Source organism: Erythranthe guttata, chromosome 10 (genome assembly GCF_056151865.1).
Source record: "Erythranthe guttata isolate IM_541 chromosome 10, IM_541, whole genome shotgun sequence".
NCBI lineage: Eukaryota > Viridiplantae > Streptophyta > Magnoliopsida > Lamiales > Phrymaceae > Erythranthe > Erythranthe guttata.
This window is the reverse complement of record NC_142542.1, coordinates 1719850-1854535: the sequence shown is the minus strand read 5'-3', so window position 1 is coordinate 1854535 and position 134686 is coordinate 1719850. Positions and strand designations below refer to the sequence as shown.

The following is a 134686-nucleotide window of genomic DNA, read 5'->3' as shown; positions in this document are numbered from 1 at the left end:
TTCCGAGCAGACTGTTCTATTTCACTGTCGTTCGTTACTTTCTCAGGTTCTAAGTTGACGGAATCATTTGGTGGCTGATTCTGTAACTTTTCCACACAATGTTCATCCACACTTCCAATTTCCTGACTTTCGGCAACAACCTCTAGCTCTGTACTTCTCAAAACTTCCTTTGAATGAGACCAAATGCAAGCTTCTGACTCAGCTGAGTTTGGAACTTCCTTCAATTGAATATCAGTGCAAGGATTTGATTCGGTAAAAACCCCATCATTCTTAACATGACTTTCCACACTAGGTTTTAATTCTGCGTCATTCGAAACTTCCTTCGTCTGACATTCAGTAGAACAGTCTAACTCAGTGTTCTCCACGGCCACGTCATTTTCCTGCACCGCAATGCCTACTGCAGAATCGTTATAAACTTCTACTCCATCGTTGCATGAATTCGCTTCATCACTAACGCCAGTAAAACGCCGACCAATTTCCGATTCAATCCTCAATTGACTGTCGATTTCCATCACATCGATACCCTCGTCCGAAACTACACAGTTGCTTTCTCCCATCCCAATAAACCCCTACTCAGAAACATGTTCAATAATAAGCCATATGCCTCCAATTCCACACCACAACATTCATATATGAAAAACAGAAAGAACTCAACCCCCCCAAAAAAAAAAAATCAGCAATCAGATACCCCAATTTTTCTCTCAACAATTACCCAAAAAAAAACTTCAGAAATAAAATTCAGCGGGAAAAAAAATACACGCATGAATTTCAATTGCTTCACGCAATTTAATAACGAGGAAAAAAATAAATAAAACCTCTACTCAATCCAATAACTAACCTCCCCTAAAAGTATAACAGAATTGAGATTAGGGCTTAATATCCGTTTAAACCGACCTCCTCAACCAAGAACGAATTCGAATACACTTCTCCCCGGGATAATTAAAAAGAAAAATCAAATGGATCTGAGTAAATGTATCGTTTAATTATTTATTAATTAATTTATTATTTATTCATATGATTATTTCTTGTCTATTAAGTCTGAGTCTTTCAGATTAGGAAGTAACGAGAAGAAAGTGGGGAGGAATGTGGATAGGGGTGAAGTTGATGGGCCGGATCTTTATATACCTGTATAATTCTCGAGTGGGGCCCGGTCCAGGTTCTTATGTTGTTGGGCCACGTGGCGGGGTTGAGCTGTAAATCTTCGTGGATGTATTTGATTGACGGAGGGATCGAACCCTTCTCTCTCTGGTATGATTTTTTTTCAGATTTTTTTGGTTAATAAATTATTTTAGGTCAAATAATTCATTTGTCAAGAAACCCTTTAACATTTTTCGAAATCCTCTCAACCTCCGAATTTTAAAACTTACCAAATCGTCAAATTTGTCCGATAATATCATTTAGAACACAATAATTATCAAGAAGGAAGAAACCTACTTCGATTTTGAGATTAAAAAATGTTGTTTTTGTCGATTTTCGACATTTTTATGAATTTCGTGTTCCATTGCACAAAATGAAACACTCCATTTCGTGCAATATAACACGAAACGTTTTTTTTTTCAAAATTTTGTATTTTTTCGTGTAAATTTACGTGAAATGCAAGCATGCATTTCGTGCAAATTTACGTGAAATCACTATTTTTTTTAACACTCAAATAAATACAAGAAAATAACAACAAACTTAAAATAAAATTCAAATACTAAATAAACTAAAATTCAAATGTAAATACAAATTAAAATAAACTTATATTTCGTAAACTACGGACCATACTTTAATATAATAATGATATACACAAATCCATAAGACATTGCATAGTATTCATAACAAAAAATATATATTGCAAAATCTACAACCAAACTTATATGCATGCTAAAATAAAATAAAAAATAGTAAATAGACCATTTTTTTTTTAAACAATAAAGAAAACAGTTAAGTATTAAAAGAGTATGATTTACGGTCATTTAATTTGTAATATTCATCAATGTAACTATTATTATTATTATTATTATTATTATTATTATTATTATTATTATTATTATTATTATTATTATTATTATTATTATTATTATTATTATTATTATTATTATTATTATTATTATTATTATTATTATTATTATTATTATTATTATTATTATTATTATTATTATTATTATTATTATTATTATTATTATTATTATTATTATTATTATTATTATTATTATTATTATTATTATTATTATTATTATTATTATTATTATTATTATTATTATTATTATTATTATTATTATTATTATTATTATTATTATTATTATTATTATTATTATTATTATTATTATTATTATTATTATTATTATTATTATTATTATTATTATTATTATTATTATTATTATTATTATTATTATTATTATTATTATTATTATTATTATTATTATTATTATTATTATTATTATTATTATTATTATTATTATTATTATTATTATTATTATTATTATTATTATTATTATTATTATTATTATTATTATTATTATTATTATTATTATTATTATTATTATTATTATTATTATTATTATTATTATTATTATTATTATTATTATTATTATTATTATTATTATTATTATTATTATTATTATTATTATTATTATTATTATTATTATTATTATTATTATTATTATTATTATTATTATTATTATTATTATTATTATTATTATTATTATTATTATTATTATTATTATTATTATTATTATTATTATTATTATTATTATTATTATTATTATTATTATTATTATTATTATTATTATTATTATTATTATTATTATTATTATTATTATTATTATTATTATTATTATTATTATTATTATTATTATTATTATTATTATTATTATTATTATTATTATTATTATTATTATTATTATTATTATTATTATTATTATTATTATTATTATTATTACTATTACTATTATTATTATTACTACTACTACTACTACAATAAAAAATACTACTTGAATTCTATTTTTTTTTAATACAGTTAGGGTTGAACAATATTAAAAGAAAAGGAAAGTAGTCATGATAAAATGTGAACGTATTATGTTATTATGAGAAATGATCGTATGTAACTAGTGTTTGTAATCAAAACATATGATTTTAGCATAATTTTAGTTTTATTCTTAAAATATATGTTTTTATAGCAAATCGAATCCTAAATCGTATGAATCAAATTGTGAGATTCTTGTTCTTGTTCCTGCATAAAAAAAAATCGTATTAAATAACGTGAAATCCCTTAAAAAAAAATAAGTTATTTAATACGATTTTTTTTATGCAGGAACAAGAACGTTAAAGTATGGTCCGTAGTTTATGAAATATATGTTTATTTTAATTTGTATTTACATTTGAATTTTAGTCTACTTAGTATTTGAATTTCATTTTAAGTTTGTTGTTATTCTCTTGTATTTATTTGAGTGTTAAAAATGAAATAATCATAAAAAAATAAAAAAAAATTAAAAAATTAAAAAAATAGTGGTTTCACGTAAATTTACACAAAATACATAAAAAACTAAAATACTATGGTTTCGTGCATCAAAAAACACTATTTCGTGCTTCTTTGCACGAAATGCTTCTATCCATTTCGTGTTAGGGAATACGAAATACTCATGCACCAAACATGGTTGGAAAAGGGTTTGAGAGAAATGTGGTTTTTTTCTTTGAAAATTACAAATGAAATAAAGTCGCACTGCAAGCCGGTAAAAGTTTTTCTATGAATAGCATTTCAGTTATTTTATCTCATATTTGACTAATTATTTAAAATACATTTGAATATTTTATGATATTTTATTTTTGATGATATTGTTTGTGTTGGAAGAAAAGTTTTGGATAATAATTTTGATAAGTCGGAATGGTATATTGTGTTCGAGTGTTCGTGACAGTTTTCAATTTGTTAAGAAACTTTTTAAGTTGGACTCTAATGTATTTTTGACCATACTAATTACTTAAGAATTAAACATTTACATCGTTAAATTTCGTTTGTATTAACAGACTATGATTATTCATTTTACAATGCGACTATAATTTTTATCTTATTTTACTCTTCATGAATATTTTAGATTTTCTTTTTCGGTTGTGAAGGTTTATAAAAAAATTATTTGAAGCACATTTGACTTTGTAACATATGTAAGTGTTCGATATAAGTCCGACACCAACCTAAAACTCAAAAAATTACATGGACAGAGCTTGAGTTTAATTTGTACCAATAAGACCAATATATGAGTTTGAACCTATAGTAACAGGGTCCGATGGTATGTAAACTTGAATCAGACCAAACTCGATTTACATGGCTCGATCGATAGTAACAAGGTCCGATGATATTTAAACTTGAATAAAACCAAACTCGGTTCACATGGCTCGATCGACAGTCTTAGCTACAAGTTTATTAGTGATTTGAATGTTTCAATAAAAGTGCTTAGTTATATAGATAAGTTGCAAGAATTTAGAATGCAGTTCAATTATGATTATGGTGTTGATTTAATGTTGATTTGATGGTCTGATGGGTGGAAAAATATGTTAAATATACTATTAGTTAAAGTGGATTTTTCAATAAAAGTGGTTATTTATGGATAAATTGCATGAATTTAAGAATGTAGTTGCAATTATATAATTAAGGGTAAATTACAAACACCCCCTGAGGTATGGTCAAATTACAAAAACCCCCCTCTTGTTTGGATAATTACATCTACCCCCCTCAACTATGATTTTTTCTTAGACCTCCACCTTTATGGTGCCAAATTCAACATAGTCATCTAGATTCCGTGAAATATGATCTAGTTTGTACTCTTTTTGTGTAAAAAATACAGTTTCCGATGCACCACAAACTGATATATACAAGCTCAAAATCACATATTATGATCATCTTGCTTCATAATGTAGAGTTTGAATGGGATAAAACGGGTACAAAAGTGATAATATTCCATATAATCTCGAAGATTTCACTAAATTTGATGAGTTGAGGGGGGTGGTTGTAATTATTCAAACAAGAGGGGTGTTTTTGTAATTTGACAATACCTCAGGGGTGTTTGTAATTTACCCTATAATTAAAATTGGAGCAAGACTCAATCTTCTTCTATTCTCCATATTTGGTCTTCTGTATTTTTTATACTTCTCCATATTTGGTCTTCTGTATTTTTTATACTTCTCTCTCAGAACCTTCTTTATTAAATCATGTTACTATAAAAGCTCGAACGAGCTCGACGAGCATGATTATAGTTGTTTCACAATGTTAAATGATGAAGAACGAGTATTAGATGATTACAAATGAAGTCTCTACCCCTATTTATATTAGGCCACCTTCTTAGTGGACGTTGGAGATCTATTTGATCTAATGGCTAGGAGTTGTTCACTGGAACATTCCAAAGTATTCCTACAAAATATCTACAAATGGAGGGTTCTAGAAAGTTTCCTAGAATCGTCCAAGAATCTCTACCTATTTCTATCGCTTGCTCGCGAGCTTCTTATTTATTTATTTAAATAATGTACATAGTAATAAAAATAATATAGAATAAATATATATATATATATATATATATATATATATATATATATATATATATATATATTTGTAATTGTATAAATAATTTATACTGATAAAATAAAGTAATAGTAATATAAAAAATAGGAAAAAAAATAAAGTAATAGTAATATAAAAATTAGGAAAAATGAATGACCTGAGCTTGAGCTCGATAAATCTACTTGAGCTTAAGGTTGAGCCTAGAACATAAAAGCTCGATGAGCTCGAGCTCGTAAAATTGGACACAAGCTTGAGCTTGAGCCTTAAATTTTTGGCGAGCTCAACTTGTTCATACCCTATAGGCTATAATTGTGTTCAGGTGTTTACTTGTTGAACATAATTTACTAGTCACTTTAATTAAATTTTTAGTTTATTACTCTTAATTACTCGATATGCTCTCTCCACAATACTTTAATTTGTGCATGTGCAACATTTAGAGCCCGTTTGGCTAAGCTTATAAGCTCCTAAAAACATCTTATAAGATGTTTAGGAGCTTATTATAAGTTGTTAAAAGGTGTTTGGTAAAAAAATTGCAAAAGATCTTATTTTTTCAAAAAATAAGCTGTTAGGGAGCTTATAAGATGTTTTTAAAAAAGTACCCCTACCCCACCTTTTTTCTTTAAGATCTTATTTGCTTATTTACTAAAACACTTAAAATACAAAATTACCCTCAAATATTTTATTATATTACATGAATACTAATAATATTTATATTTTATCAAAACAACGTATTCTTGTAATCAAGATTAATAATTAGTTAAATATAATTATCGTAATTATCATAATAATTGTAAAAAAAATATTCTCTATTTATATTTTATATGTATATAAAAATACACGAATATTCTTATTATCTCCATAATAAATTATATTTCTTTCATCTAAAAAAAAAATTATATTTATTTTACAACTTTTATTTTATATTATTATATAATTTAATATTATTATTATTATTATTTGAAAAAATAATTTATAAATATTATAATAATATTTTAGGAACAAAAGTATTTGAGTCAAATAAGTTTAACAATTATACTGGCATCATGTACTTTTTTGTCATTATAGCAATAAACAGACTTTTTATTTCCAAACATCTGAACAACTTATAAAAACAAAAAGTAACTTATAAGCTAATATCCAAACACCTTAAAAAATAATTTTTAAAATAAGATCTAACAGCTTATCAGCTCCTAAAACATCTTATCAGATGTAGGAGCTTATAAGAGGAGCTTATAAGATGTTTTAAATAAGCTTAGCCAAACGGGCTCTTATTATTGTGTCCAATTTACTCGATATTAAGGGGTCAAAAATAATAATAACATATCCAACTTCAATAGAATAAAAGAAAAAAAAATACATATTTTGGAACATTAATTGCTTCGAAGTTAAACAAAATAGAAAATTAGGTATAATACTTGGATATATGAACCCGCCTTTTCAGCCGACTCGAGCATAGTCCTTCGTAATTAAACAGGTCCAAATCAAACCGGTCCAAATCGAGTAGCTGCGTAATCAAACCGATCCAAATCGGGCGTGCACAGAAAACCCCTGATGTACCTGTAGAGCCAGGACAATGCCGCCGCAGTAGCGACGGCGAAACCGAGAAACGATAGAAAACCGGTGGCGGCGATGAGGACGAGAACGCCGAGAGGGATCCATATGTGGTTGGAGATGAGAATCAACAGCGGCAAGAAAATCGGGCCGAGAACAGCGGCGGCGATAAGAAGGAGCATAATGGCGCCGACGCAGGCGGAGATTGTGAGCACGGCGGCGAAACCGATGCTCTGTGTTGGTTTTGGTGCGTGCTCTTTCAGTTTCTGCATGGAGGAGCTGACTGTCAGCGCAGCCGCCGCCGATGCGGCGGATTGGCTACTCGATAAAATTTTCCGATCGGGCATATTTTTTAGTGAGTGGGCGCGCGGAGTTGATCAAGGTGGTGGGTGGGTGATTTAGACGCGCGCGTGTATATGTGGCGGTTGTTTTCATGCATGGGAACACGTGGACATAGTCGTGGTATGCACGTGTGGAGACTGGAGATTAATTAGCTATATTATTAACCTTAATTAATTGCCAACTCATTCCGGAAATTAGAGGCACTAATTAATTTATGGGTATACCGTATATGATTTATTTATTTATTTATTCGGAATAAATACTCATTTTATTTAGTTTATATTTATATTATTGATAATATGGTAAATTATAAACACCCCTGAGGTATGATCAAATTACAAAAACACCCCTCTTGTTTGGGTAATTACAACTACCCCTCAACTCCTCAAATTTATTGGAATCTTCGAGATTATATGGAATATTATCACTTTTGTACCCGTTTTATCCCATTCAAACTCTACATTATGAAGCAAGATGATCATAATATGTGATTTTTAGCTTGTATATATATCAGTTTGTGGTGCATCGGAAACTGTATTTTTACACAAAACGAGTACAAACTAGAGCACATCCCACGGAATCTAGATGATTATGTTGAATTTGGCACCATAAGGATGGAGGTGTAAGAAAAAATCATAGTTGGGGGTAGATGTAATTATCCAAACAAGAGGGGGGGTTTCGTAATTTGACCATACCTCAGGGGGGTGTTTGTAATTTACCCTTGATAATATGTTTATGTTTATCGGTTCCTTCGACCCTACACCCGGTGAAAAACACCGGGTGGGTCTTCTGCTGCCACGTGTTTTTTTTTTTCTTTTCTAAAACCCCTACAGGTAAACTCTAGCGGGCAATGTATTATAAAATACAAAAAAGAGACACGTGGCAGCAGAAGATCCACCCGGTGTTTTTCACCGGGTGTAGGGTCGAACAAATCATGTTTATCGATGATGAAACAAATAGATAATACAATTGTTCTCCTAAAATAATAAATCATTCACAATTTTCTAATAAACGAAACCAAGAGCCCATTAATCCCAAATATACGAACGGGCCCAAAAAAAAATGTTGGCCCAAATGATTGATCTTGTATAGCGACCTTATATAATACATACATACATATATCGGAATATCGACGTTATAAGTGTACTTTTTTCGGCACGTGTTTGTGTACGTGTCTTATGATCCATATATGACGCGTCGATGAGGTGGTTGGTTTTATTTGTAATAATTATTTACCGATTTACTAATAGATATCGAAAGATAACTAATTTCAATTACTCGGTCGGTGTAAACACGCCGCGCCTGACAAATTTTCCGAGCTCGATCGTGTCGATCTTGACGAATGTGGGCATTTTTCACACGCATTTACATGAATGCATGTGATTGTACACAATCGAAAGACATCTGGTTTATCGGGATTTTAAAAATAATTAAATATATAAATAACCTCAAGAAGTAGATTGTTAGAATTTCAATCAAGATTCACAAAATTTAAGCAATTTATTGCCACAAAATCCAATGTGAACGGATAATCCATTGACTTTTGACTTTTAACTTTAACTTTTAACTTTTAACTTTGCCTATATAAAACCCAACCAACCATACTTCCAATCTCCACACTTGCAAATTTAATTCCATACCATTTTCTTTGATTGACACAAATTCATTGCACCGAGCAACAATGTCCCAAAAACCCAACCGCCACCAGCGGCGGCCGTCGCAGGGTGTTTTCGTGATACCGGAGGATATCTCCGCTCCTCTCCCGGATGGCATTGTTCCGCCGCCTACGGCAACCACTCAAGCTCATCCACCACCGCAAGTGAAAAGTAGTGGAGGCGGAGGTGGAGGCGCTCACTTGCCACCGCAACCACCGGCTAAGACGGCGGAGGAAACTCTGGCGACGACTTCCGGTCGTTCTAGGAAAGGATAAAACTCCATAGATCTATCTAGTGCATAATATATGTAATAAAATACATGTGTATGATCTGTTTGGAATATATGTTTTCTCTAGTTAAGTAGATCTTTGCTGGAGAAACAAATATATAAAGTAATATAATGCTTAATTATCATGTGGTTAATTAAGTTTATCGTTAAATTCGACGTTTATTTCAGTTATTTCTTGATTCTTTCATTATTCTGCTTCATGATAAGTGTCACTTTAAAGTTTCAATGTAGCACAAATTATTCTTCTCCAGCTTTATCCCAATGTTAATAACATATTAATGAAGTAGTAATAAATAGAAGTTGAAAAAAAAAAGGGTAATTTTGACATTTTTCTTCTGGTATGAAGACTATTTAATAATTTTCTTATCTTAATCGGCATGATAACCTTAGACGTCACTTAAAAAATAAGTGGGAGAGTATTATAAACCGCTATGTAATCTAACATTAATAAAAATATAATATCTTGCACAACCAACAAACTAGATGTATATTCTAGCTATTTTATAAACACTTGAACACAATTATAATTAGTGGTGTGGACGAGTCTAACTCGCCAAAATTTTCAGGCTCAAGCTCAAACTTGTGTCCAATTTTATGAGTTCGAGCTCATCGAGCTTTCAGGTTCTAGGCTCAACCTCAAGCTTAAATGGATTTATTGAGCTCGAGCTCAACTCAGCTCATCTTTTTTTTTTTTCTTTTAGTTTTTCTTTCTACTGTTGATATCAGTATTACTTCATACGACTACAAATATATATATATATATATATATATATATATATATTTATGTATATTATTTAAATAAATAAAAAGCTCGCCAGCCAGCGAGATGTCGAACAACTATAATCAAGCTCGTCCAAAGCTCAAGCTCGAGCTTTTATTAAGTCGGCTTATCGAATTGACGTGCCGGCTCAACTCATTTACCACCCCTAAATATAATTACCAAATAATTTGCTAAATACAAGAATCGTATAATTACGATATAATTATGATCGATTTAATCTCGTCGATATTTAAAAAGGAGGCCTTAAAGTTTCTCAAATTGATTTTTAATTTATTTATTTCATTAAATGAAAATAAAAAAAATCAAACACGTTGACAAGAAAAAAGAATGGACGCAACAATAATTTTAATCGGATTTGAAAAACTAAATTTAACAACATCTCGAACATTGTAGAACGCGACGCTAAAAGTCCAAAATACCCTCTAAAACCCAGATCATCCAAAAGCAAAGCACAATCCTTCCATTTCCTCTCTCTACTACACTACTGCAGTTATGAGCGGGAAGAGAGAATGTCCGGCGATCGAAATCGATCTCGGAACCACATACTGCTGCGTCGCCGTCTGGCAAAACGGCCGAGTTGAAATCATACCAAATGAGGTGGGTAACCGAACCACGCCGTCGTATGTTGGTGTCACAAACAGTGAAAGGCTTATCGGCAATGCTGCTGAGAACCAGGTTGTGGTAAACCCTACCAACACCATTTTTGGTAAGACCGATGCTTACTTTTTTATATATATTTCCAATCGCCTTTCACTATGTATCTCGCTTGAGTCGATTCTTTCAATTTCCGACGGATGATTGTTAAATGTATGTCGTAGATGCTAAATTTTATTTGGTGTGTGTGTTGTGTGTATAATTTTTGGTATTATCTCAATCTAATGTTAATTTCTCTCAAATTTGCATTTCTTTCACTTTTTTGGTTTGGTTTTTCTTTTCTTTTTCTTCCGGTATGCATATGTGACTGGTTTTTGTTGTTTTTGAATCAGGTGGCGAATCGTTTGAGGACTGGAAATATGGAGCAAGTCAAAAATAAGAAGCTAACATAGCTACATAAAGCAAAAACTATAGTATAAGAGTAGAAAATATTCGTAATAGAATTCATAACACTTACCTTTTTTTTTTCTTTCTTATGAGTGTATTTTTTTCTTGGGTAAATAGCACTTAACCCCCTTGTGGTTTGAATATTTTGCACAAGACCTCCTTATGGTATGAATTTATTCACATAACCCCCTTGTGGTTTTGACATTTTGCACATGATCCCCTTATTGTATGAAATTAGGCACATAACTCCCTTGTGGTTTTGAAATTTTACACATGACCTCTTATGGTATGAAATTAACACATAACCCCCTTGAATAAAAAATTGGAAAAGACTAAACTACCCCTATCAAGCAAAAGTTATTGTTTTAATTTAAAAATAATTATTCTATAAAATGAAAAGCTTAATGTATTTTTTTCTAAAATGAGAAATATAATATATTATTGTGTTATTTCTATTTTACTGCACATATATTTTTTTTAATTTAATTTTCATTTCAACTTCAGAGAAATGTTTTTTTAGATTTTTCCAAAAGAATAAAAAAATAAAGACTTTGTTTCTTAAAAAAATTAAAGTTCGATAACAACTGTAATATAATATATTATATAGAAAATAGTAATATAATAATCATAATTAATGGTAATGTTAAAGATTTTCAAATTAATTTTTAAAATCGAATAATTATCAATCGTACAATAACTAGTATTTTATACCTTTTGTGCTGTAAAATTAAACAAAACACAATAATTTATTATATTTCTCAATTTAAAAAAAATACATTAAACTTTTCATTTATTATATTATATTATCTGTGCCATCAATCAGGAGAGAGAAAGTAGCAGTAGTTAACTCAGGCATGTAAACCGGAGGACAACGATGGAGGTGGAGTTCAGAATGGGGCCGGTAAAAACGACGAAGAGCAAAAAGACGAAAACGCCCCTCGGCCAAGAGGTGAGAGGCCGAATCCAAGATTGAGTAATCCCACTAAGCACATCCATGGCGAGCAAGTAGCTGCTGGATGGCCCTCTTGGCTCTCTGCTGTTGCAGGAGAGGCAATCAATGGGTGGACCCCACGTCGAGCCGATTCATTCGAAAAGATCGATAAGGCAAGAATTAATTAGTTCATATATTTTTTTAATGCCCTTATGTTAGTATGTCCTAATTCTTTCTTGTGCTCATTTTGTTATTTATGGTTAGATTGGACAAGGTACATATAGTAACGTGTATAAAGCTAGAGATACGATAACGGGAAACATTGTTGCACTAAAGAAGGTCAGATTCGATAACTTGGAACCTGAAAGTGTGAGGTTTATGGCTAGAGAGATATTGATTTTACGCCGACTGGATCACCCAAATTTTGTGAAATTGCAAGGATTGGTCACTTCAAGAATGTCGTGGAGTTTGTACCTCGTGTTTGATTATATGGAGCATGATTTGGCTGGTCTTGCTTCGAGCCCTGGTGTCAAGTTTACCGAGCCTCAGGTGGGATTTGTCTCTCTCTTTTTTTTTTTAATAAATAAATAAATAATAACCGGCTTGGTCTAAGTTTCAAAAGTTTTTAATCTGATTGATAACGATAGGTAAAATGCTACATGAATCAGTTATTGTCTGGCCTCGAGCACTGTAACGATCGGCATGTGTTGCATCGTGATATTAAAGAGTTGAATCTGCTTATTAATGATGGAGGGGTTCTTAAGATTGCCGATTTCGGATTGGCTTCGACTTTTGACCCTAATAACAAACACCCTATGACTAGTCGTGTGGTTACTCTTTGGTATAGGCCACCTGAGTTGCTTTTTGGTGCGACTGAGTATGGTGTAGGTGTTGACTTGTGGAGCGGCGGATGCATTTTAGCTGAGCTATTTGCAGGAAAAACCATCATGACTGGGAGAACAGAGGTAACAAAATTTAGTGGCATCTTTTTCGTTTTCTTTTCTTTCTTTTTTTTTCGTATCATGTGTGGATTAGTGAGTAGCTCCGTTAATTTTCTATGTACGTTCTGCATGAGACAGAATTCTTCGATTTTTCGCTACTGCATCATGGTGCAATTGCTTAGCTTCACATGCCGACATGCATGATTATATTGATTGCTTCTTTACGTGTATTTTTTTTGGGTAAAAAAACCAATTAGTGGTTAAATTTCAGACCCTTTTGTGACCATCTATTAACTGATTCACAGTTATTTCAAGTAGTTACTCGCACCGTATTTTTTGGTATCTTTTCATTTGATCGCCTGTGTAAAAAGGGTTTTTATTGTACGGAAAACGATCAGGTCGTTCATTGGATTAGTGCTTCTCTTTCCTTTCTCACGTGGATTAGTGTGTGAGCTCCTTTAATGAAAATTGATGGGACAGTGCTGTAAATATAGAGTTCTACCGAGTTCCATCGAATAAAGTAAGTTGTGCAAAAAAAAAAAAAAAAAAAAAAAAAAAAGAAAAAAAAAAAAGAAAAACGATTGATTGGTTGTAGCAGCCTATGTATGCGCTGCACAAACATAAGTTCTTTGGTTTTTTTATTTTGACTACTGCAGTATGGTGCAATTGTTTTCTTGGGTAAATTTGGGGTTTCGTTATGGTATAGAGGAAATCTTGAAGTTACCTTAGGGTATATTTTGTATAGCCACTGCCTTTTATTTTGTTTCGTTTTGCAATTTCTTAGCTTTACATGCATACTTATAATGCTACGAACGGTGTTTAGGTGGAGCAGCTGCACAGATTTTCAAGCTATGCGGTTCTCCGCCGGAAGAATAATGGAAAAAATGGAAGCTTCCTCATGCAACCATATTCAAATCCCAACAATCATATAAAAGATGCATAAAATAGACTCTTAAAGATTTTCCGTCCTCGTCTTTGCCTTTAATCGATACTTTACTTGCAATCGATCCAAGTGATCGTTTAACTGCGCACTAAATAGTGAAGTAAACTCTCAATTATTATTGTTCATTATTATTATTTTTTTTTTATGGGATTATGGTTTATTTAATTTTTTTTATTACAGTTCTTCACAACTAAGTCTTATGCTTGTGATCCATCTAGCCGTCCGAAATATCCACCGAGTAAGGAGATGGATGCTAGGCACCGTGATGAAGAAGCTCGAAGGTTTGGAGAATAATTGTTTTACCTACATTGCCTTGCATACATTAGGGGCTCGTTTCGTTTCCAAGATAAGATTATGCGGTCTTATGAGAAATCAATTGTATAATTGGAAAAAAGAAAAGAAAATTGATTGTAACCACTGACAAGCCAAGTTAAGTGCTCAATTTTCCATAAATACGGGCCGGTTCGAAGAATTATTGCACTAACCAAACATTTACTAAATAAGATCTAATTATTTAATTAATTATTTGAATTGTAGGTTACGAGCTGCTGGTAAAACTCAGACCGATGCTGTGAAGAAAACACGAACACTCCTGTTTCATGGATTCGGACCTTCTGTGGCTTTTATAGGTATATCTTCCAACTTTATTTTGCTGACCAACAATGGTCGGATAAAGTGCGCTGAGCTTGTTGTGGTTCATTATTAATGGAAATTTTTGTACCTCTTGGTTATATGCGTTCTCTTTTGCCAACAATTTTTTGGCGTTTTTGGTTACGATCAAATTTTGAGTTATATGCCAGTTCCATTTGTTCTCATCTTTCTTTGTTATGATGGAAACTTTTTGCCTCTTGCTTATCAGTGTCAATGTTTTTTTTTTCAATTGTGCTGGTTTCTTTAGGCTTTCTTGTATAGTCGAATACTCGTCATTATTGTGGGCCCCTTTTTTTACCAATGTTCTTCTCAGGGTTGTTCAATGTACACCTTAATTGTAACAGTACAGGGTGTTATTTTTTTAGCATTGTTGCTTCAAAATGCGATGGTTAAAATATTGCATATCTTCTTTGCATCCGAAATTTTCTTAAATAAATTTGTGCCTCTAAGTTTTCGTCTACCTGTGGCACGTTGAATCTCCTTGTTTGGGTGTTACAAATCCGTGCCTCTAAGTTTTCCATCACGTCGTCTGCGGTCATTCATTCATCTCTCTCTCTCAAATTTATAATTTTACTGATGTACAATTAAATTCATTGGGCACCCACACCGCGCCTTGTGCGGTGCATCACCAACTAGTATATATAGATATATACTCTCCACATTTTCTTTTCTCTTTTTTTCAGCACCTGCGCCTGTAAAACGACGCCGTTTTAGAGTATTTATCCAATTTTACAGTGCAATTTTTGTTTGCGAATCAGATGCTAAGTTTACTCTTCATGGTTAACAATTCCACCTGCATCCTTCATCTGATTATTTTTACTTTCCATTAAATTTATTACCTCTTTGTTTATAGCCTAATCTGTAAACTTTGTTAATCGTTTTGTTTTGCCATCTTACTGAATCCCTTTAATATTTGTAGCTGGAATTGAATTGAGGATGACGGAATATACTGGAAAGGAAGTAAATTAAGTCATTATATTCACAATGAAGGATTCAAGTTGCTGATTCATCCAACAAAATCAGGTAAAGAATCACACGGTATAATTTTGTGCTGAAATTGTCATTTTAGTATTTCATGCCAGCTCAAAAAAAGTTTTCATTAATTTCCTGTTTTTTTTTTTCTTTGTTTTGGTTGGTTTATGCAATTATCCATTATAGGAATTATTGGTTTATGCTTTTGAGTTTCTTGGTCGGTAATATTGCCACAGATCGGCTGGTTCTTTTGACTCTAAAATTTATGTTTTTTGGTTGTAAGCGCCAACGGCAGGAAGTATAAGCTATTATCCAAATGTGGAAAACACTACAATTCGTCGAGCACTTGTAGTCTTGGTTTGATTGAAAATGTAGTAATCGGACAACCAAACTTTAACTAATTCCTAAAGCATTGCATAAAAGTGGATCATGAGTTTTAGGGTTTAGACAGTTCAACAACAATATTAAAAGGGTTATTGCTTCTTCGACTAAATCAAGGGATGTTTCATCTGCTGCATACAATGGCATGTAATGTTTCAAATGTGTTGGTTTAAGATCATATCCTACATGTAATGACCGAAACAGGTTGCGACAAATTTTGTATTTAGCTTCATACGAATTGAATTATAGCAAAACAACCCTGTAATTTTAGACTACGTTGAATGGGCATCAACACTAGTATATATATAAGAGTGGCAGCTTCATTCGTGTGTGTGAATGGTTTATGCGCGTGTATTTTTAATCAATATATTTTTTTGTGTGTTTAAAAAGGGATTACAGTATGAATTTTTTTTGGGTAGTGTCAATGAGACTGTTCCATACCTCCACATGCATTGGCCACAACAGTCTCAAGAAGACCAAGTTCCGATTTTCCTTTCATTTTAACCGACTATATTCTCATCTGTATTTTATTTTTTTGAAATTTAATTTGAAACTTTTGCAATTTTTTTGCAGGTCTTCCAATTTTTTTTAATACTAGAGAAAATCTGGGTTGTGAAATGTGTCTCTTCACCTTCTGCTGAGAAGTGAGAACTGGTGACTAATTTAATACCGAAAACTCACCCTTTTTTTTTCTCGGTTCTTTAGTAAGTGGTTTAGGCGCATGATTTGCCTTGAATCGAGTTGTATTATGTTAAATAACTTCGTCTTAGTGGGGTATGTAGATGGTTTTAGCAATCAGCTGGTTACTCATCTTTCAGTGGTATTTAGAGAACAAATTGGTACTTTGTTCAAGTGTTTTGATATTGCATGTGTAAGTACAGAATCATACATTTGCGCATTGTGGCGCTTATAAATCTTTTGTTTTTGTACATGTTGATTGATTTTGAGGAGTTGTGATATCCAAGAAAGACTTGTAATGAACAGTAAATTATTATTCTTTTTTGCTTCGAATCTATAGTATTTTTGCAGTATACTACTGGAATTGATGAATGTTGATCACATTTATCTTTGCTTATTATCACTTGGAATTTATGTTTGACATTTATAATTTGAAGAACAAGTAGATAGATGTTTTCAAACAAAAATATTTAAAAATGTTAAAGGAACGGGAGAAAAGAGCTCTAAAAAAATTTATACAAAAATAATATGGTTAATTAAGAGAGAAATTTGAGATGAAAGTATAAATTTCTTCCCATGAATATATAAGGAGAGAAGGGGTTTGGGTGTTTGGGGGGTGGCTGGGGTCTGAAACCATAGGACAGTAAAGGGAAGCAAATGCCAAAAACCAAACATAGCACAAAAAACAGAAGCAAATGTATGATTCTGTACAAACAGAAGCTTATGGTGCTACCGTAAGGGGGGGAGCACTTGCTGGCTTTCATCCGCAAAATATTGGAAACCTCTCCCCGGCCAGGCTGTCAATGTTGCACGGTCTCCTACGTGATTATATGAACCTTGATTGCACGCATGACAACGGTGATGTTTTTTCTCACATAATCGATGTCTTCAAGAAGTATGATAAAATTCCGATTAAAGATGAAGAAGAATTGGGAGTTGTTGACCAACTAAGACAGTTTCATCAATTCAGAGACGAGGTGGTGATTTATCCTGAAGATAAAAGCAACTTCTTCTATATCCTTAGTGGGTATAGTTACATATTTAGTTTATTGTAAACACTATTTATTAGGTTAAATGAACCGTAGAAGGGAATATGAAAAATTGGCAGCAAGGCTCAATCTTCTTCTATTCTCCCTATTTGGTCTTCTGTATTCTTTATACTTCTTCTCTCTTAAAACTGCTTTATTAAATCATATTACTTTTGATTGTCTGTATATTAATTTTATATATTTTTTCTTTATACAGTATACGTAAAGGTCTTAAACAAGGCAGTGTCGACTTGCAAGGAAATCCTTGGAAGCAACGATATTAATGATGAGGTTGTAATAGGTGTACCAACTCACTACAATGATAGCCAGCGTAGGACTATTTCCTATGCTATTCGAGGTGCGGGCATGAAGAATGAAAAGATGTGTGCAGCCCCTATTCTTGCGGCCATTGCGTATGGGCTTGAGAATAAGCCAGCAGGGACAGTCATATTCATTTTTCATCTGGGTGCCACAACGTGCACCGCATCATTGATTAGGATTCAAGAAACAATATGCTTAGATGTGTTGGATCGTAAAATAGAAGATTCCGTTTTTGAGGAGGTGGCGGCCGTTGCCGATACTAGGCTAGGAGGCGACTATTTTGACGAGAGAGTGGTCAACCACGTTATTGAGAACCTCAAAAATCATAATGGAGTTGAGATATGCGGGAATGAAATGTCACTATCGAGAGTGAAGGCTGCTGTTGAGAAGGCGAAGAGAGCCTTGTCGTTCAGCTGCAAGTCCGAAGTGGTAGTTGACGATGCATTGGATGGCAAGGATTTGCAAATGTATATCACCCGATCAGTGTTCGAGGAGTTGAACGAGAATCTCTTTCTCAAATGTATTGATACGGTGGAAAGTTGCATGGAAGAGGCAAAATTACATAAGAATGACGTTGATGAAGTGGTAGTCATGGGTGGTTCAAGCAGAATCCCCAAGTTACAAGAACTGTTGGCGAACTTCTTCATTGGGAAAAAGCTACGTAACTCAAAACATATTAGTAGTTGTAGTCAGCCACTGAAATCCTGCTTTCCAGCCACTGACATACCGAGTGTCTTAGCTTTAGTCTTCAACGTGTCGAAGTTGCTTTTATCTTCAGGATAAATCACCACTTCGCCTCTGAATTGATGAAACTGTCTTAGTTGGTCAACAACTCCCAATTCTTCTTCATTTTAAATCGGAATTTTATCATACTTCTTGAAGACATCGATTATGTGAGAAAAAACATCACCACTGCCCTGCGTGCGTTCATGTAATCACGTAGGAGACCGTGCAACATTGACAGCCTCGACGGGGAGAGGTTTCCAATATTTTGCGGATGAAAGCCAGCAAGTGCTCCCCCCCTTACGGTAGCACCATAAGCTACGACTTCGTCTGAGCTATTGAGTTACGTAGCTCTTTCCCAATGAAGAAGTTCGCCAACAAATCTTGTAACTTGGGGATTCTACTTGAACCACCCATGACTACCACTTCATCAACGTCATTATTATGTAATTTTGCCTCTTCCATGCAACTGTCCACCGTATCAATACATTTGAGAAAGAGATTCTTGTTCAACTCCTCGAACATTGATCGGGTGATATACATCTGCAAATCCTTGCCATCCAATACACCGTCAACTACCACTTCGGACTTGCAGCTGAACGACAAGGCTCTCTTCGCCTTCTCAACAGCAGTCTTCACTCTCGATAGTGCCCTTTCATTCCTGCATATCTCAACTCCATTATGATTTTTGAGGTTCTGAATAACGTGGTGGACCACTCTCTCGTCAAAATAGTCCCCTCCTAGCCTAGTATCGGCAACGGCCGCCACCTCCTCAAAAACGGAATCTTCTATTTTACGATCCGACACATCTAAGCATATTGTTTCTTAAATCCTAATCAATGATGCGGTGCAAGTTGTGGCACCCAGATGAAAAATGAATATGACTGTCCCTGCTGGCTTATTCTCAAGCCCATATGCAATAGCTGCAAGAATAGGGGCTGCACACATATGAATATGACTGTCCCTGCTGGCTTATTCTCAAGCCCATATGCAATAGCTGCAAGAATAGGGGCTGCACACATCTTTACATTCTTCATGCCCGCATCTCGAATAACATCTCGAATAGCATAAGAAATAGTCCTACGCTAGCTATCATTGTAGTGAGTTGGTACACCTATTACAACCTCATCATGAATATCGTCGCTTCCAAGGATTTCCTTGCAAGTCGACACTGACTTGTTTAAGGCCGTTAAGTATACTGTATAAAGAAAAAATATATAAAATTAATATACAGACAATCAAAAGTAATATGATTTAATAAAGCAGTTTTGAGAGAGAAGAAGTATAAAGAATAACTCTACCCACTAAGGATATAGAAGACTCCACAATCATAATTGAAAACCGCATTCCTGAATTCATGCAACATATCCATAAATAACCACTTTTATTGAAAAGTTCCACTTAACTAATAGTATATTAACATATTTTTGCACACACCAGACCATCAAATCAACACCACAATCATAATTGAACTGCATTCCTAAAATCATGCAATTTTCTATACATAAATCACTTTTTATTGGAAAAGTTCCACCAACTAATAGTATATTACCATATTTTTGCACGCATCAGATCATCAAATCAACATTAAAATCAACACCGCAATCATAATTGAATTGCATTGCTAAATTCATGGCAATTTTCAAATCACGAATAAACTACGCCTATTTTTGCGCGTATCAGAACAACAAAATCTTACCGGCATATGTGGTTGTTGTCGCTTCACCATCGAACGCCGCCGTCGTTCGTTTCCCCTCTTCATTGGCTAAGATTTCGCCACGGTCCCCCTCCCAGATGCCGAAGAACATGTACTTAGATCCTATATCCACTCCGATCGCCGGCAATTGTGACATTTTCGAAGGTTTTTAGTGGAAGAAAGGGTTAGGGGAATATTTTTGCTCTGCACAGTCGAAGTAGTGTTAGGGTTCGAAGAAATGCTGCGGAGCGCGTGTTTTCTACGAGTATTTGTTTGTTAGAGATACTTAACCGAATTGGTTTAGTGAAAATGCTGCCAGAACCGGACGGGATCGCTCGGTTGAACCGGAAACCGTGTCTAGTCCGGTCCGATTAATCACTCAAAAGTCAAAACCGAGTCAATTTTTCCTCTCTTCCTCCCCTCCTCCGCTTTCGCCGCCAAGAAAATTTATCCAGTCCAAGTTATTCTCTAATTCTCTCACTTTGATTTATCCCGTCCAAGATATTCTCTAATTCCCTCACTTTGTCGCGAAATCAATCTCTGGCTATTCGTTCCGATTATTAGCCCAGTACATTTGTTTGTTCGTTGTATTTGGAGCTGTGCAAAAAAGTCCCAACTCCTTTTTCTTGCACACCACATGTTTGTTTAATTGCTTCAATGGCATTCACTTCTTACCTCAAGTGCTACCCATGGGCTCCTCCCCAAAATATGAACCGCCCCCTTCTCCCTCATCAGATTCCAAAACCCGAAAATGCAGCCCCATTCCCACTTTCACGAATTTACGCAAAACAGCCGCCGCCGGCGCTCTCATTTGCCGTATCCTCAGGTACTGCCGGAATTCCACTTTCCCCAGATTTCACACCAAAGCAACTCCTCGACAGAGTTCGTTCTGTTGAGGACGAAACCACTGCCCTTCGCCTTCTCAGATGGGCTAAAAAGCAGCCAAATTTCGTGCCCACTTTGCCTATATATGAAGAAATTCTTCAGAAGCTTGGGAACGTGGGGTCTTTCGACTCACTGAGTCAAGTCTTGGACGATATGAAGCATTCGGAAGTCACGGTTTCCGAAGGTACTTTCTTTATCCTGATCAACTGTTACGCGAAATTCGAATTGTACAATGAAGCCGTTGGTGTTCTTCATGTAATGGAAAAGGAATTCGGTGTTCGGCCGGGAACTCACACCTATAACTTTCTGTTGAATGTTCTCGTCGATGGGAACAAGTTGGTACTTGTAGAAACCGTTCATTCGAAAATGCTGAGCGACGGTGTGAAACCGGATGTTTCGACTTTTAATATATTGATAAAGGCCCTATGTAAGGCGCATCAAATAAGACCCGCGATTTTATTGATGGAGGAAATGGCTAACTACGGTTTAGCACCGGATGAGAAGACTTTCACAACGTTAATGCAGGGTTATATCGAGGAAGGTAATTTGGGGGGAGCTTTAAGGGTTAGAGAGCAAATGGTGGCGGCTCAATGCGCATGGAGCAATGTCACAATAAACGTCTTGATAAACGGGTTTTGCAAAGAGGGTAGAGTTGAGGAGGCCTTGATTTTCGTGCAGGAGATGGCTAATGAAGGGTTTTGTCCGGATAAATTCACGTTCAACACTTTGATAAGTGGATTATGCAAAGTTGGGCATGTGAATCATGCTTTAGAGATATTGGATTTGATGCTCCAAGAAGGGTTCGATCCCGATTTGTTCACGTACAATGCCGTGATATCCGGACTCTGTAAAACGGGCGAAGTTAAAGAGGCGATGGAAGTTTTAAGTCAGATGCTTTCGAGGGGTTGTACACCGAATGCCGTCACGTATAATGCGATCATCAACACCTTGTGTAAAGATAACCAAGTGCAAGAAGCTACTGATCTGGCACGTTTTCTGACAAGCAAAGGCGTTCTGCCCGATGTGTCGACATTTAATTCTCTCATACAGGGTTTGTGTTTGAGTAGCAACTTTAGCATTGCGATGGATTTATTCTTCGAGATGAAGACAAAAGGATGCAAACCGGACGAGTTCACTTACAACATACTAATCGACTGCCTCTGCACAAAAGGCAAGCTCGATGAAGCACTGAGACTCTTGAAGGACATGGAATCGAGTGGGTGCGCAAGAAGTGTAATAACTTATAATACGCTTATTGACGGATTCTGCAAAATCAAGAAAATCGAAGAAGCGGAGGAGATATTCGATCAGATGGAAGTGCAAGGTGTGTCGAGAAACCTAGTCACGTACAACACTCTTATAGATGGTCTATCCAAGTGCAAGAGGGTCGACGAAGCTGCTCAGCTAATGGACCAGATGTTAATGGAAGGACTAAAACCCGATAAATTCACTTACAATTCACTCCTTTCGTACTTCTGCAGAACAGGGGACATTAAAAAGGCAGCGGATATCGTTCAGACAATGACCACAAACGGGTGCGAACCGGACGTTGTGACATACGGTACCTTAATTCAGGGTCTCTGTAAAGCTGGAAGGACCGAAATAGCCTCGAGGCTTTTGAGGAGTATACAGATGAAGGGAATGGTTTTGACTCCACGCGCTTACAACCCCGTTTTGCAGGCACTGTTTAAGAGGAAGAGAATTAAAGAAGCGATGAGGCTATTTCGTGAGATGGAGGAGAAGAGCGAAGCTCCCGATGCGGTGTCGTACAAGATTGCCTTTCGTGGGCTTTGCTGCGGCGGAGGCCCGATTGCGGAGGCGGTTGATTTCGCCGTTGAAATGACGGAGAGAGGGTATATTCCGGAAACTTCTACTTTTTATATGCTGGCTGAAGGGCTTTGTGCTTTGGACATGGAGGAAACTCTGGTGAGTCTTGTGGATAAGGTGATGGTGAAAGCTAGGTTTTCGGATAACGAGGCTGCTATGGTGATGGGGTTTTTGAGAATACGTAAGTTTGAGGATGGGTTGGCTAGTTTCGGCAGGGTTTTGAACAGCCAAAATCCTCAAAAGGGTTACTGGTGATTCCGAAAGTTTGTTTGGGGTTATGTAGCGTGTAGATTATCCGTACTCGGTAGTTTCTTGAATTTTGAAGTTTTTTTAGAGTTTTGAATCTTGATTTTATGGGGGAGGGCAAAGCACGAAAAAACCGATGGAATGGAGACTCGGTTTCTTGAATGATCTTTCCCGTGTGATCGTTCGTTGGGATTGGTCTGGAAAAATCTGAAATTTGCTTTTTTCTCATATGCTCTGTTATTTTGCTTTAAGTTTGATGAGTTATCTTCTAGAGTACAACTTTGAAGTTGCGTAGCTCGGAATTCGTGTTTGATGCAAATTTCCAACTGCTGCCGAAGCTTGTAATAGCGAGTTGTATGAACTGTCTTTCCACTGCGTTACTTAGAGCCTGGTTTCTTTGTTAGAAATTAATCTTGTACTTTGCACTTTACTCTCAATGTAGTGTGTGTATGAGTGTAATGTGTAATGTGTTCGAGTACGAACGAACTTTGATCGAGCCGGATTCGAAATCGGGCTCGAGTGTCTTGATTGTGTTACATATTTTATCTTATTGTCTCCTCTAATAATCAAGCTCGAGCCGAACTTCTAAACTTATGAAATGAAAATTTATGTGCACTTAGTAAATAATTACCTCACGAGTATTTATAGATGCCATAGCAAAATTTACCACATTGCTATTGGGTTTTTTTTTTGTTTTTTTTTTTTTTTTGTTTTGTTTCTTGAAAGAAAATGTTTATGGTTAAAAATTAAAATATAATGATTACAACTTATATATGTATCTTAACATTAAAATTCAATTGTATTGTCATTTATCACTACAGAGTCACAGACAACAAGTTGGCGAAAATAAATTAAATAAATTCATTTATCTAATTAATCTGATTTATATGATTGCAAATCAAGACAAGAAGGTAGAAACAAAAATAAATAAAATATATATTTTACGTTAAAAAATATATATTATTTTAATTTATTTTATTAAATAATACTCTCGTCTCTCTCTCTTGATATTTTTCTAAAGCCGTCTAAATATGTCTTATATACAGATTCAGAATCTTCGGTATCATCATCAATAAAACTCAGTAACAAACTTTTCCTCGTGTCACCTTCTCACTTCAATCGCGCCGGCTAATCCATTTTTATACCTCTTTGATTTATAAATAATATTTTGTTTGTGTGTGTATATGTGTGTATATATGTGTGTGTTAGTTTGTGAATGATCGGAGTGAAATCAGTGCTCTTCTCCAATGGCTACCGACGAAGAAACGCCACTTGTTGTTGAAGAAATTCCGTCACAGCTCAACCACAAAAAAGACGTTCACATCTTGTGCTGGGCTTTCCTCCTCATTTTCTTAGCATACGGCGCCGTTCAGAATTTGGAAAGCACAATCAACACTGTAATTTTTTAATATTTTTTTTTTCAATTAAGAATTCGGTTCAGCATGAATTTTGAATATCTGATTAAAAATGTTCTGTTCTCCCCTAATTTAATTTTCGCGATTTTAGGAAGGAGATTTGGGCACGATTTCACTGGGGATATTGTATGTATCGTTTGCAATATTTTCACTGGTTGCTTCATTGGTGGTGAAGAAGCTAGGTTCAAAAAATGCCTTGGTTCTGGGTACAACTGGATATTTCCTCTTTACAGCAGCAAATTTGAAGCCCTCTTGGTATATCTTCTTTGTATCTTTGGTTTTGTAATTCAACAATCATTTGGTTGACTTTTGTCTATTTGTTTGGTTTGTGAAATTGCATATATGAACCTAAATCGATTTATCCGTGATTCGTAATTACTTAAATCCTACGAGAATTACGAGTCTATGTTGTGTTCATGAGTTGAATTTCATCAACCATGTGTAGAACTTCCTACTATTGTCTTCAATTGTTTCGTATTTTCAGCGATTTCCACGACAAATAATTTACCTTAATTTTTGTTCTTCGTGGTTTAATGATGTGTTTCTAATTTGCTTTTGAAGGTATACTATGGTGCCAGCTTCCGTATACCTAGGATTTGCAGCTTCAATAATATGGGTTGCACAGGTTTAACACATTTCTCACTCTTTCAATGGTTTAGGTTCTGATTTTAATCGGCTGTATTTTTTCACTAACCTTCACCGTTTTTTGTCAGGGTACATATCTCACTTCGGCTGCTCATAGTCATGCATATGATTACAAATTGCATGAAGGAACGGTTATTGGGAAATTCAACGGAGAGTTTTGGGGGATGTTTGCAAGTCATCAGGTGCTTTATTTACATTTCTGTTTAAAAAAAATTAACTCTTAGTTCTTGATATTTGTAAATAACCGTAACATTGTTCCTCTACTGTAAATCTGCAGCTTGTTGGCAATCTTATCACTCTTGCTATGCTAAGAGATGAAGAGGTATGAATTCACATTAGTTTAAAGCTTCCCCGTATATTTCATCCACAGTTACTGTACTGGGGAAGAAAAGATTTGTTACGACTATTGTTATATAGGTTACCCTCTAAGGAAAGGAATCATATAAGTAATTATATTCTATTTTGCCTTATATTTTACGAGTTATTTGGCGAGGCATTTTTCGTTGACATGAGTATCAAGAAACTTTCATGTTGAGCAAATAAAATATTCCGATGAGTTTGCTAGATTTTGTATATAACCATGATCGTATATTAGCAGGATAAACTATTAATTGTATTTTATATGGCTATATAAAATTGCAGGGGGGAAGAACTAGTGGCACGACTTTACTTCTCATTGTGTTTCTCTGTAGCATGACTGTAGGTATAGTTCTTATGTGCTTCTTGAGTAAGAGAAACGGTAAAGAAGATGCTCTGCAAGATTCCCCTGTCACTTTTTCATCTTCAGTGGGGTCCTTGTTAAACTCGATGTCGAATTTATTGCTCGACATACGAATCCTTTTGGTCATCCCACTCATTGCATATTCGGGTTTACAGCAAGCATTTGTGTGGTAAATAAACCAGAATAATTATTATTTAATCCAAAGTCACCCTTTATAAATCTCTTAAGTCTTGATATTTATGTTAGTTTAAATGTTTCCATTTCAGGGCTGAATATACTAAAGAAATTGTGAAGCCTACACTTGGAGAACGTGGTGTTGGTGGTGCAATGGCTGTTTACGGAGTTTTTGACGCTATTGTAAGTGGCCAATCAGAAATAACCTCTACTGATTAAATTATGATAAATAAATAAAAATCTTTAAATTATTTCATGGATTAATAATAAATTACATTTATGATTTAATATGAAATAATGATTGTGATTTTAAAAAATTCATTTTTCCATTACATAATGTAGATGTTAGAATCATCTTTAGTTGCTACTAAATAAATTAATTTATTTATTTTGTGATATTATTTGAACGTTTTGTCAGAGTTCACTTATTGCTGGTCGGCTTACTTCGGGTATATCATCAATCACGATAATAGTCTCGGGTGGAGCTTTAATCCAGCTCATCGTGCTCCTTTGGCTTCTGCTTGGCTACAGGTTTTTACTCGCATCAAATTTCCATAATTTCGAGGATTATGAATTTCAGAGAGATACATATATTTTGCGATGAATTTCAAATATATATATATATATATATATATATATATATATATATATATATATATATATATATATATATATATATAATGTGTGTTTGATTTGATACTTTTGTGTTTTATTTTGTAGCGTGAGTGGTGGAATTCTCGGTACATTGCTCCCACTTCTCATAGGGGCCTTGTGGGGTATTGGCGATGGAGTTCTCAACACGCAGCTCTGTGCATTGCTTGGACTTCTGTTTAAACACGATCTGGTACTAAGTTTCTCTATCTTCTGTTAATCACTTTGATTCTTGAAACATCTCTAGAAAATCGACTTGTATGTTTGATGCACTACTTGCAGACCGTTGTAAAATTATATTTTTTTAATCGCTATCGTAATTTGACTTCATGGGTTTTCACTATAATCTCCTCTTAAAAAGAATGGTGCAACTTGACTAAAAAAAGTCGAAATAGATTTCAAATTCACCACAATAACTCAAAAATTAGTCCGAGAATCAAGTATTAGGGATTTGAAATTCCATTTTTGGATCCTATCCATCCAAACAACTTCAATGAATTTGAAATCCTTGTGGTTCGAGCTAGTACAATTTTGTGTGTTCGTAATCGGATGCTTGAAAGTTTAAATATGATATTATATAACTTTTGTTATTGTTTTGCAGGAAGGAGCATTTGCACAGCTTAAGCTATGGCAAAGTGTGTCAATAGCAGTTGTATTTTTCATCAGTACTTCTATATCGTTGCAAACGATGGTTGTGACCATGCTCGTGGCTCTCTGCATCTCGTTGGCTGCGTTTCTTTTTCTCACACTCAAGGTGGAGAAAGCGTTTTCTTACCGCTCTGCTTGAGTTTCACAAGGTCAATTTCTTTTACAATATTCTTTCTAAATTTGTGCTTGTAGGAATATTCCGGTGTGGTGTTAATTCCCCTAAATATTTGTAAATCATGCATACCTTGTTTGTTTGTGCGTGCATGTTCTCTATTGTACATAATTCGATCATTGTGTTTGTTTGTTTGTGCGTGCATGTCCTCCATTGTACATAATTCGATCATTGTGTTTTTTCTCAAATTCGGGAAGAGAACCCGCGACCTAACACTACACTTCCGTCACCCTGACACCACTCGGGCAATGCCCTTTCAGTAAATTGATCGTTGTATTTGGAACAGATGAAGTTCGACTTGTTTCTTCGTAATCGGGAAATTACAGTTTATGTCCCTCAAGTTTGCACTAATTTCATATATGGTCCCTAATGTTCACAAATAACACATTTGGTCCCTTATGTTTCAACAATGTAATACTTTTGTTCATTTCCGTGAATTTACCGTTAGTTTGTCAGTTAAGACTTAAAACAGTGATCAGCACATGCTTGATTCCATTAGATACTAACGGAGCTGACCGAAAGTGTTAAATTTTTGAAACATGAGGGACTAAATCTGCTTTTTGTGAACAAGGATGACCAAATGTGAATTCATGATAAAATTAAGGGACTAATTCGTTTTTGCGAAAAGCTACTGTGAACTGGGCCTTATAAATTTCACCCGGACAATGTCAATTGGGCCTACTAAAATTATGGCCCAATTAGTAATAATAAGAGCCCAAGTACAAAAATAATAATCTTAATTTAAATATATAAATTTGTTTTTAAATAAAGAAAATAAAATAGTGAAATTAACCCACTCGCCCACTACTCGCTGCATTTCCCCTCACTCGCCACGTGTCGTACTATAAACTCTCCAATTTCTTCGAACTAACACACGAAACATTTTGCATACATATTAAGGAGTCAGTCATCTAACTCAACTAATAAAAAAACAATTAATTATTTAATTCGAAATTAGTTGAGATTATTAGGTCCATCAAATCTCTTTAAAACCCACATGTTTATTTATTTCTCATTCAAATAATAATTCATAAAAAAAAGAAAATAAAAAAACATGAGTACTTTCTGCAACTCGATACTGCTTCAATGGCTGCCTCATCCGAGGGGGACTCTGCTACTGTACGCCGCCACGTGGACAACCATCTTAACAGTAACGGTGGCATTGGCGTCGTTCATTCCAGAGCTGGCTTTTTTTTCGGCCATGGCCCCTTCTTCTTCTCTATCTGAGGCGTGCAGTGAAGCTGGCGCCGCTAGGTTGCCGTTGGATATTCCGTCGGAGAATCTTTGCTTTCCGTCTCGGCTTTTTAAACGGTCCGGATTGGATTTTGTTGTGCCGCCGGTTTTTGCAGCGGTGGTCGTCGCCGGTTCGGCTTGTGTGGTTCGAGCTATGGGCTTATGGGAAGTTGAAGATGATGGGCAGTTCTAATATCATCATTTTGAACTACAAATTTATTTATTATTTTTTTTTTTGTTGTCGATTTTGTATTTTATTATTAAAAACTTAATGATGGTAAAAATTAAAAATAATAATAATAAATTAAATCACAAGTTTTTTTAAAATACTCAACACTGTCTCAATCCAAGCAGAAATACATGAATAAAATAAAATGCAAGAAAATTCAAGAGTTTTGAGCTGCATTAACCAACTTGTTGCTGAATTCCCACAGTTTCTTTGCCAATACTTCGTCCCTTGCCATTCTACTCGGCTTAGATTCGTTACAGTCCGAAAAATATTTACCCGAAACACCTTTCAAACTCGGGTGAAGCGCAACGTAACACGTTGTCGCTGCTCCCTGAAAATCAATCATCGAACTTTAGAAACCTCTAAGCATTAATCATCTCGTTCGGACATTTTATCGAACACTTTGCAGGGCGATGCGATTTACCTGAGGGACATTCTTCCATAGTATACAACTGCTGAAGAACTTCAACATTTCTGCAAACAAAATTTTGATGAGTACAATACGATACATGCATGTAAGAATTACATATAATCGAAGCGACGGCCGATTCTACTACTTACTCATAAAAAAACCAGTATGTTTGAAGAGATTCGTCATTATTAATCCTGGATGCACCGCGTTTGCAGTAATATTTACTCCCTCAGCCTGCAAAATTAATTTGTGACATCAATTTTTTTAAATAAATAAATATATATAGTACTGATATAATGATCGTTTCATCCAAAAGCTTAAATTATTTTGTTTTACGACAAAATAATTCAATTTTTGCCTCGACTCGTTTCAAAATTGATCACCCACCATACCTTAAAGTGTCTCGAGAGCTCGTTCGCATGTAATATGTTGGCTAATTTAGATTGGCCATATGCCCTCTTGTCGTCATATCTTCATTAACACAAAAAAACAATCATACATAAAAACTGAAAATTCGGTTATCAATTATAATTTTGCTAGCTTTTACTATGATCAGACGAACATAAATTTAAATAAAGAACGATTAATTACCTGCTTTTATCGTTGATCTTTTCAAACCTAATCCCTCTCTTGTAAGGGTGAATGTGAGCTACTGATGATAGATTTACAATTCTACCCTCGACGCCGGTGCATTTTGCCGTCTCTTTCATCTTGTCGAGGAGAAGATTCGTCAAGTAGAAGTGTCCTGATATCAAAATTAAGCAAATTCACAATGTAAGAAAATGGTTTCAGAGTTATAAATCTATGTTAGAATTTCCAAAATTAAAAATAAAATAAAATAAATAATTATGTATTTATACCAATATGATTTGTAGCAAATTGAATCTCAATCCCATCTTCAGAGAGCTGATAGGGGCAGAACATTATACCAGCATTGTTTCTATTAAATAAAAATAAAATAAATAAAAATTAATATCAACTATCGTAATTAAGGCAAAAAAAAAAGGTATTTATTTTGTTGAAAGAGAGTAAATTTATTCATTACATCAAAATATTGAGAGGGAGGTTAAGAGCAATGAAGTTATCGGCGAAGGCCTTGACCGATTTAAGGGAAGACAAGTCGAGTTTAAGGACATCAACACGAGCATTTTCGTTGTCGTTGAGAATAAGTTGTTTTGCTTCATTTGCAGCTTCCATATTTCTTGCAGCAATAATAACATGTGCATTTCTTGATGCTAGAACTCTTGTTGTTTCCAAGCCAATACCACTTGCACCCCCTATATAATCGAACAATTCGTTTTTTTTATTTACGATTTTGTAGATGTTACATTCAATGATTCTGTGCTTACACATAATAACACACACTCATGTATATGTGTGTGTAATGAGTAATTATTTCTACAGATCTATCCATGTGCAAAATCACCTGGCGCTTTTCACCGAGTGTAGCAGTTTATAGACCGGGATCATATATATATATATATATATATATATATATATATATATATATATATATATATATATATATATATATATATATATATATATATATGTTTCAGTATTAATTAGCATTTATTACAAACCTTTGGTCCCCAGAATACTTATTCCAATTAGTCATCAATCCCCTCTAAAAAAGCATAATGAAAATTGACAAATCTTGTACCAATTAAAGCCAGAAATTGCCAGCCACAATTATATTGTTCAACTATAATACAAAAATAAATAATATATCGAAAGTGATTTCCCATCAAACTGCTTTTAATTCCATCCTTTACAAATATCTTCTCTGTTTGAATTTCACTGACAATTTTACGTACAATACTTATAAACACAACATATAAATGAAATAATGCCCCAATCCTTGAATCAAAGATGACGATGATATATATATATATATATATATATATATATATATATATATATATGAGTGTGTGTGTGTGTGTGTCAGAAAGAGACAAACATCATTTCTAGGTAGAGAAGTAACCATATATTTCATTAAAATAACCACCAAACACAACACACCCAACTGTAATACCTCTGCATGCATGTATATACATACAAAGTATGTATGTATATATATAAAACATAGTAGATAGTCTAACCAGTAATAATAGCAGTGAGATTAGCAGCATCAATCCCTTGAGTGACATGTTCAGCAGTTGAAGCTGATCCAAAACCACTGGGCCCTCTTATTCCTGATATTAACCTAAACATTTTTTTATTTTTCTTATTTATTTATATATATATATCCTTCTTTTCTTTTTCAAATCTCACCAGAAACAGCTCTTATATGTACATATATATGTGTGTGTGTGTGTGTGTGTGAAACAAATAAAGGGGTATATTTATTGAGTTAGGAGGGGAGGTTGTAAAGGGGAACTAGTGGAGAAAGAAAGGGGAAAGAGAAATCAACTATGGAGGTATTAATTAATTAATGGAGAGAGAAGAACAAACGCAAAAGGAAGTATGAGTATGTAACATATATAGTATATATATATATATATATACTAGTAATTGTACCCGTGCGATGCACGGGACAACAAATTGCATTGTTTTGATGTTGTAAGAATATAAACAAACATTTGATGTATCGTATGATCAAAATTCTATTATACTGGAACATCATTAAGTATACTACACACACAAAAAAGGAAATAACTTTACTATTGAATAATTTTCCAAATGAATTGAATCAGCTAATACCAGTAGATTGAAAATTTGAATCAGGAAAAAAATCATCAACTATGTCTTTCATGTTGAGCTTAAAAGTAATTAGATTTAATAACTTAGTTAACATAATCAAAACTAAACTATCGACAACATAAAAGGCCATCTATACATCTTGCATCGGAACTAAGCCCTTCTCCACAGCCTCATTTTCAGGCTGTTTTGCCACTGGAATTAACAATTGGAAAATTAAGAAACAAAAATAAATATAAACAATAAATTAAATATCGCATACAAACAATAAGTCTTGAAGGTCGACTTCCAATAGCTTGTGGCTCCGCCCATTTTTGGTTAATTCTCTCAAATCATCCATTTCAATAACATGTCCAATAACATATAAAATGAAATAATTGTTATACATAAATTTTGAAAACTTTGGTATAAATTAATGAAACACATAATTTAACAAAATGAAATTACCGATAAGCCATGATGGAAAAAGATGTAAACTAATTGCCACACAGTCAATAGGATGAAGAAGATAAAAAACAAAATCTAAAGTCGGGTTACCAAAAGAAGAAGCCTTAGGTAGGGAAGAAATAAAATTCAAATGTTGCAGACATTATGTAAAACGATGTCACAAAATTCGCTAGGGATGAAAATCATATTTATTTACCCTTTTGTGTAAAAATCGAAAATCAGATTATTATAAATAATATCTAGGAGAATTTGATGAAAATCAATAATAATATTTAAAATAATATTTAGGAGATAAAAATTTGATAAAAAAATCAAAAAATAATATTTAAAAGATAAAAATCTGATAAAAATCGAAAATAAAATTTAAAATAATAGTTAGAAGATAAAAATTTGATAAAAATCGAAAATAATATTTCAAATAATGTTAATGAGATAAAAGTTGATAAAATACGAAAATAATAATTAGAATAATATTTAGGAGATAAAATATGATTAAAATCAAAATTATTATTTAAAATAATATTTAGGCTATTAAATTTGATAAAAATCGAAAATAATGTTTAGGAGACAATAATCTGATAAAAAAACAAAATTAATATTTAGGAGATAAAAAAACTAATAAAAACATGATAAAACTCGAAAAAAATATTTAAAATATTATTTAGGAGATATAACTTCGATAAAATTCGAAAATAATATTTAGGAGATAAAAATCTGCTAAAAGTTGAAAATTATATTTAAAATTATAGTTAGGAGATATAAAATTGATAAAATTAAAAAAATATTATTTATAATAATATTTAGGAGATAAAAATTTGATAAAAATAAAAAATAATATTTAGGAGACAAAAATCTGATAAAAATAAAAAATAATATTTAGGGGATACAAATATGATAAAATTCGAAAATAATATTTAAAATAATATTAAGGAGATACAAATTTGATAAAAATTGAAAAAAATTACAAATATGACATTAGGGTTTCTTAGAGTTGCCCTAGCGTTTCTTTCTTTTATATATAAATCAAATTATTATAAATAATATCTAGGAGAATTTGATGAAAATCAATAATAATATTTAAAATAATATTTAGGAGATAAAAATTTGATAAAAAAATCAAAAAATAATATTTAAAAGATAAAAATCTGATAAAAATCGAAAATAAAATTTAAAATAATAGTTAGAAGATAAAAATTTGATAAAAATCGAAAATAATATTTCAAATAATGTTAATGAGATAAAAGTTGATAAAATACGAAAATAATAATTAGAATAATATTTAGGAGATAAAATATGATTAAAATCAAAATTATTATTTAAAATAATATTTAGGCTATTAAATTTGATAAAAATCGAAAATAATGTTTAGGAGACAATAATCTGATAAAAAAACAAAATTAATATTTAGGAGATAAAAAAACTAATTAAAACATGATAAAACTCGAAAAAAATATTTAAAATATTATTTAGGAGATATAACTTCGATAAAATTCGAAAATAATATTTAGGAGATAAAAATCTGCTAAAAGTTTAAAATTATATTTAAAATTATAGTTAGGAGATATAAAATTGATAAAATTAAAAAAATATTATTTATAATAATATTTAGGACATAAAAATTTGATAAAAATAAAAAATAATATTTAGGAGACAAAAATCTGATAAAAATAAAAATAATATTTAGGGGATACAAATATGATAAAATTCGAAAATAATATTTAAAATAATATTAAGGAGATACAAATTTGATAAAAATTGAAAAAAATTACAAATATGACATTAGGGTTTCTTAGGGTTGCCCTAGCGTTTCTTTCTTTTATATATAAGATATCACTTGATCAATTAAGGACGTGTTTGTAAAAGCTTTTATAAATAGATTATGAGTTTTTTTTTTCGTTCTTATAATCAGTTTGTAAAATCAGCTTGTGTTTTAAGTTATAATTTGAAAAACTCACATATAAATCTGTTTTTCCTATTTAAGTTGATTTTCTATTTTTTCTATTTAAGTTGATTTTTCGATTTGCTTGAATTGCATGCAAATAGCGTCAATTTTTACAAATAAGCACTTAATTTATTTCAAACTAACTCGCAGTCACTAACTTGTACTTATAAATAAGATCATCCATACACCACCTAAAAATAATAAATGAAAAGGAAAGGGATTATTATATTACACTAAGAAAAGAATTTATAATTTATGGTGTTAGGTTGATTTTTAGGTAGCGTGAAAATTGATTTATGGGTCTGGCTGTAATTAATATATATAGCTCCACCCACTCACCAACCCTCTCATCAATTATTCATTTTTATTTTATTTTCAAATATATAAATTTGGAGTATACAAATGCGTATTTTATTAATTATTAATATATAGATAGGTTTATTATTATACATGGCTTTAGAATTCTTGCATAAACTGGGGCACATCTTTTTAGGTAGACATTATCTAAATTCACAGTATATACGTGAAAATACAGATAACATGGATTACAATTTACAACCTCAATAGTTGTGCACGTGCTTCATTAATTCAAGTTTCTTTTATATCTCAATTATATTTATATATAAATTGATGATGCTAGAGTTAAATCACCTTAGAGAGCTGAAGTAGGATGTGCTTTTCGCTGAAGTAGGATGAGCTTGAAAAGCAGAGTGAATCACCGGCTCACGAGCAGAGCCGGCCCTGGCCCAGGGCGAGCAGGCCCCAGGCCCAGGGCCCACTTTTCAATAGGGCCCAAAAAATATATATTTTTTGTTATTATTTTATAATTATTTTTATTTTCTCTTCTTCCTACCCCTATTCTCTTCATCTCTTAATTTTTTAGCTCCATTTTTCACATTAATTTTTTTGACCCAATCCATCTTGTCATTTATCTCTCTCTATTTTTTTCTTTCCACCCAACGTCCTTTGTCCTCTTACCATTTCTCTCTCATTTACATTGTTTTACTCTAATTTAATTATTCTTGCACTCCTATATATTTTTCTTAGTTTCTACCGTTTAAACTTAGTTGTTTTCTCTATGATGTTGGTGTTTTTATTTCACAAATTTAAATTATTTTATTTTTGTTAAATTAAAAAACTTTTTTCTAATAGCCATTTTTATTTAATATATTCATATCTTACACACACACACACACACACACACATATATATATATATATATATATATATATATATATATATATATATATATATATATATATATATATTTATATATATATATACATTTAAAAAAAATGGAATTTAGGGCCTCGATTTTAAGTCTTGCTCAGGGCCTCCAATCACCCAGGACCGGCCCTGCTCACGAGCTTGATGACCTTGAGATACCTGCGATCACAGAATAGTTTTATGCACTACTTTAATGAAAACGGCTATTTATTAATTGTTAGGAATACCTTTCAAGTTTAATTTTTTTTCATGACTGAAACTATTTTTAGATGAACAGTTTTTGACTACTTATTGATAAACATCTTCTATACTATATATTTTTAGTGTAAAATATATTTAAAAATGCTTTTGACATTTCAACGATTTATAGTGAAAACTGTGTGCTAGTACGATATTTTTTAGGATTATTCTTGACGATTAATAAATTAGTGAAATATTGTTTTGATGAATTAATTCCTTGACTGCAATTGTATAAAAAACATGAAAATAAAATTTGAAATCAAACAATTTTTTGAGGAAATATTGCTCGAGAATGTCTTTATATAAATTTGTCAAATAATTAAATAAAAATTATTTTCATTTTCAAATTATTTATTTGGACTATAAGACTGTCCAGCCCATGTTCATATAGCCCATACATTGGGGCTTTTAGTGAAATTTACAGATGGAAGCCGGGCCCAAATAACAATAATAATAATTATTAATTAATTAATTAATCACAGGTGGAAAATGATATGAATTTGTATGTAACTACAGATTTGCCCCCAATAATATTTATTTCTGACAACCACACCCAATTGTACACCAGCCGTTACCCACCTCAAACATATTTTGACGGTGTCGGCCCACTCTCTCTCTCTCTCTCTCTCTCTCTCTCTCTAATTCTCCACATGCTTTCATCTCTTCAGAAATCACAAATGCGATACATGATCTAATCACTGTTTTCTCAAAATCCCCCCAGATCCGATCCAAACCCGTACCCACCGACATTCGCACCGTATCCGGATCCCGATCGAAATCCGATCCGATGGCTGCTTCGCGCCGGCTCCGGGAGCTCCAATCGCAGGCGGGCAACAAGGTCTGCGTCGATTGCTCCCAAAAGAACCCCCAATGGGCATCCGTATCGTACGGCGTCTTCATGTGCCTCGAGTGCTCCGGCAAGCACCGCGGCCTCGGCGTCCACATCTCCTTCGTCCGATCCGTAACCATGGATTCCTGGTCCGAGATCCAGCTGAAGAAAATGGAGCTCGGCGGGAACGAAAAGTTCAATAGTTTCATATCTCAGTACGGAATCCCTAAGGAAACCGACATTGTATCGAAATACAACACGAAGGCCGCGTCGGTTTATCGCGACCGCATTCAATCGCTCGCCGAGGGCAAACCGTGGCGGGATCCTCCCGTCGAGAAGGAAACCCTAAGATCGAGCAATAATGTGGGTAATAGTTATAGCAGTAAGCCCCCTCTGAGCAGCGGCGGCGGCGGCAGGAACGGAAATTCAGGGAGCAATTCGGGTTGGGATAATTGGGACAGTTTCGATGATGGAGGCTATACTGGAAATAATGCCGGTAACAATAACAACCTTAGGAGGAACAATACCACCGGAGAGCTTAGGAGTTCCGGTGGTGGTGGTGGAATTGCACCGTCGCGGTCCAGATCCACTGAGGATATTCATTCACGGTCTCAGTATGAAGAATCTGCGGCTAATAAAGAGGGCTTCTTTGCGAGGAAGATGGCGGAGAATGAGTCGCGCCCAGAGGGCCTTCCCCCTTCTCAAGGTGGAAAGTATGTTGGATTTGGATCATCTCCCTCGCCGATTCCGAGGAATAATTCGGAGGGGGATGTTCTTTCGGTTGTTAGTCAGGTTGATCTGCATTTAACGTTCATGTTTTTGTATTCAATTTACCTTTGACTGCAGTGGTAATTGATGTGTGTGTGTGTGTGTAATTGTTTTGCATATTCAGGGATTTGGTAAGTTATCTATGGTGGCTGCATCGGCCGCAAGTGTTGTTCAAGCTGGGACTAAGGAGCTCACTTCCAAGGTAAGTTTGGTTTCTGTTTGTTTCCTGTCTTTTGATATAAATGGTATGATTCTACTTTGGGTAATATAGGTTATGCAGTATTTGTGTTGAAGGATAAAGTTGGTGATTTAAATGTGCATTTTATGTTTTTTTTTTCCGTTGTCTATTGCAACAATGTGCTACACTTTGTTTTGGCCGGATGTGCACTATTATGTGTAAATTGTATGTCGAAAATTGTTCTTATCTAAAGAATCATGCAGCGGGGGTGAGGACAAGCACTGCAAAGACAAATACTGTGTAAAGTTTTGATGCTTTAAGATTAGCACCAGCAATTTTATGAGTTTCAAGTGGTGATTCTGTAACTAGAGAACTGTAATTACACATCTATCACAAACCATTTTCCCTCAACCCTGGTGCTTAAAATTTGCTCGTTCCAAGATGTTTAATAAAAAGTGTTCGCAGATGTAATATATCCTCTCCAGAATTACGTAGGTTTAGGATTCTTATATATTTAGCTGAGCTTCTCTATCTTTATTTTTATTCCCCAGTCCCCACCTATTGATATGCCATTTTTGTGCTTCAAATTGTGCTTCTTTCTCATTTTGGACTTAATATGATTGGGGGCAAATAGTTGATAAATAATCCATCAAGTCTTGTTTGTACGTCTCTCTAGTTTCTCCTTTGTTATCTGCATGCTGTGTAAATGTTACTCCAGAAATTCTTTTATCTATACAGCTACAGCCCCAAGCACTAGATATGGATAGGTCAGTCAGTAGGTCTGATAATCATTCCTCAAGCAAGATATCATAAGCATCTTTTGTGGCCTAAACTCACAATTGGAGTGCACAAAATGATTCAATTCAAAGCTTGTGCCACCATCCTGTATTTATTTTCAGTTGCACAATTTTTGAAATAGAAGTGTAAACTTTGAACATATGTACTCGACATGAAAACTTCAAGAATTAGTCAAACCAATAGCAACCCAAAACCCATTTGGCTCTTCTACTATAATGTTAAAGAAATTTGATACAAACCGATCGAAGCATTTAAATCAAGATTACCTAGTGATTGTCATTAAACTCAATATCTCTCTTGTTCAGGTGAGAGAAGGTGGCTACGACCACAAGGTGAACGAAACTGTCAACGTTGTGACCACAAAGACTTCAGAAATCGGGCAAAAGACATGGGGTCTTATGAGAGGTGTGATGGCTTTAGCTTCTCAGAAAGTAGAGGAGTTCACAAAAGAAGGAGGCTCTGCTTGGCCTCGAAAAGAAAGTGAATCCAATGGTTATTATCAGGATTTCAATCACGATTCTTCTAAAGGTTCGATAAATACTTCTACTGGAGCACAATCTTCGACAGACAAGCAATTTAGCTCCAATTCTTGGGATGATTGGGAAACAAAAGACAGCAAGAAAGAAGAACAATCGAAGGGGACAAAACCCCATAATGGAGATAGCTGGGCTGGCTGGGATGATGGTAAAGACGATGGATTCGATAGTTTTTATCAGAGTGCATCTGATCATAAGACGAAAGATCATAACGGAAAATCAGATTCCAACTGGGCTGATGGAGGATTCCTCTGAGGTTTTTTTTTTTTTTTTTTTTTGCATGTCTTGTTCCTATGCTGTTTCGAGATTTTTATTATTTTTTCCCCTTTGCAGTTTTACTTAAAGTAGAAACTCACTGTGAAGGGATTGTTTTTCATGAAAATGGTAGATAAATTAATGTAAAATTGCTTGTACTATGCCACCGGGAAATTGCCGGTGAAAGACCACATCCACAGGGATTGCCTTTTCGTGTTGTGAAACTTTTTTTTTTTTTTTGTGGGTATTTTTAAGATTTTAAATAGAGATTGTATTCGAATTTGTAATTGCTTTATCTACATTTTGATGTTTTACTTATTTTTTCCCTTTTAAATTCCACTTTATTGTTGTTTGGTGTTTACTTCCCTGTGATTCTGTTGGGCACCCGTTTGGACGAAACCAAAGACATACGTCATCTATAAAAGATTTGACTCTCTAATCCAAAACCCTCAGGGTCCATTTGGATGGAGGGATTTGGGGAGGGATTTGATTTGGGGAATGGATTTGAAATGACTCCAATTTTGGAGTCATTTGAAATCCACCACTATTGCTCCAAAAACAACTAAAAAGGAGGGGTGGGGATTTGAAATCCATCTCCAAATCCCTCAATCCAAACAAGTCCAAGGGATTTATTATTATGGATTTGAAATCCCTCCCCCAAATCCCTCCATCCAAATGCACCCTCAATCTCATACTGATTTGAACACTTTCGCCGTGTTACAAAAACTCACCCACTCACTGAAGAACGGTGAAGAACAGAATCAATCAAAAGACTCTCAATGCATGTGTGTTGGTCTCTCAATCTCTCAATGTCTTGATTATAAAGATGGAAAAGTAAGGGCGAGGCGAGGAAAGAGAGACCAAAGAGCAGATTATGGCTAAGAAATGAGGCGGAAGAGCTTTTTTGTCCATCAAGTGAATGAACATGATCAAAAGCTGATCAGGCGGTTCCGATCGAAGTTCGAGAGAGGACCATAAGTCAGACGGACGGACTCTGTAAGTGGGCTAATTTGTTTAGTTGGACAACCTCATGTAAAGATGGATTAATTGGGCTAAATCAAGAATTATTTATTGAGCCCAAAATCCAACACATTGCAGCCTTCAGTGTGGAACAATCAATGTAAGTGTGATCAAAATGTACTATGATTTTGGATCAAGTTTAATCTTTTCCTCTGTTTGTTCCAAAATTTTGATGTATATGAAATTTCAAATTTAAAAAAAAAAAGAAAACGTTATAAATGGCTTCGCCCGGGCTCGAACCGGAGACCTTCAGTGTGTTAGACTGACGTGATAACCAACTACACCACGAAACCTCATTGGTAAAACATTTCTTAAAAATATATATCTTAAATATACTTGATGGAAAAAAAACCTTCAGCCTTCTTGCTGTTATTCTTCATAAACCCCTCTTCACTTCATCGAAAGCTCGAAACCACATTTCTCAGTGAAAATGGCGAATCTGGACATGACTCTGGATGATATGATAAAAAAGAACAAATCTTCTCGGGCCGGGCCCCGAACTTCCGGTCCAGGTCCCACCCGCCGCCTTCCTAACCGCTCCGCCAGCGCCGCCACTCCATATTCAACCACCACGGTAAGATTCTAATTTTTTTTTTTAGTAATTTCTATTTTATTGATCGTTGTAATATTGATTCTGATGCTGGTTTTGGAATTTCACAGTCTCGAGCACCGGTGGCTCAGTGGAACCACGATACTTTCGCGGCGGAGCCGGCATTTCCCGTTGTAGGTGGAGCTAGGGTTTCAGCGATTGAAACCGGGACTAAGCTCCTTGTTTCCAATTTGCATTTTGGTGTCTCCGATGAGGACATTAAGGTAATTTTTCAGGATGATATCTACTATCTTTGAAATGTAACGATAGAAATTGTTATTCCAATTTTAGGGCTTGAAATTTGGGGCAATGCAAATTGTTATAATTAATACACACGCACAAATGCTTTTTGAGTGTTGGGTTATATTGAAATTCAGTAGTTCTAAGAAACGATATTACGTTTGAATTTCTTAAACTTGATTAACAAATAACAAATCAGTCCCAAGATTTAACTTCTTGAATTGAATATTATCATCTTGATGCTTTCATATGATGCTTAGCAATGAAATTCTATAAAGTTCCGTTCGTATTATGTCGTATGAGAAATCGTTCCGTCTTTGTCCCACCATTGCAGAGTAAATACGTAAGTACATAATGAAGGGGGGAATTTACCGAGCCGGCATTTGTTTTCTTGTTTTCAAGAGTGATTGACAGCTTACATTGATCAAACGAACAAGAACTTCCCTATGTGGAAAACAAATTCAGTTTTTCAATTAGCGTATAATTTAATACTCCACTTGTTGTGAAATCTATACAGGAGATATTCTCGGGTGTTGGTGATCTGAAAAGTTGTTCGGTTCACTATGATAGGGTTGGAAGATCAGAGGTATAGCAATTTTTCCCTAAGACGTGCTAGTTGACGACATTTTTTGTTACTACCTAAGTCGATTTTTTCCTTTTTTTTTCTTCTCTCCAGGGAACTGCTGAAGTAGTGTTTTTTCGCCGTAGAGATGCAGAGGCTGCCATAAAGAGATACAACAATGTCCAATTGGATGGAAAGCCTATGAGGATTGAGATTATAGGGTTGAACATGGCAATGCCTCCTCTTCTCCCTCTCCCTCTCCCTACACCTTCACATGGCAGGTATTTGAATAACATGGCTTTTATCTTTCCCTCTCTCCCGACTCCCCATCTCCACCAAAAAATAAATAAATAATAATAATAGTTAATTAGTTTAGAGTATCATCTAAATGACAAGGAGTAACTAGTTTTGCGGTTCATATTATTGGCCAAAGTTGACATGCGCGCTCTCTAACGTGATGTTTTCCTCGATTTTCTGTCATATACATATGTAGATTCAATCATAAAGGGATGAGTTCTTTGTCTTTAAAACCTAATCCTCTTATCAGGAGGATAATTTTTATTGTTCTGTTTCTTTTCAAGATATCGCATCTTGCACTTTTTACAATTTTGATATTGGTTAATGACTCCTTGATTCTCGAGGAGATGAAATGTCTAACGAGTCTTACTCCTTAAAGAGGAATTGTTGGAATTTGTGAAAGCATTTGAATACTTAAATGTTTTCCTTGCTCTGTAACTCCTAGAATGTATTCTCCTCTCTTATTCTCTATGCTATGTTATATACTTCGACTTATCCTAAGTGCTGATATTACAATGCGTGTGTGTAATTTGTTCGGCAAATACCATCTTACTTGAATGTATCGTTTGTTCCTTTCCACTTTATTATTCCGATATTGTATCTAATATCTGTAAGACATAATTATCAGGGTCTAATATCCAATGTGATTTATTACACAATTCGGATTGCAGTACCTTTTATAATTTTATTTTTGCTTGACAATTTCCATTTTTCTTTAAATCTAAGACAACAAGTAATTTATCTGTCGATTCCTTGATGTGCCTTGTGGAATCTAATAGTTACTTTTGTTTTTCTATTTGTTAACGTGAAAGGAATGTTCCGTTTCAAGCAAGTGGTAGTGCTGTAAGACGACCACAGGGCGGTGCTCGAGGAATGAGGAAGGTTAATGGAGTTGGTAGAGGGCGCGCTGAAAAAATATCGGCAGAAGATTTGGATGCTGATTTGGACAAGTATCTTGCTAAAGCAAAGGAAACAAACTAGAGATGTATTCGGAGAAGTTCGACGCAGTGATATTCTTGATTTGGTAGTGTGAAAAGCGAAACAATTATCTTTTTGTAGAGAGGATTTGACTGTAGAAACACTGAAAGCAATGCATGATCTTTAGAATTGTTTTCCAGTATGGTGTTGCACTTGAAAATGAAGAACAAATTAATTAGTATGAAATTGGTATTAATTAGAGTATTATTGTGTTCATAAATACAGGGTTTTCCTGCATTGTGTCAGTCATTAACATTTGTTCTGCACTGAGATTGGAGCTTTAGGCAGAAGTGTACAGATTAAATCGGGGAGTTAGTCGGTAAATCCGGGGCGGGTTAAATTGCCATCCAGTAGTGATGGAAATTTGGATTGTATCCTTTGATCATTTTATATATATTATTCTACCAAAATAAATTTAATTTTCTCTGAGATTTAATTTAATAATATATTGTTAAATTATTTGGGAAGAGTGAAGACTAAAATATATTTTCGACCAATTATTTTTCATGAATTAATTATTTTATTTGTGATGTTTATTGTTTGAAATAATTTATGAATAGTATGTTTAAAGATCGAAAAAGAGTAACTGATGTATCGAATTTTATAATAACAATAATATAAAATAAAAATATGATGCAAAACCACAATTTCATTAATTTGAAAAGAGTGAATAATTATTAATTAATTTGTTTATTCAGCCCAGCCCATTATTATGGCGTGGCCGGGCAAGACAAGTGGGACATGTCTATTTTGCCGCTTCCCAGTTGAAATTTTGGAATGAAATTTTCCCCCTCTTTCCTTCTCACAGTGAGAAAGCACAATCCGCACCATCTTAAAATCTACACACTAGGCACCGTCGATCTACTCCTTATCAACGGTTCAAAACCACCAAACAAACATCACGCGGATCCTAATCTGGAACCGTTGCACACATCTTAAATCCAACGGCCTACATATACTTTCCACCCTCGACGTCTCCTATATAAACCCCGCCCCCAACCTCATCATACCCACTACTTGAATAATAACTTCAAATAGTTTCTCTCTCTAGAATACAATTTCCAGTTAGCGGAAAATGTCAGGTCGTGGCAAAGGAGGCAAGGGTTTGGGAAAGGGCGGAGCAAAACGACACCGTAAGGTCCTGAGGGATAATATCCAGGGAATCACCAAGCCAGCCATCCGTCGTTTGGCTCGTAGGGGTGGAGTCAAGCGTATCAGCGGGCTTATCTACGAGGAGACACGTGGCGTCCTCAAGATATTTTTGGAGAATGTTATCCGTGACGCCGTCACCTACACCGAGCACGCTCGCCGGAAAACCGTGACCGCCATGGATGTGGTTTATGCGCTGAAGAGGCAGGGACGTACTCTCTACGGATTCGGCGGTTGATTTTCTAGGGTTTTGGTGTAAAATACACGCTGTAGTTGGATTAGGTTCTTTTTAATTCCGATTGTTGAAGTTTTTGTTATTTAATTTTAGTGTAGTTATCGTCGTTTGTTCTGATCTTTCTCGGATCGGATTTCTCTTTGTTGAATTGAATGAAATGAAATTGTTGAATCACTGTTTGCTATTATTTCAATTTCGTACACGCACTCAATTTTCCTTGGTGATTTGGTAACTGGCAACAAATTTTCTAGCCGATTTTGTTAATTGGAATAATTATTATTTGAAGATTCATTGCTGATATCGTAAAATAGGATTCACCTTTGAATCTCTGCAGAATTAGGGTTTGGATCTGCAAAATAAGATAAATTGCTTGAGTTCTGCTGCTTCTGCAAATTGCTAATATCCATATCAGAAAATGATTGAGGATCAGGTATTGGGCTTCTTCATCAACTCGAACGGAGGTCAGTTTTTTCTTCTAATCTTAAAACATTGATATGCATTTGATGGATGTAGATAGATCTTCATTTTTTCGTGACAATTACTTATTAGTGTTTTTGTTTAACTATAATGAATAATCTGGGAACATAAGAAGTTCTCTGTTACATAAAAATGAAATACGAGTTCGTTGAAATTTCTATTTGGTCGAATAATTCTCCCATTGTACTATTTCTTTTACATAGATTTCTACATTATCTATTTCTTTCCTCATAGAACTGATGCAAAACTCTATAGCACCCATACACCGAACCACCGTTTCTCCGTGTCGTCTCTCGTTTTCCTTCTCTTCATATTCTATGACCAATTCATTTACTTTCTCCGAGTTTCGCAACTTCCCCGCCTCAATTTCCCTCGATTTCTCTTCTATGTCCACTGGTGGTGTTTTGACCAAAGACACCTTCAAATATTTCAGCAGAGACTTTATAGATTCTGTGAGTAGTTCCAATTCATTATCCAACTGCTCGTGATATTCCGACAGTATTTCTAAATTGTACTCGAGAAAGTACAACATATTCACTACACAGGACAAAGATGCCACCACTTTCTTGTAGCAGGATGTCTGAAAAGGCAAGCACCAAAAATCGGGCTCCGAGTCAGCATCCGCCACTGATATACTCAGTTCTTGGACACAAGTCTCGAATTTTCTTTGATTTTTTTCTCTTGCTTGTAGGAATTTGGGCACTCCACGAAATCCCGTTCCGTTTAAGGAATTCTCGAGGGCTCCTAATGTCAGATACAACTGTCTCTTGGCTAGAGTGGCTGCTCTGTTTGGCTGAATAAGAAGCTCCACAAGAAGAAAACAAAACATCCCGACAAAAACTGATGTAATTCTGGCAATAGCAAATTCGCTCGGAGGCCCGTATTTCTTTCTCCCGAGTATTAGTGACGCACCTGCAGCTGCTGACATTCCGCCTGTTTGGCCGTACATTCGGCTGTGCCTTATAAAGATTGAGAAAACTATCCACGGGAGAAGGGATAAGAGCCTTAATTCTAAGTAATGGAATAGAAAGCAGCATATTACACCGTACACCGATCCGACAGCTGTCCCTTGTGCTCTAGAGTTTGCTGCCGTGAAGAAGGGCTGCTTCCCTATGGAGAAGCCGGTGGCTACTGTGAGGCTCGCCCAGCACCCGTTTTCTTTCTCTAGCATCAAACCGGAGACCACTGCTAGGCCTAGAGAAAGCGAGCACTTTAATGCCGATTCGAGTCTGTCACTCCTACTGAGTTTGAAGATCCAATTCTTGATTTTTTCGATGATGGGAAACTCTGTTTTTTGAGGTTTAGTTTGGGAAATATGATTTTCTGCGGTTTTATTAATGAACATATCTATGCAGGAGAAGAAAAAACAGAGGCATTGATGCTTGTTGTGTATAGGCACAAGTGGTAAAGAGAGGTTTTCTTCTATGAATGTGCTTCCTTTTCTTTTTTCATGTGCTTTTTCAATTGGAAGTATAGCTTGATCGATTTTATGGTGAAGATAGCTCGAAAGACTATCAAAAACACTAGGGAATTGTTCTTGATTATCTGGTGTTTGAGAAGAAACCAGGGAATATTCCATTCCACTCATTGTGAGTTCCGTGATTCTTAATCGGTCTTTGATGCTAACTAAATCGTGTTTGCTGTAATGGCTCCAAGGTCTCTCCCACCATATTACTTCCTTAAGAAAAGCAAATTTGATTGCTTAATATCGAAACAATTTGTGATGAATTTTTTTTCACATTTGATTAGTTGTAATATACAGTAACTTACTAATAAGATAGTGATATTATGTAGAAGCTTGTTTCCTGTTTGAGCAAAGGGCTTGGCTTGTAAGAGGAGCTCTGTTTTCGTCCGATTGTCGTTGGCGTCAAAAGCTCGTAAGTACAGATTCATCCTCTCACGAGCATTTTTAGCATATACTCGGCGTAGTTTCTCTACCTGGTTTGGATTAATTTAATGATATAATTAGAAACTTATGCATTCAGATTGAATAAGCTTGTCTTTAGAACAATTGGAAGCTTTTAAGGCCTTGTTTGGTTGCCAATATATAGGAGTCAAAGTAAGTGGTGATAAGAGCCAATATTGGAGGTCCGACTCACAAAGTTATTGGACTAACCAAAAATACCAAACGAGGCCTAAGTCTTGTATAACGTGAAAAATAATACCTCGAAATGGGCTAGCCGAGGAAAAGGAAGCAACAAAGCGATAACAGAAGCCGATGCGCCTAAGGCAGTGCTTGCTGCAACATGAAGAGGGTGCATATATCCACTAATGCTTTCATCACTTGTAATAACAGCATCTGTGCAGGTCAGCACAATCTGCCCTAGAGCGATTCTCTTTGCCATCAGATGCGTCGACTCGGGCAGCGCCACCACGAAGGAGGCGGCTGCCGCCGCCAGAGCCGCAATCCAGACGGACAGACCATCCCCGTCTCCGGCTAGCCACCACGCGGCCATGGCTGGCGGGACCACCTGAGCTGTGGCGCAGAATGCGTGCCAACAGCCGCGGAGGGAGCCGCCGAGTACGGTGGCGTCGAATGTTATAAGAATGGCAGTTACGTATGTGAAAGCGGGGAATTTGATTTGGTTCGTGATGAATGTGGGCCCGTAGAGGGTGGTGCCGCCTACTACGGCGCAGGCTAAGGCGGCTCTCACGGCGGAGTGAAGCCTCATGGCCCACATAACCCGGGCGGTGCTTCTCATCTTGTGTAGTGGAGATGAGGGAAATTGATGGTTACTGTTGTATGTATCATGTATGTATATATATATATATATATATATAATCAATTTATTGAAGCATATTTTGGGGGAGTACACTAAAAACTAGAATTAATTGTAAGATAGTTGAAGAAGGAGTAAAAGTCCGGTGTTAGTAAATAGTAATGCATGGCATGGGAATAGGGCACGTTCACCCTTTGTCACTCCGAATAATTATTTTACTTTGTTAATCATTAATTACGCACCTAATCCTACGTTTTGGTGCATCGAATATAGATATTACGAAAAGAAAAATCTCGATAAATAAATGTTCGGTAAATGAATAATTTTCTCCGGTCCCGACTTTGGGCAAATGGGATAACTGAATGACCTCGCTAAATGCATTAACGAATAAAAATATTTCGTTTATCGCAGTTTTACTGTAACCGGTAAGGCCCTGAGGTTAAGCAAAAACACGTTCTCTATTGTCAGTTTGTTAAGAAAATCATTAGCACTGAGCTAATAATAACTATAGCAAGATTTAATGATTAAATAAGATATTATTATTAGTTTATTACAATTAGTTAAATCCTCCACGTGTCATGGGCGGAATGGAATCCGCTTATCTCCGTAAACCAGGGAATCCGTTGAGAATTTAATCCTTTTGAACAATCTAAGAGGCATGGTTATCAAATTGTAAATCGAATCGAAAATCATTTTGTCAAAATTGCGAATCGTTAAATCGTAAGATTTATTAAATTTTATTAAAATATTAATATATTAAATGATGTAATATTAGCAACCAAATATATATATATATATATATATATATATATATTTGCATAGAAATCTACAACCAAACTACAAAATTATATGATTAACATGCTAATATTTAAAATTTAATAGTCAATGAATTTTACAAAAAATTAACACAATAAAAATAAAAAGTTTAATATTAAAAGAATTTCATTTAATTTGTAGTATTCGACAATGCAAAATTTTTATTGTTATTAGGTTCAACTAATATATATTCAAGATCTCACGCAAACAGTTAGTTGATGGCAATCATAAATTAAATATTACATTGAAAAAAAAATAAGAATAAAACTCTTTTGAATATATCTCCTACTTTAAAATATTATTAGATTTGTAAAGTACAATAAAAATATCATCAATTTAAAAAAAATACAATTGGATATGAACAATATTAAAAGAAGAAAAAATAGTCATTATAAGAGGTAAAAGTGTTGGTATTACGGGGAATTATCATATATTATTGTATTTGTACTTAAAATTTAATATTTTACAACAAATTTTAATTTTATTCTGAAAATATATATATTTTCAGAAAATCGTACAAATCGTAAATCGAATCGTAAATCGTACAAATCGAATTTATAAACTGTACGATTTTTTTTAAGATTTTCGATTTATTCAACGATTTGAATCGAAAATAATTCAAATCGAATCGAATCGTACGATTTTGATAACAATGCTAAGTGGTGTTGAAATCGTGCTCCCTTTAAGCAACTAAATTTAGAGTATGACGTGTCAAACTTGTGAATCAATACTAATTATTGCATGGTGAAATTCTCAAAACATTCACTAAGCACACATACACATGGGGATGTTACATCCAGATTATTTATATCATATACTTGTCAACTATAGATAAGGTTCGATAAACATTCACTAAACACACATAACACGTGGAGATGTGTGTAATTATGTATAAACTTACGGTTAACAATCACCCGATATACATAACCCGGCATAATATCTAATTTTCCATAAAATACATATTTCGCACAAACAAATTTGGTGGTTCTTAACCATACCCGCAGCAGCACGGAGTCTGGCATTCATGTATGTTTGGCATCAATATTTAATTTAAATCATTTAACACATTTCAGATGGACCAGCAATTAATATTATAGACTATAGTAGTAATTTCTTACTTAGATCCGAGGAATTATAGCTTGGAAAGAACAGATTTATGAGTTATATCATCTGTCAACTTGCAACTAGTACCTATGCTGCACGAATACTTCTAGAAGGTGAAGAGTCTCCGTATATGACACTTGGACACTCGGACACACCCGGACACTTCTCGAACACCCGTGTTGGGCCGTGTCGTAATTTCGCTAAAATTAGGACACAAGTGTCGGGCAGTGTCCGCAATTTTAAAAAAGTTGAGACACGGCTCTTATGTTTTAAGAGAAAGACCTAATAAAAAAATATGCATTTTCTTTTCTTTGTAACAATACTTCCTCTGTCTTCTTTGAGAATCCACCTAAAAGTCCAAAACTCTAGCGACAACGGCGACCAAGAACACGAGCAGCAAGGACGAGCGTCTCTCTTATGCGATTTGACGACTTACAAATATATTCTTACAATTTATAAATGTATCTATATATTTTTATAATTTATAAATACACCCCTATGTTTTCTATATTTACGCGTATCCCCTATGTGTCCGTATCCTAGTTTTTTGGAAATGTCGTATCAACGTGTCCGTATCCGTGTATCGCAGTGTCCGTATATCCGTATTCGTATCCGTGCAGCATAGACTAGTACACATGTCACGCCTCAATATTATTTTATAAGGTCTCATTTGGTTAGAAAGATTAGCCATAATTAATAAAAAAAAATAGATTTTGTTTGATATTTAGTATTCGATAACTTGTTGGTTGACTAACAAATATTATCCTACATGGCTTATTTTATCCTATCTTGCTTTTTAGAGAGTCTTTTTATTGAACATCTCAAAATCCGATAAAATCATTGGATTGTCATTAGATTATTTAATTTTATCTTAACTAATTTTAGCTTGACAATCAAACGAGGACTAAGAATAAAATTTCAAATATTTTTTTGGTAAAGGCAAAGACACCACCAAGTACAACAATTGAATTAATTACAAAAGTGTCCTCAATTATGTCCCAGGGAAGCCTTAAACCACCTTCCAACAATTTCGATAGTTGCAACATTTTTTACAAAGCATTAAATTTTAGGATAAATTACAATCACCCTGATATAAAGTTTATTTACGATAGCCCCCCTCATGTTTCCATAATTACATTCATCCACGTAAGACATAAATTTATTATCCTAACACCCTTTTCCAGGGGTGAATGAAAGAAATTTACAAGTTACAACCAACAGGGAGGGCTGGATATAATTTCTAAAAATAAGTGGCTTTTTTGTAAATAGACTAGTCATGTAGTAATTAGATATCTAAACAAGCATGTATGTGTGTATATATATAGAATATCAGGAGTGATTTGAACTAACGAAAATCGTTTACGAACGTTGAATCGTATGTATGCATGTGTGTATATATATAGAATATGTGCAATGCAGCACAGGTAAAAACACCGACATTTAAACCCGTCGAACACGATAATACATAACAGGCGATTATTTAAACGAGTTATTTGAAGTTTCTATTTGGTCGAAAAATTCTCCCATTGCACTATTTCCTTTACACAGATCTCTACATTATCTATTTCTTTCCTTATAGAACCGATGCAGAACCCTATAGCACCGATACATCGAACCACCCATTCGCCCTGTCGTCGTTTCTCGTTTTCCTTGTCTTCATATTCTACGACCAAAGCGTTTACTTTCTCCGAGTTTCGCGACTTTCCCGCCTCAATATCCCTCGATTTGATCGAAGAAGCATTGTCTAAATATTTCAGCAAAGAATTTACAGATTCTTGGAGTAGTTCGAGTTCATTATTAACCTGCTCGTTCAACTCGTGCCTTAAAGTTTCCGACACTAAATCTAAATTGAGCTCGAGAAAGTACAGCATATTCTCTATACAGGACAAAGATGCCACCACCTTTTTGTAGCAGGTTGTCTGAAAAGGCAAGCACCAAAAATCGGGCTCCGAGTCAGCATCCGCAACTGATTTCCTCAGTTCTTGGAAAAGGGTCTCGAGTTTTCTTTGATTTTTCTCTCTCGCTTGTAAAAATTTGGAAACTCTGCGAGATCCCGTTTCGTTTAAGGAATTCTTTAGGGCTTCCAATGTCAGATACAGCTGTCTCTTGGCTAGAGTGGCTGCTCTGTTTGGCTGCATAAGAAGCTCAACGAGAAGCAAACATAACAGTCCGACAAAAACTGCCGTGATTCTGGCAATAGCAAATTCGGTCGGGGCGCCGTACTTCTTTCTCCCGAGTATTAGTGAAGCCCCTATAGCTGCTGAGATTCCGCCCGTTTGGCCGTACATTCGGCTGTGCCTTATAAAGACGGAGAAAACTATCCATGGGAGAAGGGATACGAGCCGTAGTTCTAAGTAACGGAATATAAAGCAGCATATTACGCCGTACACCGATCCGACAGCTGTCCCTTGTGCTCTAGAGTTTGCTGTTGTGAAGAAGGGCTGCTTCCCTATGGAGAAGCCGGTGGCTAACGTGAGGCTCGCCCAGCACCCGTTTTCTCTCTCTAGCATCAAACCGGTGACCACTGCAAGACCTAAAGAAATCGAGCACTTTAATGCCGATTCGAGTCTGTCACTCCTGGTGAGTTTGAAGATCCAATTCTTGATTTTTTCGGTGATGGTGAACTCTGTTTTTTGAGGTTGAGTTTGGGGTTTACGATTTTCGTTGGTATCGTTGAGCAATATATCTTTGCATGAGAAGAAGAAACATAGCCATTCATGCTTGTTTTGTATAGGCGCGAGTTGTGACGAGAGGTTTTTTTCGATGAATGTGCTTCCTCTTCTTTTTTCATGTGCTGCGGCTTCCGTTTGAAGTATAGCATGCTCGATTTCGTGGTGAAGCTGACACGAAATACTATCTAATACACTGGAGAGTTGTTCTTGATTATCTGGTGTACATGTTTGAGAATAAACGAGGGAATATTCTATTCCTCTCATTGTCAGTTCCGTGCTTCTTAATCGGTCTTCGATGCTAATTAAGTCGTGTATAACGTAATGGCTCCAAGGTCTTTCCCACCATACTACTTCCTGAAAAAAAGGGGAAGTTTGATTGGTTAATATGGAAACAGTTTGCGATGAAAAATGTACGCGTTTAATTTTGTAATCGAAATGACTTACTTGTAAGATTGTGATATTCTGTAGAAGTTTGTTTCCTGTTTCGGCAAAGGGCTTGGCTTGTAATAAGAGCTCTGTTTTGGTCCGATTGTTGTCGGCTTTAAAAGCGCGTAAGTATAGATTCATTCTCTCACGAGCATTTTCAGCATATACTCGGCGTAGTTTCTCTACCTGTTGTTACGTATTAATTGTGAAAAGTTGAAACGTTTAAGGCCTTGTTTGGTTGCCATTATATATGAGTCAAAAGTAAGTGCTGATAAGAGCAAAAAATTTCGTAAATACCAAACGAGGCGTAACTGTTGTATAATGTGAAAAAATGTACCTCGTAATGGGCGAGCCGAGGAAACGGAAGCAACAAAGCGGATACGGAAGCCAATGCGCCCAAGGCAGTGCTTGCAGCAATATGTAGAGGGTGCATAAATCCACTACTGCTTTCATCACTTGTAATAACAGCCTCCGTGCACGCCAACACAAGCTGCCCTAGAGCGATCCTCTTAGCCGTCAGATGCGTCGACTCAGGCAACACGATCACGAAGGAGGCTGCTGCCGTCGCCAGAGCCGCCATCCAGATGGACAGACCAGCCTTATCTCCGGCGAGCCACCGCCCGGCCATGGCTGGCGGGACCACCTGAGCTGTGGCACAGAATGCGTGCCAGCAGCCGCGGAGTGAGCCGCCGAGTACGGTGGCGGCGTCGAATGTTATGAGAATAACTGTTACGTATGAGAAGGCGGGGAATTTGATTTGGTCTGTGATGAATGTGGGCCCATAGAGGGTGGCGCCGCCTACTACGGCGCATGCTAAGGCGGCTCTTACGGCGGAGTGCAGCCGCGCGGCCCACATGATCCTGGCCGGGCTTCTCATTTCGTGTAGTGGAGATATGGAAGAGAAAATGTAGTGATGAGAATGAAGGAAAATTGATAGGTTTTGATGTATGTATCATATATTCATATATGTGTATACACAATTTAGTAGAACATATTTGGAGTAGTCCACTAAAAACTGCAGGCTTGGTTTGAGAGAGCTCAAGGGGTATATTTATATGGGGAAATTAGTGATACCCTATTTTCCATTTTTTTAATAATTACTTAAACCGGAGGGGTGGTTTTTTTGCAATTTTCAGACTTAAATCAAACGGTATTAAGGTCAAAAGTCTGAAAACTAACGACAAGGGCAATATTGAGACAATTTTTCAAGTAAAAGGGGCAAATCGATGTAATCGAGAGTGGAAGGGGATAAAGTGATATTGAGCCAAAGTAGAAGGGGTAAAGTGAAATTTACCAAAAAAAAAAAACTAAAGGGTAACTAATATATATATTGGGAGAAAAAAAACGGTTTTTATTTGATCCAAGTAACGAATTTTTTTTTTTTGAATAAGTACTAGAATCTAATGTTGCAAGCTAGATAATCGTAGTTGATGTGGAAAGAATTAAGTCCGGTATTAAGAAGATTATTAACGAATAATGAAGGGGAATGGGACACATCGTCCTCGTCAATTGACACCTTTGCCCTCATGCTAAGGTTATCACCCTTGTCCGGTATCAATCGTCATCGTCCTAGTATTTTAACTTCACTAATTGGTATTTACACACCTAATTCTAGTTTCGGTATATATTGTTCATGTTTCATAAACACGTATTAAATATAAAAAAAATATAAAAAAATTGAATACATATAGAATCAACTATGCTAGACCAATTATTTTGAATCATCTATTGAAATCATACTTTAAGATTATATGAATAACAAAGTATCTCACTATCTGAGGACTGAGATAGACAACGTAGTTTGTATATAGAGGTGGCAAACTTGTGAATCAATCTGCATGTTCGTTCGTTTCTAACGGGGAAAAGGAAAATACAGAAATTCCGCCAAACAACCCCCAACCCCACCAAAAAAGGAAAAAAGAAAATAAAAATGGAGCTCTCTCTAGAAATGAAAGGCATTTATCAGTTGGAAAACATGAGGTTATCCGAGTTTGCATATAGAAGTGTCAAACTCGTGCAATCAATCTGTATGTTTGTATGATTCTTACGGGAAAAAAAGAAAATACAGTAATTCTGCCAAACACCCCCCAACCCCACCAAAAAAACGAAAAAAATGAAAAAAAAACGGAGCTCTCTAGAAATTAAAGGCATTTATTAGCTGAAAAACATGAGGTGATCCCAGTTTGCCTCCTTGACAAGGTAACCATTATTCCCAAAATTATGCCAAGTGCACAGTATTACTTGACGATGGCATTTATGTAATTTTATAACTATTGTTACATGGATTATTTAAATTATTTATTTATTCTTCGTGTATTTATGTCGATATCTATCTAATTCGGAATCGCAATCGCCACACCAATTATCAACCCTACACCAAATAGTTCAATGGCAATTGACAAGTAAAATCCCTATTTCATGCAAACATATTTTGTGGTTCTTATTCCAACCCGCACCAGCACGTTTTCTCGCACACATATATATTTTGATATATGATATCAGTACGAAATTTCAGATGGATATGCATATGTATGAATGACACACACGTAGGACAAAATATAATGGTAATATTGTTAAATTAGATTCTAAGGAATTCTAATTGAGAATGACAGATAAATGAATTCTGTCATCGGACAACTTACAACTACTCCTCTACTACATCGGAGCCTGCGACAATATTATTTTACGAGAAAAAAGGATAACTAAAGATACTGCCACTAAAGCAATTAAATTAATTAAGCCACCTTGCAACAACTTCAATAGCAGCATTTAATTTTATGATACTGACCCCTTCAGTTTCTAGAGAACTCTAGTTCAGTTTCTTCTAAGTTCAAGTTCAAGTCTTACTAAGTCGGGATATTAATGGAATTTCTATCAATTTGTTTTCGTACATGATTTTATCTATATACTTATAACACCTGATTATATTGACTATCACGACGTATGAATATAATCTAATATCATTTATATAACGAAGAATCTTTACTTCAGATAACTAACCTGAAAGTCGGGATTGTTTAGGCAGACGGCATCTCATGAAATCAGCTTTTCTTTTGTGAACAAGTCCGAGAAAGAAATTCTGCAGCACCAAAAAAAAGTACAAACAATGTGATGCTAATTCATTCTTCGAGCTAGTAAGCTACTGCACAAAATATGATGATATAAACTTTTTGTTCTGCTGAAGACAATAAGCCGGTTTTGGTGTTGTCTTATAAACCATGTCCACAAGACACATGGTACTGAGACAGTCATATACTAATTACATGTACTGAAAGAAGATAACATATATATTAGTGCTGTAGTTACATATCAAAATAATTTCCCACATCAGATGGTCAAATTAAGAGGGGAAATTAATGTAGGAATTTGTGTCTCCAAATTAAGCTTTGGTCTGGGAGCGAGTCCGAGGAAGAAATCTGAGTCGGGGAGAAAAACGCGTCTCTTGCTTTTTTGAAGTAGCAGACTTCCTGCTTATGCCAGCAACACTTTCTGCAATATGAAAATACTTTTCAGGAACGGAATTGAACTAAAGAAAATAATTCAATTTTTTTTGTAGATTTATCATGAGAACAACATAATATAAGATAGCAGCACGGAGCACTGTATTGCTGCCTGCGGATTTCTTCAACCAGCTTTATGACGGCACAATACTATTATACAGTTTGCACATATAACCTCTGCTTCATGCAGAAATCAAATATTGAGTTGAGGTACCGGCAGTGTTCGGGGTGGTCTTGACTCTGTTGCTCTCACCGGAAACATCGCCCTTCAACAAATCCAATTCTTTTGATTCCGAGAATTTGGTTTTGCTAATCTTTTGTTTGGGTTGCATGTTATTCTTCTCAGTCTCTTCTCGGGACACTGAAGCTGAACGTGTTAGCCTTTTTGAGGGATTGTGTTTTTCTGCATCTTCAGCAAAGGTCCTTTTCCGAGTAGATTCACACATTTCATTACTTCTCTGAATTTGTGAACGAGTAAACCTTGTTTGTGAAGGCTGGATTATCTTCTTTTCTGAAATCTTGCTTTTCTTTTCTAAGGAAGAAACTTTAGGAAATTGAGGTTCTGGTGGAGTAGTTGATGTTGGGAAGAGTGTCTTCGCAATATCCTTAAAATTTGGACTTTTGCCTCCTAATGCAGCTGATATTTCTAATGAAAAATCATCTGCTTTCTCCACATTGCTCTGGAGTGAAAGCTCTACACTTTGTGGAAAATTTGATCTTAGTGAAGCAAGAGCTGCACGAGCAGCAAGAGGGCTGAGAAGCGATCTGCTTCCATTGAACTCCTCTTGTGGAATTTCGGTTGTTGTCTTGGCAGTATGTTCAGTCCCACTCCCAGTATAAGCCTTTATATTATTAGGGAAAGGGATTGTGACACATGGTTCTTTCAAGGATGCGTCAATTTCCCAGCCATGGCTTTGTCCTCCAAGGTCAACTGCATAGAGAAACCGTCAACATAAATTATCTTAAAAATGGAATATGAACTACAAAGAGAACCCGTCGTCATAAAACAATGTGAACTCTGAAAAGTGAAAACAATGTGAAACTCTCGAAAGAAGCTTGCATCCAAAACTGTAAAACAATGTACTAGGATGCAATCTCATATGTCTGAAGGCAGTTAACTAATCATACAGTTATATTGAAACTAAAAAAACTCCACAAAGTGGAATCATCAGTACATACTGCAATGTTTTCAATTTTCATTCATCATTGCATGAAATATATTGATGAACCTCTACCACCTTCAGTGGTGAGTGACAGTACCGCAACTTCCTAATACCAAATTGATAGGGAAGCATGATAATTTCACTTTCACCAACTTGGTTATTCGTTTCGAACGAAGACTAAAAGTTCTGATTTCGCTTTTTCATCAATGGCTACCTCCAATTGAAATGAGGTCATCCCAAAAGCAAATCACTGTTTTGTTTCTTGAGATGTGTAGTACACATAATTGATTGAGAAAAATAGACTAAGATTATTATCACCTTCGAGTCCTAAAACAAAGTCCTTGGAGATCTTCTGAGACACATTCGTTGAGTTACGTATCTCCTCTATTTGTTTTTCAAGCAGAACATTGATATCCATTTCCAAGTTCGTAATATCAGCAGCGATTGAATATGGCGACTTGTCTAAATCATTAGAGGATTCCAGCATGCTGAAGTAGGTAGAAATAGTTGGATGGAGATTGATGCTTTCAGTAGATAGTTTCATGATTGCACCGGCTGGGACAGTCAGCGTTTCTTCTTGATGAAGCCACTTGATTTTGAAAGTGCATCTGCAGTGGATCCTCTTTGAATGCCTCACACGCATTGCCTGTTCATTTTGCTTCCTCAAGGTCAATCGAATAGCAATAAAAGTAACTTTTGTAGATCATGTTTATTATAACATTAATGAAGGATCAGTTTTCCACTATGATGAACATATATGCATATACAACAAACATCAATGACTTCAGGTTTCAATATGATAATACAATTTACAATCCAGTGTCTATGTATTCTTTGGAAGCAAAACCAAACTAGTTAAATACAGTCAGTGAACACCAATCACCACAAATAGTCATTTATTGAAGAAGACGAACATTTTTACAGCAAGTTTATTTCACAGAAACCATCATTATCATTCACACACCCGCACACAGTTCCCCTCAAATATGTGACATTAGAATATAACTGCATTTAAATAACAATTCTGTACTTTCCAGCTACTACTTTGTCTTGCAGAATCCGCAAATCAAACAGAGCACAAAGTGTGTATACCTCTTCCACCAGAGCATCACAGAACACACTCTTAGCATGCGAACTTCTGGTGGCAAGCACACGATCGCCTTGTCGGAGAGAAGAGCAATCGTCGCCTTGTAATGGAGTAGAACGCACACGAATCCGTGCCATTACTTCCTGTTGATCAGTGATTATTTCTTCCATATAGTTGTCTCCGAATTGCAGAATAAGACCTAAACCTCTGGAGCTACATCCACAGGAAATCCAGTCAGATCTAATAAAATGTCGTCAAGTACAACTCTCGGTCTGAGCCGAAAAGTATGGCTGATACACTAGCAAAAACAATTAGGGCACTGAGACAAATATTAAGCTACCATGGAAAGCTCAAACGAGATAATGCATTATGAAACTCCAATCGAGCTGAATAATCTACATGCCCATGAACAATCTACATTGTTATTACCGGGGAAAAAAGAGTAACCGAGAGAGACACTCAAATTTATACATAGATTAACATGCACAAATACATAGCATGAGTAAATTGTTTATGCATCTATTTTCTCTGACAATCATGCAGTTACTGAGATATTTACTTCAATTTACGTAATAATATCGACAGTAATTCAATCGGAAACAATCCGCATGAAATTACAGCTACTAATCAAAACGATCCATTAGATCATTTTAGATTTCCAGATACAAAACTCAGCTCAAATATTGATCGAGAACAGTAGAATTTATACAAATAATTGGTCGAATAAAGATTGGGCAAAACATTTCCGCAGGTGAAAATCGAAAAACTCAGAAAGAGGAGTGAGAAACAATTACAGTACAATAAGAGGAAAAAGGAACTGACCAGAGAGAGACCTTGCAAGGATGCCACGAGAAGCTGTCTTTCCGCATAGCCTCGAGCTGGACGACGTCGTTTCCTGTACCGTTATTGCATCCGGTATCCGCCATTGTTTAAAGTGTGCTCACCACTACCAACTGATCGGCGAGTTTCAGTAGAAATTTGGGGGCGAGAGAATTGTTCGATCGTTAACAATGAGGATCGGAAGCTAATGGAGAGCAATGCAGTAAGTACCAACAAAATTCTCGTGTATTTTGTTTTCTTCTTCCGAAAATAATTAAATCATTAATGTTTATTTAAATTTAATTGCTTCTTATTTATATAATTATTTATTTAATTTAAATTTAAAAAATCAATAAAAGGAAAAACAAAGAAAGACCCTGGTCGGCTAGAATTATACCACGACCGTCGAATACTTTTCCGCATCCAATCCGACGGTTGCCGCACTATTAGGGTTTATTCGAAAACACACAAAAGCCTAAGAACCATCTCTCTTATAAACACTCTAAACCCCACCTTTCTCACTCCTTTCAGTTTTCCGAAACCCTAACACTTCTTCAATTCGCTCTCTCTCTCTCTCTCTCTCCAAATTTGACGAACAATGTCAGGGAAGGGAGAAGGACCGGCTATAGGAATTGATCTCGGAACAACGTATTCATGCGTCGGCGTTTGGCAACACGACCGTGTAGAAATCATCGCCAATGACCAGGGAAACAGAACGACGCCGTCGTACGTCGGTTTCACCGACAGCGAGAGGCTTATCGGAGACGCTGCGAAGAACCAGGTCGCCATGAATCCTGTCAACACTGTTTTCGGTAAGATCTGCGCTCTTACTGATTAGCTGTCATGTTTGAATGTTGCTTTGATAATCTATCATGTATATTGATAGATCTGTTTATATATTGTATGTATTTTCATTAGGATTTTACTATGTATCTTTGTGCCAACAGCATGCAACTGCGTTGTGTGTTTTTTAGATGTATAGTTTTCATATCTACACAGCAATACTAATTAGGTCACGTGACTAGTTGTGTTGATTCTTTACAGAGTGGTGATTTTCGATTGTATGCGGTAGACGCAAAGTTCCATGGAATTTGTACGAAAATTTTCTAATACAGTTGATTGACTGTTCTTATCTGAATCTAAATTACCATATTTGTCTTGCCTTTTACTTGTTGAACTGTGCATTTACTCTTATGTTGATATTCAATTATGATTGTCCGATAATCAAATTAGAACGTTGATGCAGTTTATGATGCTTGATTGAATGTTAACTGTATATAAGTGGTGTTTTCTGTTCCCTTTAAATGTTATTTTGCTCTGTATATTGTATTTTATTGCAATAGTACTGATGATTTTGTTTTAATATTCTATTTTCCTATAGATGCAAAGAGGTTGATTGGAAGGAGATTCAACGATGCCTCAGTTCAAAGCGATATTAAGCTATGGCCATTCAAGCTAATTCCCGGACCTGGTGACAAGCCCCTCATTGTTGTTAATTACAAGGGCGAAGACAAGCAATTTGCTGCTGAAGAAATCTCTTCAATGGTCTTGATTAAAATGAGGGAAATTGCCGAAGCCTTCCTCGGTTCAACTGTGAAGAATGCTGTCGTAACTGTACCAGCATACTTCAACGACTCCCAACGCCAAGCCACAAAGGACGCAGGTGTAATTGCGGGTCTCAATGTGATGCGTATAATCAACGAGCCAACGGCAGCAGCCATTGCTTACGGTCTCGACAAAAAGGCCACAAGTGTCGGCGAAAAGAATGTGTTGATTTTCGATCTTGGAGGTGGTACGTTTGATGTTTCTTTACTGACAATTGAGGAGGGTATATTCGAGGTCAAGGCGACAGCTGGTGACACCCATCTCGGAGGTGAGGACTTTGACAACAGAATGGTCAACCATTTTGTGCAAGAGTTCAAGAGGAAGAACAAGAAGGACATTAGTGGAAACCCGAGAGCGTTGAGGAGATTGAGAACTTCGTGCGAGAGGGCGAAAAGGACTTTATCTTCCACCGCCCAAACAACAATTGAGATTGACTCTCTATATGAGGGTATTGACTTTTACTCAACCATTACTCGTGCCAGATTTGAGGAGCTGAATATGGATTTGTTCAGAAAGTGCATGGAGCCGGTTGAGAAGTGTTTGAGGGATGCGAAGATGGATAAAAGTACCGTGCACGATGTTGTCCTTGTCGGTGGGTCCACTAGGATTCCGAAGGTGCAACAATTACTACAAGACTTCTTCAACGGAAAGGAGCTTTGCAAGAGTATTAACCCCGACGAGGCTGTTGCGTACGGTGCCGCCGTGCAAGCTGCTATTTTGAGCGGTGAGGGTAATGAGAAGGTGCAAGATCTGCTACTTCTCGATGTGACTCCTCTTTCGCTCGGTTTGGAGACAGCTGGCGGTGTGATGACAGTGTTGATTCAGAGAAATACAACAATTCCCACCAAGAAAGAACAGGTCTTTTCAACTTATTCGGACAACCAGCCCGGTGTTTTGATTCAGGTTTACGAAGGAGAGAGAACTAGAACAAGGGACAACAACTTACTTGGAAAGTTCGAACTTTCCGGAATCCCACCTGCACCGAGAGGAGTCCCTCAAATTACGGTTTGTTTCGATATTGACGCAAACGGTATTCTCAATGTCTCTGCCGAGGATAAAACAACTGGACAGAAGAACAAGATTACCATCACCAACGACAAGGGCAGACTTTCGAAGGACGAAATTGAAAAGATGGTCCAAGAGGCGGAGAAGTACAAATCAGAAGACGAAGAGCACAAGAAGAAGGTTGAGTCGAAGAATGCTCTTGAGAACTACGCCTACAACATGAGGAACACTGTCAAGGATGAAAAGATTGCTTCGAAGCTGAATGGTGATGACAGGAAGAAGATTGAGGAGGCTATTGAGGAGGCCATTCAGTGGCTCGACGGGAACCAGTTGGCTGAGGCAGACGAGTTTGATGACAAGATGAAGGAGCTTGAGGGTATTTGCAACCCTATTATTGCTAAGATGTATGCTGGTGGTGAAGCGCCTATGGATGATGATGTCGGTGCTCCTCCTAGCGGCAGTGGAGGCGCTGGCCCCAAGATTGAGGAGGTCGACTAAATTGTTGGTCGGAGTTATTATCCATAATGTTTTTCGTTTTTATTTTATTTTTATGTTAAAGACTGAATTCAATTTTTGAAGTGTGATTTTGGCTAGTATCTTAGTGTTACTTTTACTCAAGATCATATTATGATTGCCTTAGAACTCAGTTTCTTATTTCTATGGAATTTTTTGGCAGCTATTTCCTTGGTTGTATATTTCTGCATTTTATCCTTGGTTGTGAAATCTTGATTATCTGGATTCTGTTGACTACATACAGATGAATATCTTTATTCCCTTTTCCGCCTTTCCCCACCGTTTGATTATAAATCAATTTGCACGAAGCATACCAACTTTGACCGCCTTCCCCATCAAAAGTAAAGCAATGAAAATCTCAATGCATCAATCTAATCAAAATCCATATACTTATTATTTGATTGATTTAATAAACAAATCATATATACTTTATTTATTCATTGATTTAATCAAATAATGCACTTGTAACGCATCTTGTCACAGTGACTCCAACTAACTTGAATAATTTAGGAGAGTGGTACATGAACATGAACATTGACTCTAATTCTAATTATTTTCAATAAATGGATCCCACCCCACCCACCAAACCACAATCACACAAATATATAAATGGTGGCATTAAATAATGGCTCCTCTACAAATACGTACTATCCCATATCATTTATAACTTATATCAACCCTCCGATTCATCTTATTATTATAATTATTATCTATTATTTTCCAGATTCATCGAATAATTGAGATGTCACACCCACTGCACTAGTTGCGTTTCCAATACCAGTATAATATAGTCAACAACAACATAACGGGTCAACTTTGAAATTAATTACAAAACAAAACTTAAAAATTGCAGCCTTCATGTAAAATAAAGAAATTATCAAGATACATTTGAATTTTGTTCTATAAACTCGGTTGCACAAACTGCAGAATTATGGCTGTAAAATAGAGAGACTAAGCCTATAATATATAAGCAAATGCAACGGAAGACGAAATAAATAATATATGATAGGAAATCATAAAACAAAAAAGGAAGCCAATCTCCCAATAATTCCGATACAACTTCAATGCCACAATCAACCGATAAAAAGGCACTAAAAAAAACAACAACAACAACACAGTAATAGCCACTCTTCATCTGACCTAAGTAGTAGCATCCCATTTTCTTGATTTCTTTTTAGGTCAACATAAGATCATTAGCCCCATGATGTGGACGAAGACAAACACGAACCTCGTGTTCTTCCGGACCCTCCCGTAATTTTGGGACCAAAATCTCCAGCACTGTACCCTGCCCGTCATAATACGCTTCAATATTGGCATCTTCCGGAATACGGGTCGAAAGTGGTATCTCCCTAACAAATTCTCCGGGCGGGCAATGCTCTGTATTTGGATCCGTCAGCTTGAAAGTCCGGTTGTGCCTCTTGATAAACGGGGTTCGGGAAGTACTCAAACAAGACACTTTGATTATCCCATGCGTGAGTGTGTTTCTCCAAGAAACCTTCACCCGTTGAAGATCCACAAATGGCAAACTCATTACGATTAGATACCCTTCTTCATCTTCATAGATCGTTTTCGCAGCTGTAACGGGTCCGTAAATATTGTTCATTACTCCGCTAAACCCGTTTAGCCACTGGGGCCCGTTTTCTTGAACTTCAATATAACAATCGTCGCCATTGCCCTGTATGAAGAAATCCTTCTTTCTTTTGTTGTTGGTAATTGGTGAAAGATCTATTATTGCATGAGCAGCAGCATCTCCATTTGTGTGGTGAGCTGTCGACAAGTTGAGCACTGATCCATTCAGCAACTTCTTCGAGTGATTATTACTATTATTAATATTATTACTATTATTACTATTAGTAGTAGTAGTAGTAGGCTTCAATGGGGGCGGTGGCCTCTCGAGTTCGAATTCAGTGTTGGGCAAATTCCTCCACGAGCCAAAATCACTAGCTTCTTGGGGAATAGTGAAGTTGAGTTCTCTACCAGTTAACTCCATCCATCTCTTTCGATCGTCTTCATCGAGCCCTAATAGACTGGGTGAAAAGACGACTTCGACGCCGTGAACACACTGAGGATTGGACAGCCCCCTGTAATGTTTCCTCTGCATCCTGTGCGAACGGACAAACCCTTTATCCACACTAAACGGAAAAGGCCGTTCGCCTTGACGAGAATGCCCGTTCATGTAACTCCTGAGCTGCATCTTCCCAAGGGCGTTTTCGGGTTTTTCCTTGAAAACCCACATGTACATATTCTCCATATCGTGCTGCACCATGAAAGTGTCCAGCTGGAGATCCGATTTATCGAAACCGGATACTCCATTTCCGTCGCGTGTTATTTTCGCCTTCGATTTTTCGTTGAGCACCGGTTTGAAGTAGAAGCTGAAGAAGAACCAAGCTCCCCATATGCTGTCGACTCTCTTTGCGATTTTTTTACCGATTTTCGGCACTGTGAGAAAGCTCTCGGTTTCGTAAATCTGAGTGCTTAGTCCAACATCAAGAATGTCGCAGTGGTCGGAATTCCATGGCTGCTGTGGAGGTGGGCTCCGCTCGGCCGAGAGGGGCAGGTTGATATCGGGCGGGAGCGTTAGAACAACCTGGCGGTTCATTTCTAGGTCTAACTCTTCGTGCGCTGACGTAGCGCTCGAGTCCATGGATAGCAGGGTTGAAGGGTGGTGGTTCTCGAGTTTGAAAGTTGTTAGCAGAGCATCGGCCATTTCAAAGATTCTCTCTTTTTCGGAGGGCATTTTCTTTCGGTACGGGTCTTTTCACACCGACTACCATTTTGATGGAGAATCGATGTTCGTAAACACCTTCATTGTGTGTGTGTGTGTGTATGTGTATATGTCAATCCCAGATAGAATCTCCCACCTCAATCGAAAAAACCGTAAATCTATCCATTTTAAACTTACCCAATTAAGAGAAAACCGAAATCGAAAAAAGGATCTTAACCCCTAGAGTAAAAATTAAGAGAAATCTAGATGAAGACTATGTCTAACCCTAACCCATGAATCTCCGTGAACCCTCCAAATACAGGTGGGAGACATTGAATCAAGCCCATCAAATTCATAATTCCAAAAATTACTAAATAAAAAAGGAAAGATAACACAAAATATGTATCGTCTTCTTATTATTTATAAAATTAAAAAAAAAAAAACAAGAAAAATATATATTTACCAATCTATGAACCCTAAACCCAGGAAAAGTACCAAATCAGAGGGGATCTTGGAAGAATACCTTTTGGGATAAGCTTCCACAATAAAAAATCCACATAAACCTGGGCACTGAGATGAATTGACAGACTTCACAATCTTCATTTTTTTTTCTTATACAACAAACAAGATCTATGCACGCCTTTTCAATTCAACCCTACAAAAAAGATCAAATCTTTTTTTTTTTTTTTTTTAAATCCAACAACTACCAAACAAGCCTCTCAGCTTCTACCTCAATAGAATTTTTGCATTGTTTGTGGGGGGTATACGGATTCTGTGTAGAGGTAGTGAGGCATGAGCAATAATGAATAAAGGGGGAAAACGCGTAATTTTTTCTTGTTTGTTTAGAGAGAGAAGGAGAAATGTAAACATTGGATTAAGATTGTAATTTATAGACAAGGGATTTGGGTGGGTGGGTGGGGGGTTGAAGCTAAGCCTGCACTGAATAATGGTGGGCTAAATGCAATTTGGACTTTGTTAAGTTGGGTTTTTTTATAGCAACTACACCCCTCAACTATGAATCTTCGTAACATTCATCCTTGCGGTGTCGAATTCGACATAATCTTCTGGATTCCATAGAATGTTCTCTAGTTTGTATTTGTTTGGTGCAAAAATGCAGATTCTGATGCAACACAATCTGATATTTACAAGTTAAGAGACACATCATTTGATCATTTTGCTTCAAAATGTGGAGCTCGAATGGAGTAAAACGCGTATAAACTGAAGAATATTCCACATAATCTAGAAGATTCCACTAAAATTGATACTATAAGGATGAATGTGTAAAAAAATTCATAATTGATAGAAGTATTTGTAATTACCCAAACATTAGGGATTTTTTTGTAATTTAACATTTACCTCGGATGATGGCCGTAATTTTTTATTTTTTTTATGGTAATTGGTGGCGTTTAGTAATGGTCAACTGCAGTTGTTAATTAACTAGGAAACTTCGTTTCACACTTCGTATAGCATTTGAAGCTGAACAATTTCTTATTTTTATTTATCTTAGTAAGATAATCATAATATAATGAAATAGTATATTTATATTAAAAAACATTAATTTATAATATATATAGTTAGGTCAACGTGAATATAGATTTCAGACAAAAGTATAGACAAACAAAAGATAATGCAAGGCATGAGCTGGATAGAAAGATTGATATTCTATGATGTCTGTGGCTATTGTAAAGATAAAATTGTACCATCCCATATACATGATATCTATTTTTTGTTCCAATTATTTCTAATTACATTTATTTTTATTTTTTGAGTTTATATCAAAATATTTTTACACTATTAAATATTAAAAAAAATTAATGTTACCTGCAAATACTTATTAGTTTTTTTAAACACATTTTGTTTAATAAATAACTTAATAATTATTTTCAGTTATTAAGGTTGTCAATTATGATAAGATATGGAATTAATTTTACAAGTGTTTGATAGGTTATCTATATTATATTATATTATATTGTATAAATATAAGAGAAGGTGTTTTTGGTTGGTGAACCATTCAGACTTTTTGATTGGATTTTGAAAGTCATATTAACGTGTTGACTAATCTTTCATTAACTTTTAATTAACTAATTGATTTCTTAAAAATTAAATCTACAGTCGTATATGTGAACTCGGTGAATTAGTGTAAATCGAGCTGGATAAATCATGTACAACGAGCTCGAGTGATAATTAATACTCGTACATAAAATGATTGATGGAGTCAGTTTCGCAAAATTAGGCCAAACTCCCCATACTGGGTTTATTAAATAGTATAAAAACAAAATGTATGGGCAAAAGAAATTTATTGGGTCGACCCAATGTGTGCAAAGACAAGGCCTCTTAAAAAGCTCGCTCGAAGAAAACACGTTAGTATCAAATATCAAGCTCGCTAAAACGATGCCCTTGGGATATGAGGGTAGCTCGCTCGTCGGCTCATCCGAACATGCAAGAAATGGAGTGGGTAGGTAGAGAGCTGAATGACAGTCACTGGAAGAAGAAGATTCGAAGATATTCTACCTAAATAAATTAGGAAAACATGTAAATTATGATCGGTAATTGAGCGATCGATCAATTTAGTCGGACGAATAAAGAGAATCTAAATTATGAAATGTATTAGACCCTATTATGATACAATTTAGCATCAATAATATACTCCCTTTTCAAATTATATCTTTCTCTCTTGTTTTTTATTTTTTTTTTCCGATCAATTAGTTCGTCTTCTTCGACTAAATACGGATGCCGGCCATACCCTCTTGAGGGTATGTTAGACTCGACCACATTACTGTAATTAATTTATTCACTTTATGGCCTTTTTTTCTTTTTGTCACAAAATATCTATTATTTATTAAAAAAAAAAAGAAAACTTGTATTTTTTGTTTATTTTTTTAATAGTGAAAATGAATTATATACGTGGCACTTGAGTTGCAATAATGGAAGAGAGAGTAAAAGTGTAGACAAGTAGTCCACGCTTCTATCAAATATCAATGGCGTTTTTTTGTTGGTTCTCAGTGTCTTATCTTCCAACCTAAAGGGGACCTCTCCAAACAGGCCCCATAACTTAAAACACTTTTCAAAGATTTATTTTTTATTTTTTATTATTTATTTTAATTTTAATTTATTTATTGAAAAGTTGATTGGCTTTTTACATGCTGTGGTGCTTATTCATTGGTCAATGAAATTTTTCTTATATATACATAAGTGCTTCTCTCTAAAGAAAACCCCTGCATGTTTTTTTGATTTGCTTTGAATGTAAACTTATAAGTGGCCACAAAAAGTTTGATTCAATAATCAGCTTATTTTAATCCGAAATAAAAAAATTGGGTGTTGTTTCACTAATTAATGTCTAATCTAGTCAATAAGCAAAATTAAGTTATTAAATTAGCTGTGATCATATCATGGTTTATATGTCATGCTTTTATTGTCTTGCATGTGGAATAATAATGCATTATTGTATTCTTTTTATACATATAACTATATAAGTAGTGCAAGTGCTTTTGTGCCTCCATGGATTGAGAATCTGTATCTTCTACTTTTAAGTTAATTTGGAAAGTGATTATTCATCACAAGGATACAAGCCACTCCCAACTTATTAACTTGTTTGTCCAAAACTGAGTAGATGCATGCACTCTCACTGTCTTGTTTAGTGGCGAAACCAGTATAGGGAATACTTAGGGGGTCATGGCCCCCAAACATTTTTCAAATTTCTATTATTTTAAAATTACAATCAAATATATATTCTGTTTTTTTTTTGGGAAATAATGAAAAGAAATACCATGATAAAATATCATAAATGAAAAAAAGAAGGAATAAACATAGATCTTGAGATAACAAATTAGCCATGATAATAACAATTATTTAAGGCTAAAAGAAATAAAATAATAATATAATCAAAGATTCTTTAATAAGGGCCCATATCTACCGATATTCCAAAGCACTTTTTCAACTTTCTCCCCTGAGATCGGCCCATAAGGCTAAAATGGTAACAAACACAACAATTTATAAAATTATTAAAGTGCATTATTATTAGGATGAACACCCGACCATTTTTTAATTTTTTTTTATTATTAAAAGTGATTACTGTGGTCATCATGTGGACATAGTATAATATAGTATTAACTATTAACTTAAACCTTTAGCTAAACTTATAAGCTGTTAATAAAAAAATATAAGATATTTAATTGTTTATAAGATTTTATAAATTATTTGGTAATTTTTTTGACAAAGATCTGTTTTATTTATAATAAGCCGTTGGAGAATTTTTTTTTTTAAAGTATTTATATCCCACATTTTTACGTAACATCTTATCAACTTATCAGATGTAAGAATTTATCAGTTATTTAAAATAGGCTTAGACGCTAATAAATTAGCGTTTGCAATACCCAAAATAAATCCTATCATTTGATATTTTGGATAGCTTAAAAGTTTGAAATTCAATTTATTTCCTACCTTTTCAAATTTGAATTAATAAAACATGAAAATAGTTCACGTGCCTTTAGGGGACACGACTCATTAATAGTAGATTAGTTTATATCTCTACCTGCAGCTTAAATTAAAGTCAAAAGGTGAGTGTGTTTATGGAGTGCTTAAGCAAAAGTTAACTATAATTAATTACTAGTAATTAAAAATTAATTGGGGTTAGATCTGGAATTAGGGTCCTCAGGGCTCAGATATCACCTGATCTTTGGATTCAGGTATATTCTTCCCCTGGAGTATGCAATATATATACATACACGAGGAACTTCCATACGCAGCCCATTAACCCCTGAGACGGCCCAACAATACAGTAGGCGCACCTATTCGGTCAAACTGTTCACTCGAGGTATTTTGCCTCCGCTTCTCTTCTAAGCCCTACTTTTTGATATTTCTTCTCGTTCGCTCCTGATTGTACCACTGCATTGAATGAACCCTGACATTTTTCGGCGACGCACCCGTTTGACTATGATGATCGTTGTATTTTGTACTCTAAACCAGAGACAACTTCTATTTTCTACTTATATAGTAAATTGTTTTGTGAGAGACAGATATATAACACACACACAATTTCTTTTTAGTTTCAAGTCTTTGTTCTTTGGTGCTGAGTTGTTGGAGTCACCATTGGTGGGTTCTGGATGAGCGAAAAATGACAAAGGCAACTGAACCGTTAATAACAGAAAGCTAAGACCCTTCATTTGTGGAAGAGGTGCTACTCATAACTCCTCTATTTGTGTTCATTTCGTTCATATTGTTCTTTTCTAGTTCTTAGTCGATCTGTAATCCAAACTCGATATACCCTTTCTCCCATAGGAGATCCTTGTAATGCTACCAATGAATAAGTAAATAATTTAGGAATTTATTTTCCTATTGAAACAATCAATTTTATTTACAGGAAGATATTTAGGAACTTAATTTAGGATGAATGAAAGTAGGTCTCGTGGATGACACGTTCTTCATAATTTTTCATCCCAATTTTCTCTTATCTTGTTTGTTTGTTTGTTTGTTTGATTTATATACACATTAGGCCAGCATAAAATATCAAAATTAAGGATTGATTAATTATAAGCTCCATAACAGAAGTCACCACTTTCTAGAATATAATATAATTATAACATAATTAATCATGCTATAAGGCGTGCCATCAACGCTACAGCCGATTATCAGGAACACACATTACAAACTCTTAATTTAAAATAGGGCAAATTGCAGTTTGCCCCCTCAAAAAATGCCAGTTTTGCACTTTCCCCCCTCAAAATAGAAAAATGAGACTATCCCCCTTAAAAATATATAACTTGGTGCACTTTGCCCCAAATGTGTATTCCCGGTTTATTTCTCACCGAATGAATTGTTTATATGTCATTTTACATCTTTCTCTTGAGAATCCTCCTTTCAGAGTTAAGTAGGGTTCCCAAATTAACAAAATTATCTTCCCAAATTGATGATATTCGCTTCCAAGTTAGACGAAATTTTCTTCCAAATTCAACAAAATTTGTTCTTTGTTCTTCTTAATCATTGTAATGTAGGGTGAAAAAGGATTAAATGACATTTAAAGCCTTAAAAGATGAAATTACGCTTCCAACTTACTCAAATCCGACAAGAATTAGCTCGAAAATACACATTTGGGGCAAAGTGCACCGAGTTATATATTTTTAAGGGGGAGAGTCTCATTTTTCTATTTTGAGGGGGGAAAGTGCAAAACCAACATTTTTTGAGGGGGCGAAGTGCAATTTGCCCTTATTATATAAAATAAAAAATAAAAAGTCAATCCTTTATATATAAATAAAAATAAGCTGCAGAGTTTTTCATTGCACTCAATTCCTCTTTCAATGGACAACGAACAACATCACCCTCATTGGTTCACTATGAGCCCGATACTAGTCGGCTTGTTCGGCGTTTTGGCCGGAGTTATAGTAGTCGCAATTTGTCACTGCATAATCACGAAATGCAATACTACGCAAAGGTCAAATGCGACTTTGAGTAACAACAACCATGCAAGCGAGTCTAGTGTTAGTAGTAGCACGATTATGGCGCATTCGACTATACGAGTGATTGTGGAATCCAAGGATTCGAAAGAGAGTGTTAGAGATGATGTGTGCGCAATATGCTTAGGCGAATTCAGACAAGGGGAACGCGTTCGCGTGCTGCGCGAATGCGCGCATATATTCCACGTGTCATGCGTTGATAAGTGGCTTGGAAATCACCCTAATTGCCCCTTGTGTCGTGCATGTGCCGTTCCTTCTCTGTCACGTTTTAATTCAGATTTCTCCTCGGCACAAATGAACGTCAATGTAGTGTGAATAAATCAATAAATTATAAATATAAATATAGTACAAAGTTCTTTTTGATTAATTTGCTAATGCTTTTTTTGGTGAGATTGTCCTTTTTTTTATTTAATTTTTTTTATAAATAAAATAACTCAAATATTAGTGTAAATACAAAAAAATGGTCATTAGCACAAAGAATACGCAGACCCAAATTCTTTGTAAATTGAATACAGAGAGGATGTATAGTAGAGGCCCAATATTTGTTGGGCCTAAAATCTTTGTAAGAAAACATTTCATTTTCTTTAATTAATTTGAAATTAATTAAATAATCAATAATGTATAATAAATTTTGGAACATATTAAATTTAGGAATATAAATTAAATTAAACTAAATTATTCGTGTTTGATCCATGATGACTAAAAGCATAAGTAAATTAACTTAGTTAGCTAAGTTGGAAACTATTTTCTTTTTCCTGAAAAAAAAAATAAAAAAATTGGACGCTGACTCGATTATGATTTATTGACATTAATATGAAATTACTAAAATTGTCAATTTGTGGTGCTATTTATTTATTTATTTTTTGAAAAATAGATAATATAGCTTAAATTATTGAGATAATAGAGCACTAATATTCCGCCGACAATCTAAAATCAAATCATTATGTCGAGGCTCCGACCAATTCATATATATATAATTTTTTTTTCTTTATTACAGAGAATTTTTTTCACCAACTCTTTTTGCCTTTCCCCTTTCTCCTTCTAATCTACGCTAAATCCTCGACGAATTCCTAATTACAAACCCCCAATTTTTCTTTTTCAAGAAACCCAAAAGAAGTAGAAAAGAGTAATGAAACGAGCTCACATAAATCGAAAATGCTCGCTGCCAATTATCTCCGTTTCGATTTCTGCTGTGATACTGATTTTCATCTTCACTCTGTCCCACCCCAAACCCACCAATTCTTCTTTCCCGACTTCGAAATCAGTTGACTCCGCCGATTCCTCGCCGGAACTGCCGCGGTTTGCGTACTTCATCTCCGGCACAAGCGGCGACGGCGGGCGGCTGAAGCGGCTGCTTCAGACGTTGTACCACCCGCGGAATTACTATCTGCTCCACCTGGATTTGGAGGCCTCCGACGCCGAAAGGCTTGACCTTGCCAAGTATGTCAAGTCTGAATCAGTAATTAAGGAGTTCAAGAATGTGATGGTTATGGGGAAGGGTAATTTGGCCACTCCCAAAGGTCCGACGACAATGGCGTCCACACTGCACGCGATTGCGATTCTGTTGAAGCGGGCGAAGCACTGGGACTGGTTCGTCAACATTGGAGCCTCTGATTATCCGCTTATGCCGCAGGATGGTCAGATTTTTAGCTCTTTTTGTTTGTGCATGCTACCTGTTTGATATATTGCCTGTGAGAGAATTCGAGTTCCGATGTGCCTGTTTGAATGCACGAATATGCGGTTCTCATCTTCGAATGCTGAACTTTGTATTTGTTTCTCGAAATCGTTTGTACAAGGTTGTCAGATTTTTAGCTCTTTTTTGTTTGTGTATGCTACCTGTTTGATATATTGCCTGTGAGAGAATTCGATTTCCGATGTGATTCTATACTAATGTAGTGGAAGTGTATGTTTGAATGCTGAACTATGTGTTTGTTTCTCGAAATCGTTTGTACAAGGTTGTCTGATTAGTGATTACGATATATCAAATTTGATTCTAACAATGTACAATCTTGTTTCGTTTGTTTCAGATATTCTGCACATATTCTCGTACTTGCCTAGGGATCTGAATTTCATCGAGCATAGTAGTGACTTGGGTTGGAAAGAGTGAGTGAGCCCTTTAATAAAAATGCCCTCAACTCGTCTAGACGAGTGTTTTCGTCTATCGAGATGCTGCTTCATTTGTTAATGTAGTTGTTATATACATATATATTTTTCTAAAAATACGCTCTTTTTTCGCTTTCATTTGCAGACAACAAAGAGCTAGGCCTATAATTATAGATCCTGGATTGTATCACTCGAAGAAATCCGGTGTGTTTTCGGCCAAAGAAAAACGATCGTTGCCCGTTTCTTTCAAGCTATTTTCAGGTAATCCTCAAACCTTTTTTTACTTATTGTCGTTGTTTCGACATTCAACGACTTTTTAGATTCCGAATACAGAATACATATAAAATCCGACCAAGCTTATGTTTTTCGTTTTCCATCATTTGGTAGGATCCGAAATGGTGGTTCTTTCAAGATCGTTTCTCGAGTTCTGCATATGGGGGTGGGATAATCTCCCACGCACACTTCTAATGTACTACACAAATTTCCTGTCTTCTTCCGAGGGCTACTTCCACACGGTAATGTGCAACCACAAACACTATCAGAAAACAACGGTCAACCACGATTTGCATTACATGAAGTGGGACGAACCCCCGAAGGAACAGCCTATGAATCTGACCGTGCTAAATTTCGAAAGCATGGTCAAAAGTGGGGCCCCCTTTGCTCACAAGATTTCCGAGGATGACCCTGTTCTTGATAAGATTGATAGGGAAGTATTGAAAAGATCCAAAGGGCGATTTACGCCCGGTGGGTGGTGTGTAGGAAGTGTTATTAACGGGGTGAAAGGGGATTCTTGTTTAGTTTATGGGAGTGGCGATGCAATTAGGCCTTCTTTGAGTTCGAAAAGATTGGAGAGACTTGTAGCTTTGCTTCTCGATTCCGATAATTTACGATCTAAACAGTGTAAATAATTTTGAAATGGCTTCGATTTTTAGTTCATCTTGTTGTATAAAAGTAATATATATGACGTCGTTATGTAAGTGTGATTGTCGGGCATCCGTTCAAAGATTGCATAGTAAAAGATAACAAATAACCTCAATAATTTCGATTATTAAAGAGATTTAAGAGTTATTCTGCATGAAAATAAAATGAAAAACGAACAACCTCACTTTAGAACAGAAATTTCAGAAATGTGTCACCCGAAAAAGTGGACGGTTCGGTAGAAAAGTGGAAATCAACGGCCAAGATCAAGAATCGAGAGTCTTCGGAAGGTTTGATCGGATTCGAGTGGGCTTAAGTACTGGGTTTCTGAATAGTCGGGCCGCCGTAGGGAATTTGGGTTAATGGGCTGAATTCCCAATAATTCAGTTGGGCCCAAAACCAAACAATAATACTTTGGTAAGAATATTTATGGTTTATCTTATTTATTTTGTTTTTTAGCTGCCTTTTGCTGTATTCCCTCCGCCAAACTCGGCCTTTTCTTTTCTCGATTATTATTCTTATTCCGAAAATGTAATGTAGATTATAGTACAGCACCATGTTTGAAATTGAGATTTCTGAGGATATCATGCAGTTGGTCCAAGAATTTATATGCATGCTTTCTGCTATAAATATTGAAATTGAATTTTAATTCCTTGATTATTGTTAAATTGAATTGTGATCATGGAGACGTGTACGTATATATATAATTATTAATTAATTAAAATCACAAGTTCGCTATTTTTAACGTGTTTACAACACTTTGAAATTGATTTTACATCCATTCCAATTTGTGAAGATAATCATATATTTTATTTATTTATTTTTTTTAAAAGAGAAGCTAAGAAAAAAAAAAAAAAACAGTCAGTCTCGATAGGCACGTCTTTTCTGTTATAATCTTTTTTCCAGTTTCGAGAAATGAATCTGATTCTGTACTATAATAAAGTTTGAATTCAATATATTTAAGTTTAACCGAAATTGCTTTATTGAAATATATTTTTATTCATTTTTTGGCAAATTTGGTTTTCTATATCTCATTTAAAAATAAAAATTACATCCTTACAGTACACATCATTAATTTATGGTTTTTTTTGTTTTAATCAATCTTCTTTGTACGATTAATGTTTTGGCCATTTCATCACCTCCATCAGCTGTTTAACAATTTATAAATCAATTTACCAAAGTTGGGAAATTAAAATATATATAAACATTTTAAAAAAAAATAGGAATAATAATTAATACTAAACTTGAAGTTGAAGCAACCATACAAATATCCCAGAATGTACTACTGTTTGCAGAGGATCCACCACCTCACCTTATCAGCTTTCTCTTTTTGCATCAAAATTGCCACCCTCATATAAAATACTAACATTTTTATATATATACATAGAGAGAGAGAGAGAGAGAGAGAGAGAGAGAGAGAGAGAGAGAGAGAGAGAGAGAGAGAGAGAGAGAGAGTAGCTAGTATAGTGTGCAAGTAGTCCCATGCAAAAGAATAAAGTTAGATAGATGGAAAAATAAAGAGAGTGGGTGTGGGGAATGAAAACAGAAACCCCAGCCCAGAATTAAAGTTTCTCTTGGTCGGGACACCACACAATACTACTATTTATTTCAATTAATTTAAATTTTTAATGTATTCAATATGATTTTAGATAAATATAATATACGTGTGTGTGTGTGTATAAGATTAATCATTTCAAGAAAAAGTAACACTAAAATTGAGCCATAATTAATGGTTTGCTTAATGCTTGTGTCAAACTATATATATTAAGATGAGAACAAGCCAACCCCACACTATCAATCATGTGCTCACTCTCTCTCTCTAAAATATTACTAGAAATATATATATATATATATATATATATATATATATATATATATATATATATATATATATATATATATATATATTGGCAAATAAAAAAATTTCCACTTTTTCCATGCAATCACAGCAATTCCACCACAAAGAAGCTTAAAGGCTAAGTAATTTATAGTACCTCAGCATCCATCAGTTATCCTAAAATAATTAATTAGTGCGATAGAATAATTAATTAATATTAAATTATTAAACAAAACACACATAAGCGTACACGATGTTCGATTGCTGTTCTTCCCCTCTTCTGAGCCATCTCTGCCATGGCGCAATTAGTGAACTCGACCCAAATTAATTAACATACTAAGATCTTATTTAATTGGAAAGATTAGTCATTATAAACTAATAAAATAAGTAGACTTTGCTTAATATAATGTTTGGTATCCCCATTAACTTGTCGGGTCGACCCGCAAGTCCAGTATAAAATAATAGGATTTTCATAGAATGTTTAATTTTATCTTGGTTAATCTTATTGTGTCAAGCAAATGAGTATAATTTATTAGTAACTTACACTAAGAAAAACCCTAATTATTATTTAGTGTGTGTTTGTGAAAAAAAATTAATTAATTAATAAACATATATCATCCTCTCGAAACCCTAAAAAGAAATAAAAACAAAATTAGACAGAGTGAAAACAAATTAGTAACTGCTTGGTGTTTTGTGTGTGTGTGTATGCTTTCTCTATATAAATATATACAAGCATAAAGCTCATAGCTTTATTTTAGCTCCTATTATTCTCATTCTCCCCTTTATTATTCTTTCTTTTCTTTTTCCTCTCTCTCTCTCTCTCTCTCTCTCTCTCTCTCTCTCTCTCTCTCTTGTTCTAAGCCTCCATTTGATGTGATTCTCCACTACAGCACCAAAGAAACCACAAAACCTTTACAAAAGAGAAAGCTAAAGATCTACAACAATGGTTTTTTCTTCCATTCCAGCTTATCTTGATCCCTCCAACTGGCACCAGGTTTTTTAGGGTTTTTTCTTTTTTTAATTCCTTTTTTTTCTTTTTTTTTTTACTTTTGATTTTATTTATCATATGCTTTCATGGTTTAGCTTCTTTGCAAGAAAAAAGCAAAAAAGAAAAATTCAAAAGACAAATATTCCCATGGTTCTTTATTTTTCATCAACTATTAATTTGTTACCATACTTTATAAATTTTCTTGAATATACCTCATGTATATGTGTGTGTGTGGTGTGTTTTCTTTTTCTTGCTTTGCTTTTATTTTATTTTAATTTTTTTATTGAATGATTTTTATGTAGCAACAAAGCCATCAAATAATTGGGAGGAGCAGCAGCAGTGGAAACCCTTTACTTCCACCACCACCACAGCCGCCAGGGCCGCCGCAGCAGGGGCCGCCACCGCCACCACAACATCCTCAGCAGCCGCATGGAGGAGGCGGAGCTGGATCCGTCCGGCCCGGATCCATGTCGGAGCGGGCCCGTATGGCGAATATTCCGATGCCGGAAACATGCCTCAAATGCCCCCGTTGCGATTCGGCGAACACAAAGTTCTGCTACTTCAATAACTACAGCCTAACCCAGCCGCGCCACTTCTGCAAGACGTGCAGAAGGTACTGGACTAGAGGCGGCGCGTTGAGAAACGTGCCGGTCGGCGGCGGCTGCCGGAGAAACAAGAGGAGCAAATCCTCCTCCAGCTCAAAGTCTCCGGCGAGCAGCGAACGGCAAACCAGTACCAATCCCACTTCAACAAGCACCATTTCCACAAACAATGGCGGCGCCGCCGCTAATAATAATATGCTTCCACCGCTAAGATTCATGTCTCCTCTAGGTCAACTAACTACAGACAACTTCGCCGGCGACATGGGTTTGAACTACAGCGGAATGACGACGGCAGCTCCTCTGGTGGGTACGACACACGAGATGAACTTCCACGGTATTACCAGCAATCTAATGGGTCCCACCGGAGGTCTGGCCGCTTCGCTTATGTCATCAGGTGATCACGGCGGCGGCAGTATTGAGCCGTGGCGGCTGCAGCAGGTTCAGCAGTTCCCTTTCTTCGGCGGCGGGTTAGACCCAACTTCGCCGGGGATGTACCAATTTTACGGCGGAGAATCGGGGTTTATGGGCGGAGGTCTGCAGGGCGGCGGGAGTCATAATCAGGTGAGGGGTAATAATAAAGGTTCGTCGTCGTCGTCGGTGAAGATGGAAGAAAACCCAGCGGAGCTGAATTTATCGAGGCAGTTGTTAGGTGGATTCATGGCGGCAGGAAATCATGAGCAGTGGATTAATAATAATAATACAAGCAACATAAGTACCCCAGCTGTTAACTGGACTGAACTATCAAGCAATAATTTCAGCTCTTCTTCCACCAGCAATCCAGTTTAGAAATCTTGACCCAATTTATACGTACATATATATATTATATATATTTCAGTATATATATGTGTGTTTCAAGAAATATTGATGGAGATTGGAAGTTTTATCTGTGAAAGAAAGCTTGACTGAAAATTACTGTATGTGGCGGCAGAAAAGTGATGAACTCCCTTGTAATATATCTATGAGCTAGGTGCGGGCGGGCCGGGCTTGTGCGAAGATCGGAAGCTAATTAAGTGTTTGTTGGCCGGCGCCTGAGTATAATTAGTCCGGCTCGGCTATGGACGGGCTGGAAAACCCTAGATTGATCACCGGTAGGTTTTTGTTTGTTTTGTTTGTTTGTTTGTTTGTTTATTTTGATTTGTAGCCTAATATATAATATATAATATGTTTTGATCTTCCTGAGAATGTTAAGACAACGTAACTTGAATATGTTATTTCTTGTATGTGTGTGTGTGAATATATTGTGTGCCCTAGTTTACTCCTAGCTTCCAATCTTTCAGATGAAAAGAATATTAATTAACCTTTAATAATTCATTTTAAAATATTCATATATAGCATATTCCATAATCCATTACTACGAACCATAATTTTTCGTTAGCTAGTTTTATTTCTCTATAAACACTTATAAATATATATAATTCATGAATTTTCCGATGCACCTTTTAATAAAGGAGTAATTCGCTTCTACGCGAGCTAGTGCATGGACTAATGTGAGTAAACTGATCATCCATATGCATGTTAAGATTTGAATCTGATTTTCTTTTTGAACTAATAATTTTCTGTATATATATATATATATATATATATATATATATACTTGGAAACTGACCGAAAGAGAGAAACGACGACCTCCTCTTAATATTCTTGCAGATAAATTACTGTTTGCCCTAATAAATTATGTGTTTCTGTTGTCAAGAGAATTCGAATACAAAAACCTTTAAATTATAGGGTTTTATGCATGTTGAATTAAATATACATGATGCTTATAATTATATTCATATCGAAGTTTGCAATTTCCTGAGAGACAGTACTTTATATATGATGTTGAGCTATTTTAAGCTCGAGCAATAATCGCTTTCTTTAGATAGGATTGAAGGTGATCACATTCTTTACCACGGTTAAATCCATGTAGAGCCAGTTTTTTTATATATAAGGGTTTATTTAATTAACACAACATTGCCAATATATTCAGGCTATATATATATACATGATGTAATTAAACAGGTTGGATAAATGTCTGTGCATGACCTCAGGATGATCATTGTATGCATGGTATTAGTAGAATCACAAATTAAATGAAATAATTAATAATCTATATAGTTAGCTCCAATGCTACCTACCTATATACATTAATGAATATTGTAACCGAAATAACTATTAATTAATCTTGAGCGTTTAATCAGAATATCTAGGAAGAGGTTATAAGTTGCATTTTCACTTCCCAATAACTTCGTCTCACTGTGAGAGAGTAGAGAGGGAGAGATCTAGAGAGAGAGAGAGAGATACGTGGAGAACTTTTGAATATTATGTAGAGATGATCGATGATGACGATTAAGGTACAAACCTCGAGAGATTGGACAAAAGTCTCAAAAGACGACCCGACCCTGAAGCAGAACTACTCATCAATTTCATGCTGTAAATATATATATCATTCCTTATTCCAATAATAATTCCTAACCCCCAAAAAAAGTGTTCAACAACGTAACAATTAAAGCAAAAAAAAAGTTAGTTAGAGAAGAGAATCCTCGATTTCTGTTCTGCAAGAATAATCACGTAAAGACTGCAGTACTGCACACCATTTATAGAGTGTTATATAGTACTGATGATTGATGTCTTGAACACAACAAGCCCAAGATATGTTATGAGAGATCTAGAGAGAGAGAGAGAGCTAGAGAGAGAGAGGGGTTCCTTATGTACTGATACGATGATAGATCTGTTGTAATTAATTTACTTTTAAAAATTGTAGTAATATTGATCATGTTTTTGACAGAACAACGTTACCGGTTACTGTGTTGTTAATTGTGGCTGTTATAGGATGAAATAATAGTACTGATAATAATAATAATAATAATAATAATAATAATAATAATATAATTAGGCATCTCTTTGTCCATTAATTGTATAGGTTAATTGAGAGCAAGAAGCTAGTAGTGTGGTTGTGGTTCGTACAAGTGGAATATTTCCTCATCTTATAACAACAACTGATCAACCAAATTAAACGAATCTTTTTATTTGGTATTAATATTATTATTTCATGCACTTTTGTAAGAATCAATCAAAGCCTGCTCCTTACCATAAACGAATAAAGTTACTACCACCCTCCCACCTCACCACCACCACCACCACCACACATTAATTAATTAACCCAATTAGTATTTATAACATTAATTACCAGAGTAAAATAGTATATATTTGGACACTTTATATATGCATGGGGGTAATTATATATATTGCAATTTGGCCTAATCATTTTTATACTAGCTATATGTACTAATTAGAACACTGATTACGTACGTTGGAATGTTGGGCTCGGAAATTCAAGCCAGGTCTTGCTATTTGCTCAATAAATTCCTATATTAATCTACACACACACTGACACACAATACTGGTGTGGTGTGTGTACAGAAGGCCATGCAGCTTTAGTTTTTCGCTTTTTACAACGTTCTTTGTAATAATAAATTAAAAATATTGGTGAAAATTAATATAGATACAGAGAGTGTAATACTATATAACAATAAGTAGTGGTAAAGTGTAAGAGATATATTGAGATTCCAAATAATATATAGGTCATTGTTCTCACGTTGCCCCTCATCTCATAAAACATGTGTCCCTCGAATCTGATTCATCAAATCATCATGTAATCGATCGAATATTCTACTAGTAATTACTATATTTTACTTTTAACAATCAGTTAAAGCTGCATTTCACAATTAAATTTTGATTTCATTTCTCGAAAAGTTAATTTTATTAAATATTTCTTTCTAATTAATGAAAATATTGAATTATTAATTTTGAGCCAATAGATGATTACCGGCCAAGGAGATGAACTTATATAATTAGTTAAAGTTGGGATGGGGCTCCACCAATTGCATCAAAAGCGAAGATGATTTTCCATACAAACAAAGGGGCACTCTACTTTTTAGTTTACTATAGTATATTCTATTAAATTTATTCTTAACTGTTTTTTTTTAGCAAGGAAAAATATTTATATATTAATAATAACTGGCATTTTATAATTTTAATCCAACATTATTGGCAAATTGATGAAACGAGAAAGCGAAAGATTATATTCAAAATCACAAGAGGATAATTTGAGGTACTCTTTTTGGCTGGTTATCTATGACTAATGGTATTTAATCAACAAAGGCAAAAGCTATCTAGTCTTTGTTGATAGGCATGTTTCCAGCATCCTATGTTTCCCTTCTTCTCCTTTCGACTTACGTATGGCAAACGGGCGGGTATGGGGCGGGTCTTGCAATCCATGTCCCTGCCCCCCCCCCTCTAGAATTCCACATCCCGTCAAAATCCCCAGATTCTATGAATTTGGATCCGCGGACTCGCCCGGTAAAATCCCAACGGGTACTCGCCCCTCTAAATTCTCAATTATTTATTTATTTTTATTATTATTTTAATATAAACGCAATCTACTTATAATTTAATGACTTATGTCAAAAAATAAATCAACAAAGTATAAATTTGACTTCATATCTCATACAAAATCCCATAAATTAAAAATATACATCATGTTTTAACAAATAATTATTAAATATATATAAATAATATATGTAAGGCGGGTGCGGTGCGGGTCCACGGAGTGGGTACATACATACAAACCCATCCCATCCCCAACTCGTAAAAAAAAATTGTCAATCCCCATCCCCGCCCCATATTTTTTTAGGCCAGATAATACTTGGAAATGTAGGGTTGGGGCGGGTCGAGAATCCATCGGGCGGGCCAAATTGTCATCCTAATTTCAACTCCACACGTTTATTAGGCCAACTAATTGCTTTTAAATTAACTCAATATCTAAGTAGGGATCTCAAACAGAACATAAATAAAAGCCCAAAAAAAGAATTGGTGCAATTATTTTTAGGTCAATTTGACAATAATGGGACATTAGTTATACAATAGATCACATAACTAATTAATTATACTTCTTTTTCATGCTTTTGGTAGTGCGTTGTCGTTTTGTTAATGCAAAAAAACAAAAAAATCGTGGGAATGAATTGATTGTGGAATAATAATATGCGTGAACGAGTAAACGCTCAAGCCATATCGTCCACTTGTTGTTTAGTGGTTTGGTGTTATTTTCGTGGTCGTTCTCAATCTCTACATGCATGCATTTTATATTATTTGCGTCGTGATCCCATGCACTATCCATCTCGCTTGCGTACGTGAACAACCACTTTGTTTTTCCCTTTTTTATTATTTATTATTTTTTTATTTATTATTTATTTATAATTATTATTATTATTATTTTATTTTTTATTATTATTATTATTACTAGTTGACGTGGAAGGTCAACAAAGTCAAAGCCACATTCGTATAATATTCAATTGGGCTTCACCCTTTTCACACTCAGCTGGGCCCAATGGACTACAGTCATTTAATTAAAGTATTAATCACTTGATGGATTGAAGTTATTTTTTCCTTACATTGCAAGTAAAATGATTTTTAGGGCAAATTATGGCTACTAGGCGGTAAAATATAATTACAAAAAAACTCTCTCTTGTTTGTATAATTATAACCAATCTATAACTATGTATTGTCTTACATATTTATCTTTACAAATTTACCTAGGGGTGGTCATTCGGTCGGTAAACCGATTTAATCAAACCGAACGAAAATTTGTACATGCCGACTACCGAACCAAACCCTAAACGGTATGAAATTTTGGTGTACCGTAATTTCTGTAAATATGAAAGGTGTTTTTTGTAATTTGACCTTACATCAGGGGTTAGTCGTAATTTGCCCCTTTTTTTAAATATTAAATTATTATTTTTCGTTATTATATAAGCAAGATCTAGATAATAATATGAATGGACCAAAATCGAATGACTTTAACTGAAGGCTATGGGACCATTGCAAATTGGGAACAATTTCTGCCTTTTTCTTTTCTTGATTGCATAGTGACGTAGCCATTGGACCACGTGTACTATATATATTTTTTTCTTTTTTGTCCACGTGTACAACCAGTCCCACCAAAATATTTATGCAATAATGAATGCTAAATATATAAAATAAAACTGCTGCTTTTCTTAATAGCAAAGGAGAACAAAAGACGCCACAAACTTTTTTGACACAAAGTCGTTGTATATTCAACCACGCTTAATATAGTTAAAGCAAATATTTTTTTTTTCTTTTTTTGTTTACTTCTTCGTTAAGTGTCTTCTACGTATCTTCGGTTATTTCTATGATACGTCCAGTGAACATTATACCTGGTGATTGTTTACCGTTGATCTATACATACCAATGTAGGTGCGTATTTGTGCGTATATGAATGTCAAAGATCTATCCAATGTCGCATATAATAGAATAGACCCATATTTTCGATGACGTTTGACTTGAATAAATATTTATGAACAAATTACTTGCAAAAAATTAATAACTTCAGCCCAACAAAATAATTATATAAAGTTTGGGCGAGAGTCCAATTGGAAACACCCATTTATGGTGATCTCGGCCCATGGAACAACCCAACTATGTATTCGGATCTATATGGCTTCTAGAAGTTTATTCTTTTATTATTAATTTGAAATTTTATATTTGGTCTAGTTTTATATAATAAAATATCCAAAGGGATTATGAACCAAACATCGTGAAAATGAACCGAGTTGGAATTGGTCCTCAAAAATTTTGTCGAGTTCGAGCTCCAACTCCAGTTCATCGAACTTGTAGACTTGTAGTTTTGAAATTGGAAAACTATTATATAATATAGGGTAAATTACAAACACCCCCTGAGGTATGGTCAAATTACAAAAACCCCCCTCTTGTTTGGATAATTACATCTACCCCCTCAACTATAATTTTTTCTTACACCTCCACCCTTATAGTGCCAAATTCAACATAATCATCTAGATTCCGTGAAATGTGCTCTAGTTTGTACTCATTTTGTGTAAAAATACAGTTTTCGATGCACCACAAACTGATATATACAAGCTAAAAATCACGTATTATGATCATTTTGCTTCATAATGTAGAGTTTGAATGGGATAATACGGGTACAAAAGTGATAATATTCCATATAATCTCGAAGATTCCACTAAATTTTAGGAGTTGAGGGGGTGGTTGTAATTATCCAAACAAGAGGGGTGTTTTTGTAATTTGACCATACATCAGGGGTGTTTGTAATTTACACTATAATATATATACACACACATGGTTTTATTAGTTTAATTATGTTTGATTTAAAAGAAAGATATTTGTGTGGAGGAGTCAATGGGCAAAGCATCAAAGTCAAGTCTGCAGTCTGGATCTAAAACCAATTTGTCAAACAACTTCTGCTATTAATTCCATTCATTAATTAGGCCCTATTTTTTGACGTTTGTCACAGCAGCCAGAATTTTCTTCTTTTCTTTTTTGGAATAACAAAATAATATTATTTGATTGGAGAGATTAGTCTTTATTAACAGAATAATAGGGCTTTCTTTGACTTTTGATATTTTTAATAAATTGTCGAGGGTCGACACACAAATATTATGTTATCATGTATCATGCCTCGTATTACCTTTGAATGGGGATTTTTTTTTTTTTTTTTTTTGGATGTTCTGGAGTTTGATAAAATAATAACAATTAGATTATTTATTTTATTTTAAGTAATCTTACCAAACTAGGCCTTAAGAGTAGAATCAAATTGGAAAGCAGACATGAATAAACCCGAAATATTATAGAATTTCCATAAATTAAGGGAATAGAATCTAGCATTTAACTCGAGATTAGCCTAATCACAAAAGTTCCTACTTTTTTAACATTGATCTCCAAATTGCCCGAAAAGCTGCCCGAACATTCACCAACCAGGCAAAGTGAACTGCCCGAAATCCCTTCCGGTCAGTCCGAATTCCAAACATCACTTCTACTTTTGATTACTTCTGTTCCCCACCACGATTCCATCATTTCCTCCAACCACCACCACCACGACGCTACACCTCCTCCGCCGTGGTGGGTGGCGCGTGGAATCGAATCAGTTCATATAATGGGGCAGGGGCTGAGCTGCAGCGAGTACGAAGTGAGCGAACTCTTCACGAACGCTGTTCAAAACGGAGAGCTCGACGCCGTTGTAGCAATGGCGGACAAATACCCAAATTTGCTTTCGCTTAAAACTCCTCACGGCGGGCTCTCCGCCCTTCACTTGGCGGCTGCTAATGGCCGGATCGAGGTCTGATTTTTTTTTTTTTTTTTTTTTTTTGTGATCTTGTTGATTTTGTATTTTGTTATAACTCGCTTTCTCGATTAGCCTTTATATATATATATATATATATATATATATATATATATATATATATATATATATATATATATATATATATATATATATATAATGGTGGATTTTGCATATCGTAGGTTCTTTCAATGCTTTTGGATCGATTTGAAAATCCAGATATATTGAATCGACACAAACAGGTCAGTGAATATGAATAATGTTTTTTTTTTTGTAATTTTTATGTTTTTTTTTTTAAATATTAATTTGATTAAAAAAAATGCAGTCTTGTTAATTATTAGCTCAGGTATTTGTCTTGTTTGGTTTACTAAAATTTGTGGGTTGTGATTGGCTTAGACTCCATTGATGTTAGCTGCTTTGCATGGAAAGATTTCCTGCGTCGAAACGCTGATTCAAGCCGGAGCTAATGTACGATAATCATCAATATAATCAATCGATCTTCTATATGTATATATATACGCGAATATGCGTAATTTGATGATGGATATTTTGGTGGTGAATTTTTCAGATTTTGTTGTTTGATACGTTATATGGGAGAACATGTTTGCATTATGCAGCTTACTATGGTCATTCGGATTGCCTCAAATCGATTCTTTCCGCCGCTAATTCCACCACTGTTGCTCAATCTTGGTAATCGTTTTTTTCGGTTTTTTTTTTGTGTGTGTCTCTTTCTTTTTGTTGTAAGTTTTTGATTGGATGGAATTTTGCAGGGGATTTTCAAGATTTGTTAATATAAGAGATGGAAGTGGTGCAACCCCGTTACACTTGGCAGCCCGTCAAAAACGAACCGAGTGTGTTCACATTCTGTTAACCAGCGGTGCTCTCGTTTCTGCTTCCACTGGTGGATATAGGTATTCTTTTTTTAATATTTTTTTTATCAATTAAAAAAAGTGATAATGAAGATGTAATTTGCAGCTATCCAGGTAGTACACCACTGCATCTAGCTGCGCGTGGAGGCTCGTTGGACTGTGTTCGTGAATTGCTTTCTTGGGGTGCCGATCGTCTTCAAAGAGATTCTTCCGGGTAAAAAAAGTTTTTAAGATTAGTAAAAAAAAGATTATTCGATTGGTTTGATTAATTTTCAAGATTAGTGAAAAATGGATTCTTGGATGGACTGTTTGCAGGCGAATACCTTACATGGTTGCAATGAAGCACAAAAACGAGACGTGTGCGGCTTTATTAAACCCTTTGGCACCAGAGCCACTAACTTGGCCTTCACCATTGAAGTTTATTAGTGAGCTCAATCCCGATGCAAAAGCCTTGCTCGAGAAAGCCCTAATCGAAGCCAATAAAAACAGAGAAAAGGCAATCTTGATGGACACACCTTCTCGATTACCATTCTCAAGTTCTGTTGACATTGTTGATGAATCCGAGGTATGAAAAAATCCGACCTAAGATAGTTTTGAATTTTGAAAAATAGCTGTTCAAAGGGTTTGTTCGAAATTGATCATAATTTTCAAGAACAACGACACTTACCTTTTTGTTTCGTGATAAGAATAGGGTTGCCTAGGGTGGAAGTCAGACTGATCGACTAGAATTTGCACTTACCTAGGGTAAAACTAATTCCTATTTAATCTGTTCCAAAAAAGGGGAAATCGAAAAATAAAAATTTCGGAGATTGAAATGAAAAAAACTTATTCCAAAATCTGAAATTTTCGGATCTAAATCGGCGGGATTCTGAAAATTCTAATTTTTGGTAACTCCAAATGTAAAATGCATTAATTTTGATATTATAAGTGTAAATTTCAGGGAAAAACGGAATTTTTCAGGATTATTTTCGGATTGGAAATCGGAATCTCATATGTATTCCAATTCCAATCCAAGCAATTTAAGAAAGATCGGTAATTGGAAGTTTAATTCGGAAAACTTCGTATTAGAAATCGAAGTTTCATGTATATACATATTCTAATTCCAATCCAAAATTTTTGGAAAAATCAAAATTTTAGGAATTCAGAATGTAAAATATTGTTCCAAAATTGGAAATTTTTGGATCATAATCGAAGGGAATAAGAAATCCCGTTCCAATTTATGCCCCCTACATAGTTACTGCACAACATGGTATTGGTTTTCTAATTAGCAAATGATGTGATGTTTAATAAAAGCAACAAGACTGTGACACTTGTTGTATGACAGGCGGGAGATGCTGAGCTGTGCTGCATTTGCTTCGAGCACGCTTGCACGATAGAGGTGCAAAACTGCGGGCATCAAATGTGCGCACAGTGCATTTTAGCAATCTGCTGTCACAGCAAACCCAATTCTTCGAGTGCTGCCAAGAATATCCCGGTGTGCCCGTTTTGTCGAAGCAGCATCGCTCGACTAGTCGTTGCCAGGAGCAAAATAGAGGACGAGATTGAGGTGGAGGTGGGCCCCACAAAGACAAGAAAAACGAGAAAATCATTTAATCTGGGCGAGTGCAGCAGCAGCTTTAAGGGTTTGTCGTCTTTGGGTTCGTTCGGGAGATTGGGTAGAAGTTCCGGAAGAGTTGCTGCGGAATGTGACGACGTGTTTGATAAGAATTTATAATTTTGATCTAGTTCGGATTCAGTTAAATTTCGTGGGATTAATTTCCCGATTATTCCGGCTTAATAAAAGCTCGAATTTAGTGAAAATGTCAATTATTTTGTAATGTACTTAGATATGATGATTCTCTACTGATCAGCTGTTTGGGTTTAACCATGGATCACTTCTTATTTACTCTGTGTGTGTGTGTGTGTGTGTGAGAGAGAGAGAGAGAGAGAGAGAGAGAGAGAGAGAGAGAGAGAGAGAGAGAGAGAGAGAGAGAGAGAGAGAGAGAGAGAGAGAGAGAGAGAGAGAGAGAGAGAGAGAGAGAGAGAGAGAGAGAGAGAGAGAGAGAGAGAGATGAACAGTAATTAAATGCTTAACAGAAGAATTAGGGCAGGCACGTGGAGAATCTTTACAAAGACATCACCATAATTAATGCAGGTGCTATGTATTCACTACTTTTGACCTTAATTAAAAAGATTATACTATTACTCATCAAACTTCAACACAACTGGAGAAGCTGTTAAAAGAAATAAAAATAATTTAATAATCAAATGTTAAATTTAGATGATTAATGAGTAAGATTGCCACACAAACACGAGAGAAGCAACGGGGGTTCCTCCTCGTTCGAGTCAATACAACCCCTCGATCGAGGCAGCTGAGGTGGTGGTGGAGGAGCAATTCGCCCTTCAACAAATAAAGAATTCGGATCCAAAACACGAGAAAAATCATCAGGCCTACCGTAATTGCTAACGCCACCCCTTCTTTCCGCTTCAAGAAAGTGGCCGAGCGAAGGGGCATTGTTGTTATTGTTGTTCATGCTCACGGCATCTGTACTTAGCCTTGAGCACAGTGATAGAAACCATGTTCTTGTTTTATAGTTCCTTTTGTTACGAATCGGTTCGGTCGTTCTTCCTCTATTCGACCTTCTAGAAAGTTCTAGAATGCTCGAAATACCGATTAGGCTACCCAATGTGATACTCTTGTCATGGAAGAAAGAACCAGTTGACTGCAACATATGAACAAACATTAACATATATTATGTTGTCACACCCCATACATTTAATTTTATTTTTTTAATTATTAAATTGTAAAGGGTACCCGAAAATTAAAAGAAAAATGAATTGAAAGCAAGATGATTTAGGGGCATGTGAAAAGATTAAAGTGGATGCACTCCTTTCAACTTTTGTTAGTAAACATAAGCATATGAATTGGTCTGAATCTGACATATACTGAACATGAAACATGCATATAAACAATTCATACACTTATAACTTTTTCAGAGCAATGTTTCTCCTTTAGCTCCACTATTGATGCAGTAACTATCAAACACCATTCACAGAGAAAGAAAAAAAAATTAAATAATAATTCTTATCTTTGTTATTTTGTAGCCAAATACAAGAAGAGTGAAATGACTATTTTGCCCTTGGGGGGAAAAAACACATAATTTGAGATAAAAATGGCATCTTTATCTATGTCTTCTACAGAGACGCATACTCTTCTTGCAGCCAAATACAAGAAGATGAAATGACTATTTTGCCCTTGAGGAAAAAAAAGATGTAATTTGAGATAAAAATGGCATCTTTATCCATGTCTTCTACAGATGATCAAGAAAACAAACATTTAAGTTATTTTTTCCCAAAAAAGAAATGGTGAGTTTATCAATTAATGAACTGTGATTAAGGAAAAACTAATTAAATTACCTCAGTATCAAGATCAGAAGAAGAATCAGAGGAAGAAACAGGGGAGGCAGTGAGTAAAGTATTGAAGGAAAGAGAGCCGTTGACTTCACGATTTCTGACCAGCCCAACTCTCACATTGAGCGGTTGCAGCCCCAACGGCCACCCCTCTTCCTGCATATATATATATACATACACATATACACAGATATTCAATCAATGTAATAAAATCCAAAAACACACACTCAGTGCGTGTGTTTGTGTGTGAGAGAGAAGACAAGAGAAGAGGAGAGTGTACCTGTTGTTGAGCCATAGATTTTCTTCTTCGTGGTTAGTGAGATATGGTGGGGAGGGAAAAGTAGTCAAGTTTTTAACGAAGGAGAGAGGGAGCAAATATTACTTACTGTCATTTTCCTATATACATTGTCGCTATTTTTAGTTTATTTTTTATTATTTTTTTCTTATAAAAGAATATTAAATACTAAGAAGAATATTACACACTTTTCGTTCCTTTTTCTCTCAATATATTAATGGATGGGGACGTTTGATGTTTCATGTAGACAGAGATGGTGGCCTCAAAATTAATTTTATTTTTTTTATTTCAATTGTGAAATAAATAATATGTTAAAATAATAATTATGGCTCTTGTAAAAGAATTGATTTAATTTTAAATTTAAATCAAATTTCATATACATTAAACTCAGTTTAAAAGTTGTTCTTACTAATTAGCCTAAAATTACGGTGTGTGGAATATGGGTTGTATTGTAATCAAGTGCTACCATCTATGCAAGGGTTTCTTAATTCAACCTTTTCCCAAAAAAATTAAAAATAAAATAGTAATGGTGGGGAAAAATTAGTGGTATGAGAATTGAGATGCACTAACAAATACAAGAAAAGTTGGAGGGCTAAATGACAAATATAGCAGATAATGAAGGAATCCCAGTTTGACTGAAACAAAGAATTTCGTTAGCCTAAAGATTCCCCTTTAGCCCAAATCAAACAACTAAATGTCATTATGTGTTTTAAGTAAGTAAGTCCCTCTTTAAACAAAAATTTACATTGAAAAATAAAACATTGAATAATCGAACCATATAAAAAATATAAATATAAATATATATAATAAAAAAATAAAAAATAAAAATAGGGAAAACCGCATTTTGGTAAGACGACAATACAGCAGCATTATTACATCTTGTGGATAAGATAAATAGATAATGTACGAATATAAGACCCTTTTTAGGTGTCTACACCTCCCACTTAAGAAATTACATTTATACTAGTATGTTTAGATTAACATAAATTACATTTTATTAGTGTAACAATCTATAATGCAAAATCCCATATTAAATTCGGTATACAAAAATGACGTACGATCTATGTATTTACCAAGCAAGATGCACGTGAAATGCATAGACCAATCACAATTTAGAATTTAAAAAGTGTCAATTAATAAGGAAATATGATTTTTACTTTTATTTTTTTTATTTCAATTATTTATTTAAGCAAGGGAGCGAAGACTATGGAAGACATTAATGGGACATCGTACCGTCCCTTTACTACACAAAGATCCAATTTTAACAAGCTGTAGTGTCGGTGTGATTAATGATGTTAATTACAGGGGAATCTAGTTAACAAAAAAAAAATTCAAAAGTTTCCTAAAATTAAAAATAATAATAATAATAATAATCCGAAGTAATCATAATGTTATTTCTAATAATAATTAAAAAAAAAAAGTAGTCAAAACTATATGGGGTGTGGGGTCCATTGCACCATTCTTCGAGGCTCCCACAAATTATTGTACACCAACACCACTCACAGTTCACAAAAGATTATCACTTATTTCTATTTTTAGCACACTGTATACCAGAGAAATCAAGATATTAAACATAATTTATGTGAGGGCAATTCAGTAAATTCAGATAACAAAAGCTCGACCTCGAGGTTTCTATGAGCTCGAGCAATTTTTAGTTGTTCGACTAGAACTCGGCTCGTTCATTCTCCTATACGAAATAAATAAATAAATAACTATATCCAAATATGCTACACATTTTATATCAGTAATTTAAGTTCTTTAGAAAGAATAAGAAGCTATTATTCTCACCACGTTAATCAGACAATATTAGCCCACAAAGAGTGTCTTTTGCTTGCACCATAATTAAAGAACGAAAATGTCGATGTTTTCACCTTTACACATAATATTTTGATACATTTGAGTACAATTAATAATGACAGATTATGCAAGGTGGCATACTTTACGAAAGTATGTCGAAATTTTCAGGCCGAGGTTTTTTTTCTTTTTCTTTGACAACACCTACACGAATGAAGAGCCATTCTTTGAGAAAAAATGTATTAAAGACACAACGATTTGTTGTGCATTTAGTTTACATACGAGTATCTTTCCCTCTACTGTGGTGGGAAGAGAAGATTTATAAATTTGCTCCGAATGTGTACTTTTACGAAGTTCAATCATGCATATTTTTCTGCCTGTTTTACCCCTGAACATGCCTTGCGCCAGGCCGATACTCTCCAATTCCAAGCAGGTCCTGCAAATATTTACAATGGACGTATAAAAATTTGCACAGAAATTGTCCACGTGGAATAAGGCTGGGAATTAAGGCTAAGGCTTAGGCACCAACAGTATCTAGACAACTTTTCTGTCCTAGATAAGGTGAAGGACCATATCTCGGCATCTTTTATGCTTCTATGTTGCTTTAAGAGACGGGAAAATTCAATGAATGTTTTTTCTCCAAATCCATATAATGAATTTTACTTTTACCGTCCCTAAAATATTTCACCGACCGAATTCGTTTTGTCCAAGAACCGTAACCATTCACATAACTACCAATTCACGTAAGCTAATCAAGTGTTTTACTGTTTTAGCATCACAACCATTCAAATGAAGTTCAGTGGTGGCATTCAATTTACTGATTAAAATGAAAATCATCTGAGTTGATAACAAGTTTACATTTTAAGCTTTCTATGATTAATTTGCATACGCGGAATTTTTTAAACTTTATATGATTAATAGTTATTTTTTAAGGAGGCACAATTTTATAAAGAAATACAAACCTGGCATGCCCTATTTTTTGCTCTAGTTTCTGCTGTGCTAGGAATATCATGATTTGGTTTCATAAACTTTTTCTCCCGTCGTTCACACGAACCCCATCCATCTGAAAACCGCCCACCCCTAGGGCACAAAAAAAAACAAGAAAATTCATACTAAGCAAAGAATTGGTTAGACGAAAATTCAGTATATTGTAATATCAAACAGAGAGCATACTGCATGTATGCACGAACAATAAACTCAGCACGCTGAACATTGTGGTTCTCGTCGAATTTGATGGTCTTGTCTTTAATTTCAAAAGATAGGTTGAAGTAAAATGCTATCTTCCTCCATCCTGTTGTCCACACGTAACTCAAGTTACAGTTACAGCCCGAAATTTGCCAAACGATTTATTTGGGGAAAATCGAAATACGAGCTAGAAATATACCTGTCTTCTTAATGTATGCATTCCCAGATATCATGGTGTAATCACTTTTCTCCAGTATCTGTCCAGAAGTTATTTAATTCAATAAAAAAAAAAAAATTACCAAAGCAAAACGGAAGTGTTACTGACACAATTCAAAATTCTATTGAGGTGGGAAATTAGTTTGATTAACAACAGGTGGTTTTCATGTTCTAGGTTAAAAGAGAACGAAATAGCACAGATCCAACAATGTAAGGGGTTTTTACAAATTCGAAATTAATTAATCAGCACAACAAATTGCAGCATGAAAAACATTTAAGGAAAAATTGTGTAAACCTTACCGCCATAGCTGCATTTTGGTACTCCTTGAACAGAGAAACAGACGGAAATGGACCGGCCAAACTGTGAGTCAACTCAGTTTTCTCACAACTCACCGTCGACGAATTAGGACTGTGGTAACTCGTCATTGCAAAATTCATCGACTCCGGCGAATTGGTAACATACGCCGAGGGATTGGTTGGGGTGCGGGGAACGTGCTTCACCACCATCATTTGTGGAGGACTGGAATCGGGGACGCGCGGCGAGTTGGTGGTGGTTCTGGCAATCTTGTGCGGGCGGTGATTCTGCACCACCTCGCCGTCGGGGCTAGGGTTGTAATTATAGCGGTGGTTGGGGAATTTTTGTTCGGGGGAGGTGATGGGAAATGCAATTGGGGTCAGGTGTTTGTTGCGGGTTTTGGGAGTGGTGATGGAGGCGGAGGCGGAGGAGGAGGACGAAAGTGAGGCGGCGGCGGCGGAGTCGATCACCGCCCATAAAGCGGCGTCGTCTAGATCCTTATCGTCGACGGTGTAGGCGAATGGCGAATTCATTTAACTCCGATTTGAGCTCTTCTTCTCTAGGATGCCGGCTGGTGAGAGTGGTGGAGAAGCCGCGCGTTGGGTGGATTTGAATTTGAAATATCTTAAACGACGCCGTTTTGTTGATTCAGGAGGGTTTTCCGATGGGCCTGAATATTTACTTTTGGGCTGTGTTATTATTTTGGGGTTGTGTGTGTTTTAAATCCATTTCTATTTTGTTATCTTTTTTGTATCGATAAAATAAAAAAATAGATATTTCCGAATTTTGGAAAAATAATTATATTAATTAAAAAACCCAAGAATAAATATCCTAATACTGATATTAATATCGATATGAATATTTATACTAATACTAATACTAATATTAATATTAATATTAATCATCATCGTAACATTAATCATAATACTGATGATTTTACACCACACAATGTGTGTGATGTCGTGTTTAGAGAATCTTATGTGGCCAATTTAGTGAACTGTTATCACTTAAATTAATTTCTAGAAAACACGTTTTTAGTAGCCTGCATTGTGTGGTTGTGCTCTCAATACTCTGCCTTTCAGTAATCTTTTCCCCCACAATAATAGGGGAAGAAAAATATTTACCCCCACATGAAAGCGATGTGAGATATTACATTATTTCTCTACAAAAAATATTTCTTTATTTTTTATTTTTTATTTTTTTATTTTTTTATTTTTAGTTTTTAGTTAAATCAGTTCAATTTTCGTCTCTAAATTCACACACACACAAAAAAAAGGTGCAGATAGTCATCATAATGATCAATAAGTAATTATTTAAACATCGAAATTATTCTGTAACTATGTGACAATAATAAATGTAAAATACTAATTTGAGTTTCGGAGGGTTTTCCATTAGGCATTAATTTAAATAACGAAATTTGATAAGTGAAAAAGTAAAAAAGTGGTCCTTTTATTTATTTGAATATTTTGGTGTGGACCAAAAACATTAAACATAAGGACACGATAAAATTAGGCTTGTTCCTTTTGGGCCCATATATATTCCCTAAAATGGAATCTATACAAGTGACAAAATGCTTTGGCAGTTGAAACAATGCACATTAATTTGTAATAACTTCTTATGTTTAGGCCCAAAAGAACTCTTGATTTCTCTACCTATCAATATTAAATTAATTTTATTTTTGTTTTGGGAATTCTGAATATAACTTTTCATATAAAGTCAATTTAACAAAAGGGGATTTGGGATTGAAAAGTTCATTCGTAGATATATGTTGAATGTTTGGTTATAGATTATGCAAGACCCGGAAACCATTTACAATCTGATTTCGATTTTCCACATTTTGACTAACACCAGATCACATATGTATTCATGTTGATATGTGTAAACTGTATACTATCAATCAATACACGAATTTTGAGAATTCTACGGTACATGTCAAATTAGCATTTGGTGTATTGCGGAGAGAATTCGAGGTCGACGAGCTGTGGTAGTTGGCAAACCCGAGCTGCTCAACATGCTTTGTCGATTGCAGAGTCTCGAATGGATGAAATTCGATTATTCTTTACCAAACTGCGGTAATTTTTTTTATTTAATTAAATGAGAACCTCAACCCACAAATCACGGATGCATTTATCAATCAATTGATTCTTGACCAATATAATACTCTCAAAAAAATATGATGCCTGGACCTCCACTGGTCTTATACTAGGAAACCAATAGGTTTTCGAGGTGTTTAAGGTTTAATTTATATTAATATTCTCGTGAATAATGTACCTTAAAATTTGTATATAATGTATGACATAAACATTAAAATAAGTTGGACTTGGTTTTATCGAGGCCAAGGCAAACATCCTTCTATGTTGATTACAAATTTAATAAATAAATCAGTATTATTTATTTATCTCTTTTCGTATTATATATTTTGTGAAGATGCACATCGTCTTATATAGCATAAATTTAACATTTGTAAACATAATTTTTTTCAAGCAATTATGCAACTAAATTAATTCCAGCCACATGCATAAATCATATATGATATGTTACACATAAATCAAACTTTTATATTTGTGTAGATCGAAAATTTTAAAATAATAAAAACCAGAAATTAAATTTAAATTTTTGAATTTCCAATTCATTTAATTCCACATCAAGAACGAATATGAATGCGTGATCACGATACCATAGATTGAAACGATTTTTTTTTCTTCTTCTTTCATGTATTAAATCATTTATAATTTCAAGAAGCAATTACAAATATTTTAGATAGAAATTAAAAATTAAAAAAAAAAAAAAAAACATTTTTACGTTACATTTTTTTTTTAATTTCGTACCATGTGTATAATGGAGATCGGCGAGTCGAAAATACTCCGATTTACAACGACGATTCTTCATCGTCTTTTCGAGCTTTCTTGGATTCCCGCTCCACTGAATCATCGTCATTCGTCCGGAAAATAGATTCGATCTCCGGCGACATATCCAATTGTAGCCTCCGGCGAGCTCCCGGCGGCGATTCCGCCTTCCTCTTCGATTTCGACGACTGCGGCCGCGTTTTTCTCGGCGCCGGCGGACACTCCGTGATCGCCGGAATCCTGTGATCGGAGGACGTCGGAGTTTTAAACCCGTCGTCATCTTCCGCCACCGCATCAATCTCCTCCGCCGATTCCCTCAACGAAACCCTAGCCTTATCCGTTATCCTCTTTAATTTCTCAATTTCTTTTTCTTCCTCAGCTGCCGTTTCTGTAATCTCCGGCTCAATTTCCGGACAAGAACAGCCCGAATCTCCGACGGCGAATCTCGGGCTGTAATTACCACCGTCTTCCGATGACGTCATCCTCCTCAGATACGAAGAAAACCGGTTGATTTCTGAGCACATGAGGAATACAATTCACGGAGAGAGAGAGAGAGAGAGAGAGAGAGGAAGGACAAAAATCATCAGCTAACCATCTTCTTCTTCTCTCTCCTTTTTCCTTTTTGCTATTAATTTTGCGAAGGGATTTATCAGATTTTTTTTGTATTTTTTCTTTCTGGGACAGATTTGATGAGAAATTAAGAAGAGAGAGAAAGTGAAAAAAAACGGAGTTAGAGAGAGAAAGAGAGTACTGTTAGTGAAGGTGGAGGCGTTGAAGCAGTAGTGTATTTGGGCGAAGGATCCGATGTACACTAACTCTCATAATCCTATTTTACCTTTTCTCACTAATTAAATCTGTCCCCCTCTTTCTCTCTCCTCTCACTCTCTCTCTCTCACACATACACACAGTAACAAAGCACATATTTACACACACACAATTATTTTATTTTTTCATATTATTTAATTGGCAAGTTTAGCCAATTACTAATGCAGATATAATTTTTTTTTTGGGTTTATTTAATATTTAAAAATGTACACACTTTGATGCAACCTAAGCACGTGGCTTGCTATGGGGCCATTACTTTTCCTGATGTTTAACACACAAATCCTTTTTCTCGTGATATTTCGTACACAACACATGATTTCTCGTCTTCCTTTTTTTTAATTATTTTTGGATGAATTTCATTGGTTTGTTTTAGAAGCCATTGATATAAGAGTGTCACTGTAAGAAAGTTGTGGTTCAATTTTGCCTGTTTTATTTGTGAAGAAAAACCACCATAAATCATATTCATAATCAAATTATGAAATTAGATAATTTCTTGTTAAATTAATTTAATGTTTAATAAAACGTATAGATTATTAATTATGTAATTGAAGCAATATTTTAGTGAGCAGGAAATTAAAAGGTATGTAGATTATTAAAACTCAGTAGTTCAAAGGACAGTAGATTCTGTGGACCTTTGGGGTTAATTTTTATTAATTACGTGCATTAGTAATAAATATTATATTTCAATTAACTTAAATTGTATTCAATACATAAGATCCTGAATTGCTGTAAATAATAAAATATATCATGACAATTTAGCAGTCTTGAATTATCAAAAATTTAGAATTTAATATATATAATATTCATTGTTAAGGGTAATTAGTCAACCTTTTTTTTTCTTAACAGAAGTCAACCTCTGTTTGTAAACTACTAAGTACTAACGATTATATTACAATAACAATAATAAAAATCAAAATCAAAATTATGATAATAAGAAATAAATTTCTATATCCTATTTTTCTATATTAAATAAAATAAAGTTTGGGGGAATCTGACGTTATGCTAGTCTAATCTTATGATTGGATTTTTGTGTAGATAATAGATTGTCTGAATATAGGGGTATGTCTCGTGTCTGGACGTGAATTTGGATTTTTCGAAAAGATAACTAATTTATTTATTTTGCTCCAAAAACATTAAAAAAAAATTATTAATGTGAGGTGAAAAATATTTATATGAAAATAACAAAAAAATAAAAAATCAGTGGATCTATTCCGGCCAGCACTCATTATAAAATTGAGTTAAATCCAAGGCATCATATGTACATGCCACGTGGATGCATTATGACTTTTTGAGATGCCTATTTTAGGATTTTTCGATTTCATTTTTTGGGATATTTTATTTTGAGAATTTAATAGTAAGAAATTTCTTAATGGGTTTAATGGAGATTATTACAAGAAAATTGGAGGAATATGATTGGTCAATGGCTAAATGCTACAGATTTCAGTAACTGCGTACGGCATCGTTTGGTAGGGGTCAATACTAATTGTAATTATGATCATTAAATTACAATAATTGAAGCAGATGAAAGGTTCAATTCCAGAGTTTTAATTATGCAAAATAGTTGATGGTAAACCTCCTTCCAAATCTAACTCCGTTGAATGCCGTCAAGTTCACCTAATTCCGATCTTTCGTCGGAGAAGATGAATTAGACACACGGAAAATGCAAATAGAAAGAGTGAATTTGAAAGAGAGTATAAAATAGTTATCGATTGATGTTGAAAGTCCATCTAATCCCGATATTTGAATCTTCTTTTTCCAACGACTCTTCTTCAGCTAGCTACATATGCCTTACATGTTCAGATGAGTTGGCGAGCTCGTCAGTCGCCACTCTCAGGGTATCGTTTAGCAAACTAGGTACTAACGAGCTTTTTTCTGACGAACTTCTAAAGAGACCTTGTCTTTGACGCATATTGGGCTGGTGGGCCCAATAAATCTCTTTCAGCACATATATTATTTAATAAGCCCAATATGGAGAGTTTGCCTCAAGCTTGTCAAATTGGCCCATCGATAGTTTATCAATACATCATTTCCAAATTAATTTTAAAAATATAAACTAGGTTAGGTAATATTTTAAAAGCCCAATGGCCTAAAATTGTTCTATTTATTAATATTAAAGAGGTCTAAATTTTTGTTTTAATGTATTAAATTTAAGTTAAAGAGGGCCTAATTTTTCATGCATTTACTTTATTACACATGTTAAGTTTTATGGTTTTACAATCCACAAATATTATCACTATATCTTGCAAATTTACTTGAAGATATAGATACAATTTCACAAATAAAAAAATATTAAAAAATAATTACAAATTGTATAAATTGTTTTCCTCATCAAACAAACATTGCAAACCAATTTTATTTTTTAATTGAACATTTTTAGTCGTTTTGCAATAAAGATAGTAAAGCTGTGGAACAGTTAGTTGAATTTTAGTTGGAACAGAAAATGGTTGCGGCTGTCAAATTTAATGCTAGTCAATAATATAATTAATAGTTAATTAATTAATAATTAATAAATGGTCCTTCCCACACTTCTTCACATGGTGGTTTCAAATATACAAACATTGATGGATAAAGAGAAGCTAATTAACCCCTATTTATTCACAGAGTTGAAAGAATCTTTAATTTGTACCTAATTTACGTGTTTGGTCACGTAATTATTCTTAAATCTTTGTTGGGGTGGGGGTAAGTAACATAGGATTCCAATTCCAAATCCAAAGATTTGGTAATCCATCTTATCTTATCCACATTTCACACAAATCTAATCAATTATATGTCTACTATTTGGTATCAAGGTCATCATGATATATAAGAAGTGTTATAAATTATATACTATATGAAGTTATTTAAATTTCCTACGTTATATAAATTATTCGGTCGAACTCGTCTTACAGGGTCTGTTCGATGCATTTTTATATGGGGGCAACTATTTTAAATCCCAACTTTTGCTTACTTGAATACTATCAAGTTTAAAACCAAAATTGAGTACATATTTATCAGTTTTTTCTTACTTTAATACCAAAATAAAAAGAAAAGTACAAAAACACCCTTTCATACAAAATATCAATTATATCAATTTTTTTTAGAAATTACCTATTCAAAAACCAAATAAAAAAAAAAAAAACCCTTTGTTGTAAAAAAAAAAAAAAACCTCCACCATTTCTTCTCCTCTCCAACCCTCACCGCCGCCGACGCCGCTGAACGCCGCCGAACGCCACCGTACGTGCTTGTAACTGCCGCGACAACCCAATTAAACCCTATCTTTTTCATCTTCTTAAATCCTCCAAAACATCTCCAAACTCAAAAAATCAAAACCTCACAAAACTTATAAAATGGAGTTATAAGACAATAATATGGTAGTATATGTGGAAAGAGAAGCCATTAAGGTAAGTATCGATGTCTTTTTTGAGCTTCGAAGTCGATTTTGAAGTTTTTTTTTTTTGAAACCCGTCGGCAATTTTCGACACATACAGGTCGATTTTTTGGTCAATTTTCGACACCAACGTGTCGAAAAAAAAAAAAAAAAAAAAAAAAATTTCGACACCTACCTGTCGAAAATTCTCCAATTTTCGACAGGTAGGTGTCGAAAAAATACTGTTGGTAAAAAAAAAAAAAAAAAAAAAATTTTTTTTTTTTTTTTTTTTTTACCAATAGTGTTTTTCGACACCTACCTGTCGAAAATTGGAGAATTTTCGACAGGTAGGTGTCGAAATTTGTTTTTTTTTCTTTTTTTTCGACACGTTGGTGTCGAAAATTGACCAAAAAATCGACCTGTATGTGTCGAAAATTGCCGGCGGGTTTCAAAAAAAAAAAACTTCAAAATCGACTTCGAAGCTCAAAAAAGACATCGATACTTACCTTAATGTGTTCTCCTTTCATATATACTACCATATTATTGTCATATAACTCAATTTTATACGTTTTGTGAGGTTTTAATTTCTTTAGTTTTGAGATTTTTTAGAAGGGTTTGTTGGGAGATTTTTTAGAAGGGTTTGTTGTGAGGAAGATTTTTTAGAAGGGTTTTTGGGGAGGGAGAAGAAGGAGGTGGAGAATGAGGGAAATGGTTTTTTTGAGTTTTTGATTATTTGGTATTTAAGAAAGAAAAATAGTATTTGTAATATTTTTTTGGTTTTAATTTCATTAAGGGTATTAAAGTAATTTACAATTAATTATTTATTTTTTATTTTTTTGGTATTCAAGTAAGCAAAAGTTGGGATTTGAAATAGTGATCCCCTTTTTATATTTCTCTTGTGGTTTGTAGGAAATTGAACAAACACATAAACTACAGTTCCTTTTTTAAAATTAAATAAAAGGGTAAAATACATTTACACCCTTGACATGTGTTAAAATAATTTTAGAGTCCCTATAGTATCTGTAATTACAATCACCTTAAACATTGTTAGAAACCCTAACGGAATAATACATTGGATAAGTTTTTCCGTTAGGGTTCTAACGGATTATTAATTTCAGGCAGTGCTGGACACAACATAGAGCTAACGGGTGACACGATTCTCCTACATTCCATAAATCTTTATTATTTTATATAAAATTTATAAATTTACGTATCTGATAACATTAACGACCCCACAGGAAATAAATATAGTGCATATCGATCGCCAGTACATGAAATCTTAGCTCCGCTTATTGGTTTAGGGATGTGAGTCGTGACTGTAATTATAAATACCATAAATACCTTAAAATTATTTTTACATAACTCATGGGTGTAAGTATAATTTACGCTTAAATAAAATAACACAAAAAACGAACAAATTAGAAGAAATAAAAAATCACGATACCTCAAAATCTCACGATATAAGATATAATACAAAACCCCGAGTATAAGGCGGGGTGGTGGGGACGTGCAGGCCGGACCGGGTGCATTTTTCATCATGACATCAACATCACAGCCGAAATTCAATGCCCAATCACACGCGCGATATCGCATTGTGTGCCGTACACGCGCTAACCAACATCCTATGACCGGGCCCTCGAAACTGTAGTAATATTTAGTAACAGTCAGTTAAAAAATTAAATTAAATTAAAAGATTAATTAAAGTTGGCTGAATAATTAATTAATAGTAAAGAAAAAGGAGATTCACGGACTCTTATGATGCATCATTGCCTGCTAATTCACATGCTTGATTATGATTTTGCCCCCATTTATTTCCACCAACCATACATCATGTTAATTTCATGCCTCACTCTAGCTAATTATTTATTTCTATTTTTGAAAATTCAAAATTAATCGCAATTAAAAAAAAAAAAAATACCAAAATTCGTGTAATAAAGCACTCTAATGAAATTAGGCCTCACCCACGTTATATGTTCTAACACACCACATGATATCTGTTATTATCCTACAAATTAATATTGACCTCATATTTCAGCTGCTCCAATCAACCATTAATTAGTGTCCATTAGTTTTCACCATATTCTTCTAATTTTTTAATGTCGCACGATTCAACGTCACGTTTTGCAATTCCTTCTCCTCATTTTTTGATCCATTTCGTGGGCGCTACATACATCCAAAAAAAGTTGTTATGGCGCTGGGATTGGTCCTGGCGAAAGCCCTCCGACGCTCAAGTCAGTTTTATATGATAAAAGAATTCAAAGAATTCAAGAGACTGCTTGGGAGTTATGAATTGCTTACCTTTGATTGTGAGGTTTTCGGGTATTTGTATGGATACATATATTTTCATGGGCCTAAGCCACTTAGCTTGAGCCAACTTGGACTGATTTGGACCTGACTATTTAGATCATGACCAGTTTGTGCCTTAACTAACTTGGGTTTGTATTATTATTTTTAGTCGATTTGCGCTTGATTTGTGTGTCTCTATAAGCCTTTAGGCGTGGGCCTATCAACCTTCGTTGTGCTTTAAACATTCAACGAATACTAGTTCGATTATGTGGCTGAACCAACATTTTAAGTTCGAGGGGCTGAATGCATTAAAAAAAATTATGAGGAGAGGCGTTAGTGCTATTGTATATAAAAAATATTGGGGGTCATGGCCTCTCTAGCCCTATGCTAGTTGCACCACTGACTGAATTAAAATATTATATCCCGTACTATGTTAGTATTACAAAACCTATTGTTATTTTGCTAATGATTTGAATTTTTGGAAGCTGCATGCATGGTGGTGGGCATAGTGATGATGCTCAATTATCCCTCTCAAATGTACTATTTGATTTCATGGAGATTTTGCATGTGTTTCTTTTTCATGAGAAAGTTAGAGCACCCGATTTACCAATCAAAGATTCGACGAAAAAAAAAATATAGTACGATTTTTTATTTTTTTTCCACTACAAGAAAAACTAGTTTCAGTGACCAAATTCTCAGCGACCATAGCTAAATGGTCACTGAATATTCACATTTAGTAACCAAAAGTAATTTGGTAGCAAAAGTCGGAAGGGTCAAATCCTTTTGCGACCGGCGAACATTTGGTAGCTATAAGTGGTCACTAATAGTTATACACCTTGTAGCAACTAAAGTTAAAGTTTGTAGCGACAATTTTTATGGTCACTATAACTTATTGTCAATAGTGACCAATTTAACATCAATTTTTTTTACGGTTGCTACAAGCCTTTAATTTAACTATTAACAACCTTCTAATTGAGTTGTTAGTAACCACTTTAATTTGGTTAGTACGAAACTACTTATGAAAATCTAATCGATTTGATTAGTAATTGAATTTTTAAACAAATCAAGGAAAGAAAAGAAAAGAAAGAAAGATGGAGGGCGAAAATGCAAATAATGGAAAAACATAACCAATTCTCATTGTTTCGTTACACTCATTTCTTTCATTCCAAATTATTTCTCTCTTTCAAAAAAATATAATTTATGTCCAAATACTACGGTAGAATACTATTCAAATTGTCATTAAAAAACTAATCTTAATTTTTGAACAATTCTTTATACCTTTGAGATATAAAAATAGGGGGTGAAATTGTAAGCTATGAAATTATATGTTTACTTTAAGAGAAATAAAAAGCCATAAGTACTAGATTGCAAATTTTGGAAACTTAAAAAACCTTTGACTCAGATTTAGGTATCCATCAAACCACGACTAGGCCCCTCACCGTCTTCTTTTTTCCGTTTTTCTTCTTTTTTTTAATCAGATTTTTCTCTCCGAGTCACGGTGTGAAAATCGATTTGGTTAAGGATTCCGGAACGGAGGGCACCGTTCCCGTTCCGTTCCGGCGAACCCTGGGACCCACCGTTGGAATAATTGTGAGTTTAGATGTACACCGGTGTTGGTGATTTCCGGCAGAGGTCGCCGATGGTGGCCGTAATCTGAAGTTCAGCTTTTGGCTCTTCAAAGAATTAAATGAACGGAGGTCTTAGCGGTGGATTATTGATGATAGAAGGTACCGTTACAAACCTCGAGAAATAAGTCAGGAAAACATATTTTCTATGAAGACCTAAATATCATCATCTAATTGTTTTTCTTCCTAGTGTTATTTTTCAAATGTTAAGATTATTAATGGTAATAAGTAACAGAACTCGATTTTTTTCTTCTCCTTTTCCACCATAAAAAGAAAAATTCAATTTCGAGACGGAAATTCAGCCTGCTCGCCAGAACCCTAAGGGAAATAAAATCTGCTACCGCACCTGTTTCGGAGCCAAAATCGAAGGGTTTGGAGTGTGAATTTGGGAATAATTCCTTCTCAAAACTCGTAGAGGACCTCGAAAACTAAATGTAAGTGGTTAATTGTTTCCAATTCGAGCACGTGGTATAGCCTTTTAGGGGTCGGAATCAGACGACAGTGAATCTGTCAAAAAACAGGGCAGTTTTGCCTAATCATCTTACGGAGCTGTTTTTGTTATGTTGGAGTAATAATTTAGGCTATGTGTCTTCTGATGTTTTGTATATTGAGTTGTCAGGTTTGATTTTGTATATTTTGTGGTCGATTTGGATAACTCTACAAATTGTTATGATTTTTCAAATAAGCTGTGACAGCAAACGACTTTGTCCAAAACAATTCTGGCAGTTTTTTCTGTATTCATCTCTTCGGGCTGTTATTGCTGTGTTATCTTAGTGATTTGGGTTGGTATCTTCGCGAAAATTGTAGATAAAGTTGTGACCTTTTATTTGGTATATTATTTTCCCAATTTGGATAAGCATACGGCCTGCTACAATTTTTGGAAGAAAATGTGACAACAAATAACGTTGGATTTTAGTTTAATGTTCATAGTTAGCATCAATCTGAGTCATCAGTTATTTGAAATTTGTCTTATGCACATTGAGCAACAATAAAGTAATGTGATCGAAAGTGAAGCTTAAGAAACTAATGGATTCTTATTTCAGGTGTGTTATTCGTTGTTGTTTACCTAAGAAAATTTTGGTCTATGGTGCTGCTGTTGGTGCTAACTCGAGGTGAGAAAACTTTGTTAGTTATTTCTTCAAGTTATTTACTTAATTCGTGTGGCACGTCTTATTTTGATCAAGTAATACTATTGGAGAAAATTGATTTCAATGGGAAGAAACTTCTACACAAAAAGGTCGGTCCAATATATTGAATTTTGTTCTTTGGTACCATATATTTAGGTTCAAGAGTGTTATTTATTTATTTTTAATTTTTTCTATGTAATATCTTTATTGGTGTTTAATAGGAAAAAATATTATTTGCTATGATGTGCAGGAATTATACATAACATCATATGGGTACGTTAAGTAAATTCTTGGTTGGACGATATTGAGTCAGTATTTGGTAATGTGTTGATCTCATCGTTACAATTTTTTCTAAATATATTCAATTCAATTTGTTCTCTCTTTTGTTACCTCAAGCTGGCTTTTTGTTTGACATGTATAAATTTAAACAAATCAATATTCTTATTTCAGATGGAGCTGATACAGAAAATAATATAAGATTATCGAGTGTTGCTCATGTTTATACGAGATTTATTTGTCGTGGATCCAGGTATACTGAATTGAATTGGTATTTGGTAATGTATTGATCTCATCGTTACGATTTTTGCTAAATATTCTTAATTTTTGTTCTCTCTTTTATGAATGCAAGGACCATGTTTTTTTGACATGTATAAATTTGAACGAAACAACACTCTTACTTCATATGGAGCTGACATAGAAAGTAGTATTAGCTTACCGGGTGTTGCTCACGATTATACGAGATTTATTTGTCGTGGATCCAGGTGTGGATCCAGGTATACCGAATGTACGTTATATAAAAATGAACCATAAAGTTTGTCAAAATTCTACTTCTTATTTTCTAATTGATCTTTTTTTTACCATTTTTCAGGTTGGACTGTTTGATGAAGTGAAAGAACGTTATCATGGAAGTCATATTTGTTGTCGCTTAACAATTTATGAAGTGGAATTTATTATGAAATAATTATAGGAATCTTTCTTATTACTTGGAATGATTGATTTATTATTGTATTCAGTATGATAGATTGAAATTATAATATTCACATTCGATTGATAATATGTAAATTTACAATCTTTAGTTTTATTTTAATTATTTTTTTACACCCACTGTTGCAAATAAACATTAATGATTAATGTAATCAATTAATTATTGGTTTGAATTGGTCAGTAAATTTAATAAATGTCGAAACCATGTAAAAACTATTGCAACCAATAATATGGTCACTATATGTAAATATTTTAGCAACCAACAAATATATTATTTATCAACCAACATATATCGTCACTATATGTATATTGTGTAGCAACCAAAAAATGTGGTGGCCAAATATATATCCTATAGCAACAATAAAATATGGTCACTATACGTATATATCATTTAGCGACCAAAATTATATGGCCACTATATATGTTGCTATAGCAACCATGTTAATATTATTGCCACCATATAATTTACATTAGCGAGTCAAAAATTGGTCGTTAATAATTATATTTTTAGTGACCATTATTAGTTCGCCGCTAAATCTCATCTTTTAGCGTCCAATTAATTTTCTTGTCGCTGAGTACTTTTAGTAACTACCCTGTTGTGACCACCGGTGACCAAGCTTAATTTGGTCGCTAGAAGTTTTAGCTACCATTTTCTAACTTTTAGCGACCATACATAATCGTCACTAAAACCAATATTTCTTGTAGTGTTCCTTAGTGTATAGAAAGGACATGTTCCCACACAATAATGTGCTTCTTTTTGCAATATGGCTTGGAATGTCAGGATCTATCGCCAAAATTTGCCTAGATTGTCTTTCTGAAAGGGAGATATAGAGTGTTAAATCACCTTTCAAAAAATAAAGAGGAAAAGTATTTTTTTTTTATTTTTATAAATAATGTTGATTGAATTATTTGGTTCAGACTCGAAAACGTGATCGTAAATGCTTGGATTTATAAGTTATTTGTTTCAGACTCTGATATTAAGAAATAAACGTGGTATAGAGTTGATGCAAGCATATTTCAAGAACTGAGTACTTGATGTATATATTCTTAATAATAAATGGATGAACTAAATTATTTGATTGATAAGTTTTTAGAGTTTATTTGCTTTTAGTTTTTCAAATACAGGAGATGATCTTGCTGGTATAAATAACACGATGGGTTATTTTAGCAATTATGATAAACACAGGGTTCATGCATGCAATAAAAATCATAAATTTTATAAAACATTCAAAATAATGTTGAATAACAGGCCATGAAGGTCGGGGTGTTCACTCGGTCGGTAAACCGACGGTTCACTAAAGAAAATAGTATTATCGAATGAACTTGGGCCGTTGGCCCATAAATTTCCTTAATTTGTTAAACAATTAATGGGCTCATGGTGGACTTGACAAATTGTAATGGGCTCATTTTTGGGATTATTAGTTAACTATATTGAATTACGACGAGTCGACGATAAACTAATTTTTGACGAATATACTTTCGATATTTTTTCAAGTCACTCTCAATTTTCGGAAGTTTGCACACATATTTCGTTAATTATGTCATATTATTTTGAAAATAAAATTCGATTCAGCTTCGATTATAAAGATGAAATCAAGTAAATTCATAAATACACTTAAAATTTAGCAAATACAAATCTAGACGTAAAGGATCCAATCTAAATATGAAATAAGTATGTTTTTATTGCTAGTGATATTCAGTCTACAAGATGCTACATTAGGTGATTTTAAACCGTATTCTACATACATAATTATTCACTAAGTACGCATACATTCAGTATACACGAGTGTAGATATACAAAATCATGATGGTCAATCGAGGAGTTATTAGCTAATTTTCACTTTCATTAAAAAAATTAACAAAAAAAAATAATATATATATATATATATATATATATATATATATATATATATATATATATATATAATTTTACAATTATCACATTAATAAATTTTCAAGCCGAAGGTCCGGGTCAAAAGGAGGCAAAGCGAGGTTTCAGGTGCATTTGAGAGGCGGGTTTCATTTCGATCGCATTTGCATTTCATTTGCGCTCTGTCGTTCATTCATTCTTCCCATTTTTCGAAACGTGAGGCGCTTAATTGTGAGAAGACGAGAATAATTTTCTGCTTATCGATCAACGTGATTCGAAGTCCTTTTTCTTCCCTGTTCACCGTTCCTCCATTTCTAGGGTTTTGAAATACCAAAACAGGTGACGCCATTTCTCTTTCATTCAATTCTCACTTTCACGATTGATCACTTCATCTCGTTCTAATTGTACGTAGAAACATTTTTTTTCTCTCTCATCGATCAGCATTTTTTTCGTTTCATTTGTCGATTTTTGTCGTTTCATGTGATGTTTGATTGATGCATTCATGTACATGTTTATATGTATGTGCGTATGTGAGATCTCCGATCAGATCATCAGTTAATGTTACTGGTGTTTTGATCAGTGATGCTGAATTCTAAAAATGTATAATCTATTTGGCATTTTGCATTATGAGGTGTTTGATTAAGTCCCGTGATTGGCTCTGCATTGAATTTTCGAAGTCGGTTGTTTGTTGATTGAATCAATTGGTGAAATGGTACATCAAATGGATGAATCTGACCTTAAGTATATGATGATTGGATTTTTTTTCTCTGTTTATTCGGTGTGATGTGTTGTTTAAAGTTGATAGAGATGTGGATGAAGATGGTATTTCATACTTGATACCATCAGCGGAAAAGGAATGTGTTAGGACTGTATGGAAATGGCTAGGTGGGATTGGATTTGGATTTTATTTTTGACTAGATAGGAAACAATCGCAGTTACTTATGGGTGTGTATATAAGTGATTGGTCAGATGGGAATTATTCCTTTGTCACTGCAGATTTTGAATATTATTTGGCACCACGAAATTAAAATTTTGGGCAAAAACTCGTGATTAGGGTAAAATTTCTTGCAATCTAAACTGAAAAAGCTATTTTTGTTGGCTCGGATAGAGTTTCTTGTATTAGTTACTTGCTTATACACACATGTTCTTTGAGCATATGCCAAAATCAACTTTAGCTTATAAATCGCAAGGCATGAATAAAGTTGGTTGTGTGGATGTGATGTTTTAGCCGGAGAACTAACACCCCTTTGCAGGTTAAAAGCTAAATGGCGGACGCTGAGGATATTCAACCTCTTGTTTGTGATAATGGAACAGGCATGGTCAAGGTAATGATTATTTCAATACCCGCCTCTGTTTTGGTTCAATTTTTATTTTATTTTATTTTATTTTATTTTTACTTATATATGGTTGATAAATGATGTAATAGGCTGGATTTGCTGGAGATGATGCCCCAAGGGCAGTGTTCCCCAGCATTATCGGTCGCCCACGCCACACAGGTGTGATGGTTGGCATGGGGCAGAAAGATGCGTATGTAGGAGACGAGGCTCAGTCCAAGCGTGGTATTCTCTCTCTGAAATACCCCATTGAGCATGGTATCGTCAGCAATTGGGATGACATGGAGAAGATCTGGCATCATACGTTCTATAACGAGCTCCGTGTTGCTCCAGAGGAGCACCCGATTCTTCTCACAGAAGCACCTCTGAACCCTAAGGCTAACAGAGAGAAGATGACTCAGATCATGTTCGAAACCTTCAATTCCCCTGCCATGTATGTTGCTATACAGGCTGTTCTGTCTCTGTACGCTAGTGGTCGTACAACTGGTAAGTTGGTCCCTTTTTTATTATTGTCGTAGTCTTGTTTGAATAGAAAATTTAGGTATTAGAAGGATATCAAAATTACTCCAATTTCTGATTATTCAAACTTCACTATATCTTGCACGCATCATAATTTTCTTCTCATGCATACAGCCTTTATTATGTCTAGTCATCTCAAAACAGAGCTTCTACCTATAATTAGTATTCTTTTAAAAATATTTATCTTGTGTTTGCAGGTATTGTTATGGATTCTGGAGATGGTGTGAGCCACACAGTCCCTATCTACGAAGGGTACTCTCTCCCACACGCTATTCTCCGTCTCGACCTAGCTGGGCGTGACCTCACAGACCAGCTAGCCAAAATCCTCACGGAGCGAGGCTACTCGTTCACCACCTCAGCCGAGAAGGAAATCGTGAGAGACATGAAGGAGAAGCTTTCGTACATTGCTCTCGATTTCGAGCAGGAAATGGAGATATCCAAGACCAGCTCCAACGTCGAGAAGAATTTCGAATTGCCTGACGGTCAAGTGATCACCATCGGAAACGAGCGTTTCCGTTGCCCTGAGGTGCTTTTCCAGCCATCTATGATTGGAATGGAAGCTGCTGGCATACACGAGACCACGTACAATTCGATTATGAAGTGTGACGTGGACATAAGGAAGGATTTGTACGGGAACGTTGTGCTTAGTGGTGGGTCCACTATGTTCCCTGGTATTGCTGATCGAATGAGCAAGGAGATCACTGCTTTGGCTCCTAGTAGCATGAAGATTAAGGTGGTGGCCCCACCTGAGAGGAAGTACAGTGTTTGGATTGGAGGGTCTATTCTTGCATCACTCAGTACCTTCCAGCAGGTTTATTTTAGTTTATTGCATATTTAATTGTCACGTTTTATACGATTGATTGATTGATTATTGACAACGTATTGGTTTGTTTATGCAGATGTGGATAGCGAAGGCTGAGTACGATGAGTCCGGCCCTTCGATTGTGCACAGGAAATGCTTCTAATCGGAAGTGGTGATTTTGATGTTCTGATTATTGCTATGTGCTTGGGAAGATAGAATAATGCTCGTGTTATGGTTTCTTGATTTTTGTACTTGTCGTTTTTTGTATTGGTGTCGACAGCTTAGAGATCTTTCTCAATTCATTTGTTTGATTTGATGTTTGGAGAGATTTAGCAGCAAGCATAAAGAGTTGTCTACACTATGTTTTTTTTGTTGTTGTTTTGTATTCTTCTAAGGATTTTTGCTCTGGTGGAGCTGTTTCTGAGTGATTCATAAATAGTTTATATTATTTGGGTTTTATTGATATACATATATTTTTTTAAATTTGAACAGTGGAGCAATTTTCAGAATTTCTTTTTTAATATAATTTTTTTTTTATATATTTACACTTGAAAGCTATATCAAAATTCAAAATTAAATAATCTTTAATTTTGAAAATCATCCTAATCCACCAAACTAAGCATCTTGGATTTTAGAAATTGTGTACAAAGTTAAGAAATGATTTTCTGTTAAAAATAAAGGGAGAAAAGAAAATATAATAACTTTTTAAATAGAAAAATTAATTTCTGAAAATATTTAAATCTTACCCTAAAATCGCTTCTGAAAGAATTCGGTCTTCTTAAAGTATCAACACGTTTTATACATGTATATATAACATTTTCGTTGAAGCCTGAAACAGTTTGAACAATTTCATTAAGAAAAACAGGAAAAACGCAGAGCCCCAAAATTCAGCAAAACAATTAACGGTAATCAAATATGGGTAGAATCGCAGTTGCATCGATCGTAATTCTATGGCTAATCCCCATCTCAATTCTGGTTAATACCATTGTTCCCGCTCCTTACATGGTAAACTCTTTTTCACCCTTTTTGATTGACCTAATTTCTGGCGAATAACAATGAATTTCACACACACTGCGTGTAATTACCTCTTTAAAATGATATATTCTGCTCTAATTGTGGAAATTCAGGATGAAATATTCCACGTACCGCAGGCGCAACAGTATTGCCGAGGCAATTTCAGAAGCTGGGATCCCATGATCACCACTCCACCTGGACTGTGAGTCTCTTCGTTTTGGTACTTCTTCGTAATTCCCTTTTTTTTTTTAATTCGCAATGTTGTGAACTCTGAACTATGAGGGCTGGAGGCTTACAATTTATGTTGATTAGGAAATAAAATTTGATGGAGCCTCTTGTGATTATTTTTCGTAGGATTAATCATCACATGTAGTGGCTGACTTTGTGGTAATCAATTTCTAAAATATTTCACAATTCAGGACGGGGATTCGATAACGGCGGGTTTTCGTTTTAAAATTAGAATCTATTTGGTTTCTAGCACAATGAATTTTGCATGGCAGGTTTAAGAAATGGTTTTCGACTTTGTAAATTGTAATTGAGATTGATGAGGTTTTATAGGTTCAGATTTTGAAAAATAATCAACAAAGTGAAACGAATTGAGAAAAAAAGGTAAAGTCATTGCAGTGTAGAAGTGATACGTTTTAGTGCTCGATCGATTGAAACTTCCGAGTAAGAGAAGTTGATAAATGCAATATAATACTTTTGCAGGTACTTTCTTTCACTTGCCTATGTTGCTTCTTTGTTTCCAGGATTGTTCTGTATGCAAGCTGTCTCGTCATTTTCAGACTCGTGCTCAACTTCAATTCTACGCCTCACGAATGGGGTTCTGGCTGTAATATGTAGCGTTCTAATTTATGAGATAATTATTCATTTGAGACCGTCACTCGATGACAAGAAGGCAACCCTTCGTGCTGTGGTTTTGTCATTGTACCCACTGCACTGGTTTTTCACTTATCTGTACTACACAGACGTTGCATCACTAACAGCAGTACTTGCCATGTATCTTTTAATTCTGAAGAAGAAGTACCTGTTTAGTTCATTGGTAAGAAATTTTCTTGAAATTTACCCGTTTCATATGAAGTATGTCAATATGATTATGATGTTTATTCGCGATTAAAATGCTGATTTATGATTTATTATTGATGGAATGTTCTATTATCGTCACTATTGGACCAAAACGCTATCGGATCTATTATATTTTTGCCTTGGCAACTTTGATTCTAATTTTTCCCTCTTACCTTTTTTTATATTCCGAATCATAAACGATTTCGTTGATTCATTTTTGGTAGATTGGAGCCTTGTCTGTGGTCATACGACAAACAAATATTATATGGGTGCTTTTTGTTGCGTGCTCTGGCGTTATTGAATTTACTCAGTCTCGTAGAAAAGATAGAGCGGAAGTAGATGGCATCAGCTCATCAAAGGAAAAAGAGGATCTGTCTGCCAACCTGAAAGATGTATCAATAGTCTCTAACTTGAGAAAGCGAAGGGTCAATAATGGTGCAAAAAGTCGTAACAAAATTACTCCGCAATCCTCTGTTCCTATGACATATACATCAGGTTATACTTTCATTTCATGCAATTAAGTACATATTATTTAGGTGAAAATATTTAAGTGGGGTATATAACATTATTCGTACCAGCATGTCAGAAGAATTAGTTGCCATGTAACGACTTGCTGGCAATATTGGTTTTTTCTGTGTCCTGTGTTTGCTAACTATGTTTTTATCCATGTTTTTGTATGTGATGCAGGGTTGCTTGATGAGATTCACGACATAATAATTATTTCATGGAATCATTTCTGGGAGCTTTTCGTTTCCTTTAGTCCATCCTTTATGGTATTTGTGGCATTTGTTGCTTTCATTCGCTGGAACGGGAGTATTGTCCTTGGTATTGTCTACTTTCCTTTTTGCTAAATAATTATCTATTTACATGTCTTCACATTCTTTATTTACGTGGAACACAGATTGTTCTCTGTTTTCCGAGCTTCTAATTATAAAATTTACATTATATGCTCTGAATTTTCAGGTGCTAAGGATGCGCATACAGTTTCTCCCCATTTCGCTCAATTATTGTATTATGGTGTGGTCTCTGCTCTGTTTATGGTTCCTGTCCACTTCTCTTTAGATCAAGCTGCTCTTCTGTTCAGACAGTTCTGCAAGAAGAAACTGCTTTCCGTTTTCCAGTGGTTCATGGCATTAGCTCTTGGCTTCCTTTCTGTCGAATTTTTCAGGTTTTCATCAAAGAAACTCTAGAATCATTGGTGCATCTATTTTCTCCCAATTGCTTGGACACTGAAAACCGAGTTAGCTAATTTACATGATACGGCAATTTTATTGACTCAATGTGGACTCCTGTATATTCCAATAATATGTTTTATTTACATGTGCAGCATAGCACATCCGTATCTCCTTGCAGACAACCGGCATTATACCTTCTATCTCTGGCGAAAAGTCATCAACTACAATCGGTCAACGAAGTACCTAATGATCCCACTTTATGTTTACTCGTGGTTTTTCATTGTGGGTAACTTGGGTTAGTGCAAAGTCCAGTTCGAGTTTATATATATATATATATATATATATATATATATATATATATATATATATATATATATATGCTTAGTATGTGAATTTTATGAGCATATCGATTTTCTTTTTTAAAATTATTTGCAGCAAAAAATCAGAAGAAGCTATGGGTGTTGGTATATTTTTTCGCGTGTGCTGCATCACTTGTCCCTGCTCCGTTGATAGAGCTCAGATACTATACAATTCCATTCTACTTCTTGATTCTCCACACAGATATTCCCGAAAGCAAGAGTTGGTTTTTCATGGGATTCCTTCATATTTCCATCAATTGCTTCACAATGTATATGTTCTTGTTCCGGCCTTTCTATTGGAAGCATGAAGCTGGTGCACAGAGGTTCATATGGTGATAGGTATGCCCGAAACGCAAAAACACTCCAAAATTTGTCAGGCAAAAAATTCCCAGGTTCTAACTTCTAATACTCCATTATTTCATTTTTGTTTTTTAATTGAGCCTATTTTGATATTTTACAGTAGCATGTAAGATCCATATCATACTTACAGTTTGTTAAGGGTTTATACGATGCGATGCTACACCCGGTGAAATCACTAATTGTCCCTGTTTATTAATACTTCACTACAATAAACACATACATATATTTCAAAGTACAAATACATTGTATTCTATGCAATCCTGGAGGCTTGATATAGGATCCTGTTTGTACCTTGAATCCTGTTAACATCTATAAATGCAATATAGATGCATTTAGTTTATTGCAGTAATATATATATATATATATATATATATATATATATATATATATATATATATAATGAAATTTCTTGATTAAACATCAGAAATTTCTCTTAGATAACTTGACCCTCAATCCATGCTTCATTTCAAGTATGATACAGTCATGACGAGGAATGACCGGATGACCCTCCACCAGGTGAATGTTGTAGTGATATATAATTGTGGCAGCCACCATTTTCATCTCAAAGAAAGCCATTTCTTTGCCCAGACAAGTTCTTGGTCCTACGTTAAACGCAGGAAACATGTAAGAAGGCACGCCCTTAATTATCTTCCCTCCTGCAGTACTAGTTGAAATCCATCTCTCTGGCTTGAATTCCAAGCAATCTTTTCCCCATACGGACTCCATTCGTCCAATCGAATAAAAAGAAAGGATGACTTTAGCATCTTCTTTTATGTAATGTCCGCTCGGTAGATTATCGGATTTCATTGGAGATTTGTGCTCCAATGGCCCCGGTGGATACAACCTTAACGACTCGCACAAAGCCCCATGCAAGTAAATCAGCTTTCGCGACTCTTTTACGGTGAATAAACTCCACTTAATTCTACCATTTTCTTCGCCTTTGCCTTTCAAATGCAGTAGCACTGTCTCGATCTCGTCAAGAATTAGGGTTTTCGTCCTTGGGTTTGTGGCTATCAACCAGAAGAGCCATGTCAGACAAGAAGCTGACGTGTCTCTACCTGCGAACATCAAACCCAACGCAGTGTCCCTCATGAATTTTGCATCTCTTGATGATGAACCACCGCCGCTGCCGCCTCCGCCACCTCCTAATAATAATAATGAAGAAATATTGTTTTCTTGGTACGCTTTTCTGAAAGTGGTCAACAAGTTGAGGTGATGATCATCTCGCGTAATATTATTATTATTGACGAGTGGATATATGAATTCGTCTAGGGCTTTCCAAGCTTCGAGAAACTTCCTCTCTCTACCGATTTGAAGCCATTTTTGCAGCTTCCAAACAAACTCCGGCAGAGTGTGCCTGTAAAACAGGACTCCTATGGAAACACACAAAGCCTGCATGGACGGAATAAAGGGCAAGTCGACGCACAAGCTCCCCGGGTCAAAGTCCAACGCCAATTTACAGATGCTATCATAAGTGAACCTCTGGAAAATATCTTGCAAATCAAAATCGATATTCCCTTGAAGAAAATAGTCGAGAACAGGCAGAAGCCCATTTTCGACCTTTTCCCAAACAACACTCTCCAGCAGAGAGTTGAACTCGGGGTGAGTCATGAACGAGTGAGTCGTTTTCCTTTGAAATTCCCATAACTCGTCATCCACGTTGAAAATGGAATCTCCAACGACTTCGAAGATCTCTCTGTACTGACGGCCCTTCGGGTAATTTGCAAACTTTTTGCTGAAGATGTGATTTATATTTGCTGGATCAGATGTGATCAACATATCCATGTTGAAAATCTTGGGGAATTTCAATTGAAATGTGCCACCGCATTCGCTCAGAATCTCCGTCAAATAATCCTGGGTGCGATGGCGATTCTGTAGAACCGATGGCAGCATTCCGACCAGCGGCCAATTTGTCGGCAAAAACGAGATTTTTTTGCCATTTCTTTTTCTCCAAACACAAAGGATAATTATTATGGGGATGGTGATAAACAAGATACTCTCAAGATATACATAGATGGCCATTTGAGCAGATTTTGCAATTTCTTGCCTTTTTATTTTATGAACAAACAATTCAAGTAAGAAACTATGTATAACTAACTGGTCCCGTAATGGGAAAACGACAAAATTAAACACACCAAATTAGCATTGGACCCAATTCTTTACTGCTCAATTTGAGCTAGCACCTACCTAAATTTATTGTGATATGAACGTATATCTTAATTAAATTTGAAAATACTATACCCGGTTGTATTATTGTGTTGAGGTTATTCAAAGAGGGGATCCTATTAAAAAAATGCAAGAAATATTGTGGTAGAATTAATTACGTTTATTGTTGTGATTTTTAATGCCTGAAAAATCTTTCCGAAAATAAATATCTTGTGGGCCACGATAGACGGATCAGAAAGACATGGGCTGCGGCCCATGGGAGTGCTAAATCCTACATTAAAACTTATTAAATCCCACACATAAATTAGATAACATTCTCTCTCTACACCATATTTCTCTGACTTCTCTCTAGGGTTCACAAAGTCGTTCAAAAATCGTTTTCTTTGATATAATAATCATAAAATAATGAGTTCGATATCTTTGGACAACAATCCTCTCCAAACGGAGGTAATATTTTGATTGTTTTTCTCTTTTCCAAATATTCGTCAACCTTACTGCGAGCAAACACTTCGTGCGCTCACCCGGTATAGAAGGCGGCGCCGGCCAAAGTGTGCGCGAACCCAATACAAAAGGCGGCTACGGTGGGAGCGGAATCAATACGAACGCCAGCCAACTTGGAAGCGAGCGCAACACAAAACACACATATTGTGTGCGCGATACAATGCTTCCGCGTACTAGATGGGTGCGGTCTGTTTGCTCCAGCTCCGTTTTTGGGCGCCCTTTATTTTTTTATTTAAATTAACAAACATTTTTTAACATTTATTCAATAATTAATTATTAGTTTTTATTATTATTAATTATTTATCAATACTTATTAATTGTTAAAAATTTAATAATATGTAATTAAATGATAATTTACATTAACTATTATTTAACAAACATAATCAAACAATTAATAAATAATATTAAATTGAAAAATAAAATAAAAAAGTAAAAAAAATCCCCACCCACGGCCGCCAACCATCCTACACCCCACGCCCCACCCTGCGCACGCTTGTACCAGTTTGTGTAATTTAAATGATTACTTGATTGTTGATTGTAGAGTAAATTTGTCAATATTTTCCTCAAATTTTTATTTCGAACCCTAGGGTTTTTTCCTGTATGTGATTTTGAGAAGAAAAATGAGGGGAAAAGAAGAAGGATTAGGGAATGTTTTTAGATTTTTTAGAGAGATTAAATATTTTCATTATGTGCAGGATTTTGTAATTATTGTGCAGGATTTAGCATTTCAGTTAGTATTAATGTGTGGGCTGTCAATTACTCAGTTTTTCTTGGGTTGAATTGTCACTATATTTTTCTTTTATTTTTTAACACTCAAATACATGGTATCGAAAATGATTTTCCACAAGTAAAATAATTAGAAAAAAAAAAAAATAACTCTCGAATATATATGGTAGTATAAAAAATAAAAATCAACGCCCACCGTGGGCTTGGACCCACGACCAGTCGACCACAAGGTTAAGAGCCTTACGCTCTACCAACTGAGCTAGACGCGCTGCTCTCTCTCTCTCTCTCTCTCTCTCTCTCTCTCTATATATATATATATATATATATATATATATATATATATATATATATATATATATATATATATATATATATATCAGAAAATTCTGTTAGATAACTTGACCCTCAATCCATGCTTCATTTCAAGTGTGACACAGTCATGACGTGGACAGACTGCATGATTTTGTACCAGGTGAATGTTGTATTGATATATAATTGCCGCAGCCGCCATTTTCATTTCAAAGAAAGCCATTTCTTTGCCTAGACAAGTTCTTGGTCCTATGTTAAATACTGGAAACTTGTAAGAAGGCACGTGCTTAATTATCGCAGTACTACTAGTAGTTGAAATCCATCTCTCTGGCTTGAATTCCAAGCAATCTTTCCCCCATACGGACTCCGTTCGTCCGATGGAATAAAAAGAAATGACCACTTTAGCATTTTCTTTTATGTAATGTCCGCTCGGTAGATTATCGGATTTCATCGGAGATTTGTGCTCCAATGGCCCCGGTGGATACAACCTTAGCGACTCGCACAAAGCAGCATGCAAGTAAATCAGTTTTTTCGACTCTTTTACGGTGAATAATTCCCATTTAATCCTACCATCTTTGCCCTTGAGATGAACTAGTGCAGTTTCGATTTCTTCGAGAATCTTCGCTATGGTGGCAGGGTTTTTGGTAATTAGATACAAAACCCACGTGAGACACGTAGAAGATGTGTCTCTACCTGCGAGTAACAAACCCAACACGGTGTCCCTCATGAATTTATTTCTTGACGAGTCACCTCTTAGTAACGAAGAAACGTTTTTTTCTTCGTACGCCTTTGTAAAATTGGTTAACAAATTGAGGTTGTCGTCATCATTATTGATTGCAAGAAGTGGATATATGAATTCGTCAACGATTTTTCGACCTTCTAGAAGCTTCCTCTCTCTTCCGATTCCAAGCCGTTTTTGGAGCTTCCACACGAACTCAGGCAGAATATGCCTGTGAAACACGGCTTCGATGGAATCACAAAAGGCCTTCATGGATGGAATAACCGGCAAGTCAACGCACAAGCTTTTCGGGTCAAAGTCCAACACTAGTTTACAGATACTATCGAAAGTGAACCTTTGGAAAACATCTTGCAAATCAAAATCTATATTCCCTTGAAGAAAATGGTCGAGAACGGGTAGAAGCCCGTTTTCGACCTTTTGCCAAACGACACCCTCCAGCAAAGAGTTGAACTCGGGGTGAGTCATGAACGAGTGAGTCGTCCTCCTTTGGAATTCCCACAACTCGTTATCAACGCTGAAAATCGAATCTCCAAGCTCTTCGAATATCTTCTTGAACTCGGGCCCCTTTGGATAGTTTGAGAAATTTTTGGTGAATATGTGATTGATATTGTCCGGATTAGAGGTGATTAACGTATCCATGTTGAGGAAGTGGGGAAATTTGAATTGAAAAGTGCCACCGCTTTCGATTAGAATATCCGTAATATAATCCTGCATTCGGTGGCGGTTCCGTTGAATGGCAGGCAGCATTCCGACTAATGGCCAATTTGTGGGCAACGATGTTTTCTTTCCGTAGCTTTTACGATTACATATTCTCCAAACACAAAGGATGATTACATTTACGGGGATGAAAAACAAGAAAATCTCGGGATATTTAAATATCGTCATTTGTTTATTTAATTATGTACGCGTTTTGCAGTTTCTTGCAGGATGACAAGTTTCTGTCAAGTGTTGAAAGAAACTATTTTGATCATTAAAACACGAGTACAATCCACTATTTATATAGTACTCTCATAAGTAACGGGAAATTAGATGTTACACCTGGTTTATTTACAGTGGGATATCGTGAACCGTAGATCTACACATAATTACACACACCCATGTGTATATTGGGTGATCCTGAACCGTAAATCTACACATAATTACACACACTCATGTGTATGTGTGCTTAATCGGTTATCCAATTTACCCAACTATTCATTTAAAACCCGGTGCCGAATATGGAAAAAAAAAATATAAATAATTAATAAAGACTATTAAAATAAATTGGTATTTAGAATTAATATTGCCAACCCTAGCTACTGACTTTTCCCGCGCAGCCATGCATGCATGTGTAGTGGATTTGGCTTTGCCTATTGATTTTATAGAAATCAAAGATTTAGCACTCGCCACCTCTTTAACTCTAATTGTTGAAAAAAATCTGGTCCCCAATAGATACTCAAAACCAATAAGATTAGATTTCTATGAACCGATCGTGTACTGCACTCGCCATTTATACGATCGTGGATAGTTTTTGATCCGGAAAGATCCGAATATAAATTATTTTATAAATAAATATAAATTTAATTGAATCTAAATATAAATATAAATTGAGTACAATTGACTCTTTATTTTAGTCAATCAGTCCTGGGGTTTATTTATGATTATGTTAGTGACGGAATCCTCTACTTCTAGTACTCTACTAAGATTAAAGAACATAATGAACCCAAATAGTTCATTTAATTACAAATGAGCTTTGCATGTAGTATCAAAATCATAATTAGATTGCTAGATCTGATGAATTACCCCAACTTAGGGGCACAATACATAATAAATGTTATTGACCAAGTTAATTAGATCAGTAATTATGAGAAAATGATTGTTCAGACTTCTTTTTATTTATTATGATATTTTGCATTACGTTTTATCAAAAAACATTTAAAAGTAAATGATAATCTCGGGAAACTTAAAGTAAAAACTAACGCCCACCGTGGGGCTCGAACCCACGACCACAAGGTTAAGAGCCTTGCGCTCTACCAACTGAGCTAGACGGGCTGATGACATTTCTTTGAGGGATTGTTTTTGTATTCCTTCAAATTATCTTCCCATACCATAATGCCAAGAAACGAGAACGCGAGTGGCAGAAAATTTCTGAATCTGACAATTCCGCCTTGTGCTTTTCTGTTCTTTTTCTGTGCCTTAAGAAATCTCGTTCCGTGGGATTATGATTTATGATTATATATGTTGAAGGAAGAGCCGTCGTCATCAGCCCGTCTAGCTCAGTTGGTAGAGCGCAAGGCTCTTAACCTTGTGGTCGTGGGTTCGAGCCCCACGGTGGGCGTTTTCCTGTAGTTTTTATCTCTTTTTACAAATTAGAATCATATTTTGGAATAAACTGTGTCGAGGCCCAGTTACAGGCATTTTGTTCAACTTATATACTATTTGGGCCTTAATATGTTTACTACCAATTGTGCCTATATATCATAATTTGATCAAGTGCAGCAGATATTAATTAATTGATTAACCACCCCTTTTTTATACACTTAAAGTTGAACTAATTAAAAAAGATGGAAGAATAATTGAAGTTTTTGTTGGGGGCCACATCATAATTAAAAAGAAATTCCCCATCCACAGCAGACGGAGGAAGTTTACTTATACCCCACTCTTTAAATCAATGGTGTCTGATAAAAGTAGCTCTCATGTAATAATTCCCCCTCCCCTTTTCTTTGTCATTTTTCATCCATTTTTCTCTTCTTTAAACTTTAAATTATTGTTACATAGAAGGATAAGTCACTTCACATGGATGTTAACTTGTAAGAAAATAATGCTTATGTGTCCACATCATGAACAAACTACCCATGTGGTGGAACCACATGAACGGGTGGGTGCAAACGAGTCGAGCCGAGACGAATACTTATTTATTTGATCAGCTCAAACAATAACTTTAGAATTTATTGTAGTACTGCTGATATTTATATTTTTTATAAGGATGAACAAACGATATACAGTGAAACAATCTAAAATTAATACGGTTAACCAATCAAATTATATTAATTTATGGAAATATGTTTTAGCAAATTATCCTCAAATTGAAATTGAAATAAAATACTATTTAAACGAGATTATTAACTTATCGGGTATTAATTTAATAACGGTCTCGAGTAGATCAATAGTCAATTATTCCCACTAACTCGAATTTTCTAGAAAACAATTGTAAAATATCTCAATCGTGAAAAGAGAAAGACTACAATGTAATGCGCGTGTCCTATGGACCACCACTACCTTCAGATCTCGCCACGTGTACGGCCGATCTCCACCACAATCGCCTCCCCACTCCACTATAAAAATTGAGGCCACCGCTTCATCTTCTTCACCAACGATATTTGTTAATTAATCACTGTAATTTTAAATTTCCTCCAAAAGAAAAACTAAAAATGTCTTGCTGTAGTGGCAAGTGTGGCTGTGGCGCTAACTGCAAGTGCGGCAATGGCTGCAGCGGGTAAATTTATTATATTTATTTATTTATTTATTAATATTAATTATATTATAGTTTAATTTAAATAATCAGAAAGCTTAAAATTAAATTATATGCAGGTGCGGTATGTACCCAGACTTGAGCAGCTACTCGGAGGCTGCCGGCGCCGCCACCGGAGCCGTCATCCTCGGCGTTGCTCCTACGTACGCATACATCCATTTCTAATTTTTTTTTTTTGATTTTGTTTTGGTGGAGATTAAGAAACGATTTATTAATTAATTTATAATGAAATTATTAATTACAATTAAAATTGCAGATATTTTGGGGGATCAGAGACGGTGATGGGTGGTTCGGAGAACGGGTGCAAGTGCGGTGCTAATTGCACGTGCGATCCATGCACGTGCAAGTGAGAAGAAGCAAGATCGTACGTGCGACGATGATGAAGAAGAAGATGATGTTGTACTAGTACTGTACTTTTATCTGTATTTGTGCCCTTTTCTTAATAAAAGTTGCCGTTGAGGGTTTCAAATAGTTTATATATATATATATATTTATATAAACTTATATATATGTGTTATATATATATATATATATATATATATATATATATATATATATATATATATATATATATGTGTGTGTTTCATGTACTAGTACTAAAATATATTCATCTCTGCTTATTGATCTAATTTTGTTAAATAATTTAGCTATACTGTGTGGTATGCTGCTATAATTCTTAAGTGCCCAAATCGATATACGAGCAGGGGCGAGAGTGCCAGAAAGTAAAATTATGGGGTGTTAAAGTGCTATTTACCCTAAAATAAAATTAAAGCAATCTACTACTAATTATTTCATGTAACAAGCGTGCTAGAATTATGGACTTATTATTGGCTCCACACACGCCATACATACATATACACAAGTATAACCGATTGGTTTTGCCAACGGAAAATGTCTAGTCGATGGTGTGAGGAAAAAACTATATTAACGATTTGAGTTCGATCATCGTCCATATATATATTTTTAGGTCAAACTCGTGATGCATAGCTTCTTCATCGCGATTTAAAATTTTCATGTACAAATGATTTACAGAATAGCTATTGCATCAAAGAGTGATTTATCCTTGTGCACTTATGTGATAATTAAATGTGTCTCTTGGTATGTAAATGTATGGTTCATTATAAACAACATTTTGCACAAAATAGAGAATATTTCATGGAATCTATATTGAATTTGACATAAGGATGAACGTGTAAGAAGATTCATAATTGAGGGTGGTTGTTATTACAAAAAAATAAGGGGTATTTTTGTAATTTGATATTAACTTGGGTGGCCGTAATTTACCCTAAAACTAATGGAGTACTTTAAGCACTGGATTTCTCTTCATGATTTGGAGTGCAGAATACATAACTTATAATGGTAGTTAGTACCAACAAATAGATTCAAATAACCTAGTAAAAATTACATTACAAAAGCCAAATATTACAACAAACACTGCACACAAAATAAGGACACAATAGGAAAAAACACTAGGCGTTGAGTACGAGGTTTGCTAATAGTCCTCTTGCAGCCCTTCCGAACATGTTATGCACCTAAAATATAAGAATTTCATCCATGGTTAAACTTCAATTTTAAACCAAAAATTCATTGAAAAAAATTAATTAATTGTATTTTATATTTTTACCTGCTTTGAGGATAAGCCAATCTTCTCTAGATCACCTAGCTGCAATCATTCAAAAAAAAGAAAAAATTCAAAACGAATGCAACAATACTTGAAAACGGTAGATAGATATAATTATTTCGATATTTCTTACGGATTTTAGAGGGCTAGTTTCCCTTAGCTCAACGATGTATTCGGCTATCTTTTCTCCGATTCCCTGAACAAGAGATCAACCACACAAGTTAATAAAACAAGCACAAAGCGCGGTTTCTTATCAGTAATAATCGCAAGTGTTTTACGGGAACAAAAAAAAATGTTACCTTTAGCTCCATTAGCTCCTCCCTGCAAATAATGCGGTAACAAACACATGAAAATGTTTATGTTTAATACATGATTCACGAAGAAAGAATGAAAATCGAAAGGAGTTAGTTACCTGCTAGCTGTGTTCAAGAATTCGATGTACTCTTGAACAAGAGAACTCTGTCGAGAAAGAACCAATTATGTTGATCAAAATGGACGATAACGAAATTAATGTGTAACTAAATTAAATCGAAAAAAAGATATCCACGAACCTTTAATCTAGAACTCCGGGCGGTAAATTTATCGAGTGGGGTGTTCAATACTTGGAAGTCATTCTCAACATCACCTGGTATAGAAAACAACGACTTTGGTGTCTTTGGATCACAAGGACCAAAGTGTAAATTTCCATTGTCGGAGTTAATTGGAGAAAGGGCTTCTCTGTGGGGACTCTCGAGTGATTTGATATTCTTGGTTAGTAGTGACATGCTAATGGCTTCCTCCTCAACGAACAATGATTCATCTGGAAAAAAGTTTGTACGTCACCATAAAAAGAAATCGATTTTTTTTGTGAGAGAAAAAAAGATGCATTTAGATAGTGTACCGGGTAAAAAAGGATTCGATTCCGATAATATATCCCCGTAAACCGGGATGGCAAAATTTTCTTGATTAGTTTCAGCTGCAGCTAATTTTTGAGCCTGTGAAACAATTACATAAAATGATGAGATTTGTCGAACGAAAATTATATGTATCTATCTTCAACGAGATTTCCAAGATTAACCATTACCTCCTCACAGTGAAGTGGATAACCTCCACCACTGAATAGATTTCTGCCAGCTGTGCATGGACTTCTGTAGAGGAAAACGAAATGCTGAGTATCGGAGTTATTTGCATCTAGATAGTGCAGTAAAATTCGTTTACCTTCGTACGGCTTTAGTTTCGTTGGTGCGCGAACATGTATTAAATTTCCTTGTGGATTTCACCGAACTAGGAGTTCTACCAAGAAACGGAGAATGGCAAAACCCTGTTCTTTGAGCACTTTTCGTTTTGCCTTTTGATTCTAGCCAAGCAAGAAGTTTCGCTTCCATGTCAATTTTCATGTTCGAATTGCCATTTTTGTGTGATGGATATACAAAGTTAGAAACATGGCGAGACCTAGCTGCCAAGCTAACTGTATGAACGCATTCTTGGTACTCTCCTGGATTCTATTACGAAAACAAAGCTCAAGTTAATAATTTAGATTTTCGAAAAAACGGAGATACATATACGAAAAGATTGAGTTTAAGTTTATATACCAAACAAGCAACCATAAGAGCACGGCTTGTCCCTCCAAGAGAATCCTGTAATATTCGAGTCAATTTGGTTTCTCTATAAGGAATTCTTGATTTTCCGTTGTTAAGTGCGTAAATCACATTCGACAGTGCGAACAGAGATTGGTTTATCTTAGCACTTTCTTGAAGCCGAATTCCTTCGTTGCAAGTCCTCTTATTGTCTTCGTTTCCTAATTCCACAAATTCAAATTTTGACCCTCGATCAACAAAATAGAGCACAAACGAAATAAAATGCTATACACAGGTCTTTTACAAACCTGCTAAATCGATAAGATTAAGCTTCCCAACGACAGCATTGCAGACACTGTCATGACAAGGTGTGGAAATAGTAATTCCGAGCACACCGTGGCTCCTGCTCGATACATCATTGAGGCCCGTGTGAGCAACTTTTCTTCTCTGAATAGCACAAGAGAAAATCTCGTGGAATTGGAGTATTGAGCTGACTTCAGTTTGAGCCAATCCTTTAAGATGTATCTGTCCATCTTTATCTTCCCAAATCAAGATCTCCTTTTCTTTTGGATCCAATAGATCGTAGCATTTATCGAGGTAGATCTCGTAGTAAGATATCACTATTTTACTTCCCGTGCACTCGCACATCGACAAGATGTTCGACATGGCAAGCGGCATTAAACCAGGTAACTGATCACTCCCCTGCATTTTATCAAGTTTTGAACTAACGATTAAGTTCTGTATATATATATATATATATATATATATATATATATATATATATATATATATATATATATATATATATATATATATATATATATATATATATATATATATATATATATATATATATATACAGGTAGCTGCCCTTTTGTTACACTAAAATGCTAATTGATTTCAATCACAGAAGATTAACTATACGAAACCAGCAAAGCTCGTGCTTTTTAAGGAACGGATTTAGTGACGAATACAACATATAACCAACTAGCCTATCCCTATTAGGTTTTTACTCGAAATCGTGCAGCTAAATTAACAAAAAATACCAAATAGAAAAATCGAAGAACTTGGTTGTTGAGCTATTTTTGGAAGAAATCAAACCTGCATGGTGTAAGTTTTACCACTTCCAGTGGCTCCATAAGCAAAGATAGTTGCATTGAAACCCTGGAATATTCCAGGAATCAAAGGCCTCACTTCTCTCTCGAAGATCCGGCTCACGTTGTTGTCTTCCTGCCCGAAAAACGCATCCAATTTGTAGCACTCATTCCGACTACACCCGAAAAGGAAAATCAAATCCCCCTTCCCCAAAATTCAAAATCATTCAAACCAAAACAAAAAGGCGAACAAACCTGGTTTCGTGATCTTTGAGAAGAAGAGTAACTTCATCAGAAGAAGAGTCCGATTCTCGGAGAGAAACACAGGAAATCAGGTTTCCGTTTCTGGAAGAAAGCTCTCGAGGGAGAAAAGGTCGAACCCTAACGATTACTCTAACCTTCGAAATTGAACTCGATAGATGATGATTTTTTCCCGGGGTGGAAACCCCTTGTGCGTGAGTTGGTTTGATCCCACAAATTTCGGGTTGATTCGCCATAAGAACTGAGTTTAGCACAAATGCAATTGAAATTTCTAAAGAGAAGAGCTCTGTGTGGAGACCGTTAAGAAAAAGTGGGGGTTTGAAGTTTGAACGTTTGAGTTTTGAATGCGCGGTTGTTAACGTTTAAATTCGAATCTGGGCCGTTGGATTTTGGGAAATGGGCTTCATAAAAGTTGATCCAGACAAAAACTAAATAACAATATTTGACTTTGACCCAAATTAAAGAAATGTTTAATATTAATTTATCAACTCATAAGTCAATCGAGTGTTTGATATATTATCTACAATTGGAATACTAACACTAAAAAAAATCGCTAAATTACGATCAAGGTAAGGTCAAATTAAAAAAGAAAAAAATCTTTATGTTTGTATAAATACAACCACTTTTCAACTATGAATTTTCTTACATGTCAACTCTTATAGTATCAAATTCAACAACATTATCTAGATTCCGTGGAATCTTTTCTAGTTTGTACTTGTTTCATGCAAAAATACAGTTTCTGATGCACCACAATCTGATTCTTACAAACTAAGAGACATATTTTATGATCATCTTGTTTCAAAATGTAGAGCTCGATTGAAATACAATCGGTACAAATAAAATATTCCACATAATCTAGAAGATTATATTAAATTTAACACCGCAAAAGTGAACGTGTAAAAAAATAATAGTTAAGAGATGATCGTAATTAACATGAGTTTTTTTTTTTTTATAATTTGGTCTTACATCATATGGTGACCGTAATTTATCCAAAAAAATATAAATAACACTTCTTTTCTTTTCTTTTTTACTTTAAAACTTCTATACATGCTAATTGTAATTTTAGTATATTTATGGGTAATTTTCAAATTTTGCGTATTCTATCTTTTATCAAATTTATTTTTTTAATAATCAAAGTAAATATATATTTTTTCTCAAAGTATTACCAGTAATAATGGTGCTCAAAGACCACTTATTGAGATAACCTATAAAAAACTGAGTGATGAAGAAAAACAGAAAAGAAGCGTAAAGAGGGAGAATCGAAGAGAGAGAGAAAGAACATAAGAGAAGAAAGACCCGAGCTGTAGGCCGACGGAATTTGTGGATCCTCCTCCACCGCCGCCGCCGCCGCCGCCGCCGAGTTCGTGACCGTAAGTATTTGCTGATTTTATTTATAAAAACACTCTAGTAGGGTTTCTTGTCGAAGCAGCGCCTTTGTTCGGCGATAAGCCGTCTCCAGCGTGCGCTCCGGCGGCACTCGCCTTTAATTGCTATACAATTATCTGATTTCCGGTTTCAATTGAATAATGTATTTGCTGATCTGCTTTCAAACACTATTATTACTGCTTAATTCGAGAATTTTGTTACTTGCCCTAAAAAACTGAATCTTTAGGGTATGTTTGGCCCAGTTTTATCAAATTGGATTTGGGGGTTTGAGATTTCAATCGAATTTTGTTTTTAATGGTTTGTGTCCTTGTGTATACCCTTCCTTCGATATTGTATAGAGTCAGTGAAATATTTAATTTTGAAGATGCCATAACATAATTCATTGAAGGCTCAGTACGAAACTTGGTTTTCGATGCGTTTCTTTGTTTGTTCATACTGAATGTGCAGGGATTATTTACTTTCTTCGATATTGTCTTCAAAATTATATTGATAGCTGGCATTGCCAGTTTGCCACACCTTACTCTGTTAATCGAACACCATATTCATATAGAGTGATGTCTAATCTAATGAAATTAAGGGATACAATTGACTTCTAAATCAACAACAATCAAAACTTTTAAGTTTTAATAGTAAGTACTAACATGGATCGAAAGTTAAGCCAAGAAACCGACTATTTATTCAGGCTTCCACGGATCAATTTAGTCTTTCGAATGTAGTGTTTTATGTTCTCCTGCTTTGTGAAGGCTTCCATGATTTCTAATTTCTTGATTATTTAAAGAACTTCATAATTATGAAATAAAATTATTGCTCTATATTCTTGTTCAGTGTTAACAAGATATTTTTCTGATTCGTGAAATCTTTTGATTGGCTGATTTTTTTTGTTACTCGATAATCAACTAACATTGTCTCTTTATTTTTTGACTTGGTTCAGCTTAGAGCCTCCCGTAAACTGATTTTCAGAGATGGAAGACCAGAAGCATCTGTCAGTTAACCACGGTTCGGTTAGTAAGTCAAGAAAAAAGAAACCCGTGCCACAACACCCTGATATCTCTCAATCCCACGAGATACGAACATTTTCCGGACAAAAGGGGAAAAAGGGCACCAAAAGAGGTGCGATAAACGAAGCTCCACCAGTGTTCCAGACAGAGAGACACTTAATCCCGGATACAATGCCTGATTCTTCGACATCTGGCAACGAATACAGAGCTCTCAGGCTGAAGTACTTGCTCTTGGAGGAAGAAAGCTGTGGATTAGGAAAAGAGTTAGAGGCGGTTGAAGACGATATCAAAACCCTCGAAGAGGAGAAACTATCTTTATTGGATGAACTTGTCGTCTTAGAAGGGCTTATTGCTCCTTCGGATCTTCAACCGAGAGGACAGAGATTGCAATAAGTTGCATTATAATTTTAATACATGTTGCTACATATCCCTTGGTTTATTGTTTTTAGGGTAAATTACAACCACCCCTGAGGTATGGTCAATTTACGAAAAAATCCCTCTTCTTTGGATAATTACATATACCCCTCAACTATGATTTTTTCTTACACCTCCACTCTCATGGTGTCAAATTCAACATAATCATCTAGATTTCGCGGAATGTGCTCTAGTTTATACTCGTTTTGTGTAGAATTACAGTTTCTGATGCGACAAAATTTGATATATACAAGCCAAAAAACACAATTTATGATCATCTTGCTTCTAAATATTGAGTTTGAATGGGATAAAACGGGTATAAAAGTGATAATATTCCATATAATCTCAAAGATTCTACTAAATTTGAAACCGCAAGGGTGAACAGTGTAAAAATATTTATAGTTAAGAGGGTGATTGTAATTACCCAAACAAGAGGGGGTTTTCGTAATTTAACCATACATCAGGGGTAGTTGTAATTTACTCTTGTTTTTATGATCCAAACAAGTGTATAGTTTGTGTCAACTTATGTTCTCTGTATTTAGAAAGAAATATTCTATTTCTACTATTCTTATTTTCTTCCTATACTTTTTCAGACACTCAACTATATACGATGGTTCCACCAAATTTAATGGTATCTTCTAGATTATGTGGAATATTCTTCGGTTTGTATCCGCCACCCATGCCTGCCAAACCCTTAAATCAGCCTAGCGAATCCAGCCGCCATTGAGGATGCCCTAACTTGCAGGTTCTTGATTTATCTAGACGGCTTCCTCCCACAGGCTTTGAAGTTAATAGTACCACAACACCAACTGAACAATTAATTGATAATTACGTCTGAAAGAAACCCCTAACTACATGGAAGAAAAAAAAAAAAAAAAAGGACCATACATGCATTCTCACTAGATATGTAAGCTCAGTCCTCTGCATATTTAATTAAGGGTAAATTACAAACACCCCCTGAGGTATGGTCAAATTACAAAAACCCCCCTCTTGTTTGGATAATTACATCTACCCCCTCAACTATGATTTTTTCTTAGACCTCCACCTTTATGGTGCCAAATTCAACATAGTCATTTAGATTCCGTGAAATGTGCTCTAATTTGTACTATTTTTGTGTAAAAAATACAGTTTTCGATGCACCACAAACTGATATATACAAGCTAAAAATCACATATTATGATCATCTTGCTTCATAATGTAGAGTTTGAATGGGATAAAACGGGTACAAAAGTGATAATATTCCATATAATCTCGAAGATCCCACTAAATTTGATGAGTTGAGGGGTGGTTGTAATTATCCAAACAAGAAGGGTGTTTTTGTAATTTGACCATACCTCAGGGGTGTTTGTAATTTACCCTTTAATTAATTAAGATATTACTCCTTTCAAAATCACAATAAATTTCAGTAGGTACCATTTTTAATTCAGCAATAAATAAGTGGCCTCAATGCCAATTTGCAGTCTTAATTAGTTTTTTCTTTTCCTAATTCGGAAGGATTGCAGTTATATATATAGCTTCTTACTTTCTTTCTATAAATCAGAAACTTGAATTGTTTGTTTTTTTAAAAAAAAGAAAAAGAAAAGAAAAAATGGCCATCTTTGAGTATCTTGAGATTTTCTTGTTTACCATCATCCCCATAATAACCATCCTTTGTGTTTGGAGAAAGAGTAACGGCGAAAAGACGTCGTTTTTGCCGACAAATTGGCCGTTGGTCGGAATGCTGCCGTCTTTTCTACAGAATCGCCATCGCATGCAGGATTACTTCACGGAGATTCTGAGCGAATGCGGTGGCACGTTTCAAATGAGATTCCCCAGAATTTTCAACATGGATATGTTGATCACGTCCGATCCGTTGAATATAGATCACATCTTCAGCAAGAATTTCGCAAATTACCCAAAGGGCCGTCAATTCAGAGAGATCTTCGATATCCTCGGAGATTCCATTTTCAACGTGGACGACGAGTTGTGGGAATTCCAAAGGAAAACGACTCACTCGTTCATGACTGGTCCCGAGTTCAACTCTTTGCTGGAGAGTGTTGTTTGGCAAAAAGTCGAAAACGGGCTTCTGCCAGTTCTCGACTATTTTCTTCAAGGAGATATTGATTTTGATCTGCAAGATGTTTTCCAGAGGTTCACTTATGATAGCATCTGTAAGTTGGTGTTGGACTTTGACCCGGGGAGCTTGTGCGTTGACTTGCCCTTTATTCCATCCATGCAGGCGTTTTGTGATTCCATCGGTGCCGTGTTTTACAGGCACACTCTGCCGGAGGTGATTTGGAAGTTGCAAAGACGTCTTCAAATCGGTACAGAGAGGAAGCTTCTAGAAGCTCCGAAAGTCGTCGACAAATTCATATACCCACTCGTCAATAATAATAATAATATTACGGAAGACGACGATCATCGTCGTCTCAACTTGTTGACCGCTTTCAGAAGAGCGTACAAAGAAAAAAGTGTTTCTTCATTGTTATTATTAGGCGGCAATGGTGGTGGTGATGGTGGTGCATCATCAAGAGAAACAAAATTCATGAGGGACACTGTATTAGGTTTGATGTTCGCGGGTAGAGACACGTCAGCTTCTTGTCTGACGTGGCTCTTCTGGTTGATCGCCAAAAACCCTAGGACGAAAACCCTAATTCTCGACGAGATCGAGAACGTGCTAACACATTTGAAAGGCGAAGGCGAAGAAGGTAGAATCAATTGGAGTTTATTCACCGTGAAAGAGTCGCGGAAGTTGATTTACTTACACGGGGCGATGTGCGAGTCGTTAAGATTGTATCCACCGGGGCCATTGGAGCACAAATCTCCGGCGAAATCCGATAATCTACCGAGTGGGCATTACATAAAAGAAAATGATAAAGTCATCCTTTCTTTTTATGCGATTGGACGAAGGGAGTCCGTATGGGGGAAAGATTGCTTGGAATTCAAGCCAGAGAGATGGATTTCAACTACTAGTAGTACTGCGATAATTAAGCACGTGCCTTCTTACAAGTTTCCCGCGTTTAACGTAGGACCAAGAACTTGTGTCGGCAAAGAAATGGCTTTCTTCGAGATGAAAATGGCGGCTGCCGCAATTATATATCACTACAACATTCACCTGGTGGAAAATCATGAAGTCTCTCCACGTCATGATTCTGTGCTACTTGAAATGAAGCATGGATTGAAGGTCAAGTTATCTAAGAGAAACTTTTAAATTATATATATATATATATATATATATATATATATATATATATATATATATATATATATATATATTGCATTCCATATTTGTTTGTTATTGATGCAGGCTCAGAAGTTAAGTCTAGAGGACTGCATATAATACAATATATTTGTACTTTGAGTATGTTTATGATAATTGTGAATCATTAGTAAATCTAATGTAAGCCTACTTTTTCTAATTAACTCTGAAGAACTGTTTTTTATTTTTATTTTTAGAATCTATTTTTGACCTATTTTTT

General features: G+C 35.0%; 26 protein-coding genes, 1 long non-coding RNA gene, 4 other non-coding genes and 3 pseudogenes across 40 annotated transcripts in view; 18 read left to right on the top strand and 16 right to left on the bottom strand.

The window, feature by feature from the left end:
* The window catches only part of LOC105952932 (Acyl-CoA N-acyltransferase with RING/FYVE/PHD-type zinc finger domain-containing protein), an 8052-nt gene extending 6961 nt beyond the window's left edge, over nucleotides 1-1091 (bottom strand). The window contains exons 1-2 of one of the 2 annotated variants that reach the window (XM_088823791.1): nucleotides 839-967; nucleotides 1-569 (exon numbers count right to left, since the gene is read on the bottom strand). The exon at nucleotides 1-569 is cut by the window's left edge and continues 715 nt beyond it. In XM_088823791.1, the coding sequence (XP_088679917.1) occupies nucleotides 1-557 (557 nt within the window). In that variant the 5' untranslated portion in view covers nucleotides 558-569; nucleotides 839-967. The other variant, XM_012976532.2, reaches the window with a different exon arrangement.
* Nucleotides 1092-7011: 5920 nt separating this feature from the next.
* LOC105952782 (oleosin G) lies at nucleotides 7012-7428 on the bottom strand. The gene has a single exon (XM_012976362.2). The coding sequence runs from the start codon at nucleotides 7426-7428 to the stop codon at nucleotides 7012-7014; it is 417 nt and encodes a 138-aa protein (XP_012831816.2).
* A 4604-nt stretch (nucleotides 7429-12032) lies between these two features.
* Nucleotides 12033-17039, top strand: LOC105952708 (putative serine/threonine-protein kinase At1g54610; annotated as a pseudogene). The gene is made up of 8 exons (XR_016033803.1): nucleotides 12033-12293; nucleotides 12385-12669; nucleotides 12768-13085; nucleotides 13885-14104; nucleotides 14185-14285; nucleotides 14542-14633; nucleotides 15575-15678; nucleotides 16582-17039. The product of XR_016033803.1 is annotated as a putative serine/threonine-protein kinase At1g54610 (transcript).
* Nucleotides 17040-19076: 2037 nt separating this feature from the next.
* Nucleotides 19077-20611, bottom strand: LOC105952936 (heat shock 70 kDa protein 3). Its single transcript, XM_088823892.1, has 4 exons — nucleotides 20458-20611; nucleotides 19883-19956; nucleotides 19705-19789; nucleotides 19077-19567 (listed from the first exon to the last, which is right to left on the bottom strand). Exons 1-4 carry the CDS (start codon nucleotides 20609-20611, stop codon nucleotides 19077-19079), a joined length of 804 nt encoding a protein of 267 aa, XP_088680018.1.
* MEE40 (Pentatricopeptide repeat (PPR) superfamily protein) lies at nucleotides 20258-23962 on the top strand. Its single transcript, XM_012976533.2, has one exon. It carries the CDS (start codon nucleotides 21112-21114, stop codon nucleotides 23419-23421), a length of 2310 nt encoding a protein of 769 aa, XP_012831987.2. The 5' UTR covers nucleotides 20258-21111; the 3' UTR covers nucleotides 23422-23962.
* A 407-nt stretch (nucleotides 23963-24369) lies between these two features.
* On the top strand, nucleotides 24370-28026 carry LOC105952939 (Major facilitator superfamily protein). Its single transcript, XM_012976536.2, has 10 exons — nucleotides 24370-24809; nucleotides 24919-25082; nucleotides 25389-25452; nucleotides 25541-25654; nucleotides 25750-25794; nucleotides 26115-26362; nucleotides 26460-26550; nucleotides 26786-26898; nucleotides 27088-27211; nucleotides 27620-28026. Exons 1-10 carry the CDS (start codon nucleotides 24660-24662, stop codon nucleotides 27803-27805), a joined length of 1299 nt encoding a protein of 432 aa, XP_012831990.1. The 5' UTR covers nucleotides 24370-24659; the 3' UTR covers nucleotides 27806-28026.
* A 798-nt stretch (nucleotides 28027-28824) lies between these two features.
* On the top strand, nucleotides 28825-29303 carry LOC105952941 (forkhead box protein G1). Its single transcript, XM_012976538.2, has one exon. The coding sequence runs from the start codon at nucleotides 28893-28895 to the stop codon at nucleotides 29262-29264; it is 372 nt and encodes a 123-aa protein (XP_012831992.1). The 5' UTR covers nucleotides 28825-28892; the 3' UTR covers nucleotides 29265-29303.
* A 63-nt stretch (nucleotides 29304-29366) lies between these two features.
* Nucleotides 29367-32033, bottom strand: LOC105952940 (short-chain dehydrogenase TIC 32 B, chloroplastic). The gene is made up of 8 exons (XM_012976537.2): nucleotides 31815-32033; nucleotides 30758-30989; nucleotides 30573-30652; nucleotides 30304-30457; nucleotides 30105-30183; nucleotides 29862-29946; nucleotides 29725-29774; nucleotides 29367-29631 (listed from the first exon to the last, which is right to left on the bottom strand). Exons 1-8 carry the CDS (start codon nucleotides 31924-31926, stop codon nucleotides 29458-29460), a joined length of 966 nt encoding a protein of 321 aa, XP_012831991.2. The 5' UTR covers nucleotides 31927-32033; the 3' UTR covers nucleotides 29367-29457.
* A 4784-nt stretch (nucleotides 32034-36817) lies between these two features.
* AGD7 (ARF-GAP domain 7) lies at nucleotides 36818-39966 on the top strand. The gene is made up of 3 exons (XM_012976540.2): nucleotides 36818-37889; nucleotides 37990-38067; nucleotides 39147-39966. Exons 1-3 carry the CDS (start codon nucleotides 37056-37058, stop codon nucleotides 39630-39632), a joined length of 1398 nt encoding a protein of 465 aa, XP_012831994.2. The 5' UTR covers nucleotides 36818-37055; the 3' UTR covers nucleotides 39633-39966.
* A 905-nt stretch (nucleotides 39967-40871) lies between these two features.
* On the bottom strand, nucleotides 40872-40945 carry TRNAV-AAC (transfer RNA valine (anticodon AAC)). The gene has a single exon. It is a non-coding gene; the product is annotated as a tRNA-Val (tRNA).
* An 88-nt stretch (nucleotides 40946-41033) lies between these two features.
* On the top strand, nucleotides 41034-43538 carry LOC105952943 (THO complex subunit 4A). Its single transcript, XM_012976541.2, has 5 exons — nucleotides 41034-41226; nucleotides 41313-41465; nucleotides 41999-42067; nucleotides 42158-42324; nucleotides 43153-43538. The coding sequence occupies exons 1-5, from the start codon at nucleotides 41083-41085 to the stop codon at nucleotides 43319-43321; spliced, it is 702 nt and encodes a 233-aa protein (XP_012831995.1). The 5' UTR covers nucleotides 41034-41082; the 3' UTR covers nucleotides 43322-43538.
* A 789-nt stretch (nucleotides 43539-44327) lies between these two features.
* LOC105952945 (histone H4) lies at nucleotides 44328-44873 on the top strand. The gene has a single exon (XM_012976543.2). The coding sequence runs from the start codon at nucleotides 44394-44396 to the stop codon at nucleotides 44703-44705; it is 312 nt and encodes a 103-aa protein (XP_012831997.1). The 5' UTR covers nucleotides 44328-44393; the 3' UTR covers nucleotides 44706-44873.
* A 380-nt stretch (nucleotides 44874-45253) lies between these two features.
* LOC105952944 (uncharacterized) lies at nucleotides 45254-47944 on the bottom strand. Its single transcript, XM_012976542.2, has 3 exons — nucleotides 47345-47944; nucleotides 46950-47117; nucleotides 45254-46857 (listed from the first exon to the last, which is right to left on the bottom strand). Exons 1-3 carry the CDS (start codon nucleotides 47879-47881, stop codon nucleotides 45337-45339), a joined length of 2226 nt encoding a protein of 741 aa, XP_012831996.2. The 5' UTR covers nucleotides 47882-47944; the 3' UTR covers nucleotides 45254-45336.
* A 3233-nt stretch (nucleotides 47945-51177) lies between these two features.
* Nucleotides 51178-56406, bottom strand: LOC105952946 (uncharacterized). 2 transcript variants are annotated; one of them, XM_012976545.2, is made up of 5 exons: nucleotides 56224-56406; nucleotides 55918-55996; nucleotides 53255-53786; nucleotides 52936-53103; nucleotides 51178-52845 (listed from the first exon to the last, which is right to left on the bottom strand). In XM_012976545.2, exons 3-5 carry the CDS (start codon nucleotides 53771-53773, stop codon nucleotides 51322-51324), a joined length of 2211 nt encoding a protein of 736 aa, XP_012831999.2. In that variant the 5' UTR covers nucleotides 53774-53786; nucleotides 55918-55996; nucleotides 56224-56406; the 3' UTR covers nucleotides 51178-51321. The 2 variants fall into 2 exon arrangements, with proteins under 2 accessions (XP_012831999.2, XP_012831998.2); XM_012976544.2 differs by lacking the exons at nucleotides 55918-55996; nucleotides 56224-56406 and having other exon boundaries at nucleotides 53255-54694.
* LOC105952947 (uncharacterized) lies at nucleotides 56058-59777 on the bottom strand. The gene is made up of 5 exons (XM_012976546.2): nucleotides 59490-59777; nucleotides 58673-58880; nucleotides 57899-58226; nucleotides 56632-57348; nucleotides 56058-56406 (listed from the first exon to the last, which is right to left on the bottom strand). The coding sequence occupies exons 1-5, from the start codon at nucleotides 59591-59593 to the stop codon at nucleotides 56297-56299; spliced, it is 1467 nt and encodes a 488-aa protein (XP_012832000.2). The 5' UTR covers nucleotides 59594-59777; the 3' UTR covers nucleotides 56058-56296.
* A 63-nt stretch (nucleotides 59778-59840) lies between these two features.
* LOC105952709 (heat shock cognate 70 kDa protein 2) lies at nucleotides 59841-62775 on the top strand. Its single transcript, XM_088823790.1, has 2 exons — nucleotides 59841-60298; nucleotides 60868-62775. The coding sequence occupies exons 1-2, from the start codon at nucleotides 60085-60087 to the stop codon at nucleotides 62592-62594; spliced, it is 1941 nt and encodes a 646-aa protein (XP_088679916.1). The 5' UTR covers nucleotides 59841-60084; the 3' UTR covers nucleotides 62595-62775.
* An 823-nt stretch (nucleotides 62776-63598) lies between these two features.
* LOC105952948 (uncharacterized) lies at nucleotides 63599-66269 on the bottom strand. Its single transcript, XM_012976548.2, has one exon. The coding sequence runs from the start codon at nucleotides 65344-65346 to the stop codon at nucleotides 63784-63786; it is 1563 nt and encodes a 520-aa protein (XP_012832002.1). The 5' UTR covers nucleotides 65347-66269; the 3' UTR covers nucleotides 63599-63783.
* A 6449-nt stretch (nucleotides 66270-72718) lies between these two features.
* On the top strand, nucleotides 72719-74801 carry LOC105952949 (Core-2/I-branching beta-1,6-N-acetylglucosaminyltransferase family protein). The gene is made up of 4 exons (XM_012976549.2): nucleotides 72719-73399; nucleotides 73790-73865; nucleotides 74011-74126; nucleotides 74253-74801. Exons 1-4 carry the CDS (start codon nucleotides 72892-72894, stop codon nucleotides 74771-74773), a joined length of 1221 nt encoding a protein of 406 aa, XP_012832003.2. The 5' UTR covers nucleotides 72719-72891; the 3' UTR covers nucleotides 74774-74801.
* A 2612-nt stretch (nucleotides 74802-77413) lies between these two features.
* On the top strand, nucleotides 77414-79444 carry LOC105952950 (Dof-type zinc finger DNA-binding family protein). The gene is made up of 2 exons (XM_012976551.2): nucleotides 77414-77614; nucleotides 77911-79444. The coding sequence occupies exons 1-2, from the start codon at nucleotides 77564-77566 to the stop codon at nucleotides 78994-78996; spliced, it is 1137 nt and encodes a 378-aa protein (XP_012832005.2). The 5' UTR covers nucleotides 77414-77563; the 3' UTR covers nucleotides 78997-79444.
* Nucleotides 79445-85865: 6421 nt separating this feature from the next.
* On the top strand, nucleotides 85866-89098 carry LOC105952784 (putative E3 ubiquitin-protein ligase XBAT31). The gene is made up of 8 exons (XM_088823779.1): nucleotides 85866-86362; nucleotides 86548-86607; nucleotides 86762-86833; nucleotides 86934-87055; nucleotides 87136-87276; nucleotides 87341-87448; nucleotides 87550-87799; nucleotides 88559-89098. The coding sequence occupies exons 1-8, from the start codon at nucleotides 86180-86182 to the stop codon at nucleotides 88946-88948; spliced, it is 1326 nt and encodes a 441-aa protein (XP_088679905.1). The 5' UTR covers nucleotides 85866-86179; the 3' UTR covers nucleotides 88949-89098.
* Nucleotides 89099-89285: 187 nt separating this feature from the next.
* Nucleotides 89286-91020, bottom strand: LOC105952785 (60S ribosomal protein L36). Of its 2 annotated transcripts, none has more exons than XM_012976364.2 (3): nucleotides 90905-91020; nucleotides 90631-90780; nucleotides 89286-89936 (listed from the first exon to the last, which is right to left on the bottom strand). In XM_012976364.2, the coding sequence occupies exons 1-3, from the start codon at nucleotides 90917-90919 to the stop codon at nucleotides 89499-89501; spliced, it is 603 nt and encodes a 200-aa protein (XP_012831818.2). In that variant the 5' UTR covers nucleotides 90920-91020; the 3' UTR covers nucleotides 89286-89498. The 2 variants fall into 2 exon arrangements, with proteins under 2 accessions (XP_012831818.2, XP_088679906.1); XM_088823780.1 differs by having other exon boundaries at nucleotides 90631-90783; nucleotides 90911-90988.
* Nucleotides 91021-92725: 1705 nt separating this feature from the next.
* LOC105952951 (peptide transporter family protein) lies at nucleotides 92726-95098 on the bottom strand. Its single transcript, XM_012976552.2, has 5 exons — nucleotides 94415-95098; nucleotides 94098-94155; nucleotides 93887-94004; nucleotides 93676-93793; nucleotides 92726-93149 (listed from the first exon to the last, which is right to left on the bottom strand). The coding sequence occupies exons 1-5, from the start codon at nucleotides 94940-94942 to the stop codon at nucleotides 93096-93098; spliced, it is 876 nt and encodes a 291-aa protein (XP_012832006.2). The 5' UTR covers nucleotides 94943-95098; the 3' UTR covers nucleotides 92726-93095.
* A 1990-nt stretch (nucleotides 95099-97088) lies between these two features.
* LOC105952953 (cyclin-dependent kinase inhibitor SMR3-like protein) lies at nucleotides 97089-98220 on the bottom strand. Its single transcript, XM_088824495.1, has 2 exons — nucleotides 98007-98220; nucleotides 97089-97769 (listed from the first exon to the last, which is right to left on the bottom strand). Exon 2 carries the CDS (start codon nucleotides 97735-97737, stop codon nucleotides 97279-97281), a length of 459 nt encoding a protein of 152 aa, XP_088680621.1. The 5' UTR covers nucleotides 97738-97769; nucleotides 98007-98220; the 3' UTR covers nucleotides 97089-97278.
* A 6940-nt stretch (nucleotides 98221-105160) lies between these two features.
* On the top strand, nucleotides 105161-107281 carry LOC148767263 (uncharacterized). The gene is made up of 6 exons (XR_016034094.1): nucleotides 105161-105439; nucleotides 105611-105771; nucleotides 106381-106449; nucleotides 106715-106783; nucleotides 106915-106993; nucleotides 107093-107281. It is a non-coding gene; the product is annotated as an uncharacterized LOC148767263 (long non-coding RNA).
* A 2093-nt stretch (nucleotides 107282-109374) lies between these two features.
* Nucleotides 109375-112426, top strand: LOC105952952 (actin). 2 transcript variants are annotated; one of them, XM_012976553.2, is made up of 5 exons: nucleotides 109375-109657; nucleotides 110572-110643; nucleotides 110745-111138; nucleotides 111369-111982; nucleotides 112071-112426. In XM_012976553.2, the coding sequence occupies exons 2-5, from the start codon at nucleotides 110584-110586 to the stop codon at nucleotides 112134-112136; spliced, it is 1134 nt and encodes a 377-aa protein (XP_012832007.1). In that variant the 5' UTR covers nucleotides 109375-109657; nucleotides 110572-110583; the 3' UTR covers nucleotides 112137-112426. The 2 variants fall into 2 exon arrangements, with proteins under 2 accessions (XP_012832007.1, XP_088681117.1); XM_088824991.1 differs by having other exon boundaries at nucleotides 109450-109722.
* A 383-nt stretch (nucleotides 112427-112809) lies between these two features.
* On the top strand, nucleotides 112810-116286 carry ALG10 (DIE2/ALG10 family). 4 transcript variants are annotated; one of them, XM_088823936.1, is made up of 8 exons: nucleotides 112810-112978; nucleotides 113101-113189; nucleotides 113737-114029; nucleotides 114277-114547; nucleotides 114740-114877; nucleotides 115016-115220; nucleotides 115380-115522; nucleotides 115663-116286. In XM_088823936.1, exons 3-8 carry the CDS (start codon nucleotides 113748-113750, stop codon nucleotides 115920-115922), a joined length of 1299 nt encoding a protein of 432 aa, XP_088680062.1. In that variant the 5' UTR covers nucleotides 112810-112978; nucleotides 113101-113189; nucleotides 113737-113747; the 3' UTR covers nucleotides 115923-116286. The 4 variants fall into 4 exon arrangements, with proteins under 4 accessions (XP_088680062.1, XP_012832011.1, XP_012832010.1 ...); XM_012976557.2 differs by having other exon boundaries at nucleotides 113101-113207; XM_012976556.2 differs by having other exon boundaries at nucleotides 112811-112978; nucleotides 113696-114029; nucleotides 115380-115509.
* On the bottom strand, nucleotides 116114-117968 carry LOC148767262 (alkane hydroxylase MAH1 pseudogene; annotated as a pseudogene). The gene has a single exon (XR_016033808.1). The product of XR_016033808.1 is annotated as an alkane hydroxylase MAH1 pseudogene (transcript).
* A 1736-nt stretch (nucleotides 117969-119704) lies between these two features.
* On the bottom strand, nucleotides 119705-121348 carry LOC105952786 (alkane hydroxylase MAH1). The gene has a single exon (XR_016034065.1). It is a non-coding gene; the product is annotated as an alkane hydroxylase MAH1 (transcript).
* A 997-nt stretch (nucleotides 121349-122345) lies between these two features.
* TRNAK-CUU (transfer RNA lysine (anticodon CUU)) lies at nucleotides 122346-122418 on the bottom strand. Its single transcript has one exon. It is a non-coding gene; the product is annotated as a tRNA-Lys (tRNA).
* Nucleotides 122419-122631: 213 nt separating this feature from the next.
* Nucleotides 122632-122704, top strand: TRNAK-CUU (transfer RNA lysine (anticodon CUU)). The gene has a single exon. It is a non-coding gene; the product is annotated as a tRNA-Lys (tRNA).
* Nucleotides 122705-123704: 1000 nt separating this feature from the next.
* On the top strand, nucleotides 123705-124367 carry LOC105952957 (metallothionein-like protein type 2). Its single transcript, XM_012976560.2, has 3 exons — nucleotides 123705-123862; nucleotides 123958-124041; nucleotides 124155-124367. Exons 1-3 carry the CDS (start codon nucleotides 123798-123800, stop codon nucleotides 124246-124248), a joined length of 243 nt encoding a protein of 80 aa, XP_012832014.1. The 5' UTR covers nucleotides 123705-123797; the 3' UTR covers nucleotides 124249-124367.
* An 831-nt stretch (nucleotides 124368-125198) lies between these two features.
* LOC105952956 (ATP binding microtubule motor family protein) lies at nucleotides 125199-128767 on the bottom strand. The gene is made up of 13 exons (XM_012976558.2): nucleotides 128425-128767; nucleotides 128177-128345; nucleotides 127384-127777; nucleotides 127091-127296; nucleotides 126717-127000; nucleotides 126583-126646; nucleotides 126400-126493; nucleotides 126071-126318; nucleotides 125932-125978; nucleotides 125819-125840; nucleotides 125653-125715; nucleotides 125523-125561; nucleotides 125199-125430 (listed from the first exon to the last, which is right to left on the bottom strand). The coding sequence occupies exons 1-13, from the start codon at nucleotides 128664-128666 to the stop codon at nucleotides 125368-125370; spliced, it is 1935 nt and encodes a 644-aa protein (XP_012832012.2). The 5' UTR covers nucleotides 128667-128767; the 3' UTR covers nucleotides 125199-125367.
* An 829-nt stretch (nucleotides 128768-129596) lies between these two features.
* On the top strand, nucleotides 129597-131412 carry LOC105952787 (hypothetical protein). The gene is made up of 2 exons (XM_012976366.2): nucleotides 129597-129800; nucleotides 130748-131412. Exon 2 carries the CDS (start codon nucleotides 130779-130781, stop codon nucleotides 131205-131207), a length of 429 nt encoding a protein of 142 aa, XP_012831820.1. The 5' UTR covers nucleotides 129597-129800; nucleotides 130748-130778; the 3' UTR covers nucleotides 131208-131412.
* Nucleotides 131413-132716: 1304 nt separating this feature from the next.
* On the top strand, nucleotides 132717-134452 carry LOC105952788 (alkane hydroxylase MAH1 pseudogene; annotated as a pseudogene).
* The last annotated feature ends 234 nt before the right edge of the window (nucleotides 134453-134686 follow it).

What these genes read in the sequence shown, in the direction of transcription:
- AGD7 (XM_012976540.2), top strand. Translation starts at nt 37,056, where the DNA reads ATGGCTGCTTCGCGCCGGCTCCGGGAGCTCCAATCGCAGGCGGGCAAC. An exon ending in TTCTTTCGGTTGTTAGTCAG is followed by an intron (nt 37,890 to 37,989) that starts GTTGATCTGCAT and finishes TTGCATATTCAG; the next exon opens with GGATTTGGTAAGTTATCTAT. An exon ending in CTAAGGAGCTCACTTCCAAG is followed by an intron (nt 38,068 to 39,146) that starts GTAAGTTTGGTT and finishes TCTCTTGTTCAG; the next exon opens with GTGAGAGAAGGTGGCTACGA.
- LOC105952951 (XM_012976552.2), bottom strand. Translation starts at nt 94,942, where the DNA reads ATGAATTCGCCATTCGCCTACACCGTCGACGATAAGGATCTAGACGAC. An exon ending in ACCAAAATGCAGCTATGGCG is followed by an intron (nt 94,156 to 94,414) that starts GTAAGGTTTACA and finishes ACTTCTGGACAG; the next exon opens with ATACTGGAGAAAAGTGATTA. An exon ending in CAAAAAATAGGGCATGCCAG is followed by an intron (nt 93,150 to 93,675) that starts GTTTGTATTTCT and finishes AAATATTTGCAG; the next exon opens with GACCTGCTTGGAATTGGAGA.
- LOC105952957 (XM_012976560.2), top strand. Translation starts at nt 123,798, where the DNA reads ATGTCTTGCTGTAGTGGCAAGTGTGGCTGTGGCGCTAACTGCAAGTGC. An exon ending in TGCGGCAATGGCTGCAGCGG is followed by an intron (nt 123,863 to 123,957) that starts GTAAATTTATTA and finishes AATTATATGCAG; the next exon opens with GTGCGGTATGTACCCAGACT. An exon ending in ATCCTCGGCGTTGCTCCTAC is followed by an intron (nt 124,042 to 124,154) that starts GTACGCATACAT and finishes TTAAAATTGCAG; the next exon opens with ATATTTTGGGGGATCAGAGA.
- ALG10 (XM_012976555.2), top strand. Translation starts at nt 112,889, where the DNA reads ATGGGTAGAATCGCAGTTGCATCGATCGTAATTCTATGGCTAATCCCC. An exon ending in TTGTTCCCGCTCCTTACATG is followed by an intron (nt 112,979 to 113,100) that starts GTAAACTCTTTT and finishes GTGGAAATTCAG; the next exon opens with GATGAAATATTCCACGTACC. An exon ending in TTTCATTGTGGGTAACTTGG is followed by an intron (nt 115,523 to 115,662) that starts GTTAGTGCAAAG and finishes AATTATTTGCAG; the next exon opens with CAAAAAATCAGAAGAAGCTA.
- LOC105952956 (XM_012976558.2), bottom strand. Translation starts at nt 128,666, where the DNA reads ATGGCGAATCAACCCGAAATTTGTGGGATCAAACCAACTCACGCACAA. An exon ending in TAATCTTATCGATTTAGCAG is followed by an intron (nt 127,297 to 127,383) that starts GTTTGTAAAAGA and finishes TTGTGGAATTAG; the next exon opens with GAAACGAAGACAATAAGAGG. An exon ending in ATCCACTTCACTGTGAGGAG is followed by an intron (nt 126,494 to 126,582) that starts GTAATGGTTAAT and finishes ATTGTTTCACAG; the next exon opens with GCTCAAAAATTAGCTGCAGC.
- LOC105952953 (XM_088824495.1), bottom strand. Translation starts at nt 97,737, where the DNA reads ATGACGTCATCGGAAGACGGTGGTAATTACAGCCCGAGATTCGCCGTC.
- LOC105952782 (XM_012976362.2), bottom strand. Translation starts at nt 7,428, where the DNA reads ATGCCCGATCGGAAAATTTTATCGAGTAGCCAATCCGCCGCATCGGCG.
- LOC105952709 (XM_088823790.1), top strand. Translation starts at nt 60,085, where the DNA reads ATGTCAGGGAAGGGAGAAGGACCGGCTATAGGAATTGATCTCGGAACA. An exon ending in TCCTGTCAACACTGTTTTCG is followed by an intron (nt 60,299 to 60,867) that starts GTAAGATCTGCG and finishes ATTTTCCTATAG; the next exon opens with ATGCAAAGAGGTTGATTGGA.
- LOC105952939 (XM_012976536.2), top strand. Translation starts at nt 24,660, where the DNA reads ATGGCTACCGACGAAGAAACGCCACTTGTTGTTGAAGAAATTCCGTCA. An exon ending in TGGAAAGCACAATCAACACT is followed by an intron (nt 24,810 to 24,918) that starts GTAATTTTTTAA and finishes TCGCGATTTTAG; the next exon opens with GAAGGAGATTTGGGCACGAT. An exon ending in TGGCTTCTGCTTGGCTACAG is followed by an intron (nt 26,899 to 27,087) that starts GTTTTTACTCGC and finishes TTTATTTTGTAG; the next exon opens with CGTGAGTGGTGGAATTCTCG.
- LOC105952785 (XM_012976364.2), bottom strand. An exon ending in CTTCTGATCTTGATACTGAG is followed by an intron (nt 89,937 to 90,630) that starts GTAATTTAATTA and finishes CATATGTTGCAG; the next exon opens with TCAACTGGTTCTTTCTTCCA.
- LOC105952949 (XM_012976549.2), top strand. Translation starts at nt 72,892, where the DNA reads ATGAAACGAGCTCACATAAATCGAAAATGCTCGCTGCCAATTATCTCC. An exon ending in TCCGCTTATGCCGCAGGATG is followed by an intron (nt 73,400 to 73,789) that starts GTCAGATTTTTA and finishes CGTTTGTTTCAG; the next exon opens with ATATTCTGCACATATTCTCG. An exon ending in TTCTTTCAAGCTATTTTCAG is followed by an intron (nt 74,127 to 74,252) that starts GTAATCCTCAAA and finishes ATCATTTGGTAG; the next exon opens with GATCCGAAATGGTGGTTCTT.
- LOC105952945 (XM_012976543.2), top strand. Translation starts at nt 44,394, where the DNA reads ATGTCAGGTCGTGGCAAAGGAGGCAAGGGTTTGGGAAAGGGCGGAGCA.
- LOC105952946 (XM_012976544.2), bottom strand. Translation starts at nt 53,794, where the DNA reads ATGAGAAGCCCGGCCAGGATCATGTGGGCCGCGCGGCTGCACTCCGCC. An exon ending in CTCGGCTCGCCCATTACGAG is followed by an intron (nt 53,104 to 53,254) that starts GTACATTTTTTC and finishes ACGTAACAACAG; the next exon opens with GTAGAGAAACTACGCCGAGT. An exon ending in AGAATATCACAATCTTACAA is followed by an intron (nt 52,846 to 52,935) that starts GTAAGTCATTTC and finishes CCTTTTTTTCAG; the next exon opens with GAAGTAGTATGGTGGGAAAG.
- LOC105952941 (XM_012976538.2), top strand. Translation starts at nt 28,893, where the DNA reads ATGAGTACTTTCTGCAACTCGATACTGCTTCAATGGCTGCCTCATCCG.
- LOC105952940 (XM_012976537.2), bottom strand. Translation starts at nt 31,926, where the DNA reads ATGTTTAGGTTAATATCAGGAATAAGAGGGCCCAGTGGTTTTGGATCA. An exon ending in CTCCCTCTCAATATTTTGAT is followed by an intron (nt 30,653 to 30,757) that starts GTAATGAATAAA and finishes TTTATTTAATAG; the next exon opens with AAACAATGCTGGTATAATGT. An exon ending in TATGGAAGAATGTCCCTCAG is followed by an intron (nt 29,632 to 29,724) that starts GTAAATCGCATC and finishes ATTGATTTTCAG; the next exon opens with GGAGCAGCGACAACGTGTTA.
- LOC105952952 (XM_012976553.2), top strand. Translation starts at nt 110,584, where the DNA reads ATGGCGGACGCTGAGGATATTCAACCTCTTGTTTGTGATAATGGAACA. An exon ending in ATGGAACAGGCATGGTCAAG is followed by an intron (nt 110,644 to 110,744) that starts GTAATGATTATT and finishes ATGATGTAATAG; the next exon opens with GCTGGATTTGCTGGAGATGA. An exon ending in CACTCAGTACCTTCCAGCAG is followed by an intron (nt 111,983 to 112,070) that starts GTTTATTTTAGT and finishes TTGTTTATGCAG; the next exon opens with ATGTGGATAGCGAAGGCTGA.
- LOC105952784 (XM_088823779.1), top strand. Translation starts at nt 86,180, where the DNA reads ATGGGGCAGGGGCTGAGCTGCAGCGAGTACGAAGTGAGCGAACTCTTC. An exon ending in GCTTCCACTGGTGGATATAG is followed by an intron (nt 87,277 to 87,340) that starts GTATTCTTTTTT and finishes TGTAATTTGCAG; the next exon opens with CTATCCAGGTAGTACACCAC. An exon ending in CTTCAAAGAGATTCTTCCGG is followed by an intron (nt 87,449 to 87,549) that starts GTAAAAAAAGTT and finishes GACTGTTTGCAG; the next exon opens with GCGAATACCTTACATGGTTG.
- MEE40 (XM_012976533.2), top strand. Translation starts at nt 21,112, where the DNA reads ATGGCATTCACTTCTTACCTCAAGTGCTACCCATGGGCTCCTCCCCAA.
- LOC105952950 (XM_012976551.2), top strand. Translation starts at nt 77,564, where the DNA reads ATGGTTTTTTCTTCCATTCCAGCTTATCTTGATCCCTCCAACTGGCAC. An exon ending in ATCCCTCCAACTGGCACCAG is followed by an intron (nt 77,615 to 77,910) that starts GTTTTTTAGGGT and finishes ATTTTTATGTAG; the next exon opens with CAACAAAGCCATCAAATAAT.
- LOC105952936 (XM_088823892.1), bottom strand. Translation starts at nt 20,611, where the DNA reads ATGTCACAATTGCCGGCGATCGGAGTGGATATAGGATCTAAGTACATG. An exon ending in GCGACGATATTCATGATGAG is followed by an intron (nt 19,790 to 19,882) that starts GTTGTAATAGGT and finishes GCGGGCATGAAG; the next exon opens with AATGTAAAGATGTGTGCAGC. An exon ending in AGGGACAGTCATATTCATAT is followed by an intron (nt 19,568 to 19,704) that starts GTGTGCAGCCCC and finishes CAATATGCTTAG; the next exon opens with ATGTGTCGGATCGTAAAATA.
- LOC105952943 (XM_012976541.2), top strand. Translation starts at nt 41,083, where the DNA reads ATGGCGAATCTGGACATGACTCTGGATGATATGATAAAAAAGAACAAA. An exon ending in TCTCCGATGAGGACATTAAG is followed by an intron (nt 41,466 to 41,998) that starts GTAATTTTTCAG and finishes AAATCTATACAG; the next exon opens with GAGATATTCTCGGGTGTTGG. An exon ending in CCTACACCTTCACATGGCAG is followed by an intron (nt 42,325 to 43,152) that starts GTATTTGAATAA and finishes TTAACGTGAAAG; the next exon opens with GAATGTTCCGTTTCAAGCAA.
- LOC105952787 (XM_012976366.2), top strand. Translation starts at nt 130,779, where the DNA reads ATGGAAGACCAGAAGCATCTGTCAGTTAACCACGGTTCGGTTAGTAAG.
- LOC105952948 (XM_012976548.2), bottom strand. Translation starts at nt 65,346, where the DNA reads ATGCCCTCCGAAAAAGAGAGAATCTTTGAAATGGCCGATGCTCTGCTA.
- LOC105952944 (XM_012976542.2), bottom strand. Translation starts at nt 47,881, where the DNA reads ATGAGAAGCACCGCCCGGGTTATGTGGGCCATGAGGCTTCACTCCGCC. An exon ending in CTCGGCTAGCCCATTTCGAG is followed by an intron (nt 47,118 to 47,344) that starts GTATTATTTTTC and finishes AATCCAAACCAG; the next exon opens with GTAGAGAAACTACGCCGAGT. An exon ending in ATAATATCACTATCTTATTA is followed by an intron (nt 46,858 to 46,949) that starts GTAAGTTACTGT and finishes GCTTTTCTTAAG; the next exon opens with GAAGTAATATGGTGGGAGAG.
- LOC105952947 (XM_012976546.2), bottom strand. Translation starts at nt 59,593, where the DNA reads ATGGCGGATACCGGATGCAATAACGGTACAGGAAACGACGTCGTCCAG. An exon ending in GTGATGCTCTGGTGGAAGAG is followed by an intron (nt 58,227 to 58,672) that starts GTATACACACTT and finishes CAAAATGAACAG; the next exon opens with GCAATGCGTGTGAGGCATTC. An exon ending in GACCACCCCGAACACTGCCG is followed by an intron (nt 56,407 to 56,631) that starts GTACCTCAACTC and finishes TTCATATTGCAG; the next exon opens with AAAGTGTTGCTGGCATAAGC.